The sequence below is a fragment of the Pezoporus occidentalis genome, unplaced genomic scaffold (genome assembly GCF_034315485.1).
Source record: "Pezoporus occidentalis ecotype Australia unplaced genomic scaffold, CSIRO_AGI_Poc_V1 ctg41, whole genome shotgun sequence".
Taxonomy (NCBI): Eukaryota; Metazoa; Chordata; class Aves; order Psittaciformes; family Psittacidae; genus Pezoporus; species Pezoporus occidentalis.
Genome location: NW_026915736.1, coordinates 2,144,642 through 2,266,537, shown reverse-complemented (window position 1 = coordinate 2,266,537; position 121,896 = coordinate 2,144,642). Strand labels below are relative to the sequence as shown.

Here is a 121,896-nt window from a genome sequence, read left to right as displayed (position 1 = left end):
CTCTTCTATTTCTGGCTTTGGTGTGCTATTTGTGGGTGGGAAGCCACAGAAACTGGTTTGTGTTGTGATGCAGAGGAAATTGCTCACAGAAATTCTGTCCTAGAGAAAAATAGAAAAACACTATTTCTAAGAAGCTGAATGAGACTCCCCAGGAACAAAGGACACACAGCTTCTCCTAAAGAGTCATAATATTTTTAAAGTAATGTCCTGAAGAGCAACGCTTCTGATTTGCTCCTTCCTTCCATGGTACTGGTTTTATAATAAATAAGAGAAACATTTTTGCTTCTAATGTTACCACTTTTTCTGTTGAGTCTATTAACTTTTCTAATAGTAAGTTCAAAGAAATAAAATTTTCCTTCCAGAAATAAATCACGGAGATATGTAACATTCTCATAAATTACCACTTAAACATGCACAGTGTGTGCTGAATGCGCTTACTTTCAATGTCCTTGGCACTGCTTAAGAGCTGAAAAAAAAATTGCAAACATGGCATTCTTTGCATGACATCTTGCAAAAATCCTCTAGAAAAGCATTAGCTTTCTATCTATATGCATGGAGGTAGTTGCTAAGAGTCTACTAACAGGTAATGAGGGATTCTGTAGAATGGCTGACAACTAAGGAAGTGAGAAAGTAGGGAAAAGAATGTTTGTACAAAGGTTAGAGTGTACTGAAAACCATACAGACCTCCTGTTGTTTACCTGCATTTTGTTTCTCCATGTCCGTCATGACTAATTAGTTTCATGTCCTTGGGTAATGTAATTCTAATTAAATATCAGAAACCATGGGGAAAAGTGGCAAGAGATTTTTTCTGCTATGTAGTTGAACAGTAAGTCACAAACAGCAACCTTCCATCATCACATACCAACACTGTAGGATCTCCTTATGACACTCCCAAACATAAATCCTAATCTGCCATGCAAATATCAGTTCAGTAAAATTAAACGACTGATACCACAACTGGATGATTACAAACAGCACTAAGAAGCGCAGCACCTAATGCAAAATTCAGGAAGCTTCTTCAAAGAACTGGGAGACAATGTGTAACTAAATGGTTTTATTAACTTTTTTTTCCAAAATAAAACCCACAAAATAAACACCAAGATAAAGGCCATAGACAGCATTAACCAAATGAACCAGCCACTTGGTTATAGTAGCTGATAACTAGAACAACTGGATATTATTGCATATACCTCAAGTTCATTTATATATCCATTACAGTTTGGCAAGATTACAATCATACAGTAGCTTTGGTTGTGTAAAACCTAGTAGCAGTACTTACTCAAAATATGATTGGTTAACACTTTATGACAACAAATATTTGTCATCTTAGTCTTGACATATCTTCTCTCATGAATTCTTCTCCACACTGTATGTTATCACTGATCAAGAATTAAGGAGACATATTTGCAACCATCATTTATAGCCCTTCTTTATCACCACATGGTGATGAATCTTACAGGGGTAGGAATCTGTCACCTGCTTTCCTTATAAAAAATTGTAGAGCAGCAACTCTTCCATGCTGGGTAGCTTCTACCATCCTGTGGTAGCATCCACCATGAATTAGTCCATTCCAAATGCAAATACGTAGAGGTGTATATGGCTTTCAGTCCAAAGCCTTTCCTGACTTACAGTACTGGGGTTTGACTGCACTGCCTTGCCTTTGAATACAGAAAAAACCACAAACAAACAGCTTTTCACATTGGTATGCTGAGCTGCCAGCACAAAACAATATTAACAAATCTAATACACAATACTACTGTGGTTACAGAATTGTGCCTGAGACACTGTACAGGACTGCATGTGTATGTTCTACAGTCTATGTATTTCAGTTTTGGTCTTTTAAAAAATGCTGTCATCCTTACATAATCTAGTGTAACACTGCAGCTTCAGAGTAATGCCTGATAAAAGGTCATGAACACACAGGCTATTTAAAAACACTGGAGGCTTTTTCTTTTCTTGCACTGCTTGTGCAGAATTCCTCCTTTCTGCCATCATTTTCCCTCAGCTTTCTGGGAATACTTACTTCCAGGGGAAATATATCATCTACTTCATTAAAATAATCTAACAGTTTGAGTTCTACTTGGGAAAAGCTATAAAAGATTTTGGATCAAACTGATCTTGTGTGTGAAGACCCTTCTTCCTTTACAAAATGCTGTAACACTAGATAACTCCTAGTTGTTTTCGCAGCCCTTTCATTTGCTTGCACCGAAGCAAAAAGGAATTCAGCGTAAGGAATGGCTGCATGGTTAACAGAACAAAGTAACTGCCATGCAGTAATTCAAATGCAAGCAGTGTAACTGCTTTTTTTGCACTCAGATCCATACTTGTATGAGGATATAAATTAATAAGCCCTTCCAAATGATTTTAGAAATATCCTCTTTGATCTAGACATATAAAACCTCTGAATACTTAGAATCACTAGACTTCATGTGGCCCACATAGTCATAATTATTTGCACTTACATGGCAAATATTAGAAATACATTTGCCTGCGGTTGAACAGGTAATTATACTGCCTATTATTCAGCTGAGCAAAGATCAAGCACTCTATATCTTGCAGTTATTGGATCTTATTCCAACCCTTTGCTTTAGAAAGGGGAAATAACCATCTAATTAGATTACCCATGCACAGTACTTAGTTTAAGAAGACAACATATACTAGGCAACTAGATTTTTTCCTAAGATGACTTTTTATGAGATATTCTAGAAGTGGTTTCTTATGACTGAAGATTGTCTATTTCACTGTACTCGCATAGTAAAAATAGTTAAAATCTAATTACAAAGCTGCTACATGGTTATTTTGTGGTCTGTAAAATAAAACAGTATCCAGAATTTCATCTGAACAAGATGTACCAGACAGTATAAAAATATTTCCCAACTGGAGACTGAAATATTAATGCTGGATTTTTTTTTCCTTTTTTTTTTTTAATAAAAAGAAATGTAATAATGGTAGATATTTATCTTCTTACTAGTCAAAAATATACATATGACTTCAAGGAGCTGTTCCAGGCTCATTTTCAATGAGCTTGTGCTTTTGACCCTAGCATAATAAATGCACACGTGGAACAAAGTTTCCTGACAACCTGAAGTATATCTTATTTCTAACAATAAGACTAATTTTTGACATTGGTTATGGATTTTCCCTTATTTGCTTTGTTCAGGCAACTACAGCAGAAGAATTCCAGAAGCACCACTTCCGCTTTGAATGGTGTTTGTTCAGGGCAACATCTTCCTTTTCTCTTTCTTTTTTAACTCGCTGGTAGTGATCTTCTTCCTTTAAATACCACACAGGCGGCCACCGATGCCTCTCAAAATATTCTTGATTATCTGATTAAAGAGAAACAATAAAAAAGCCGTCAAACAAGCTAATAAGATACACAAATCTCAGAAATGTCTTGAGTACCTGCAAAAAGCTATGCAGCTAATCATTCATCTAGTCTTTACATTAGCTGGCTTTTGGGGGATTCCCCCAGTTTGTTCATATGCTTTACTTACAGTGTGAAGAGACTTTGAAAGTGGTTAGACACAAGAGGTCTTAGTTCACTAAAGTGTGAAAAAACAAGCCCCTTACAGAGTGTATTTTTCATTGTGGAGCCTGAAACTACCTCTGTTCCTTTTAGCATCACTATAATAGGTAAAGAATATAATGCTTGCCCAGGAATAAGGTTAATGATTATGAACTTTCTTTACAGGTAAGAATTCGTGAATGATACTCAGGGTAACATAGAGTTTCAGTCTCTGAATCATGAGATGATGCTGATGATGAGCTGAGTCATGCTCATCTTTGTCTTCATGTTTAATCAACTGGGTGCGAAGAAAAAGGGAAACATCATGAAAGCTGTGGAGGGAAGTTGCCCATACCTGAAGATTTAGCTTTGATTTCCTTGCGGAATTTGGAGCAAACACTGTTGTAATTGGTGCAGATGTAATGCAAACACCAAGCTGCCAGCTGGTTTGCATTGTGAAACTGTAAAGAAAACAAAAAAGCTTATTCCATTTCCTGAGGTTATCATTCATTTTGCAGCTCCAATTAACAACTAAAGCTAGAACAGCCCCCAGTATATCTGGCAGAAGTCTCCCAAGCATACAGGGGAGTTATTTGAGGCTGAAGTGGCTTCTAAATGCCCTAGACCTTGCCACACAATTCTGCTGGAACAACCACTGGCCCAAAGGGCTCATGAATAGGCGTTTAGCATTTACAGCATACGGCAAACTGCGTCCAGTCCCACAGAGGATCTGAACCCTCATGAAGGCATGCTGGACCTATGATTGTACCAGTCATATATCCCTATCAATTACTGCAGACCCTGCTCTAAATTTATTGCCTGCGAAACTGTGCTCATCGACAGAAACAAAATATTACTTGAAAGCTCAACACAAAATCTTGTACAAGCTTCCTCTGGTTGTAAGGAAGCACAGCTGTAATGCAAGTCTAATTGTATAGCATATATATTTATTTTGGCATTCTGACTGTCTACTATGATCTTCTCAGGCTATAAACACATCATACTGATGCAGGTGGCAGAGAGGCTATCCTACCAGTAGTTATATTACTTCTGTGTTCAAACAGGAGACAAAAAGAAAAAAAAAAACCAACAAAAGAACCCCCCCCCAAAAAACACCCCTCATAAAAATCAAACTTAAGTGAGCTGCTCTTTTCTGGTAGGTGTTCAGTCCCGATTTTGCAACAGCATTATAGGTATTGCAAAAGAGGTACTTGAAAGCAGTTTGGTGCTCTTGCATGGCGGCTAGCTTGTGCTATATTTCAGTGCTACTTAAACCCCAGGCTTCAAGCCAAGCTACACCCAGATTCACCATCCGTGTGAAATCAAGCAAAATAAAGCTAAAAAAAAGTATTTTAGCTTGTACTACTGTATCTGAGAGACTGCTGTATCACTCCTTTTGGAAAACAAATGTGTGCAGTTTAACTGCGAGCTGGACCTTTGCTCTCTTCATAGTTTCCAGGACTCAAGAAACATTGAAACATGTTTGAACATAAAGTAGCAGGATTTACATTCTGAACTATCAGATGACTGGCTCTAAGCAGTCAGTCTAAGCGTCAAGACTAAGTAACCAAAAAATGTTGCCTTTATAATACAGGTCTACATCATCTACAAGAACTAAATTGAAAGGAATCACTCACTATTACAAAGCTGCGCAGCTTCATTATATTCATTCATGTTACTGAAGCATGGCCATGAGAGCTTGGAAGCTCCACAATCAAGAAAAATTGAAATACGTATTTGAAAGAGAATTCCTCTGAGATTGCTTAGGTAGATGTTTCATCTTTGAACTAATGGAAAAATCTTCTTTAAAAAGGAAGATAAAACTAAATTTTATTGTCAGTCACTCTCAGAACTGCAGACTTTGAGCGACTGAGAAGCAATGATCAGAATCAGTAAGATGCTAAAAGAAAGTCCTGCAGTTCATCAGAATATCTTCAAAAAAAAACAATGCACACTGACCTGTGCCAATTCCAAATAGGATAGTACTTCCCCATCAATTGCAATGCCACTCATGGAAGCTTTTGTCAGCTCCTGTACTGCATGCTGTTCTGTTAGAGGAGAAAACTTATCACTCACATGCGAAATGGTCACATATCAAGGTCAGGTCATCCATAAGAACCAGGAAGGAGTGTTCTCCCTCCTTCTAGCGTTAACTCCAGCATTATGCAAGTGGCACATTCTCTCAGACATCCTGAGCCGAATGAATGGCCAAATGATGATGCCAAATTCTGTCCTTTTAGAGTTGTGGCTGGAGGTTCTACATCACAGGTATAAATTGCTTTCTCCAATGGAGCACGGTCTATATGAGGATTTACCCCTTTGCCTCAACCCAAACTATTAATTTTTGGTTTCACACACAATCTTACCTCTTTCTTACAGAAAGCAAACCTGCAGTTAATAACCACTTCAGGAAGAACAAAGTTTAGCATCCACTGGTCTCTTTCTGGCAGAATGGACAGGTGCAATATTCAGTATAAATTAGAAATAATGGATCAGCTGTCTCTTTTGGGTAATAAAAAAGCAATAGCCAAATTTTTAAGCAACAGAGCACATGCCACTGCACTGTATTTATTAATGAATATAACCACAGCACTGATATAGAAAGTTTACTTCAGGCCCTTTTCAGATTCTCAGATTAGTTGTTCCTATAGATCCAGATGAATGCTGACCAGCTTCTCAAAAAGTTACTTCACTGCAAGAGTCTACTCAATCCTTTCCTAGAACCATTTCCTAGAACCTTAAAGATCTGAGTACTTTTTGAGAAATGCTGTCCACTGATTTGATTCTAATGAGTTCAGTTGTTAGCAGTAGCCTTTGTACTCAAAATTATTTTATTAAGAATTAAATGAAATTAAATATTCTTAATACTCCATGTATGTTTATGCCACAACTACTTAAAAAAGTAACCAAGACTTCAGTTAGAGATGTATGTATAAAATCAGGCAATAAAGATTTGGTCTGTCAGAACCAGTGAAGAGAAAGTACATGGTCCTGGTGCACAGCTGAAGGAGAACTAGGATTTAGTATGTGATTAAATTTTGCCTATACGTTGACCTGTAAATATGTGTAGCTTTGTGTCCTCTGAGTGTTTGCCTTGGCCATGTAGAACAATGCTGAATTACATACATAAAGAGAAACAAAAAAACAAACAAAAAAACAAACCAAAACAACTGCAAAGGTCTGGGGGTTGTATGGATTTAATTTTAAAACTAAGTAGTATCCTATCCTGTAATTTTTCTCTAAATATGTGATTCAAATTTTTTTAATCCTGAAATTAGGTTTAAATTCCCATGTATATACCAAAATATTAACTTCTCATCTAGGCAGTAGAAAAAGATCCCGGCATCATCTAGATAAGTTTTGAATTGGCTCAGTTATTCTCTTTAGATAGAAACATATAACAGAGCACTTCATTCATTACATAATGGAAAGCCTGGCGTCCATCCTGGTTTCAGATAAATTAATAACAACAGAATGGATATTACAAACCACAGACATTATTATCAATGCTAAAGAGAAGGTTTACTCTTTTTCTTTTTAAAGCACAGGATACTTTAGTGTCCTGAGTTGGTGGCATAAAACTAAAAAAAGGCAAGAATATGGAAAATACACTTTTCTAAATGAAATATCAATTTGTATTACATATTCCCTTCATAAAAAATAAAAATAATAAAAAAAAATCCCTGACACTTGAGATAATCCTGTGTGTTCCAAAACCATTAAACATGTTTCAGCCATTGCAGAAGAAAGTTCTTTGGACAAGGCCACAAATTCTTACCTGCTAGTGCAACAAGGTGAGGAAGGCAAAACCTATTTGCCAATGCAATTAACTCCAGTGTGTCCAGTTCCTGACTGGAGGACAGTTGCTTGGTATACAAATAATCTAAAACCGCTTGCATGGAAGTCTTGTTTATGTTGGGAAGAACTACCTGGAAAATATATTTAAGAAAAGAGTCTCTAATAATTAAGGTACTTTCATACAGAGGCCATACTTCACTTATGTCACTTGGCTGGACCGTCTCATTTTCTCTTTGAGTCATTTTAGAAATGCAGGGAAAACTTTTTTCCAAAAAAGAAATTTCCCATTAAAGTTCAACAAGCTGCTAACAGGTAAACATACCTCCAGAGCTAGATCCTTTGGCAGTTTACATGCAAGCAACTTGGTATCAAGCTGCTGGAACTGAATCCACATTAAACGGTGAATCTGTTCAATGCTTTCTAGCCCGCAAATAGCCAGCTATGTGGGATATGCAAAAGCCAGTGAGCACTTCCAATGCCAAACCTCCCTTGGTAGACTTCTTGAGGAATGTAATCTATCTGCTCTTGGCAAGAGATGTTCTGGGGGTTTTGAGAATAACAGAAACTAAAGGATAACAAAAAAAACCCAGCTATCTTAGTCTGTTTAAAAATAAATAAATTAACTTAATGATGGTAGGGGAAAAGACTGAGAAATGAACAAATGAGGCAAAGAAAATGTAAACCATTTCTGCCACACAAGTGTAAGTAATATAACCACCATGCAATGAAACTACCAAGGCTAGGACAAAAGCTTTCTAATTTTTCACCAGCACAACAGTAACTTCATTTTCCTACAGTGAAATCTAAAAGAAAAAGGACAGTTAGGAAGCCTTGCTGTAACCTATCACTGCAGCATCTCAACTACAGTTTGTACATACGAATATTCCTCTAAACAACAGGATAAAACTGATTCTTGTGGGGCTCAAGGTTGCAGCAGGTTAAGTCTGCTTCCAATACCCAACCTAGTCAATCCCATTAATCACCAGTGTTCATAACTCAAGAAACAGATGCTGGCACTGAAGAATGCACAGTGGTACTATGAAGGACTTGCAGTAAAAAAATGACAAAGGTAGAGTGATAAAATTATGATGAGGAATCAAATGTACATGCAACTTTGAGTGCTTGGAGGCAGTCAGCACATAGAATCACAGAATCAGAATCGTTAGGGTTGGAAAGGACCTTAAGATCATCTAGTTCCAACCCCCCTGTCATGGGCAGGGACACCTCCCACTAAAACATGTCACCCAAGGCCTCGTCCAACCTGGTCTTGAACAACGCCAGGGATGGAGCATTCACAACCTCCCTGGGCAACCTATTCCAGTGCCTCACCACCCTTACAGTAAAGAATTTCCTCCTTATATCCAATCTAAACTTCCTCTGTTTAAGTTTCAACCCGTTAACCCCTTGTCCTATCACTACAGTCCCTAATGAAGAGCCCATCCCCAGCATCCTCATAGGCCCCCTTCAGATACTGGAAGGCTGCTATGAGGTCTCCAGGCAGCCTTCTCTTCTCCAGGCTCAACAGCCCCAACTTTCTCAGCCTGTCTTCATATGGGAGGTGCTCCAGTCCCCTGATCATCCTCGTGGCCCTCCTCTGGACTTGTTCCAACAGTTCCATGTCCTTTTTATGTTGAGGACACCAGAACTGCACACAATACTCCAGGTGAGGTCTCACAAGAGCAGAGTAGAGGGGCAGGATCACCTCCTTCGACCTGCTGGTCACGCTCCTTTTGACGCAGCCCAGGATACGGTTGGCTTTCTGGGCTGCGAGCACACACTGAAGCCTGCTCATGCTCATTTTCTCATCGACCAGCACCCCCAAGTCCTTCTCCACAGGGCTGCTTTGAATCTCTTCTCTGCCCAACCTGTAGCTGTGCCTGGGATTGCTCCAACCCAGGTGTAGGACCTTGCACTTGGTATGGTTAAACTTCATGAGGTTGGCATCAGCCCACCTCACAAGCATGTTGAGGTCCCTCTGGATGGCTTTCCTTCCCAAAAGCATTGCTGAATACTTTAAACTCTACAAAATGGAAGCTAAATATTTTAAATTGGAAAGATGAGCTAAGACTGTTAAGTTAATCATTAAACATAGGCTGGTAGAAAATAAATGAGTATTCTTTATTGCCAAATGTTGCTTACTAGAACCAAGCTATGTATTTTTAATGAATCACTTGTTGAGCGTGCCTCTGGGAAAGGAATTGTTTACAGCTGCATTAGAAGTAGCAAGAAAAATCTAAGTAGAGCAAAATCTTCCAGAAAATTAAACACAAAAAACCTCTTCATATGAGCAAGATCCATGAGTATGGAAAGGAACAAGAAAATAAAAACAAAAATCAAAGCCTTGGTATGGGTAAGACACAAGCAAAAACATACAAGCAGAGTGTTTAGAATTTAAAAAACAGACCATGAGGGCACCTGAAAATACAAGGCTTCTGCTGCAAAAAATTAATTCAAAGCTTTGAGTTATTTTATACCGTACTTCACACCTGTTTTACTCAAGCGGACAAGCTGATGTACTAGAGAATCTAAGATTAGTTTCTGTTGAAATACTGTGAAGGCAGCTCCTTCTTTAAGTTTAACACTCTGTGTTATTTGAGCCTTTCACCCCTTTAATTCTTTTATCAATGCCCCTGCCCCAAGAATTTTTTGTAATGCTTCTGATTGTATAAATACATACTCACACAGCTTCATAACCTATTTTTAAAAAAATCATACTTAGTTTCTCCCTCTTTCGCCATATTTAGTATTCTAAATGATTTCAGGTTTAAACACATGCTCCACATTGGAGGAAGTCTCATGCCTTGCAGAATATCTGTTATCTTCCTAGGCATCTTAATTGTTAAATTAGCCTTAAGGCATTAGCCTTCTGAAGAAGCAAATCAACACAGGTCTGCAAGGGAAGAATAAAGATTCATTCCAGGGATTATTGCAACCTTTCAAATAGATACAGAATGATGTTTCCATCACCCTAAATCCATCAGACATTATAAGCAAAATGGACAAATACCTCACTATTGGAGCTTTCAATAAATGATCCTCCAAACATAGCAGACATCCATTCACAGCTACAGATCAGCAGTGGCTTGTGTGCATTTATGGTTCCGTCATCCAATTTAAATGTTACATCTGTCATGGGAACAAAGAAACAGGCATGCTGCAAGTCTGTGCTTAAGGTGAAACTGTGTCTCAAGAATATATGTTTCACTTGCTCATTGTTAACCAAGGACTTCTTTCACTTCCCATGAGCCTCACCACAAAGATAACTCTAGTGTTTTATATAGTTAAATAAAAAGCCTCACTTAAAAGAGGGATATTGGATGTTCAATGCTTAGGAAAATTGGGTCACTTATTTAAAACGTTTTGTGAAATTTTAAGAAATTAAACTGCAAAATCACAGGTTGGAACAGTTGGCCCTGAGTAACACTGTAATTATAGGCTCATCCCTCCTCGCAGAACAATGTAAGCTGTCACAGTTTTTGAAGTCTGTGAAGTGACAGTAACTCGAATGAGAAAAGAATGTTTTTTCTGCTAAAGCATGTATTTACTTACCAGAAAACGTCCCTTTGCAAAGGCACTCTTTTATCCGGTTAGCTTTTCTGAGATGAAATGCTTTAGTAATCTCTTGATTCATGAAGGCTTCTTTATTCATAATATTCTCCACCATCATTCGCAAGTCAAATACTTCTAAGATTTCAGCAATTTGAGCCAGTCTTGTGAGGTCTTTTTCATTTTCATCCAGCTGCCCTGTATATAAAAACTGCAAAACAGTTTTGAAGGGTCCGGCCTGCACAGATGAATCCATTTTTACCACCGTTACACGACATGTCCTATTCGAGACAGGATTTACTTGCATTTCCTTATGCATACTAACAAACCCCTTTCCCCAGGATGACAGAGATCTTGCTGCAGAATTTGTTTCACCAGGTTGTGGTTTTAGCATGTTTAAAGAGTCAGTACCTTCTGGTGAGGGAGTTTTAGTATCAGCAGATTTTAAGCACATATCACTGTCACCATTTGTCTCAAGATGACTTGTCAGAACATCCTTATTTGTATTTTCTCTATTACACTGTATTTCATCTAAGTCAGAACTTTCTTCACATTCCATTAAGAAAAGGTCATAAAACTTTGAAGAAGAGGTAGCTAGGTAAATCTTATGAGCAAAAATGTAGTCCTGATCTTGAAGAACAAACATAACATCTGCACTTAGTGGGCTGTCCAATAAATATCCAGCTTCATTCATGCTTGGTACAGGACACTCAGGAATTTTGATAACTGGAGGAGGAGCTTTTGGAGGTAGGAATGGAGCCTGAAGCAAAGGTTTTTGGACCTTCTTCAAATGAGATTTCCAGAACTGCAGGTGTCTTCTGGAGATCAGGGCAGCTCTAATTGCATTGTCAAACACATCTTTAATCCCAAACTGGTCAAACACACTGGTTTCATAGTAGGGTATACCAAGTTCCTTGGCAACCTCTCTGCCTCTTTCCGGTGGCAAAATGTCTCCTCTTTTTATTGGTCTGTGGTTAAAAAATAGAGTAAACCTTCTTACACACAATGATCATCACAAAGTTACTACAGAAAGGATGGAATTTTATAAAATTTCTCAGCACCAATTCTGAGATAGATATCATTCAAATAAAATATAAAATTAAGCCCACAGATCCCTTACCAAAGATTAGCATATACTTGTAATTTGTTTAAGAAGTTTGGTGGTGTCTTTACAATGCTACTTAATATATGTAGAAATCATTTGCACAAAATGAAGCAAGCCTCCTCTCTGTTAAAATGAAATCTACAGTAAAAGAAGTTTATAAGATACTTGAGAACTTTCATTATTTAAAAAACCTCCTACCATCCCTTTGTACTCAGATATTCTGTCAGCATCTTTCTTTGTATCCATCATTTAAACTCAAATGGAAATTCTCATGACATAGAAATGCCACAAATACAGCTAAATATGAAATGAGAAATATCTCCCAAGCTCAAGCTTTTTAAACAAATCACAGTAGCCTATGACAAAAGTGTAACTGAACACACACTTCAACAGATAGGCCTGTTTTGGCTGCAGGAGCAGTATGTGGGAACACACAAATTTCCAGAGCAGCTCTAGCACATGATATAGGGTAAATAAATCAGAAAAAAGTCTGGGCTAGGATCCATTTTCCCAACAAAAAAAATCATCTCACCAGAAGACATGACCCAAGAGTGTGTTCTCTGAGCATACCATATTGGGCAGACAGAAGCTGGCACAGACTTAACACACCCCAGACAACAGCTTGCTTTAGTTGCCAGCTAATAATCAGCTCAGGTGTCAGAAGTCTGTGCTAGACATGCAGACTACTGATTCAAACTTTATTAATGGTGAAATCAGAAAGGAAGATTAGGGCAGAAGAAAAGTTTTGAAAAACATTTCCTTTTAAAGAGTCAACCAAAAAGCCCACCCACCCACCCAGTGAAGAAATGTTTAAAAACCCCACAAACCTAAGAAAATCATATTGCCGAGTCAAGAATTTAAATCCAATTTAATGCAAAGTTTTCTAAGAGCCCACGAAATATTAATTCAATCCCTTTATGGAAATTTGTTACAATACAGCCTTTAATTACATGATCATGAATATTATTTCCCTTAATCTGATCTCATTCAAATTCACATATAATGAGGAAACCAGAAGGGAGCAGGTAATTGTGGGACTGTTTTGCCCAGACATGTGAATGCTTGCCTTTTGAATCTGGGAAAAACAAGACTTCTCCAGAATGACCCCAAACTCTCTTTAAATTTCAGAACTCTAAAAAAATTAATTTGCAACCACTTTATTTTCTGATATGATCTAGGACTACATTTACAAAATCAAAAACATTGTGTATTAAGAAAAATTGAGTAGAATCTGTGAGTTTAAAACAGTACCTGACAGTAGTAACAGGGTAGGACATGATACACATGTTCAGATGGAGAAAGACATACATGAAAACCTCCAGTAATCACTATTATCTCTATATTATCATGGTGTTCAGGCACCAAAACAAGTTTAGATGTCCAGTGTGCAAAAACGTTGTGGGAAACTTACAATAACTGTCTGTTAAAGAATTAACCAGACAACAGAATTAAAAATAGGAAAGCACATATATTTTCATTTAAAAAAAAAACAACCAGAAATCAGACTCTATCACTTCTCTTTTGAAAGTACTGTACCTGATTACCAAGGAGATTATTTTCATTCATGTTTTTGTTTAAAGTTTACCTTGCCAGAGGCCGTCTGGCTCTGTTAACAGCCTCAAGATCTGCATAGCGGAGATCTAGTTGGCAGCCCACCAGAATGACAGGTGTGCGAGGACAGAAGTGCTTGATTTCTTGATACCACATCGTTTTCACATGATTCAGGGAATTAGGATTAGCAATTGAAAAGCACAGAACAACTACATCAGACCTAGAAAGACAAGAAAACAGCAAATTAAACCCCAACAAACACGCTTTCTGCTGCAGCTTCACCGATTTTCATTATTTCAGCTTAAAGCCACTTCACTCCACACTTTGAAAAATGCACTGAAACCCAGATATCAGGATACATGTTGACCGTGAAGAGGTCTGACAGAAGCTACACATTTCACCACAAAAGCATAAGAGCACAAAGCCCCACACCTAGGAACCACTGCCCCTCTATGCTGAGAGATGATTCCTGCACATATGAACAGAGCGCTGAGAGGCAGGGCTTTCCATTCTTTACTTTTACACTAAAGTTATTCACAGGCTGCCATTGCTCAAGAAATAATTGTGCAGCAATTCTCTGGCATCTTTACTAAATAACCTGCTAGAAGGGCAAAGTACAGCAGAATGACCACTTCTACAATATAAGCAAAAAATTAACATTATGATGAAAATAAGGTCAGTCAAATGTAGAATAGGACATTGGCTTAAATCACAGTAAGCATGACAGTACTTGCAGGCTTTTAAAGTTGGTTTTGTTTTTTTTTTAAAAGTATTCCACTAAATAAATTTGCTTTAAAAATTAGATGTATGAGGATTAAGGTTGACAGTTCATCCACTGACCCACCACCTTGTCAGAGCTAGCACCCTAAGGCAGAGAAATGCTCCAATACTTGTCTCTGGGCAGTGCTAACTTGGGGCAATTTCATTATAAACTGGGATGGGATGTCACAAAGCAGTTCTCAATGTCTTGGGTCTCTCATGGGAAAAAAGGGAAAGAAGAAAAACATTGAACTCTTAAAATATTGGAGGGGAAGGAACATTTTGAGAGGGCAACTTATTGCTACAGAATTGTCAGCAGGGTAAGCTTGACAATACCATGTCTATCTCACTTCTATTATTCTTTGATTTTGCACAAATGTGTTGTGTCTGCAGTTTGTGTAATGTATAGAGCAGCTGCAATGAATCTTACCGTTCATCTTTTAAATAATGAAATACTCCTCGATACTGCTTTCTACGTTTCATTGAGGGCACAGATATACCCAGCAAGCTTGTTTCTAAAGATAGCTGCCTACAATATGGGTACTGCTGTGAGCATAAATTTAATGCAAGAGAAATGCTCCTGCTCCAAGTCTGCATCTTAGACAAACTGCCACATATCTGTCATATCTAGAAACAAGGCCTCTTCAAGCTGGAAAGTCAATCTACTAAATAGCAAAATGGTAAGCAGCTAATACACTGGTCTTTGCATTATTGAGGCAAACACCCTTTAAGCTCAAACTTGCTCTGTTCAAGGTCACATAAGAGTAAAACCTAGGCCCCAGCAGACATTTGCTTAGCTCCCTGAAAGAAGAAATTAATGCACAGCTAAGATAAAAGAAATTGTGTTACACATATAATCTGGTCAACTAATGTTTATTCAAGATCATCAGGACTGCTGGAGCAGCAAGCGTTGGCTGTCTGGCATGTCCTAACTATAACTAAGCATCTTAGAGAGACTGTCTTGTGTCCTTCAGAAATTAATACCTAAGCCAAGTAATTGCAGTCATGAGTATCCAACCCTCCTGACTCCATAAACCACAAGACACACATCACATCTGTCAAAGGACCAAAAGGAAACAGAGCTCCAGCAGGACTTTACAGGCTGATGACAACAACTGCTTCCCCACAGTGCTGCTGCTGACCCATGCTGACCACAGATCTGAGCTCCTGAGAAGAGCCAGTGACGATGTTTCCTTGGACAGGACATGCCCAGACTATCCAGCAGACTAGCCCCAGCACAGCTCTGCATGTGTTATAGACTTTGCCAAGGGAGTCTCACATTTTTGCCAGAGCTGCATGTGGTTCTTGAACAATTCATTACATCTGACTTGAGTAAAAAACCGAGCTGGGGAAAGCTGGTTTCTTTACCCATAACTCACAACACACATAGGATTGCACTTCTGAATGTAGTGAAAACAGAATAAACGGGTAAAAAATGTGACTTGCATATTATTTATCCTGTGTTAAAACCTGGACTTCCTTCATAAAATTAATATTCTTAGAGTTCTATATGAACAGAGAGAAATAATTGGCCCTGTGCCATAAACAGGACAGGAGGGAAATTAGTGGGTAGTGACAGAGTTCACATGCTGAACCAGCACTACAGGTGGGTCTGCTAGATCACAAAATACATCCACTCTAACATAATAGATAAAGTTTTCATTCAAGTCATAAGCATGATCTGCAATACTAGTACAAACTGGAGACACCAATATATAAGGAAGATTAACTGTCTACATAGGAATGTGAACATTTGGGGAAAACTGTCCTTTGGAAAATTTAATTAAAACACCTACAATTCCTTTTAATGTCAAAAGCACATTTACAACTTGCCAAAGCCTCAGTATAAAGTCTGGTTTAACATTTGTTCATAAAAGCCAGAACTTGTCAGGTTAAAATAATGCATTAATATTTCCCAAAATTAAAATTTTACCAGTGTTATTTTAATATGCCCAGGCAACATAAAAGGATAGGATTTTTTTTTTTAAAAAAGCAACCCTAATTTATTGCCATTTTTGCGTGGTTTGGTTACTTGGAGAATGAGAAAGGATGAATCAGGTTTACTTCTGCTTTCCTCTTTCCCTCTGCAGCAATATATTCACAAATACAAGCCGCTTTTTTCTAAAAAGAAATTTCATAACCATTTCCCAGTAAAATTAAGGAATGATTCAAAGAAACATTTCCATAGATTTGAATAAAAAGAAGTGCTTTAGAATGTGTCAATCACATTCCTCCTAGAGCACCATTAACTTGAGCTGGGCCACAGATTAGGCAGTATATGCATCCACCTTTATTTAATGCAAGAAAAAGCATATGATTACATTTACTGCAAATACTGATGTTTGATACTTAAGTGTCATAAGAAACAAAGATATTATAAATAACTCAGCAAAGAGAAATGGCAGCTTGGATATTCAACATATTGTCTTGTAGATTTAGTGGTACATCTTGATAATGCATAACTGATTTTTTCTTACATTCTACTTTTCATAGGTTTATCAGAAGAAATTGTGACTCATCTGCTCTTATTATCTGAAACATCTGAACATCACCAAAACTCCCCTTTTTAGACTTCAGAGAATGAACAGAAACCCTTCAGACAACCAAATCTCTGGCAGGAATCAGCACATGGTAACATGGGTTTATGTCTCATTAAAGAAATAGGCCTTCTGAAATGTATACACTGTATTGCCTAGGAAGAAGTTGTTCCCTCTAGTTTTATAACCTACAAGTTACTGGGAAAAACTGCTGCATGCAAGAATTCCTGGTCATGTGTAAAGGGTATCTATCATCTGCCATACTGTCATGGAATAATACTGTTGGGTTTGGAAAGGACAAGAAATAAAGAGGAACGTAGTATGTGAAGACAAGATATCTCTGACCTGGAATTCGGTGCAGGAAGCGGGAAAGAGGAAAAGGAGGAAGACTGAACTGTATTGCCATGCTATCTTCTCATCTTTCTAGAGAGCAAGTAAAAAGCAAGTAGTTTGTTTTGGGGAGCTTAAACGAGACCCAAGAGTTAAACCTGAAAGAATCAGTTTAAGGATAAACAAATTGTATTCTTGCTGACAAGAAATCTGTTGCACATACTGAATAAAATCAAACTTCGAGAACAGACTTGGGGGGGATGTGGGACACAACAAACAAACAAACACTGGATTTCTCCTTTGACAGTCTTTATTTCTCCATATTTTTAGATATCAGCTTTCTCTGAGAAGCAAGGTTAAAGGAAGGGACTCTATTTGAATTCTACAGACCAAATGATTTGGTAGAGGAGCATCCTAATTGTTAGACTCTTTATTTTACCAGAACAGCTAATTTTTAGACATTTATCAATAAAAAGTTGTTTAGCTTTTGTTCCTGCCTTCATTTTTTCCCCTACACACTTCCCATAATTTTCCCAAGATTTCTCAGAGACCTGCATCACAGCTGAACTTAGCCCATTTGAGACCAGAATTTGAGAAGAGCTCTATAGTGTTCACTTTGCATAGCGCTTCAACCACCTGAAAGAAGAGATTGTGTAGGGCAGTAGCCTGAATGCAAACACCATCCCCCAAGTTCCCAAACACAGTAGGTTCAGGCAGCAGAAAGACATCAAAGAATTAAATTGAGACTTTTACTTATGGCTGAACAAAATCCTGCTACATCTCCATGCCAATCCAGATACATTTTGAAGAGATTCACTCACTTATATGAAATTTATCATGCATGTATCTCACTGAGCCAAAAAAAAAAAAAAAAAAAAAAGTGTGCAGATAAGCAAGGCTGATAATGTTTTTAGTGGGCTCAGTTTTTAGTAAATGCAGTTGCAGCCATCACATGAAATGAGAAGAAATTCATTAAGTGATGGGTGAGCATAACAAAGTGACCTGAAGACACAAGACTTACGCACACACACTCAAAACAGATGAGAGGATAAGTAAAATAAATGCAGGGAGTGCCTGGCATGTGAAGAACTGAAGATACCCAGGTAAGGCAGGGCAAGACCATGCAGTGCCCTGGATGTGAGCAGGAGAATCAATTAGTTCTATACTTTACCAACAGCTGTGAAGCTTCTTAAGCACTGGTGTAATGTGCGAAGCTGTCAAAATGCCCTGAAATATATTCAGATTTTGTAGTGAGTAGCATGCAGATCCATTTCTATAATTTCTGTAACATCATTTTTAGTAGGAAACAACAGAAACAGACAGAAGATAAGGATACCTTTAGAAAATTTCTTATTTCAAGATTATGTTTCAAAAGTGGAGTTTTCCCAAGCATCCTTTACAAACAATACATAATTCTTAAATGTTAAGCATTTTAAAATCTCTTCTATTTCCTTTGAGGTACTCATGGGAAACCAGTGGTGGATTTACAGACAATGATAAAAAATGTTTTGATATCACAAAGAATGATTAAAATATCTTATTTTCTATTGCAGAAACTTGTAAGAGCTACTTTTATTGTACAAATACCTGACCAGAAATAGTGCTAAAAAGAATGGTGAGGTCCTGTGGAAAAACATAATGAGAGGAATTTTTTTTTTTTTTTAAAATAATTTAAAGACTTCTTACACATTCTTGGAATTTGGTTCATTTTATTGCTGGCTGTAAGAAATGAATTCACCATAATTCTGGTTCAGCATTTACATTTGCAAAAATTCCATCTTAGTGCTAATTAGAACTCTGCAATTGAAACAGGCTGCTGCAAGGTACCCATGGACAATTCTGGGCCAAATTTTTCCAGGAGACTCAATAAAACTCTCTTTGGAATCAGGTATGTTTGCAGTATACATATCCACCATAACATACCAACATGCCTTTCTCCCTCCCCTGGAGCAGAGATCTCAATTACTGCATTTCTAACGCAGGAACAAAAATGCTATGATAAATAGAATTCTAGAGATAGCTAATTGAGGATGAAATACTGAAATATTCTGCATATGACATGCAAAGCAGGGGTTTATAAAAGTAACACAGAAAGCCTGAACACCAAATTAATGAAGAAGGATAAAAGAAAATGACAGAGAAAGAGAAGGTACAGGGCTAGCTGGAACATGCCAACCCAGGGAGAACACCAAACCTCACAGTATCATACAAAGGGACTGATAAGATTATAGCTAAAAATGCTTTTGTAAGATATATCAGCTGACTGCTGATTCCAGGGAGCAGTCAGAAAAATAAAATACTGTGAAATAAGCTCATAAAACAGTGGAGAAACCAGAAAAAGGGAAAGTTGGGCTTTTTGAGCTTATTTTCTGTTACTGTAAGAAAGCAGCTTACAGATGGGAACTACATGTTATCTCACTACAGGTAACCAACTAACATTCAAAGATACTGCAGAAAAACAAACATGGGAAGAAATGAACCCTTCCTCTACTGCCAGCCCCACCCTCTATGATCAATGATAAATCAGAAAATCATACTGTGTTGAAAGAAGTAAGAACAGCTCTAGCTAAAACATCATTTCAAGCACCATGTTTGGAAATAAAAAAAAAAATAAAAAAACAAACTATTTCAGGGTAGGGAGGGATGTAAGGATAAAAAAAAAAAAAAAAAGAAAGAAAAAGGAAGATCCAAAGTTAGGTCCCAGAATTCAGTAAAAGCATGATTCTTTGTAAGTTTTGATGAAGAACACAGAACTAGGAAGCAAAAGACAAAAAGTGAGGTAAAAATCCAGAGCAGGAAAAATTACAGGGTTTGGTTGGCATCCAGCATAAGACTGACTTCTGAAGCCACAGAACACATGAAAACATTAACAGATGCTAAATGCATCTCTTCCTCTGGGCAGAAAATATGGATTTTTGTAATTCTTGCTTTCTTTAGGCTAGCACCAAAACCAGCCGCCTCCTCCTCCTTCTTTTTGTTAAAAAAAACCAAACAAAACAAACCCAACCAAACCCAACCAAAAAAACCCATTCTAAACAACAAAAATGGTCAAGAAATTTTAACTGGCAAGTTGATGACACAAAGTTACTGATAACAGCTTTTAACAGCTATATCTGGCTGTGCAGAGTGGTTTCTATATTCTGACATGCATATGAGGAAATCCAGACTGAAATACTGAGATTCTTGGAGTAGAAAATGACTCAAGAAATCTACCCAGCACCTATTCACAAGGAAATAATTCACTAAGATCGAGACTTTGATGGAAAGTCACTTCCCAGGTTTAGCGTTTCCAAAAGATTTTGGTGTTGCCTTTCAGCCTTTTAGTATAGAACCCAAACACCCTCCTTCTACCCAGCCACTTCGCCACTAACTTAGAAGAGCAAGGAAAAATGGAAAATGATGTAATACCACAAATAACATTTGATACATTCTTTTTCACTCCAGTCAGTGAAGGCTCAAAGCATTACAGGTCTCTCTAGCACAGATAGGTATGCATCAAGTCAGGGCTCAGGCTGCACCAACAATTGTTTGGCACATACCTTTTAGAGGAAGGAAGAATTCCAAACAGCAATTCCATAGCAACCTCTTTCTATTCACAACCTGAAACCATGGTGTGATGCAGATAAGATTTCAGCGGTTTAAGTATATATAAACCATATACTGTCCATAAACTGACTGAAAAAGCCTCAAATACTAATATAGCTAATGAAAGAACAAAAAAACCCTAGTGCATATAAACACCACATCATAATAATATTATGAAGAAAGCTATCTCTCTTTGATGCTCTCTGCTCATTGTAGTCTTTCTTGGGGCTGATCCGAGCCAAACCCAAAAGAGAAAAAAATCATAACAAAAAAAAAAGAAGTTTTTTACAGGAGTTCTTTAGGATTTCTTCATGAAGAACCTGAGTGGCTTATAAACCACTGTAAAGTAGATGGGAAGGCTTACTAATTTTGTATTTGATGATTCAACGATACTGCATATCGCTTTTTGTTGCAGCAAAACATATCAAAAGGAAGCAGCCAAGGTAGAGACATCTGGAAACAACTAGATTCCTCATCAGCTGACTCTTTGCTAACAAAGGAAAGGACTCTCTTGTGTCTGTTAAGTGCTACTGCTGTGAAGACATAGCTCTGATGATTCCCTCCAACCCATGCCACTAAATGGCTTGTAAGGCATGTGAAAGACGGAGAATTATTGCAACATAAAACAGGGGTAGCACGACTGGGGGAAAAATATGGGCTTTTATTCAAAGCACTTCTGAAACCTTGGACCTTTTCTGAAAAAAGGAGCTGCTGGATGATTCTCAGCCTAGGCACAGGCAGGGAGCGACAGAAGGCACTGATTTAACTAAAGGCAAACCAAATAAATCTGCAAAGACACTCAGCTCACCCAAATCTCACTGGATTTGCTGAATGCAAATACAATTTTACATCAAAGCTACATGTTTGTTTTGTTTGTTTAATAGAAATATTATCATTGTCCTTTAGTAAAAAGAAACAGAAAATAAAACAGCCGTAAAGAGAATGGTGGAAGTCTTCAAGTATCAGTGAGAAACTCCTATTCCCATTGACCTTTTTTAGTAGCATTCAGAAGGTCTATTTCTATGAATTCAATTACATTGAAGTAACTGGTTAAAGGAATTGTAATCACACAGAAAAAGATGAATGCATGTGCTCCTCTGTGTACATACAATACCTACAAGGCTTATGAAATCCATTCACAATAGAGGAAATACTCTGAACATATTTTAAAAGGCTCTGTCAGCACTCTCACATCAAGGCTCATTCAGATTTGTAAGTCACGAGGAAAAAGCTGTTTTCTGTCCATGCTGTATGAACAGATTTTGTTTGGTCTACAGCTCATATTTAAGTTGCAAGTAAATAAATCATCCTGGCTGAATTAGCTGACAAACCACATCCTTGCTATTGAGAATAAATATTTGACTGGGACTGAATTAACTCTTTGCAGATTTGTACTCATGTTTACACATACTAGAGCTGCATGTATAAAAAACCAGGATACACAGGATATTAGTCAAATTGTAGTCAAACATGTTCACCTGAAAAAAACTAAAAAAGGATGCAAAACAAAAAAAGTGAAAGCCAGTCTTTTTTTCCATTTTGCTTTTAGAATTAGTTTGAACACAGCATGCTGACGCTCTCATTCAAAACCAGATTGGACAGGAGGATACAGCATAGTAAACCCTGACAAATTGAAACATAAATTAAGATCCTTTCATGTCTTTACACATGCAGTTTAGTGCCTCCCAGAGAAACTAGTATGGAATAACAACTTGAGCTTTATATGAAGCTTCCACTTAATTTGCAGGCTCACGGAATACAATAGCACTGAGACTAGATTGTTATTAAACAAAGAGGTGACTAGGAGATGGAATCAGTATGCCAATCACAACAAAGACATTGTCATTTTACAGTGTTTTGGAGTGATTTTGCCTCAGATGAAACCTTGTGAGACAATATCAACAAATGACTGTTTGGCATCACATAGTGCCTAAGCAAAACTGAACAAGAAACTTCCAAAACTAAAGCACATGCTTTAGTTTAAGGGGGAAAAAAAAAACCTGAAAAAGCAACCCAAAACATATGCTACAAAACTGCAACAAATATTTCCACAATTTCCTCCAGCCACATCCCTCTCCCTCCCTTAAGCTGTCAGAAGCCATTTCCCAAAGCTCTCAGAGAATTGTTATTATTAAACTAAACATCAGACTGTAGAATGCAGGCTGGATCTCACTTTCCATAGTCCCATTTTAAAGGATGGCAGCAGAAACATTAACTATTCCATTCTCAGCGGCATTCAAATGTTTCTCTCTGTCACAAAAATAGTGGAAAACACATTTCATTTGTCATCCTTTCAAGTTCCTCTGAAAAATAAAGAATTAAGAAGCATTTATCATTGCTTTAAGTCCTATTAACTGTTCACCCTGTCATCTATAGCATAATCTATTTATGAAACATTTTCTAAAACTGCATGGAACATCTTTTCCAATGAGCAGCAGGTGAATTAACGACCTGCTGGTTCTTGTTACTTTGCGTTTGGGACAATTAGATGTCCTGGCTGAATGTTTGGCTGAAATAAACCTTCCCCTGCACACAAGTGCATATGCATAAAAAATTTTGAAGAGAACCAAAGGGTTATATTACTATATGATCCTTCAGACAATTGGAAGTGTGGGGCACATGTAGGTGTAGCCTTGAGCAGTTTGGTATAAAATGTGCCTTCCACTGTACTGCAAGATCTGACTCAGCTATGAGTAGACTGTAGTTCAATGTACAGAAGTGATTGAAAATCAATTTCTATAAATGTGAATATTAAAAATTGGAAATCTCTTTTTAAAATGCTAAAATAGATAAAATACTAAACAGTCACTTTTAACTGAAACACTAATATCTTTCAAAACAATAAAGTACCTAAGCAGTGCTTTACAACTAGTAGATTTTACAACTATATTTCTATTTATAAACTAGTGCCTTTAGAATTTCAGTTACTTTCTTCATTAACAGACTCGCAGAAAACCACGACAGCAGGTATCCAGAACGGCCTTTTTAAGTTAACCAAGGTATAGCAAACCTTATGTTACACAGGCTCAGTTCTGCTAATATCACAGGTGAATCACTGCGTTCATATGCTTAATCCCACGAGATCTCAAGTTATACATGTTCTCCTTGGCATTTGCAGGATTAGAATCTAAGTATGTTGTTTCCCCCCTCTACTATCCTACCAGTAAACGTGGGATCAGAGTTCAAAACATGCCTGATTTTGTCCTCCTAATCTCTAGTAATCTTCTCAGTGACACAGTATCTGTTGCAGAATTATCAGGAAGCCATATCACAGAGGAACAGTTAGTGAAAACATTAAGGTATATCTGTTTTTAACAAAGTAGGGCTCATATTCTGCCTAAAGGTAAAAGAGTACCTATTCACATACCAAAGTAGCCCTAAATACTAAGGCAAATATTACCTTAAAGTCAGTAACTTTCCTCACTCTCAAAGCTGATTTACAAATGGTACAGGTTGTATACCCACGTGTTGCTATAGCTTCTGATACAAAAGTCAAAGTAATTCATGACGCTGTGAAAACAAACTAGCACAAAGCTGTGCTGCAAAGGAGGGTTTGCCATACAGACTTGTGCAGTGTGAAAATTTAACCATTGGGTTCAACCAACAGAACCGTCTTCAGTGGTTCTATGGGGTAGAGAACAGAAAAGACTGGCATCACTCCAAGTCACTTGTTTCATCAGGTAGTACAGAGCAAAGGAAAAGAGTAAGATGGTACATTTCGGCAGCATGGAATGCAAAACTTGGACAGACACCCTACAGTCAGCATTCCCAGCTGGAAAAAAAAAAAAATATCCAAAATCCAAATCCCAGCTGGACATAAAGGTCTACAGAAGTCTGATTAGCTGCAGAGACCGAAGCAGATAAGAGGATATAAAAAAGTTCAAGAAGGTAAAAAAAAAAAGTGTGAGGATCAAGACCTCACTCAAATGTCAGTTACGAAAATATCTGACCAAAATCCATCCTCAACTCAGTTTTTGCCCAATGCAGCTAATCTGCTCACATGATATATGCGCTCAAATGCGCGCCACAAAGCTGTTCTGCTGTCTGTACTTCCAACAGGCTAGATCTAATTACCATTAAACAAAACAGAAAGACTATCACTGGCTTCAGTTCTTGTTGAAACTATGCAGAAGTTATACATGCTGGAAAGATCTAGATTACTTTTTTTTTTTTTAATTTCCAGGGTTAATCTATTCACTGGCAGACACTTGATATTTATAGAAGAAAAAACTTCTTTCCTCAGCTTTAACTAAGAAAACACAGAAAAGTGCCCCTTTTCACGAAACTGGCTCTGGTCTCAAGGGGTCAGCTGCTCATTCAACATTACAGGTTTTAATAAAATAAATATTTAATTGAGTAAGAGTGATGTTTCCCAACATCTCTCCTTGTAGTTGCTTGTTAGGCAACTATATCATACACTGCTTATACAGGCAGGGAATGATGATGTTTAATTTTGTAAAACTACAGTCTTATTTTGGGGAATGTTCCTTAAAATTTGACATAGGACAACTGCTGTTGGCAGAGCTTAGCAGGCTGTTCAAGGAAATGTAGTGTAGTAAAACTATGCTGCTTTTTAAATATTTATATCTTTTTAATCCTTGCAGCAGATAATCCTCTTTGCAGCAGGCAGGAATATGAATACCCTTGATTGTTTTTAAGTCCTTGCTTTTCAAAATTAAGATTTGTAATTTTTTTCAGCTCTAAAATTTTACTACAAGTATTACTTAAAATTTTGCTTGGATCAATTTACCTTCCATAAGCAAAGCGCCTGTCTTTGTGGTGGTCCCCAAATGTATCCCATAGCCTGAGAGAAACACTCACTTCATCCACAACATCTCTTGAGCGTTCTAGGACCTAGAACAGAACACATATAACATACTCTTTCCCTGCATGAAACAAGTAAATTTCTAATTCGTCCTGTAAGAAAATTCAAAGCATATTAGACCAAGAGTCTATCACATATATGTCTACCACATATGGTTTTTAATTTTATAAAACAGGCAGAATATGCATCTTCCTAAAAATAGGTTTGATAAAAAAAAGTTACTTTGGAATGAGAGATGTGGGGAGATGCATATCAGACCATGGCTGCAGTAGAGACTGCGCATAAAATACTTGTGAGTTCATTGCTGCATCCTGACAAAGGCAGGCTGGCCAATAAATAATGGTACAACCTCACGGCATGTGCTCCATATTTTGTACACCTGCAGTCCTTACCTCTTGGCAGACACGATACTGATCAATGGCCCAGACAGTTGGTACGTGAGTTGCCAGCAGCTGATACTGAGTCAAGGTTGTATTGCATGCTCTTGCGCAAATTAGACGAGTCTTTCCCACTGCATTATCTCCAACCACCACACACTTGATAGTTTCAACGTTGGGTCTTTCGTAGTCCATGTCAATGTCCATTTATCAAAAACTGTAACAAGACAGTTAAACTTGTTTTCTACGGCTGTGTAAAACCAATGCTATTTAGAATCAGACCCTTCTACTTCCACTTCTTGAGAGATGCCTGAAGAGGACAAACTCTTAAGGAAAAGCTAGTAGTAAACTGTACCAAAGCAAGCTAGTGGTTGCTTTAAATACCACACAGTTATGCAAATGTACAACTATTTTGACCGTGGTCTGTTTATGCTGTTCACATGCTATTTTCACTTTGGTTTCTGTAAACACAGGCCTGTTTGCAGAAGATAGATCTTGGTGAAACAAGGACAGCTAGCACAAACTTACCTCTTGCTAATACTTGTTATACCAAGACAGAAAAAAGACTGGACTTCAGTGGGTTTAACCTGAAGGATACCAGTATAAACCTGCCTTCCATACCTTGCTCATTCAGGATTTGATTTAGGGCTGTCCAAACAATATTACTAACAGCAAGTCACACAGATGGTTTTAGTTATATGCATACAATAAAACTGAATTGTAAGATGATTGCAGAGACTCTGTTTTCCATAAAACACAACTCCCATTATATCCTTCATGTATCACACACTCCAAATTTTCCAAGGAAAAGTGTGTACAAATCATGTACTAAAATGAAACCTAACAGCCCAGCAGGAACTTACAAATATACTTATCTATACCTACCAATTATTTTTCACTTGACAATGGAAAATGATTTTTGAAGACATTACCTTCATGTAAAGTTATTATTGAAAATATTTACTTAAATATTCTATGGCAACATATTGAACAAAGCCTGGATACGAATATAAGCTGGAAAAAATTGATATTTGAAAAACTAAAAATAAGTCCTGTTAAGTTTACTGCAGTATGTCATTTTCATATAAAGGAATGTGGTATTTTCATATAAAGTAATGCAGGATCATAGTTTGATATATCTGATTTTGATTTTCAAATGTCTAGTAGTCTGCTGAGCACTCTGGTCTCTGACAGAAAATTACAATCAAGGAGGGAGAAAAGGGAAAATGCAGGGTACAAACATGCTCAGGAAGGCTTGCCTAATAATTATTTCAGCAAGGAAACCTACAGCATTCTAATCAATGAAACACAGGTCATCATCTGGAATGATGGTGTCCTTTTTCCTGAGAGTAAAGCACTACAAATAAAGAAGCCAAGTTATTTGTTTTAATACCTTCTTTAATATTCATATCTTATTTGCACATAAATATAGAATATATGTCAACTGTCAGGCTGTTTAAAATAATAGATACAAACTGTTCTCATGTCCATTTTTCACTGTCAGAGGTACTATGTTATGATTCAAGAAAAAGCATGCTTAGTAATGACTAGGCAAACACTAATTTTAACTGTATTCTGTCACTATTTAAAGTGAAACGAAAGTCAATGTTAGAACTAAATGCTACCCATTCATTTAAAATTTTGGACGCAGATTGCATGCTAATAGCTATCATGGCTAAGGTATAGCTACAATCGTTATTTACTTGTGAATAGGAGGAATTAGAGACCACACAGACAGCAAGGTGCATGGATGAGTTTATGGCACTACCGTGTTACACTGATGTTTTCACAGACATTGGATGCTTATGGAAATGCTACAGCACAGACTAGCATGTAAGAATGTATCTAGAGAGTTGTCCTACACTAAACTGAAACACAGGCCCAGAACTTCATCCTGGCACAAGTACATGGTTGCACAACTGGAGCTCTGCAATTTCTCAAATGTAGAGCAAATAACATAGCTTCAAACATACATGTGAATATGTACTGCAATGTAAACCCTCATGGCCTTGTGATATCAACCTGTTATGCTGGCACAGAGGTTTTAGATGATAAGGAAACAAAGCTATTAAGATATTGCCGTTATCCCTTCATCCGAGTTGTAACCTGCACCCTGAAAGGTTACTAGTGTTGAAGTAAAGGACTACAGAGACTTTCAGTCACCTTTCTGCACTCCAACCTCAGCTACTTGTTGGATGCAAGCTCCTATGAGGCTAATACCTCTTAGAATGGCCCATGGGTTTTGCATCATCCTCTCCATTAGTCCAAATACAAGAAAAAAAGTGAGAGCTAACTCTTCTTTTCTCCACATTCTTTCCAAGAATACAAGATATAAATAAAAGTACAAAAACAATACCTTTTTTTTCCACATTAGAGAGAATGAAACATATTTGTACACCACAGCCTCAAAGACAGGCCCCTGAATAAGTAAGAAAAACCCAAGAGGTTTCAGTGTGTGATTTAAAAATGTCTCATTTCAAGTCTGAGAATAAACAGCTCCCCCTCACATAATATGTCTTATTAAATTACTTCATATTTTATTCATGCATGGACTAGACATCACAGATGGAATGTGGAAATATTTACAAGGCTGGAAAACAAAATGAAGGAGTGTGGCTAGTCAGTGTGTCTGGCTGGTTTTAAACTATCAAGCAGAGAGATGGCAAACCAATTTTCCTCCAACCCAATATTTCATTAAAATGCTGTTACAAAGATTAGCTGAGGTTTTATATAACAATCTGATTTAAAAATTCTTCAAAAGTTCTTAAATGGTAGTTCTGCAAAAATGCAGTTCAGTCAGTCACAAAATATGTATTAAGTAAAGAGTCTGGAATTTTAAAATAATTTCCAAGAGGATAACAAAGTGAGTTAAAAATTAATAGGCAAATCCAAATAAAAGTAACAAGCAAAATCAGTGTAATTATTTGAGAATCCTGGAAAAGAACACATCAAAATATGATTTAACTTTATTTTTGTTTTAAATTTCCTATATACTTACTAAATTAAAGCAAAGTTGTCATAGAACTCAGACACAGCATGCTTGAATGCCCTGTTGTAGATCAATGGCAGTCTAATGAAGATATTTTTAGCATGACTCAATACTGCACAGGACATAGATTAAAATAAACTGGGAAGAAAAACAAAAGTAGAGATTTGAGACAACGTTAAGGGAACTCCTAAATCCACACTATTATATACAGAGTACCTATTTATTAAAAATGCAAGAATTTTAATATTTTTCACTAGTTTTCAGGAAGTGATTAAAACAGCAATAGCTCCTGAAGAGGCTCACAGACAGAAGCCTGGACAGCTATTTAGACACCTCAAATAAAAACAGATGCAAACAAAAAATTACAGTATAAACAATTAGCAAAACATGTGGACTAAATGCTTACAGATGTAGCCAGAAGCTTTCTGACTACTGGAATGATTAACGCCAGGAATATGTAGAAGACTTTAAAAATACAGCCACAGTTAGTTGAGGATTTTTTTTATGGTACCCTCTAGGTTAAGCTTGTGCTAAAGCTATTATATAATCAGACTGATTAAAAATGCTAAACATTATTTACAAAACTTAAATGAAAAAAAAAACTCTAGATTTGAGTTCTGAAAGACTGGTAACAGCTGGGAAGACCAACTGGAACTGAAACAAAACTGGTTAGACAAGAGAAAATGAGCTTATATGGAGCTTAATTAAAAAAAAAAAAAAAAGCAGCATAAAATTCCAAGACCAGTGAAAAACTTGCTAAAACCAACCTACAGCCTGCATTAGTTTAGTTTACCAAGAAAACAGAATAGCTTAAAGTAAGAGGAAAGTTACTGGAAGTGTGACCAGTCTCAGAAAGGCCACTGCCAAAAAAACCCACAGAAAGACAGAAAGGCTATCAAACGATAAGCATCAAGAAACCTACTAGGGAAAGATTTGATCAAATATGGCAGGTCCCAAAAGAAAGCAGTTAAAGATTCAGCGGCTTAATCCAGTTATAAAGAAAGATGAGCAGATGGATGGAAATGAAAAAAAAGATACCCTCAAGAATAACACAGGATCTCAAAAATCTCTTAGGATGTTTCTATTTTTACACTGTCACCTGTGATTGTTTGCAGACGAAGAGGAGACAGAGGCAACAGAAATCAGGAGATGTGAGTAGACTCAAGATCTAAGATAGAGACATTTAATTTATCAAATTGATTAGCACAAAAGAACTATTCTACATAGAGCTGATTTATTTCCAAAGAAGTCTAAGGTTACTGTTCTGAACCATGGCTTGCAGATGGTTACAGACACTGATTTCTTTCTCTATTGCTTCACCTCAAATTGCTGTAGGGTGCTTGTTCTTTTATTTTTTTTCTTTTTCTGTGTAGTTTTACCTCACTGCTGAATGAGTTGTTATTATTATCACTTAAAAACAGTTGTGGTTGCCATAGCATGCAGATCCCTCTGGCTGGTCAGCCTCAGTAATGAAACACCACCTTTTTAGATAATCTGTAGATGAAGCATATCACTTGATCATCTAGCCCACTGGTACACAGATTGAACACAACAGACACAAACAATCTCTTTCTCTCTGTATTAATATAGGCATATTCATATACAAAAAATAACCAGATCCTAACCATGAGATTGTCTTCTTTTGAGAATTAATTTTAATATATTTAAAGCTATAATTGCACTTTGCTGGAAAGAAAGTAGATGAATTTCCAAACCCAACAGTGACTTCCCTGTGCAGGATTAGGAATCCACTCATGGATCTCCCTGTCTATGCAGCTAACAGCCCATCCTGAAATGTCTAAATATTTTAAATCATATACAAAACAATACCAAGATTTTTTCAAGGGCAGGTAGCTAATTATCAACCCTTTTCTCTTCAGCAAAACACCACAAAGCAGTAAGTATCTACATTAATCAGTGATTACAGAGAGATCCTACAGGCCTTTACTTCTTAGCTCAGTACTTAAACACGTCTTGTAAGACTGAGATAGCACCTCTTAGCATAAAAACAAGTAATCATGTTACTTAGTTCTTGTGTTAAGAGCAAACCTTTCAGCTGAAGGTTCAGTGACAGCATGTAAGAAACTTGCCAGCTCAGTAGTTTGTAATAATTCCAACTTGTCTCAAGTAATTTGGCCAAACATACAAATCAGGAAGTCATTCAAACAACATGCCGACCTGACAATTACGAAGTCACAATCTTATTGGAGGAATCTAATGGAAACAGACACAGGAATCTACCACCATTTCGTATGAATGGTGCGAGTGGAAATGGTATGAAAAACTGAGCTCATCAGTAAGGTAGTAAGACAATCAACATTTATCCCTGAAAACCACAAGCTTTTGAAACTATAAGAAACAGCATTTGTAGGTACTCCCATCTTTCAACCTATTCTGGAGATGTATTTTTGAGTATAGTTTTGGAGTGACTCTTTCAGAAAGCCATTACACAATTACATATCAAAAGGAGTACAACAAAAATTTACAAGACAATGCAATGCTCTTACCCCCATCCCTAAGTTGCAAAATTACTGCTTGCAACCATGGTAACAAAAAGGAGATGCAGAATGCCAGTTCTTCAGGCACTGAAGTCACTACTTTACACTCCAGAATCCTAAGGCACCAGCATGCTGGCAAGGACCAAAATACACATGAGCCAGAACAAGCGTGTGAAATGCTCATTCTCAATATAACCGGCCATGTTTCACAGTCTTAACGGATTAACATATATATGCCAGGGGAGAAAACAGAAGGACTTACTGTTCATTTGTGCAAAAGCATAGAATTCACAGACAGCTCAATATGGGGAAAGGTTAAGGGCTAGCTAAAGCACTAGCTGATGACAAAGGGTAAGAAGAATCAAGGTGGGATTAGATCACTGGGTCACCAGGGGACAAAGGTGGGCACGATATGTATCAGCCTGGATTCTCACCCAGGATAAAGAGGCATTGCTCTCTTGCTATTATTTAAAGTTCTGGAAATTTACATGGAAAGACTGTAAAGGAAGAGACTGACTCAGGAGGAAGAAATTCAAGATTAACTCTGGAATTTATAAACTACTTGCCCTACCTGGCCCATTGACAGAAGACAGTAACAGTGATTGGGAATTGAGAAAATGGAGAAAAGCTCTTATATTCTAAAGCCAACCTGATCTCAAATGTGAGAACCTTGGATGTCATGGGTAGAAAGAGAAGGGTAGCTGACTGAAATGTTTCTTCATTGTATGAGATGATGAGATAACCCTGGCTGTTGTTGCCCACAAAAGAAGAGTGCAGGTCAGCAGGAACACCTTTATCTCTCATAGGGGTTCTTCCCTTTTTCAGTTATTCTAGGATAGTTGGGGTGTTTCAATTTATGGTCAGTATCAACAAAGAAATAAATCTCACAGAACACTGCCAAAATTCGATACAGTTGAAGAAGGTAAGTACTGAGGCTGCTATCAAGACAGACTCCTCTTGGCTTGCCTGAACCAGCTTCTTTCATGGCAGCTTTCGGCCAACAGGCATCAGATGTAATCCTGGATGCTATCCTTCACTTTGTATGCTTTGCTGGAAGAAAGATGTTCTGAGAAGCCTTCATTCAGCTGCCTTGATCCCTGCTCTATCCCTCAAATTTGAAAGGGAGCAAAAATTTGACCATGGCCACACACAGAAATGAAAGAAGCAGCCTCTAAGGAAGAAGCAAAGTTGAAGACAAAACACATTTCTATATTTACCTAGAAAATTTCCCAGTCAGATCATCACCATAACCTTTGTAGAAACTGTAGAGGTGTAGTAACTCATGGCTTGTAGTATCAGAACCCTGTCAGTCTGTTCTTTCTCAGCATGCTTGACTCCAGATTTGTTTCTGAATGCTAGTTATTACGACTCTGTCAAGCCTGACCTACGTCTGCGATGACACAACACCTTTTGATCAGTAAAAGTGAGTACTTCCTCAGATGACCAAAAATCAGATATAGTAGCAAAATACAAATTCTTCTTTATTGTATAAAACAGAGTGCCCCGAAGCTCAACAGCTGAGCAAGAAAATATCTAATTTTAGGTACAATAAGTGGTTCTCTTGAGCCTCCTGAAAAAGTGCAGTCCACAAGTACCTGCTATACACATTTACAGTCTATCAGACCAAATAGAGATCCAAATATGAAGCTCAGCATTAGACTTGAGCTATGTCAATTTTCTGACAAGTTCTGGAAGACCTGGAGGGCAAAAATCAACAAGCTGATTACACTGAGCAGCTTACATATTATTTTGACCTGCAACACACCTTGCAATATCTTTTGTGACCTTTTTTCATTTCTCTAGAAATTAATCCATACAGCAGGTGAAGGACATTTAACTGTTTCAGAACTTTGAGTATGAGAATCCTGGGTGAGTGTTTTCTGTATGGTGGGAAAGCCTGCAACACTGCCACCCTTCCTTCCACCGATTTTCCAGAGGCTACCTCAAGAACAGGCCACAAAGCAGGGCAGTCCCTTATGCCTCCTTTTATTTCTTCTTTCTTGTTGTGCAGAGATGTGAGGAAGGGTGGCCACACTGGACCCATCCCTGGAAAAAGGGAAATAATCCATAGCTGGTACATTTTTTACTCATTTAAGGCTGACACTTTAGCTTTGCCAATGTGTTTTGTTAGGATTACAGATACAACTGGCTACAACTGACTATTCTTTCAATTTCCCAGAGATGTCTAGAGCAGACTAGGCAGTAACCAAGATCTGGCATTGCTGTGGGTCATAATCTGTCATATCATCACAAACTGAAATTAACTGTGGCTGACATTAATAAAAGTGGCTTGGAATGAGGTAACTGAAGAATGTACAATACCCATTGATGGCAATAACCATCACCAAACAGCTGGTACTTTATAAAGCAGCCACCTATAAATATCACTGTGCACTGAAGTCCTTAGATTGGTCCTCCTTCTGCAACAAAAGATTACACTGCAGGAGCAGATTAAGGGTGCTCCTCTACTAGCATTTTAGTTCAGATCAAGAGTACATTTTTGAAGAAAATTCTCCATGCTTTGGTTCACATCAGGTGCAGCCACGGAGTGTACAAACTGACTTCCTTTCAGATGAATCTGAAGTGGAAGATGTGCCACCCACCACTAATAAGCAAGCATTCAATCCACAGGACCAGATTAAAGTTTATATGAAGTAACACCCTTTGCCCCTGAAATGTGTGCAGTATGGACGCTGCACACGTGGTCCTCAGCACCAACTTTTTAATCCCTAGGTTCCCTGCTACTGCAACGCATGACCCAGTAATGTACATAGAGTATCAGGTGATCTGGCTATCTGGACCAACATAACTGGGGCAAAGCTACAGCTGAATCTTTAGTGACTGCAATGCTCAGGAGTATCCGGGATAACATAAAACTTGAGGTTAAAAGAAGGATCACTGGAAAGGCCTAATTCAACACTACTGGGTTTCATGGTAATAAACTACATGAAATCCCTGATTTTACTCTTATGTAATTAGGAGCATCAGAAACTTGTACAGCATTAAATTACTGATATTCTAGCATAAGTTGTTACTGATTTTAGCCATTTCTAAAGGCAGGTGTTGACATGTATGCTGCTTGGTAACAACATTGAGCAGTTTCCCCAACAGTACAGAAGGAAAATAAACAACAATAACTACCAAACAAGGCATTCTCCCAACTTTTGTGCATTTCTGTGGGGAAAATATTTATCAAGTTTTGCTAGAGTTACAAACAAAGAAAAATATTCCAGAGACACTGTTGACCTTCTAGCACAGAACACTGTTGAATTCACTTTCTGTGCTTGTTTTCCTTCCAAAAGAGAGAACTAGGCTCCTCTTGTTTCATTGAACTTTATGTGACATTTCTCTTGCATTCTCCTTTTTGTTAATCAGAGATGTTAGAAAGATGTTGCATGCAATTTTATTGACTCCCATATGTTATTGCTACAAGGAAACTACATAAGGAAAGTGAGGCCTCATAGTGACAGCAGGTAAAAATCCCCCAAAGACCTCAACACTGACTAGAAAAGTAAATACTTCAGGATGGTAGACTTAAGATAAACACTAATTTCAGATCTTGGGTCAAGTTCTGTATTCATGTCTCAAATGTAAAACCAGCAACATGAATTGAATTGTGCAGGAGGTGAGTATATGTGAAGTTTACTTGTATATAGTGCCACACAGACATTCATTCCTGACATAAAAAAAAAAAAAAAAAAAAGGAAGAGGGAAATTGCCATCTTGTGTTTTTCATGTCAGACAGAAAGCAGCGCAAAACAGAAAATTATGTTGGATGGGAGTCAAAGGGAATATACTTCACAAACCTACCCATGGTAATAAAGGGCCCAACTATAACCCCCCATACTGCAAGCTGCAGCAATTCACACAGTGTGCCACCATTCACTCCTTCACCACAAGGTTTTGATCTCTTTTATGGAAACCCAGTCAGTGATCCAAGGGTGCATTCTCACCAGTCAGACTTGCCTTGATATGAGCTTCAAGTTTGCTGTATGCAGCAGACTGCACAGCCTTGCCTTGCCTTGCCTTGCCCTTTCCTTTCCTTTCCGTACTTTGTCCTACAACATGCTCTTTTAGCAGGATAGATGGGAGCAAGGGAGAAGCTTGTCAAATACCTGTTGCTCCTTTCCTTCTCCTGTTTCTAGGCTTCTCTGTCCTTCATCTCCTTTAGCACAGGGCAACATCTGGATGCAGGACTTAAACATTTTTCTAGTGAATAAAATGTATTAGGAAAGAATCAAATGTTGAGATTTACTGGTCAAGTGATCAGCTCTTCCTCTCAGCCTAATGCTCTACAGTACTTGTGAAGCTTGGAGTTTTAAAAGGGCAGGAGTTTTAGAAAGCTCCTGAGAGCTAAAATTGATGTTTATTTCTTCTTGGATAAAAATACTTCTACGCATCTGAGCCTGCTCCAGATCTTATGCTCCTTAAGTCACTTAAAGAACCCTAGTACATATATTGAAGTTACCAAGTGTTGTGCCTTTTCCTCCCCCCCAACCCTCTCCCCTTTAATAGGGTATAGATACAATGTATACCCAAGACATGAAATCTGGCATACAAATCCAATGTGCATATAAAAGAAAATCATAACCTAATGGGAGAGGAAAAATATATAAAGAAATTAAGCTATTCTGTTTCCATGTACTGTGACTTTCAGTCTTGAAATACAGCTTCTACAGAGATGTGCCACTCAACTGCTACTTGAGTAAGTATGGCAACTCTTAAATGTAGCCCTTAGAACATTGTTTTTCTCCACATATGCTTTATTTTTGCCTAGAAAGCCCAGCATCTGAAGAACTCCCCTTATGCACACTGAACAAAGTAATTTCCACCTCAGCTTCTATTACAGTTCAAGCTGAACATTTGGCTTTGAGTCAGCTGTGTGTCCTGAAATAGTACACAAACTGAGGATGAACAAAGTCATTGAGAATATTCTGGCATCACTTCCTTGCTCTTGCTGTGACCAGAGCTTCAAGGGCTTTCTTTTATTATTACCATTTTTTAAACAAGTATGTTGCTGCCTTCTGAGCCTGAGTAGTGCCTTGATTGATAGAAAGCAACCTGGAGCTCCCAACTAGACTACCTCAGTCTGTCCTGCAACTGATTTATGTTTGCTTTACATGTGGGATGCCACAACACCCGCTAAAGGTTGACTTTAATTTAAGCCCTAATGTTTGCCTCTACAGCCGTTTTCTATGGCCCCAAACAGGTACCGACACAGACACCTGATAATCTGTGTGCTGCAAGACCCCCCAGCAGCCTCCTGCTGTTGTCACAGCAACCCACAACAGACTCCATAGACACAGCACGGAGGAAAAAAAAAAAAAAAAGAAACGGGAAAAAGAGAAATCCGTCAGGGTTTTAGTAAATTACACTCGTAAGTACCAAGCGCCAGGAGGTTTCTGCTCCCCGTACGCATCGTACCTCTCTATTTTTGCCTTGCATCTTGTGGCCTCACTGGAAAAGGAAGCCAGACAGATGAGCTTCATCAAGGACTCAGCCTTCTCTGCCCTCGGGGAGGGAGGCTGCCTCCTCCTTTCTCCCGACGAGGCGGGAGCGCACCTGCGGGGAGACAGCACCCGCAGGACGCCGCCACCCGCGCCCTGCGGAGCCGCTGGCTGCCAGCCCGACACGGCCTCGCACACGCAGCCGCGGAGGGTGCGCCCCCAAGTCGGAGCACGATCGCGCCAGGGCGACGCGGGACCTACCCGGGAGGGCGGGATGCCCGGCAGGCGGCCGCCGGGGTGCACGCAGCGAGCCTGGCCTCCGGCCCCGGTGGGACGGGAGCGGGGTGGCAGCCGCCGCCGCGCCCCTTTCCCGGGGCTCCTTACGGCGGCGGGGCAGCGCCAGGAGCCAGCCGGACTTGGGAGGGAGGCTGCATGCCCCCAGCGATACTCTGCCCGCCCGGCCCCGCGGCGCTGATGGGGCGGCAAGGCGGCAGCTGGGCCGGCAGGAGCCGCGCGCATTGTGACGTCTGCAGCCCCACGTTCTATTTTTAGCGCGCCGATTGGATTTCATTCATGAAACCGGGGCCGCGCGTAAAGGGACGGCGGCTAGAGCCGCGCCCTCCGCCTCCGCCCAGCCCGGCCCGTCTGCCCGCAGCGGCGGGGAAGCGAGAGGGGGGCAGCTCAGAGGCGCGCCCGCCTTCTCTATCCCGGTAATCGCGGACTGGGGGGGCTTTCTGCCACGGCCTCGCACGGGAAAAGGTCGGACACGAACAGGGTGAAGAATGAGTACCTCCCCACTCTCATATATCTACAGTCTATAAATGAGGTGTTTGCATAAACAGTGCAAAGTCCTGAAGGCCTCCCTGGATAAACCCCTATATTGGGTACACAGTTTTTTAGTGCAGGTACTGCACTAAAGTGCAAGTACTGTGTTTCAAAATTGCTTCTCTCCATTTTCACTAATATTTGAAGCCTTCATGTTAAACAAACATGCACAACTGAACCACACCCCCTTCTCTTAAACTGACAATCTATCTAGGCTTGGAGTTTTCCAAACAGTGAAAATGGTTCAAGGCCCTGCATGTAAGTGGGGAAAGCACACACAATTCAGACCAGGCTCCCTGCTGTGACACTGCTTTGCGGTTCTTCTATTTACCACTTGTCATCAGCAAAAATGTAATAACCAGTAAGGGGGCATGGGCACAACTCCTGCAGCTAAGGGAACTTTTTTTTACTTCACTGTGACTGCTTACAGCAGCCTGGACCCATAGACTGCAGTCTTGTAGCAATAACAGAGTAATTTAAAAAAAAAAAAATAAATGTTGCAAAATCATTTAAAAAACACCACTTCCAATCACAGTTAACACTACCAATAACAGGTTAACTACATCCAACTGCATTTGGTTATAGTCAATTACGTACAGTTTTCAAACGCCCAGAAGCCAAACTTACATTAACCACGTCACACTGCAACAATGTTCAATTGAGTTCAATGTATCAGAAACTGAAACAATGTTCACTCGGGCAACTGCCTGCAATCAAACAAATTTCAAATTGATAATTACAAAAGTAAAAAAAGAGTCAACAAATTTAAAATTTATAGCATCGTTACCTTCAATTTTTTAAGTTTTAAGCTCTACATGAACTATTTTTTCTCCAGAAGTGAAGGCTAACATTTTTCATTCTATACAAGAACAGCCATCCCTGCGCATTCAATTGTTTTTAGGACATGCAACTTTTAGGAAAACAATAAGGCCCAGGTTCATCCCACCTAATTCAGGGGGCTGAGCAAAATAGAGTGAAATAAAGGGTATTCCTGTTACTTGACTGCTTCAGTAGGGCAAATCTTAATTCTAAATACTTAATAATACTTCTTAATACAAAACACACCTAGACTATCACTGCTGCAGAGTGAATGTTACTGTCAGAACAGGTAAGTTAGTTAGCACCCTGTGGGAGAAAACCGAGACAAAGCAACCAAACTTGCTCTGATACTAACTCAAGAAGCATTGAATTGCAATAAATAACCCAGACCAAAACAAACAGCCTTTTAGATATGCTTGCAAGCTTGTTGCAGAACTTGCCTACAGCAATAAAGGAAGAGCGCAGGAGGAAAGGAGAAAGTGTTATTTTTAGTACACAGTACTAAAACTACACAGCACAACAGTAAATTTAGCAGAATACAGCAATAACAAAGAATAAACAGGTGGTTAAAATGGAAAAAAAAGAAACAGTACATTGCTTTTCATGAGGATAAAGGTCTCAAATTTCTCTCTGTATTTTTTGTTTCGTTTTGCTTTGTTTTCTGTTTCATCAAAGGGTACCCAGAGCCTGAAGGCTTCTGCAGCTGTGGAAACAGCTACATGCTACTATGTAGTTTCCATTACCCTCTACAGCAACTTTTACCATTCAGCGCTTTCCCACCACGAATGTATAACTTAGATAATTTAGAATGCATCTTTTTCAGCAAAGTATAAAATAAACCCCCAGAACAGCTAGAAGCAATCTGTTCTCTAGGACATAGCTCTATTGAATCATATTTACCTTTTCCAATACTTTTAAACAAACAGTTGAGTTTTGATCATAAAATTGAGTGACACAAATAAGAAGCGGCTGGAATGCATCTCTAATAGGGTGTACAGCAACTGACAGTTTCTAGGCTTTGGTACAAGAAAGCACAGTAATAATTCACAAGTATTCCCACTGACTTTGCATAAGCATTAAAAATATACGAGTGGTAAAGCTTTACCCAATTAGATGTTTAAGTATTCCAGGTAGCCAACTTGGATTTTCCTTTATTTGTTTTCAGGGGAAAAATACAGCTAGAGGGAAAGGGAGAAGGAAAGAAGTTCCATCTTTGCAAGCAATCCTAAAGGACATGGCATTGGACCACAACTAGCATTCAACTACAGTCTGCTTCTGCCAAGGCCATACAGACTTGTAAAGCACGACTATGGGCTGCCAAGTGTGCTCCATCATTACACCTCCATTATGTGCTTTTAACACTATCACAGAATTTAAGAGTAACTGGATTAAAAATAATAAAATACTAAATTAAAAATGCATTCACATCCATTGAGCATTCTACTTACTTAGAATTATTTTAATATTGCTAAATCAGAAAATGCATTTTGAAGTGCCAATGTAAATGTATATTTCTGTATGCTACAACATCTTATTTGTTACTCTGGGGCTAAATTAACCTTTTGTTTTTGAGACTATATTTCTCAGACAATTAAAAAATATCAGGACAGAACATAAATTGTGCATAAACCATAACTGAATTAACAAATAACCTTTCTACTCCTGGATCTGGAGAGTTAAACTTCAGAGGCTGATCCAACATGCAGTGTTAGCAAAAGTCCTTAGGGAGCTTTCTACCAGCTCAGAAATGCAGGAGCTCAGTGCCCTCAGGCCCTTCCACCCTCTGCACTCCTTTGACACCAGAGAAAGACTCAGGAGCAGACAGGTTGAAAAAAATACCACCCCAGGATAACAGGAGGTGCAGGAACAGTGGAATACAAGTACTTACTTCACATCTTTGTCAAAATTCTTCTGGAAGAGGAAGAAATGGACAACCTGTGCTTCTTACAACCTCATCATAACCTAAGTGTGCTGTAATTGCATAAGAATAATAGTCTAAGCATGGTTAAGTCTGGGGTTTAGGTTTTGTATTAGAGTATACCAGTCTTCAGAGAAAGTCTGCATCCCAGACCCATCCAGATTTGTGGCCATGTGGAAGCAAGGGGCTCTTCTCTGTATTGGAGGTTTAGGCAGGATCTACCACAGATGCCTGCTTAAAAAGAAAAATAAAAAAAAATCCAGTGATGTTGGCCCTTGCTCCCTCTTAGAGGACTCACTGAAGCTTTAATTCAGGGCAACTGAGTTTATTTCCCCTCTGTTTTAAGTAGCAACACCCAAGCCTGAACACAGTTTCCTAACAAGTTATACACACTGACAACAGTCATCATGGACAGTTACAGGACTGGGCTTGAGTGTGCACTGAGAGAGGGTGGATCTGATGCTGGAGAGACCATCTCGCACAGTTGAAAAATGAACTCAATAGTACAGGACAAACTAGAATTTCTCTGTCTCCCTTATCCCTGAATGCAGGGGACCTTCATTTTAGAAGATTTAAGAGCATGCTGAGATTAAAAGACATAGTGGAAAAAAAGTTTAAATGCACCAGAAATTAAGCAAAACAAAGTAAGTTAAATTATCTTGTATGGCCTCCATGTTGCATACAGCAATCTCACAGGAACATAAGGTGCTCTCTACAGACCATGAAACCCACTTTCAACAATACAAAAGAACAGGAATAAATGATGTACAATCAAAATCAGGAAATGTGGTGCTTCAGTTGTGGAATTCACACTCTACCCATTGTATGTGACACATGTAGTCTCAGCCAACTGGCAGCATGTGAATCAAAAATATCAGAATTACCTAGCTCCTGTCACTGAAGCCTCCCCACAATTAGGCTTAGAAGCTTTAATTATGTGGACAGATAAAAATCATTTCAAACTACTTCTGTAATGGATTAAGATATATTTAATTAGATTTTATCCATTAAAAAATCATAAAGAGAATAAATGCCTTGAAACAACTATGTAAATGAATATTCTACACACATTGAAGAAAAATTCAAGTAATTCCCTGTCAATACAATTTTTGTATTAGTGGGTTTGCATTCAGAACTCTAATGTTCTCATGCCAAGTGCTTATGCATTCACAACTAGCTTTCTTTTCAAAACTATTACATATTGTACACAGTCCTTCTTTCTCTTTGGTGTAATAAGGACAGAGTGCCAATTTTTGACATAAGGTGCTTCTATTTAGTGATGTCAACGTCTATTCTCAGCCAACTGTGCAAAATGATTAGGTCACTTGCATCCCTTTTCATACCATCACACATAATTGTCTCAGTTCTCAGAGATGGAGACACATAATGTATACAATGATATCTTCATTGTGTGTGTGCACTAGCCACTAACTACTTTGCATTTATTTCTTAAGGTTTTTTTTCAGTTATTCATTGAATGGTAAATACAGTGCAAGAACATCACCTAAGAAGCCTGCAGTGCCCCAGATTTTATTAAAGCATTCCATGAATGATATATAGCACCAGTTGTTTGCCTTATGCACTGTATTTCCACATTCTTTTTCATTAGCAGAGGGTTATAAAATGCTTAGTATATACATACATTTTAAACTGGGTAAACCAGAAAGGGAATATCTAGAGAAGGAAAATGCTAGTAATTATAATTTTGCATAAAAAGTATATACCTAACACTTGTTCAGAGGGCTATATCTCTGCAATGCTTTAGTTTTTAGTCTAATCATATGTAAGATGTTGGCTTTTGCTTTTTCTCGCTTTCATATTTAAACTGTTAATTATAAGATACTGCTCTCCTCACCTCACCCCCCAACAGAATCACAATTTAGATGGGAAGGGGCCTCTGGAGGTCATCTAGTCCAACCTCCTTCTCCTCAATGCACAGCTAGCTTCAAAGCTTGATCAGGTCAAGGATGCTAAGCCAAGTCTCCAACCTGCTTGTTCCATTGCTTAGCCACTCACTATGACAAAGTTTTTCTTTACACCCAGTAAGAATTTACCTTGCGGCTACTTGTGACTGTTGCCTTTTGTCCTTTTGTTGTGCAACTGTGAGAACAGTCTGGTCTCCCCTATAACCCTTATTAGATACCTGAGATAGTAATTAGATGCCCTCTTAGTCTTCTCTTCTCCAGGCCAGATAAACAGGTCCCTCATTCGCTCTGTGTACATCTTGTATTTCAGTCCCCTAACCATATTAATGACCCTTCACTGAACTCTGCAGTTGGTCGATCTCTTCAGTACTGTGAAGGCTGAAATTCGGCACAGTACTTCAGATGCAGACTCACAAGTACTGAATAGAGAGGGTAATAATGACTGCCATTGACCTCACTACACTTGTCCTAAGGTAGCCCAGTACATGGTTAGTCTTTGCTGCTGGAAGGGTGCTCCACTGAGTTAGTATGTCTCAGCCTGTTCACTTCTGCTGTCTGAGTCTCTCTTGTGAAACCATACAAAACTCTATTATTGCCTTTGCTACTGCACTTCTCTTTCTACAAGCTGTATAATCTGGTCTTAAAAGAGAGTGGATTCATTTGAACACTCCAGGCTGCAAAGTTAGGTGTACCAGAATAGAAATAAACAGAGTAAAATTTTGGCTTAATATGAAGAACAGCAAGAGAAACAGCTGACAGATTATATAAGAGTCTCCCAAGGGAACAAGTGGCAGAGTTATGGCTTGCTGCATTCACAACCTAGAGAGGATAAGGCTGTATTAAGAATTTGTTATGCAGCACATTTTTGTATTAAACATGTAATTCTTTAAAATGGTAACAAATTTGCAACAGCTTGTATTTTCTCTAGTCTATTCTAGATCCTCAGAACTACAAAATAAGTAAGAAACACTTAATCAGCCTTTAAAAATAATTCTAAACAGAAACTAAATGGGAGGAAGTGACTAGTAAGAGGATTTCTTCTCGAATGTGTATCATTTTGCTGTTTGGCAAGGAAATGCATGTGGAAGTGATTGCATCAAAGTGCTATAAGACTTCTCCCCAACTATCCAAATGATGTCTGCTTTATCAACTATTTCCAGTATTAAAGGTATTTTCTAAGGTACAGGAGATTCATCTTCAAAATCAATGGTTTGCTCTATAGGGCAATCTACTGAAGTGCTATAAAGCTCATTAACCAAAATTAAGGGTAATGTTATGCTTAATCCAGCAGTGAAAGTTTGACTAATACAAGAAGAATTATTCTAATTTCTTGACAATTCTGTCACTAAGTACTGCCCCTGATCTCAGACTGGGACACACCAGAAATACATTTTGAGCCCAGAATAACTCTTTATTGCCCTATCACAGATCAACATTCACACATACATATGAAATGTATGTGAATGTATGAATGTATGTGAATGTATGAAAACCCAGAAGTAAATCCTCACATTGAAGAACTCATTTCATGTCTGTACCATGTTACCCAATTATCTCACCTGTAGTGCTGTCATTCTCATAAATTAAGAAATTTAACAATTTCTTAAAATATTTCTGCTATGTAATCAGACATTTATGGAATGGAAAGAATTTTTTTGTGGAATGAAATGAGAGTCATAGCAAAGTCAGCTGGGGAAGATTTTCTGTCTGTTTGACCTTCTGGCTAGCTGTCAGTCTCCATCTCTTTTCTATGTAGATCAGTCAAAAAGAACTTCTGAGTTTCAAAGAGACAGTGATACCTTGGAACCCCTTTGTACTACAAGAGGAGTTTTTCAATGGCGATCACAGTCTTCGCTTCTCCCTCTTGATCTGAGCTACTGAGTTTTAAAAGCCATATATAAATGGATCAGCTCTCATTCTTTCAAGCATTATAAATGCTCTCCCTGCCTTTTGAGTCTTATAAAAATTGCCCAATGTATTAAAAGCCTAGTAGCTTTATATGTAGAAGGATACAAAATGTAGACCAAATTTTAGAAGCTGAAATATTGGTCAAAGAGTGCATAAATTCTACAGGAGCAATAACACAAATAGAGACATACCATTACTGCTCTGAGTCACTTATACTGGTGCTGTAAAAAGATCACAAGTCTCGAACATAGATTTCTAATTACAAGAACTGGAAGATGTATGGTAGGGGTAGTGAGGGGAAGAGAAGCAAAGTGTATTTTCTCTCCTTTTTCACAGTCACCAAAGACTAGTATTATTGGTCTCTGACTCAATGCATATATACAGGAACAGCAGCCAACAGACATATTCTGATCCTTATAGGGTGCCAAACCATCAGAGCAGGATTAAATAGTAGAATCAAGGGCAGCTTAATCTCACCATCATTAATCTTTGAGAAACAGCCTTATTAACTACAACTTACTCTTCTACACCTCTGTCCCATAGTTAGCTAGACAGGAAAGTAAAAGACCCCAATTATGGTTTAAGAGCTTGATAGAAATCCTACTGAAACTGCTGGGGAAAAGCTTCCATTGACTCCTCTGGGCTTCAATTCAGGTGATAACTCAAGAAGAAAAAGTCCACAGAATTAGCTGCAACATGCTTGTCTTTCTTAGAAAGATGAAGACATGTAACTTAAAGTAGCTGAAACAAAGCGCTGAAACAAAGCAGCACTGAATGAAACACCTATCACTTTAATACTTTTTCCACTAGGTTGTTTAAAGAAAGTACTGGTTTGGATTACAATCCTCCCCTGCCTAAGGTTGCAGTACAATTCTTCATTTATTTTGAATAGTGTGATTCTGCACTGTAGCAACACTGTGGCTTCAACTATTAAAAATCTAAACTAAAAGTCTGAAAATTCTGTTATATTCTGTGCATTCTCTAATTTTGAACTGTATATTTTTTTAAAGAGAAAGCTTTTCCAGGAAGGTAAGTTCCTGTGCCTCTTACAACCATTTACACCAGTTTAATGACATAATTTAGTTACACTAGAACAGATAAGCTTGCAAAGAGTGCACTTTTGCAACACAAACTTAAATTCTGTGGGTTAGACTGGATTATATCACCAAAAGAGCTCTACTGTCCAAACACTGCTCATTTATTTTAGTGGTTTACTTCAGCATGTCCAGGCAAATCTAGTACCACTTCTTTGTTTCCCCACTGAGCCAAGGCCTTAGAGCATATGCAGAAATAACATCACCAGGGTTGGTTCTGACGGATATCTTTCTGCCACTGAAACACATTCTATAAATTCTAGCAAAAGAGTGTAGCTGCAGGATAACAGTAATTGCAGAAATTGCACAAGTGATGAATGTGCACAAGTGATCCATACTAACAAATGCACACAAGTGATTCCAAGTCTAAGAAGTGTGGAATGAAAACAGTTTTCATGTTTCACTGCAGACAGTTTGGTAAGACTTTCCTAAAATATGTTTATTATAAATAGTTACCAAAAATGATTCTGCCACTATTCACAAATCATGAAAGCACATATTTCTTGCACATATTTACAGTTCTTATAGATGGCGTGGGACATACTACCTCCAGGACCTGTCGAAGTATCACTGTTACAGGTTTGAAACACACATTAGGCAAAAGACATGGGAGTAAAGAGTTGAACCTACTATGTATACTGTGTTATTTCGAAAGTATGGAGAAAAAAGACATCCCTTTCCAATTACACATACACAAACAGATAACTGCAGCATTTAAATATTTTTGGAGCAGATTTACCAAAACTAAAACCAAACTAGAACCACCAGGAGTGGTTCTGAATTTAATCAGGCATTCAGGGAGCTTTAACAAAATCAAAAGTATCCCAGTGCCTTGAAATTTCTCATGCATTCATTGCTTGGAATTCATATTGCCAAAGCATCACGAACTCTACTAACAATTTTTTTTTCTTTTTCAGTAAAGTAGCAAAGTATGTAGCTTTTTATTTTTAAAGAACTTTTCACAGTCTTTTCTGACTCAAGCAAGAGTCCTTTTCCTGGGTAAGGGTAGATGAGAAGAACTACGAAAATATTAATCCCATTTGCTCCCATACATCTTGGTAATAGTCCTAGAGCAGGGTGCATTTTGTAGCATAATAGAAGCTTCAAGTGAACTGAATGCCTCCCCCAACTCGTCTCTGAAATCCTTTTTCACAAAAAAGTATGACTTGTTTACAGAAGCAACTGCCTACAAAATTTTGGCAAACTATATGCTACAGAAGAGCAACATTTCTCCACCACTCCAATTTAAAATAGGCAAACAGCACTTATTTTTATATTAGGTTTCTTGCTGAAATTCAAAACTATAGCTAAAATACTACTGTATTACTATTGTAAGAGAAATGCTGAGAGTTCCTTAATTATAGTGCTCCCGGGGGAACCACTGTTGCAAACACACAAAGAAGGGAGGCCTGAAAGAATGAAGTTCACCCCTGGAGAAATTCCAACAGAGACCATTGTGTCAAGAAAAGACTGACCCACACATACTTCCTTAGAAGACTGGTGAGTACTTTTTTGCAATGTTTGTCTTTATTTAGTGACCAATAATCTACATATACACCTAAGCACATATGACAGTCAAAAACATGTATCTGAAATAGAAGAGCTGAATTTAAGGAGTTCAAGTGTTTGGCAATAGCCATTAATCAAGAACTGAAACATGGACAGTCATAAGTGCTACGACATATATATGTGTGTCAGGTGTAAATAGTACCTGTTGCTCAAGACAGTTATTGGAATATCTGAGCAGTAGGAGCCTGTGTAGAAGTACCTTTCATCACTGACGAAGTGGTGAAAACAAGTAAGTATCTGAAGTTCAGGTACTGTTACTATACTAAATATATTTTATTGTTCCAAGTCCTCATCTTGAGGATGCTAGGCCCTTGCTTCCAGAAGCGTGAAACACAGGTAATTCCAGCTGGCAAGAGGATGCTGTTGGGGATAGCACTGCTTTTATGTCACAGTTTGGATTTCACGTGGTAGGTACCTTCTTGCTTTAGGTCACTGAATTAATGGAAATCTCAGAACTGCACCATTTCTTTCTTCATCTCCCACCTAACAACAACAGAATTGTTTCCTGATTCTACATAGATTGTTAGAACCATTTATTCTCCTTCATCAAAAGCACAAAACCCCCCATAATGAAATTTGAAATGTGCTTAGTACAGGATTTCAACAGTCTTTGAGAGACAGTGCTAGAGATCATAATTAATTACAAAGATTAAAAGCAACAAACAACAACACTGCCCCTTCCTCCAACACCAACCACAGACATACTGCAGTGCCCCAACTTCTTAATCTCTAGTCACAAGCAATAATAAATTTATAAAGAACTAGCTCAGACAGTTTTAAATTTTAAAATTTGGTCTGCTACATTTAATTCTACTGAAGGTTGCTGCTTCACACACACGCACATCTCTCTGTTGGTTTTGCACAGTCCAGAGCTTTGTTTTTACCTATCTAAATTGTCAGCTAAATTAATTTGCCAGACTCCACACTTTAGCGGCTAACATACATGCACCTATTTTATTCCACTGAGTGTGGAGAAAGTAATTTCTGAGAGAGCAGTAACTTTTTTAACCAAGAGCTAAATTAACTATTACTCATCTCATAATGCCTCAAGCAACATAAAAGCCCATAAGCAAGTAAGCTGTGACTAGGATATTAAAGAGCAAATAACACCTCTGCAAGGACATGCCTTCCACAGATGTAGCATTTTCTGACTGAAGCACATGACAAAATGTAAATTAACTTTTGCCCTGGCCTGCAGATTTGTTCTGTTCAAGAAGTGAGACCCAGTCACAGAAGCAAGAGAAACTAGTGTGGAAACTGAGTTTCCAAGAATGTCATTCTGTGCCTTAACTATTTAAGCTATGCATGTTACTCAGAAATTCATTTAAATACAGAAAATCAGGCTAGGAAGTGAGACTTGACATTGGAATCAAAGGTGAAGAGAGATATTTGGGTTCTTAGGTGTGCCATTTGCCTTAGTAAGTACTTTGTGATGCTGAGATCACTCTCGGTACATATTAAATAATTAATAGCATCATCGTCCTCGTTTTGGCTAGGATACAGTTAGTTTTCTTCCTAGTAGCTAGTACAGTGCTGCATTTTTGGATTTAGTATGAGAATAATGTCCATAACACATCGATGTCTTAGCTGTTTCTAAGTAGTGCTTACTCTGATAAAAGATTTCTCAGTCTCTCATGCTCTGCCAGTGAGGAGGGGTACATGAAGGCGGTTGTGAATTACTTCTTTTTAACTTGGGTTTTATTACTCCTTCTCTTTTTGTTGTCTCCCTTTTCAATACTATTATAATATTCTTATCTTTTATTTCAGTTATTAAACTGTTTTCACAATTTAAACAGGTTTTACCTTTCCTCCACCTCTAATTCCCATCTCACTGGGAGGGGAATGGGTGAACAATCAGCTGCATGGCATTTAGTTGCCAGTTAGGGTTAAACTGTGACAATCAGAACTTGCATACATGTAATATTATATACTGGCTTTCAGGAACTGCATTACCTATAAAATGACTTCTCTTTTTGTTCATGAAGTATATATTTGTCTTCGATGATGTGCTGGATGAGGCTCATTAAATTACTAATGTAACTATTAAAGCTATTAAATTATAAATTTTGAGGGATCAATTCAAAGCACATTGAGATAAGCATAAATCCAAAGTAAACCAAGTGCCTGTTCACTTCAATGATCCTCCTATGAGGCTCTGAATTTCAAAATGTCTTTTTCCTGACAGCATTAACCCCTTCTTTGTATGACCTTCCCTGGCCAAAACACTGAAGTAATTATTTCTAGGGCTCACAAAACATTCTGTTTGGTAGTACATAATGATGGGGGGGGAATGCCTGGTTTGTGTTTACTTTGGGAGCCCAGGGGAGAGATTGCTCCCTAAGCTTCCTGACGAGATGCTTATTTTTATTCACATTGTCACTGTGTTTTCCCATGAACAAATATTTATACTTCAGAGGAAATGTTTCAGTAACATGTATGAGTCAGGATAAGCAACACGTTCACATCCCTTTATTATGTGAAAGCAATTTTGCTTACATGAGGAAGTAAATAAATAGATTTCCTAGAGATGCCTGGGAAGGGTCATTCTTGCAGCAGAGCAGTCTTGAAAATATTGGCAGCATGTCACTGCATTAGATAACCTGTAGAGGTTTCATTTGTAATTGCAAGAACTGAACACTTTAGAGATTTATTGTTTCCTTTGTTCAGAGAGGCAGACCATTACTGTACAATCGTGTCTTAATTAAAATATTTTCCTGTCTGATGAAGTTTAGTAGCATGTTATGTTCTTATCTGCATTATAATAATGTACATTTAGTACATATGGAAAGATATAAATCTACCTTTTGTTAATGATAACGAACATATAACAAACTGTGAAGGCCAATGGGTAAAAACAACCCAATTTTGTTGACTACTCCAAAATTTGAGCAGGTAGCTTCATATAGAGGTCATAGACAACCTGAATTTTCCTGTGATCCTAAATTAAGGATATTTATTTTGTTTTACTAACTTACATGCTTACTGTATGAACCTGTGAAGATCTGAGTGTGGGACTTGGCAAAAGCATTATTAATATGCATCTGTAATTCAGGCTGGCAACAGCCCCACCTTTTTCCTAGGCTGCACAGAGCAGGAACAGAGAAACCTGCCTGGTAGCATGGAAGAGTACCTGCGTATTTTTGGTGCAACCTCTTTATTTATCCCAGGATCTCACTCATTTCCTGCACCTTCAGTCAGCCTGCATAAGTATTCACTCTTGAAAATTAGACTTCACAGCTTACATTTCTTTGATGCCTTGAAGAAAAGCTTCACAGTGGGTCAAAAGCTACTATGTGCAGGATCCACCCATTACACTAGCTCTGCAACAATGCAGATCATTTACACATGTTTTTATCTACTGGAATATCAGAACAAGTCTGACTAATCCTGTAAGTGAAAGGATTAATTCTAGGACTTTTCAGTTAAGACTTTCAGTACAAATTTCTCCAAGTCACAAATGCTATATTTTAAAACACCTGACAAGAAGCTGCTGAACAGAACAGCAGCAGTGACAGACAATGCTAAGTGAAATTAGCCAGTTTTATTAATTTTTTTAAATTTCTCCCTAAGAATACTTACCTCACAGGAGAAAATAATGTTCATATCCATTTTTAACAGCGTGATCAAAAGCAGAAGTCCATTAAAGGTATTTCCTGTCTTTCTCTTACTGCAGCACTCCTGAAAGGGAAAGGAGAAAAAAAAAAAAAGAATGAAAAAAAAAAAAGAGAAAGAATAAGCCTCTAGTGTTTTCAACCTAAAATTATAATACATGAAATAGTAAAGACATTTCTTATGATCCATTTTATATTGGAAAACAGGCCTCTCAACAAAACAACCTTTCAAAGTTTCAAACAGGTTAATTGAATATCTGCATCTTCACCCCAATGCCATGAAGAAATCATGGCTAGATAGATGAGCTTTTTAGCATAACTGGAGATGGACACAGCTCTGTCAGATAGACTTTTTTCTTGAATAATTTTCCTCTGGATTTAGGGAAAAAAAAATAAAATACAACACCTTTCATGTCAGAACCAAACGCTGCTTATCACAGTTAACCAGTTCTTCATAGATTAGCTTAAAGACCCTAAAGAGGGGTTTTTTTTTTGCCCACAAGACTTTAAAAGATAAGCTGCCAGCCTGATGACATGTGAACTGGGACTTCTGTGTTGCTTTCACCTTTAGTCACAAATGAAATTAATCATACAAATGAATCATTTGGTTTGGTAAATGTCTGCATTACCGTGGCTTGGTTTCCATCCAGGAGCAAGGCTGAGGTTTTCCAAGAACCTAAGGCGAGAGCAACATTGATTTCACCTCAGATGCTGCTCTAAATGCAACACTCAATGATACAAGTAGCTTTCAGAGGCTTCAGGCTATCTTGAAAAGCAGACGTGAAAGGCAGATTCTCCGCTGAAGAGGCTGGACACCTGCTTAGCTTTTCTAGGCATTTTTTCCTCCTTAACAGCAACATTTAGGAGTTGAATTTACAATTCACATTAGTTTCTCACAGAAATTCCCATCTTCTGTAGATACTCTTCACAAGACAATGGTGAGGGCAAACAGGAAAACGAACTAACACCTCATTCCATCTTTGTGGAATAGGCAAGCCACTGGAATTGACACTAGAGCTAGAGGCATGATATTTACAGCCATTTAGATGTGCCTCCCTTCCCTGGAAGCAGCGTTGCTACTTATCCATAAGCATTCTAGTGGCCAAAACCATATTTGTCTTCCTCAGCTGGCATGTTTCATGCAGCTATGACTGTGAAGAATCTTCTCACCATCTTTTCTATTGTGTTCACCCTGACTTTCTGAAGGCAGGCCCTTAAAGTCTCCACACATACCTCCCTTTGTGAGCCCTACAAATAACAGCCTTATCCCACAGTGAAACAAAACCCCAGATAATGAATTAAATAGTGGCATTAGCACACACAGGGCTCTCAAACTATTTAATACCTATTTATGTGATAGTTTACCATTTATGACAGTTCATTCGTTCCCTCAGTACTGATGGCAGATCAGAAGTTACTTACAACTTCTTTCAAAAAAAAAAAAACCAAAAACAAAACAAAACAAAAACCCACAACCCAACCAAAACCCAAAACCAAACAAAAGGGAGATCTGGTTTATCTGATCATAAACCTCAGAGATTTCTCTGTTTTTATTACACAGAGACATTTCACATTTCAAGAAGCCTTTCTGTGCTTTGCTCTCATTAAAATCTACAGAAATAGCCTCCCCAGATACATTGAAATCCTTCTTACTCTGAAACAAACATGCAAAGCCCTTCTACCAGCTCATTCATAATTCTTATTCAGAAGCCATTAATTATTTACATTATTGTTCTCTTAAAGGCCACACTGTGACTCTCCTGCTTGCTGAGACTTTGTTATGCTGTAAAGTCAGACCAGTTGTTGGAAGAGTGTAAACAGATAGAAATGTAGTTAAACCTGATTTTCACCATTACTAAAGCATAAGCCAAAAGTCCCACTTCACAGAAATAAAAGAACAAGTTTCTGGCTTCCAACCCCATGACCCTCAATCTTACTTCTGCTTTCTGGGTTTGAAGATAATTGGGACCACAAAAGAAAGGTTCTAATATTAATTAGCATTGTGCTGCCTGATTACAACTCCAAATTATAAATATCTTCCCTACCATGGTAATGGAAAATCTTTTATTTCTGTGATGAAGATATGCACTCAGAAGAATACAGCAGCTAAACCTTACATGCAAGTTCCTTTCCTGAGTCTTGAGTTCACAGCTGAAAAGAGAGCTGGCTTTATGTGACTCTTACCCTGAGTGCCTGCACCAGAGAGCATCAATTACCTCTGCAATTGCACTGCAATTACCTCTCTCTCCCATCTGCTCCTCACTCAGGCAGGCATTACATGAACCAATGCTCACTATAGTGTTGTCTGTAGGACCTGCAGTAAGGTCACCGTAAGCTGAGGGAAAATAAAGTCAGGAACAAAGAGTAATTCAGTGAGGGGTGTATTGATATGGTCTTATTCTCCAAGGTGAAGAACTGCCTTTAAACAGGCAGGAAGAAGAGGAGCAGGTGGTTGTTCCCGCAGGTTGACAGTTGATACAACTGCAGTGCAAGGCAGGCCCAAGTCTCCCAAGAAGACAAGCACATGCAGAACACTGGGCTCCCTGGATGGCTCCTTTGTGCCAGTGCACAACCAGTCATGTATGATCTGGCCTAGAAGCTTCTGCTATGGATATGTAATTCTGCTAACACAATGACACTAGAGAAAACTCAAAGAAAACAGCCCAATTTTCTCCTCAAATCCACTCCAGTTTCACCTCTGGCTTGTTCAGTAGCCGAAGTTGATTCAGTCTTTTTTTCTCACCTAGTTTTAAGATTATTACCAAACTAACAATATTGAAGAATTTTACCCTCTCAACCTGCTTAAGAGCTTCCTTCTACTGGCCTATCATCTCTGCTTCATGTTTCTGTAACATCATACATTTACAGTACATCTGCCCAAATCTCTTCAACAAACTTAGAGGGTGAAAGAAAATCTCTTCAACAAACTTAGAGAGGTGGAAGAAAAGTAACTGCTTATAAGCATAATGTTTCTGCTTTGCTTAATATGGCCTTCTTTCAAGATTTTGCTTTTAAAAGTTCAAATATTGAAAGAATTTCAAGTAAAAGAAAGCAGAACCTTAGTCCACTGTTGTAATCTTTACTATGACACACCTCATTTGCTGTACATTACATGGTTGAACAGACAGTAGAAATTTTGCTTCCCATTGACACCTAACCCAACATTTCCTCTTAACAGATTTTCAAACCTTTAATATGCCGGAATCTATAGTAAATGCAGGTGTTTTGCCCTTCCTACTTCAGTTTAGGCAAGTGTGCTTTTTCTGGGGTGTTCCTTAGTGATAAATGATTTTTTTCCTGCATTGATTACATAGACAGAAGTAACTAATGACATATGATGCAAATACTTTCATTTAACTAAGTACAAATGATGGCATTTGGTAAGAAGCTGTCAATCAGGTTCTAAAAGAAGACTGGATACCATGATTACCACTAAACCCTACCTTAGGAGCTCCCACAATGATTCAGTTCTAACAGCTGCTAAACAAAAGTATACGTACTAAAGCTCTAATTTCCTATGCTCTCTTCTCTGAAGGGAAGGGTCTTACCCTTTTATGATTCCTGAGACCTGGTAAATTGCTGGGCTGGATATGGTGCATTGCTTCCCCCCCAAGAGGTTCTCAACAGCTGTAAGGAACAGAAGGGGCTCTCTTAACTTCATCCTGCTAGGCTTTTTGGAGATATATGATTCTTCATAACCAGCTCCTCTTGTATCTGGTTCTCTGCATGCATTTGCACTTTGTACTGATTGCAAATTTCATTCATGTAATGCAGAGACCCATTAATAATTTAAGATTAAAATGGAACCCAAGGGCAGGAATATTCCATTTTTGCTCATGCAATAGATGTTACTTAGCTTGTACGTCAACTCAAGTTATCTTTGGGCATGCTACATTAATTTGGTAAATTGCTTTTCAAACAAAGTACATTTAGAAAGAGCCTGGAGAATCTATATGAGAGGTAACTTTAATTTTTAGGGCAAATGTGTCAGATCAATATCTAGAAAGTAAAATACAAACAGATTTTAGTTTTTTGCCCATTGTGTTTTCAGAAAGAGAGGGCAAACAGAATAAATAGTATAAAGAAGCCCTCTGCACAAACAAGTAAAAGTCGTATCAGCTGTAGCGATAAATACCGCAGCACACTACTTACAACGTCTTCAACGACAGAATAAATACATCTAACGGTATTTAACAACTCGATAGCGTTGCAGCAGGACCGCCTGCACACCCAAGGGAACGGTCAGCATTCTTAGTCTTACCGGGGAAGGGTGCGGGACACCAGGTCAGGCCAGGCAGGTGCCGGGTCCCGCCCAGAGGCAGGACGCAGCCCCGCTTAGCGCTCTGGAGCAGCCGGGGCTCCTGTCAAGACCTGCCCTCTCAGAGGGGTGGCGGCAGCCGGCTCACCCCAGCCCTCTGGGCAGCGCTGTCACGAACCCCGCAGTAGCTCGGCCTCCCGCCGGGCTCCTTTCTCCACGGCAGCTGTCAGCGACTCCCGCGCCGGCAGCTTCCCGCGTTGCTCGGATCCAGCGGAGCTTGCCACCCCGGCCGGCCCCGCCCCGAACACGCTGGGTCACCCGCGTTCGGCACGGCAAGCACCCCAGGAGACTCGGGCAGCGCCTGGCAGCGCTCTTCCTCTTTGCTCCGCCGGGACCGCGAGTCTCACCTGAGCGCGGAGCGGGACCTGCTGAGAACAAGGGTAGAAGTGCCAGCCGCCGCGCGCGGCGCTCTGCCCAGCACAGCTCGCCTCCTCAGCGGTGCGGTGCGGTGCGGTGCTGTGCTCTACTATACAGCACTGCACTGCACTGTACAGCCGACCGGCCTGGCCCGGCCCGCCCTGCCCTGTCCTCTCTTGTGCTGTCTTGCCCTGCCCCGGCCCGCCCCGCCCGGCCGGCGGGGAGCGAGAGAGGCCGGCTCACCTCGAGCAGCCAACCAGCCCCCCGGGGCGGGTTGCGCCGGGCTGTCACGTGAGCGCGCTCGAGCACGCGGTGCCGTTACAGCCGTTACAGCCGCGCGCGGCGGAGGCGGCGGGAAAAGGGTGGGGGAAGGAGTGCTGCTCGGGTGAGGTGCGACGGCTCCTGCGGCCCCTGCCGTGTTCCCTCCCTGCCCGGGGCTTCTCGCCCCCTCGGGCGGCGGCGCGCCGCTCTTCCTGCCCTCGGGAGAAACCGTTTCCAGGAATTGAGGGGCTGCTGAGGCAGGAAATCCTGCGGGGCCTAAAGAGGGGAGCGGCTGCGCTGGCGGGGCCGGGATCGAGCATCCCCGCAGGGGGGAGGTGCCCTGACCCCCTTCGGTATGACCAGCAGGGACACCCACGACCTGTGTAAGCACATGCATAATGAAGTGGTGGATCCGTTCGCAGGATAAGGGTCTGTGTGTTTCTGTGGAGTGTGTGTACTTTTTATGTTTTAACGTTTCTGTCTGCTGAGTAAATTATGCCGTGCTGTTCACCTCTGTTTCCCCGCAAAGAGTTTTCATGCTGAATCATAGCTAAAAAGCAACATTAAGCCTGTATTCCTACCAGGATGGTTCCCACTTACTCTGTCCTCAGGGCATTTGACCTCTCTCTCAATAATACAGTAACAGAACTCTTGAAAGAGAAGAGTAGTGGGAAGTCATAAGTAATCTGGCACCATTTGGTATTTAAAAGGGTTGTAGAGCATATTGCTGAAATGCTTAGTTAAAGTTTGGGAAATGGCCCAGTAGCCTGGTATTACAGGAATTCTCTGTTTACTCAGTGTCTTGGACTTGATTTTCCATCCTGGATCTTCCTGTTTATGGGTTCAGGAGGAGTACTGAGAACTGTGGAGACCAGGCACTGTGCAGTTGCTAGTGCTTCATGTCACCCAGCAGCGACATTTAAAGTTGGTTGTGGAGAGTTTCTTCCAACATAGCTCCTCTAGGCTAAAGAAGAAGTGGTACATGGTCCAAAGACAGCAGGAGCTGGCACTATTGCAGGTAGAGGCAGGCTGGCCTTGCTGTCAAAATGCTCTCCTGTTTGAAAGGCCGAGTCAGGCATCCTGTTTAGAACTAATGAATCTAGCCCCCAGATCATGAAAGCCAGAACAAAAGTGGTGTTCACTGAATCTGCTTTCTTCTTTTGGTGATTTCTATTTCATGTGCTTTCCTGTGGAGTCATGAAGGCCTGAAATTTACCTGTATCAGTGCTGCTCTATACATGCATATTGTACCAGTACATGCTGTATTGATACGCTGAATTGTGCAGCAGGGTGAATTAGCCTGTGTGTAACTCCACGTTGCCGTGGATAGAATGCCTTCAGCACATAAATTATCCCTTTTGAGTACTGTCAAACACCAGCATACCCTCTGCTTTAACTTTGTAAAAGGAATGTGGGATGATAATCTCAGGATTCCAAGAGCTGGGCCTTTACGATAAATAACAGTTGGTATTGTAAGCCTCTTATTAAGGAAGTAAAAAGAAAAAGTGTTAACAATTTGGGTAAATTTTAAGATTTGGAATAAGTCCTGAAAAAGAATTACCTTTCCAGGTGTGGTACCAATGACAAAGGAAGATTGCTAGTTATTCCCTAGGATATATTCCCTATTTTGTTTGGAAAGAGTTTATTCAGAGTTCTGGTAACTCATATTTAGAGCCCCAATGAGGAAGCTTCCACAGTGCTTCCACAACATTTGCATGCAAAGTGTGTAGTTGGGCAATTTCAATTAGTACAAACTGTCTAAATTCCTGTAATTTTTACTGGAAACACACTACACCAAGGCAGTTGGAGCAGACAGCTGAGCTCACAAGGTTATCATCTGTATCTGTTCAGAAGACAGCCTCAAATCTTGTATTGGCTAACATTTTTAGCTTTTGCTAACGAAGCCCACATGAGATAAAAGTCAACCCATACAGCAGGTTATATTGTTTGCTTTAAATCAACTGTGTTTTGTGAACACTGAATGACTTGCTTCTATTTCATGTATTTCACTTAGCATTTCAAAATGAATTTAGGTTGTGTGAGAAGGTCTTGACTGACACTTTTGGAAATTGAACTCCTGTGTTTAATCTCAGACTGGGCACAGCATAAGGAAAATTCTCAATGCTACTAGGGAGGAAACTTTTTACTAGGCTGAAGATAGTCCCATTCACTTACTTTCCCAGTCTAGCAAATGAAGGATTTCCTGTTCCTTCAGTGCCCTATAGTTACTGGGTCTAGGATATTTTTGTTACATTAAAACTATGCCTTAGATACTAAACCAGCATGTTTAATTCAGAAAAAACTAGTATTTAGTAAGTCATCTGCTTTTTAAAGTACGATCGTTCTGTTTCAGCCTGAAATTAGTTAGACAGTAGTTTGGAAAGCTAATGGTCTACAGCATACTGGCTCTGTTTTCACCAGCTTTGTTTCATTGTCTTTACTGATTTTTGCAAACAAATTTGTTTATGCTTTTAAGATGCAACTTTTTTTTTGTGAAAAATTGCAGGTGTTGAAACTATAAGCAGAGGTGGAGGGTATGATATTGCCATTCAAAGTGCACATGGAATAGGTGAGGAGAAGCTGTGTAAGTTCTAGGCTTCCAGGAATGGATGCCAAAGCATTTTATTAAATTTGCTGCTAAGAATAATTGTTGGCTGACAGTTGTGTAACTTTTATGACAATATCTCTTGATCCAGTCATAAGGCAGACTGATACCAGTCATGATGTCAGGACTGTGATTGCATTGCTCCCCATTCACAGAAGACACTGTAGTCACAAAAATATTTATGATCGTGAGTCTTTTCATTGCTGCACTATTGTATATGAGCTGCAATTACGTTACTCTGACTATAGTAGCTCCAGATGACTCATGTCTTCCACTATATGTCTGGGTTCTTAAAGGATAATAAGACTGGGAGAGGTTTTTGTTCTGCAGAAAAGTGATGCAAAATCTGTTCTGTGATGTTTATTTGTCCACTTCAGTACCCACTAAACATACAGGATAGAGCTAGACTGCCTGCACTTTCCCAAAGTCCTAACACCTGTTTTCAAAGCGTGCCTCAAAGCATTAGGTGTCACAGTTAACAGAGTGTAGGTCTTTGTGCTGTGGTGGATAAGGAGTGTTTGTGCACTCAGTTCTGCTAACTGAACTGCAGTGACAAAGGAGATCGTATGGGAGGTGGCAATGAGCAGGTCTCTGGTCTTTCCAGATAGGCCTGGAAGACGATGGTTCATTATGGTACAGTTTATTGAGATGGTTTAATATTTTACCCTCTATTGTCACAAATAGATGCTTTTATATTTTACTCTCCATTGTCTTAGGGTTATGACTGGTTACTGCAGCTCTTTATGGCCACGTAGGAGAGGAACAGGTTTCAGATAGTGGCATTCCATCTCTGAGTATTCTCTGCCTCTGCTCGGAGCCTGCAGCAGGCTGTGGCCAGCTCCAGCTTACATTCCTATTCCCTGTCATTTGGTGTTAAGGCAGGTGGAACTCCTGTTGTCCACATCTTTGGCAAACGTTATACTGGCCTTGTGGCTGCTTCTTTGTCCCAAGAAATACCAGAACCACAATGATGTAGATATTGGGGGTTTTCAGAGCCTTTCTTAGAAGGCTTTACTATGGTTTAAGCTGTAATACAACAAAACATTACAGAGTAGTGGGAGGTTTTAGTTCTTTACTACGAGGTTTTGGCAAGTCCACACCTAAACCACTGTCCATCATTCAGTGAAAGTTGTGAACAGAGCAACAGCTGAATAAAATGTCAGAGGGCATACTGTAACCTTTTGCTGAAGGTTTACATCATCTTTATGGGCTGTTATAAAAATATTATTCTAAACACTGAGGTAATCATCAACGTGAATCACATTGTGTGCATTCTACACAAATCTACGTAAGACTGGCCGAGTTTTGTCTGGGTAGATACTGGCTTGGAAACTACATGAGAGAGAAGGGATTTCACTGGCAGGTTGTCATAACAGTGAAATATTTTAGCCTAAGCAGAAATACTAGTTAGATTGTGGAAATGCCAAATCATAAAATATAACAGTCATGCAGAGGGAATCCATTCTTAGTTTTAACAAGCCTACCTGCATCCCCCATTGCTTTGGGACTCAGAAATAGTAGGAGTTAAACGACAGCAGAATTTTGGATATGTAGTGGTTCTAACAAAAAAAAAACTTTTGTTAACTCTGCTCTGATGGACAGTTTCTGTTTATCCAGCATCACTCATAATGGCCTTCATACAGCTCCTTCTTCTTAAATACATCAGTTCAAATGTAAAAGAACTCTGGAGAACAAACTGGAGCTGTCATGCTTGCTCCTTCCCACCCCCCATTTATCTTGACAGGTTAGAACAAGTAAGTAAGGATATGAACTATGACTTTGTTTCTGTCTCTTCACAAATACTGCTCACAGTACCAAACAGCTTTGGCTAAAATAAGCCAGTCTGTAAAATTACAGAAAAAACAGTGCCTTCTGATATCTCAGATTATGATGTGCGTGCAAAGATGGATACATATATGTTTGAAATAGCAACACTGGCAATTTTTTGAGTTTTGAAGCTGTGTTTTAATATGTTACTGTAATTACATGTTGAATGTTTGAGCCTCATGTAAACATCCTTTTCCAGACCTGGTAATAGGCTACCATCCATAAAAGGAAAATTAACTATATATAGTATTTCTTCATGCTGTTTAATCTTCTCGTCTCTTTTAATTGCTTTGTTCTTTCTCCTATTTATCAGCTAAAATAAAACGTTTTTTAAAAAGTCCTTAATGAAATCAATCATTGTCAAAGCTTCATCATTGTTTCTAGGTATTGATTGCTACTCTGCTAGAACTTTCAAGAAACACCAGAGTTTTTGAAGAATCGTAGTTTGAAATATTCCAGGAAAATTCAGATGGTTTGAAATATGAGGAAGGTACAGGCCAGCTGGTGTAATTGGTGTTATTTGGCTACCAGCTCTGAAGCAGGTGCACTAAAGTAAACTTTCAACAGTTCATAAAGAGCTAATATACATATTCATAAGTATGTAATATTTTGGTTGAGCCATTAAAATTGTAACTCTCAATATTACTTTTTTTGTCTATGATATGTTTTAAAGGTATATTAATCATTCAGTGAACTTTTGAATATTATATTTGTATTTCTATATACTTTAGAAACTATAAGTCTGGATTTCTTTTAAGGTTTCTGTAAATGTAGTAATAAATTTATGAATTTTTTTGCCCCTTCAATTATGATCTACTGTGAAGAACAACACCTTTAATTTCTCTGTTCCTCATCTAATAGACCTCCAACCACAGGTGTTACCATTTGACTGATATATACAGTTTAGAAATATTTCCAAATGTCTCACCAACTTGAGTTTTGAAAACTTCTTGATAACTTCTGAAAAGAATTCTTGACAGTATTTCCATATTCTGAAAGTGCAGAACAATGTTTATGATGTGACTAGCACTAAAACAGATCCATGGATACTTGTGTCTCTCAACACAAGTATGCACCATTTTAGTTAGTTGTGACTGTACATAGCCACTAGTCAGCACATGGAAGATACAGGGGAAACTAAAGAATTAAATCTGGCCATGAATACTGAAACAGCAAAATAATCACAGAACTGTAGAATGGTTTGGATTGATAGGGACCCTTGATGGTTGTCTAGTCCAACCTTGTCCCCTGCAATAAGCAGGATATCTTCAGCTAGATGAGTTTGCTTAGAGCCCTGTCCAACCTTACTTTTAAGTATTTCTAGGGATGGGGCATCTACTGCCTCTCTGGGCAACCTGTTCCAGTATTTCACCACCCTCATTGTAAAAAAATATTTTCCTTGCATCTAGTCTAAATTGCCCCTCTTTTAGTGTAAACCCATTACCTCTCATCGCAACAGGCTCTACTAAAAAGCCTGTCCCCATCTTTCTTATAAGCCCCCTTCAAGTACTGAAAGGCTACAGTCAGGTCTCCCTAAAACCTTATCTTCTCCAGGCTGAAAACCCCAACTGTCTCAGCCTTCCCTCATAGGAGAGGTATTTCATCCCTCTGATCATTTTTGTGGCCCTCCTCTGGACCCATTCCAACAGGTTCATGTCTTTCCTGTGCTGAGAAATCTGAAAGAAGTGTCCTGCCAGTTTAGATGGCAACAACTAGAGTTGCAAAGAGAAATTGTCACAAGTTGTTGACATAAATTTCAGTTATTCCCAATTTCCCTAAATACGACTTCTGAGACACAAGGCCAGAGGGATTTTGAAGCTGTCAGTGAATCTTCAACACACAGTCAGACTCCCAGCTTCAGGGATGAAGGCCTGCCAGCCCTGATACTACAATTACCAGCAGGGCCTACAGAGCATCAAGATTCAGTTCTATCAGAAGGGATTTGAACTTGCAGCAGTGCAGTGACATGCACTTTTCCTACCTAGTACAGAAAACAAGCACTACTGCAGGGTCTTATTTTGAGACTACTCATTAGGTCATGGACCATGCTACTGGTAGCAAGTCAGTTGCAAGGACCTACCCTAGCAAGTAGGTCATATATAGGAAAACAGTATGTCTAACTAGAGGAAGTATCCTTCATTTCCACCTCTGAGTCTATTTTGGCTCTTTGAAGGATGACATGACAATCTGTCCTATCATCTGTTCTGTCACTTGTACTGTTATGTATTGTGGCTCCCAAGAACAGAAAATAGAGTGGAAAAACTTGACAAAATCCATTGTTAAAAGCCAGGTTATTTTTAAATTTTGGGTTTGTTTTGTGGAAAATATGTGACTTTTTTGTTTCTTAAGCAGAAGTTGACCTGTGATGTAAAAAAGCTGTAGCCTCAGTGGCATGATTGGCTTTCTGAATTGTTTGGCAAGGGCATTTGTATTTTCTTATTAATCTGGGCAATTAGAAAGAGAACGAAGAAATAGTTTGGGTTTGGCCAGTGTAAAATTGATTAATAAAGCATATGCATTCATCTGAAAACATTCTGGTTCTTAGGCTGTATTTCTGAGCTTTCAAGCACTCTTGTTAATTATTCATTGATAATTGATCCTGCTGGGAATTAAAAGCAAAGAGCACTGCTCACTGGATAGCGAGAATGATATGGATTCATACCTACTTTTTGGTTGGACCATGGAGTAATGAAAGTGAAAAAGCCTGTGGCACAAATTGGTGCAACTCTGAGAAATTCTGCAGCATGGGGATTTTTTGTCTGGTATTGGTATGTTTGATAAACTTAATGTCTTCAGTAGTTGCTCTATCACACGCCTGGAGAACAGAGCAACTAGAAGGCTGCCAGGAAGGTAAGTGAGCACTTTGGTGGATCTGCCAGGACACCTTGTCTAGTTTATGTCTGTTGAATTACAAATAGTTCTGTGAGTAGAAGAGCCGAGGAAGATCCAGTTTCATGTTTGCATCTTCTGAGGATCTAATAGTGTCTGCTCCGTGACCAAAATTTTCCCCACAGTTGGGATATCCATTGACTGAAATTGGGTAGATACTAGAACTGGACTGGGTGTGTGCATATAAGGAAAGTGTCATGCCATAAGAGTGATTATTTTTTAAGGCATTCTTTTCTTACTAGCCTGGTTTTCTGTAAAATATGCCATGTCTTACTTCGTCACTTCTCTGCTCTGTGATGGGTTGGGCCTTTAGCTCAAATGCCATCTTGGGCTGATGCGGTTATATTGCTTTTGGTTCTGGGGCAGTGTAGGCTTCCTGGGTATGTGTAGTGATCTCCTGTCCATGTTCTATGGGAATAACTGGCCCGTTCTTAGGGTCTTTATCTTGATGCACAGTTACAGGCATTGTCCTAGCCCTAGCAGATTCAGCAAGGCCGCTTACTTAAGGAAAGATATACAATTTGAGTAAATGAAATACATCTGGTTTGTAAGAATTCATACTCAGACTTTAAAAATTAGATGTGATGAAGTCACTGTGGGTTGAAGGTAAAATAAGGTGTAGCATAAACAAGGACTTTGCTGTTTAGCAATGCCTGTATATATGGGGCAGTTCAGTTCAGTTCATTTTAATCCTGTTCGCTTTTCCTTACCTGCAAATCATAGAGTGACTGAAGAAGATCCTGTGTCTCAGAGTGTGTGGGTGACTGGCATTCAGGTGACTCTTGTGCAATCAATTTCAGTGGTACCGTCAAAAGAGTGGACAATCATGGGGAGAAGAAAGGGATGGAGAAAGGTGAAGGGAAGACTCTTTTTTCCAATGTTGCATTAGGAAAAAAGGGCTTTGATACTTGGCTGCAGCTGGATCCCTAGCAGGTATATGAGGATATGCTTAATGCTTGCCCAAGTGTTCAGAAATGCAAAGGAAAGGGCTGGAACCCAGAACCCCTCTTCACATTCTTCCTGAGGTGATAGGCAGACAGGGAGAGCTGGGACATTGGCCGTATGCTATAAAATAGTGGCTGTTTCCCTGCATGGTCATAGAAGGGCCAGATATATTTGCTTTATACATTAGCATGAAAGAAAATTTAGACCTTTTTCTGCAATAAGATGCTGAAATGTGTTGAAGATTTTGATATTCATAAATGCACAAGATAGCCAAAGTTTAGAGAGTTCAAAAATGATGATAAGGGTGATTCAGAGATTCTTTTTGGCATGAAGCTCGGGGTTTAATGGGCTACTTTTAACCACGTTATCCACACAGGTATCATTGTACAGTTGCTAAACGAAATAGTTTAAACCTTAAGCCAAGAGGCAGAGAATCTCTGCATTCTTTTTCAGTTCCTGTTTCAGTGGAGTGCTCTCAGCTTATTGGTATCCACTTAATGGTTTGCACAAAGTTCATATTCTTGCCATTATGATTACTGGAACTACTTTTTGTTTATTTTGTATGTGATGTTCCTGCGAAGCCCTCAGTCAAGTGCACTTCTAATTACAGGTTTATCCACAAACCACATCTTGCTGCTTCACTCTTGAGGTGAGCACTTGTAATGCTAGAACATTGGTTTTCCTGAAATGACTGGCCTTCACCCAGTTTCTGTTCTTTCTGGATGCCCTTCATGTATATTTGGGAACCACCATCCCTTTTGTAGTCTTACACATCCAAGGTGTATAGGTGAATGCCAATTTCTGTTATCTTGGAGTTAGTGATATTAGTTAGAGATATTCAAAGTCTTGAATGTCAAGGCTATTTCCTATGATAAAGTAATGTCTGTTATTAGGGGGCAGGAATTACATGTTGTGTCATTATATCCAGGATACCTAAGTGTAGATTCTTTCTTTTGGACATGTAGGATATACGATGTTCATGCAACCTGGCTATTGCACATAAAAACCAGCATGGTAGAAAGGAGCAGATCAAGTAGTTTTGTACAACTGATGTTTATAAATGTATACCTCATTGGAAAAAAAAAAATCTTTCTGAGGGAGAGGAGGTAGTGGAGGGTGTCAGTAGAAGGAGCATGGGACATGAAACTTCATGTCTCCATAAGCCTTTAAAATCTGAAGAGAGGCGTGACACATGGGCAATGAGGGAACTGTGGATGGCAATGCGTTCCTAAGCAGTTCTGCAGTTCTGTGCAAGGAGTAAGAGATAGGAAAAGAAATACACAGAGAAAAAGGAATGCATAATCTGGTACATTATCACCCTAAAAGACTGTCCTCTCCTTTGCTCTCTAGCATGCTGCAGCAGAGAGTGCAGTTACCTGAGTTTTTTTTGCTGCCAGACCTGACAGTTACTGAGAGAACAGTCAGGATCCAAGGTCATTGCACGCCAGACACTGGGTAAATGTAAATACAGTTTATCTCAGAAAGTCATTAATGGTCTCTTGCACCCCTCAACCTGCTCTGCCTTTCCCCACCCTCCAATAAACCACATACCTTTTTAGGACTAGGTACGATCACAGAGTAGCTGGGTGCAGTACAGTAGAAAGCAGATATAAATTAACTAGGGGAATAACATTATCCTTCTTTGTATAGGTCTAATGACATCTGCTATATGTGTTGCTATATCATGATTCTAAGGCAGCCTTATGAAAAGTTCTTTCTACTCAGTGGACACAAGGAAGAGAGTTTCCTCTAGATATAGAAGCTTCCAGCCACTAATAAAGGTATCTTATGCAGAATTTAATTTAGAGTGAAACACCATTTTCAAGGATTTACTGGCTGATTGTTTTTAGCAGCACTTATGCCATGAAAACTATGCAACATCTGTCTTTTGGAAACCCAGTCTTTTCAAGATGTCTTAAATTTGACATTGCAAAATTAAGGTACTTTTCAGAAATTTTCAGAATTTAGGATTTTGTCTGCACTAAGCCCAGGTGACTCCACATTACACCGTGGGGAATTTCTTTATGAATTCCTGGTTAAGTCTTAACTCTCTCTCAGGCAGAGCTGTTATTATTATTCTGTTCCATATTAAAATGCAAAACCACATTAGCCAAACCTAAGGCAGTGCTCACAAACCCAGAATGAACACAGCAAGTTGACTCTATTAATTTGAAATTACATTCCAAATCCAGATTTTCCCAAGTGTTTCTCTATAAAGCAGCATATAAGTTCCTTACACATTTTGTACTTTGTGATCCCACGCAGAAATGTTACCTGGAAAGAAGCTACTTCAGAATAATGAGGAAAGGAACTTTTGCAGTAATAGGTCAGAAAACACGTGTGGCTGTGTGGGGATCTCTTATCAGCCTTATTTTTTCTCAGTGTTATTAATCTGGATAAAGCTAATTAAATATCTTAGTTGCACTGGAGATATATAGAACACACATATGTCTTGTAGCTTTAGTAACTTTACCTAGCTCCTCACTTGCTTAATTATTGATACTAAAGTATAATCCTTCAGACTCACAAAGACCATTTTTATGCAAAAGAAGGAATTACTTTGGGCCCAGGAGCAGAATAGTGAAGTATAGTCCTACTCCTGTAAACTATGGTATTTGGTATCCACTGGGAACAGGAATGTCAGACTGACAAGAAGATAGTTTATACATTCCCTGATATGCAAGTTTTTTATCTAATTCTGTAAGGGTTTAGGATGACCATCTTCCATCCCTTCCATAGTGAACAGGCAACTTGAAAGAACACTGAATGAGGTCATATAGTTTTCCTCCACCACAAAGCCTGGCTGCATGATCCCTTGATACTGATACAATCACTAATTCCTGGATGTGATTCTTGGGGTTTATCCTATATGCCTGGCTCTGTCAGTCTTCATATATGTGCATACATGTTCTGTGTTTGCCTGTGTGGAATATCCTGCTGTATTCGCTTGTGGTTCCACTACATACACTATTATGTAGAAATAGACATACCATAAGATCTCAACCACATAAAGCCTTTAAGGGAAATGGTATGGAAAGACATAGGTCAGTGAACAGGATAAATTGTCAGATCAGAATTTGGGTTTTGTGAAATACTGTGTGTAGCTGCAGGTGGCAACTTCAGCCATAAAACATACTTTTCAGGTAATTATGTAATGGAAAGATAGAACCACACACAGAGAATCAGTTGCTTCCTGGAAAAAAAAAAAACAGCAATGCCACACTTTTCATCTGCAGATTTCTATCACTGTACTCTGGCTGTACAGGTGAGCCATAAATCATTCCTGACAATCCCGCCTACTATGATTAATATCAACTGAGTATAAAGGAGAACTGGCTATTTGGCTATTTGCCAAATGTTGCAGCAGGGTAATCCACAATCTGGTTGAGGCTGGTAGAAAGCTCCACTCTGGCTGCAGAGCTGCAGCCATTTCCATGTCAGGCTGGTCACTAGCACACATGGTAATAGCCTTGGCCCCTGGGATCTGAACCAACAGAGTGCACATTGCCTTCTCCGCTCTGTGCCTCTTGTAATAAGAGGCCAATTCGAGGAGATAGTGAAAGAAGCTACTCTGGCAGCTCCATGCCCTCTGAGAATTTCCTCTGTACACCAAAGGTCACTCACATAGTCAAATTCAGCAAACTTAAGGATGCTTTGAGCTTGCAAGAGAACAAATTGATTGGTGACCGAGTTCTTCCATTCTGTTTGATTGCTTTACTGAGCCAGAATTCCTAACGCCAAGGGAATCTCTGGGGCCTGATAGATTTGGTGTGAAGAGCGATGTTTGAATTAAGCACTTTGTGGATTAAGAGGGCACAACAGCTGAAACCGACTAGCTATTCCTACTTCTACTAAGAAACTGCAGTAATATTTGAAGTCTGCCTGCAGGTTTTAAATAGAAAATCTGTTTTCTCTGCCACAACTTAAAGTTTCATATATAATATATAGTAGGTGTACAATGCATTGCTGATACTGTTAATGTGTAAATCACCTTTTGTATGAAGAGCTAAAGGAAGTTCCTACTCCTATCAGACTTGTGATTCAAAGAGTGTCCAAAACCTAACAGCAAAAAAAATTTGCAAGCCTATAAGTAGAGAGAAGCTTCAGGACTGTGTCCTCCACACTTACAATGGGATTTGAGAATTTTTCTTTTTTTTTTTTTTTGTTTTGTTCAAAAGAGGTGAATGTAAAGCTTTGCACTTTTATTAGTGATGCCCATATTTACTGAGCGGTACATTTACTGGGTTTCTTTTCTGATGGCAAATATTTGTGTCTTGTTATTGTAGCCCTAAGCAGGGTTCATTCACCCTCAGTTCATCCAAGGCCCCCCGAAAGCCTCTGACACAACTGCAATCTTGTTTTTCTTTTTTTTTTTTTTTTACCTCTATTTTTGCTGTTCCCTAACATTCAATTCCACTGGGTGTAGACTGTTGCAGGTGTACTTAGGAAGTAGCTACAGTATTATGAATGTTTCTGCAAACTACCAATTTCAATGAAATCCTCAATAATTCAAATGCATTATTGACCTTATGTATATAAGGTAAAAGTAGTCCCAGTTGAGTGAAAATAAGAAGTCATAAAAGGTAAGAATCTAGTGAGGTCATTCACACAGATAAAGTGAACGTGATCATGATCGTGACCATGCACAACTCCAGCTTTGTCAGAAGTTCATTGTTCTGCCATCAAAAGCTATGAATGCATCCATAGTAATTTTCTGCAGGAAGCACTAACAAAGAAATACAGCAGTTTGGAAAATTGGTTGAAAGGCCCATTCTGTTTCTTGGGAATGTAAGAGATTACATGAGTCTGGAGGTTTCTAATGATTACATTTAGCAGTTGGAAACTCAAAACTTAAGGTTAATACCAAGTTATTAACTAATCACAAACACTCATTGTTGTCAGGCTTCCCTGTATATTGCTTACAGCTTCCTCTAATTCATCAGGACTTACTCATAGATGACTTACAGCTATGTTGTGGTTTAACCCAAGCTGGCAACTGAGCACCACTCAGCCACTCGCTCACTCCCCCTGGTGTGGTGGGGGGAGAGAATTGGAAAAGTGAGGAAGCTCTTGGGTTGAGATCAAGACAGTTTAATAGGTAAAGCAAAAGCTGCGCACACAAGAAAAGCAAAAAGGAATTCATTCATTACTGCCCATCAGCAGGCAGGTGTTCAGCCATCTCCAAGAAAGCAGGATTCCATCACATGTAATGGTTACTTAGGAAGACAAACACTGTAACTCCGACTGCCCCTTCCATCCCCCCCTCCTTCTGCTTCCCCCAGTTCTATGTACTGCACATGAGGTCATACGGTATCAAATGTCCCTTTGGTGAGTTGGGATCAGCTGTCCTGGCTGTGTCCCCTCCCAGTTTCTTGTGTACCCCCAGCCTCTTCACTGGTGGGGTAACGAGCAGAAAAGGCCTTGACTTTGTGTAAGCGCTGCTCAGTGATAGCGAAAACATCCCTGAATTATCAACACTGTTTCCATCACAAATCAACAGCCCCCATACTAGTTACTGTGAAGAAAATTAACTCTATCCCAGCCAAAACCAGCACAAACTTGCATTGAAATGAACACCATGTACAGGAAATTACAAAAGAAGATTACTCAAGATGCTTCTTCCATGATGTAACTTAACATTAAATTGTTAATCATAAACCTAGGGCTACTCAGTTTTAAATCGCATGTACGGCTGTTACACAGCCAGATAAAACGTCTGAGGAGTCTGGTGAAGTTGCTCTGTTCTTACTGACGTTTGTCAAAAGCCATACTCTGCACATAAACCAAGCAGAGAGCAAAACCTTGCTTCAAAAATAAAAGTTTTTTGTATGGCAAGGACACTGAATTTTGAAAAACTGGTTTATTTTAGCAAGGACGTGCTTTTATTTTGTCTTTTCTGGACACATGGCCAAACCTAACCCTAAGGGAAATCATTTGCTGCAGCTTGGTGGTGTGTTATAGTATTTTCTGACAAGATTTGTTTGCTATGTCAGTTTTAAAAGCCAGTCATGTAGATCAAAACCAGAAAGCTCAAATGTTCCCAAGCATTCATTGTGAGAGATGTTTTTTCCCTTAAAACAAATCCTCTTTCTTTTTTGTTACCTTGATTAACACAAACTTTTACTGTAATAATGACTTGGTAATCTTTTAAGCTGAAGTTGAGTGTGTCAGATGGAATGTACCATTCCCATATTGTTATTATTCATAAGGCAGTCTATAAAACAATACTATGGTTCTCTGCATGGGGTGCACTAACTAGCTTGCAATTTCTGATTGATTCTAGTCTAGATTATGTTCTCTCTCTTCAAGTAACGAATTTTTTAATTCCAAAGAGATGCATTCATTGTATCACAGCTTTTGTTACATCTTTTTTTCTCTTTTGACATTCTTGTCCTACTGTAGGTAGTTGTTATACCATGTTTATGGAAGGGAAATGAGCAAACTGCGTGCTGTTACAAACTACCATGTGTGCAAAGGTATGATAGTACAGTACCTTACAATGTAGGGAATAATGAGAAATACAGGGGAGTGGTCTGGATCAGTTCCTGACAACCTCTATGTACATCTGTGAACCTAACTCATTAGATAGAAACCGCTTCTATTTTTACTGATAATGTGACCAAAAATCCTTTCTTCCTCTTAGATACAGTGCTCATGCCAAAAAAAAAAAAAAAAAAAGAAGAAGAAAAGAAAATTCAGATCATTTTAAAGTGGTTTAAAAGCTTTCAGGCATTTCTAGGCAGATCTAGTTCACCCTCATTGATATAAGTGCTACCCCTTTATATATACTTGGGCTTCTCCAAAGGCAGCAGTTCTCTTCTTGATGCTGGTCAGGCAGAGACCACATCATTGCAAAATTGCAAAAGAATAGTACATTGTACACTCTTCATGCACAGTGGCTGTGCATTCTTCTGCCATTGTCAGACAAGGAGCAAGGTTTTTATTGTGCATCTTGCTAAACCTGTACAGTGGGCTTAATGGAGGATTAATAGGTCTGACTGTTAAAGGGAGCTCTGTATTATATATTCTGTTACAGCCTCAAAAGATAAGGAGACATGCCAGTTGTGGAGGGAAAAAAAAGGGCTGGATCAACAAAATAACGTTTTGTTAAATCTGTAGATCCCAGGTATAAGGGCATGCCTACAAAAATGAAATGAAGTGCAAAACAGTTGCATTTTTTAAGAATGATACTCATGACTATGACCAAACTGTTTCCATAATTCATGCAGAAAATTATACTGAAGGGAATGAGAGACACATGTCTCAGTGATTGCCATAGCATCTTTAGAAAGGAAAAGGAGAATTCCATTTTGGAATATAGCGGTTCTGTATTTGTGAGTACTGTGTTAGCTTTGAGTTACAAAATAGGCAAAGATGTGAACCAACCCCGATGGAGTTTATACTGTGCAGAGGCCAGTCCAGGTGCTTCGTGATGCTTTGATGACAGGTTGCAGATCAAAATTCTTTGCTACCGTGAGTTTTCTAAAACGTCACTTATTTTCCACAGCAGGTCTTCCTAGGCTGTGCTGTTTATCCACAGGACTACAGGAAGTAGTTTGAAGTAGTCCATGGACGAAGTCTTTCTGGCTGTATTTCTCTGAGGTGGTAGATTATTCACCAAGAACCACATGCCTGCTCCTGTGTTTTGCAAGGCCTGGTAGAGAGCTTGGAATTCTTGTCTTTGATTTCAGGATGAGGATATGAAAGTGGGATAAACCACTTCCTCCTCTCTGCTTACATAGCATGGCAGAGAGCCAAGCACTGGCAATACCCAAACAAACTAAATTCAGAAATCAAGGATTTTAGAGAGTAATTAAAAGTTCATGTGCAATAAATATACTTTAAGAATCCATTAGCAAAGGGAGCATTTTCCACAAATTTTCTGCCTACAGTTCACTATGGTTGAAATGTGCTGTTTCTCCTTTGTCTCCTGCTTGGTATTGAGTCTTCTTCTTCAGCACACCCTAACCTGTCAGTCACTTGCCCAGGAGGCTTAGGCAGTGCTGAGTCAGGCCTTTGCTTGCAAGTCCATGTCTAGAGCTGTCCCCCTGTGCTTTTGTCTGGCACTGGCACATTTACCCTGGGGCTACTGGTGGCTGAACTCTGTACTTGATGACACAGTGGAAAGAGGCTTAAAATATTGCAGTAGGTGCAAAAGTCAATGTGTCACTGCTGGTGCTTGTAATTACCTTACGTCAGTAATGCTGTAGTGTGCGGGGCTGTTTTACTCTGCTGCAGGCCATATATAGCCTGTTACACTTTGATCTGCTCAGAAAAACAGAATGGATTCCTTTTGTTTGTAGACAGCAGTTCAGTGAAAGAAAAGGGTAATGGAGCCTGAGGGTATTTGATGGATTGGTGCTAGCTTTGAATCTATTTGCTGACAAGATAACAACCCATATGTGTATTGCCAATGTCAATTTGGTCTGTACTTGTTATTGCTTCTAGGGTGAAGTTGTGGTCTAAACCAGTCTGTTCCGATTTCACCTTGGGAGATGCAATTCTGGAAGGAAATGTGGCCTGGCTAAACTGGTGTGGTGTGCCTTCCTGTGACCCTCTCATCACACGAGTTATTTCAAATAAGACTTCCCTTGCTCATGACAAAAAGGACATAAAATCATAGAATAGTTAGGGTTAGAAAGGACCTTAAGATCATCAAGTTCCAACCCCTCTGCCATGGGCAGTGACACCTCCCGCTAAACCATGTCACCCAAGGCTCTGTCTAACCTGGCCTTGACATATTCTTTGATGGATAGATTGCATGTCTTGTTACTTTCAAATGTGGATCTTCACATTTAAGGAGCCCCTTCAGTACAAATGGAGTTGGTTTGTAACATTCATCAGATGCAAAGGTGATTTAAAATGAGCATATGGAGGCATATGAAAGGCTTGTACTGAAGCTGAATGTGTCTGGGGGTCAAGGAGGACCAACTAATTTATATTAAATACTTGCATTTTAAAACTTCTTTTCTTGACCTGGGGCAAGTGTCCATGAAGTTTGAAAGATAGCATCATCTCGTCCCACCTCATCCCACATTTTCTAAGCAAGTTCACATCTGCTTTATTTACTGTCTATTAGATTTACTGCATTCTTATAATACATTAGAAAAGAAACATATCTTCAGACAAACATGGTTTTAAAATGGGATTATAATTCCAGGGTCTTCAAACACTCATGTTGCAATGAACAAAAGTAGACTTGTCTGATTAATTTTGCAGGGCAGAAATGGTTGTAACATGGCTCATACCTATTAAATCACATACTTAATAACAAGTATAGATTGTGAATGCAAAATTCAAAACTCTTACAGTAAAGTGTAGAATGTGAGACATATTAAAATTCTTAGCATACCAAAGGGTGTGAACCAGATTTGGAAATCTGATAGTGGTTTTTAACACCTCTTTTAAAATTCGGTAGATGCAGAATAATCTAATCAAGATGTATTTCCAAAGTATGGAGTGAAATCTACTCTGCACCCAACTTCTCGCATTCAGGAACTGCACATCCATGAAGTTCTCAAAGAAAACAATGTACAAACCAAGTTTCTTCCTCTTAGTGAGCAGAAAACAGAATGCAAATGCTGTGGTTTTGTAAAATTCTGGTTTAAAAGTAAACCTTGAAAGCAATTGGAAGTACAGAGGCAATCATGCTGTTTCATGTACTATCCATTCTCGTCAAGTCAGTTGATTATGAGTAATTATAAACATGATTCTGATTATAGCGGAGAGCCAGGCCTCATGAATGCTTTGTGTGGCTTTGTGAATTTGCAAATGCAAAGTGTTTGAAACCACTTTAGTGACAGCAAGAATGCTCCAGGGCACAAACACAATATGTTCTACCCCTCTGAAAATAAGCGCATTCCTCGTTTTTAACCTAAGATTGTTTTGATTCTGGTTAAAGTAGATTGAAACAAGGCAAGCCCTTTCCTTAGCATCCAGAGTAGGGAATGCTGGGGAGAAAAGCAGGTTTGAGCTTAGAAGCGGTATGGGAAAAAGGTGTCCTTTTGCTTTCATTGCTTTCTGTCCATCTTTATAGTGTTAACCTGAATATCTTTTAATGTTACGTAGTTCACTATTTTTCCTGTGACTGAAATTTCTCTCATTTAATTTCACCTATTTCTAGTTAGACATCTATAGCAGGAGTCAGTTGCCTAAACAAAGACATGTAGTGCCATTTCAGACACCCTGTAGCATCATATACCTTTTTCTAAGGTACTAACGTAGGTCTGGCAGGTATGACACAGGACTTAAAGCAAATCTTTGTACTTCTGGAGCAGCACTGGTTATGCTAGGGCCTCTCACATGGTACTAGACCCTTGCATTTAAGCCACAGCATAAAAAAATTATCTTGGCTCCTAGTGTGGTCAGAGAAGAGATGATGTCTCTTTCAGAAAAATGGTTGTATGTGCTGTTTTAAGTATCTAGACAAGTCAATCATCCCTTCAAAATATTTGGCTCTTCTTCTACCAGGGAGCCCAGGTGACAGGGTAAGTTTAGGAGTCTATTTTGTGGATGGCAGAAGTTGTTACAGTAAATCATGTCGTTTGTGAATAAAAGAGATGGAAAAGATGGGCTTTTAAAGAGTTTGATTTAGTAGTGTGGTTGAGATTTATTACTTACAGATGAACAGTGGGAAGTCCTGAGGATGAAACTAGCTAAAACTCCTGTGAATTAAAGGTGCAACTTAAAACCTAAATTATAATGCTTTCCTAGAATTAGTATCGGTATATGTAGAATTGGTTTTTAAAGGAATACAGGAAAGCTTTTATTTGTTTAATCAGCCTGGGGAACTGTACTCCACAGTGTTACTGAGAGGCATACCTATCTTTTCATATTGAGCCATTCCTCACAGTTTTAAACTGGCTTGTTAACTGACACCTGTCTGAAGTTGTGATGGTCTGGGGATACAAATGTGATGGTCTGGGGATACAAATGAAGCATGATTTCTGAGAGGTAATACTATGTTATCTTTTATTAGACCTGCTACTCTAACAGGAGAAAACAGAGGAGCATTTAGTGCACAACCCACTCCCTTTGGGTCTGCAGCTTCTGTTTTCTTCTATTATTTTAGTGCAGCTGTTAAAAGGTACTACTCCCTTTACAAGACTAGCCTCATTTATTACTGTCTTAAGGAATGCACATCTATTAATAGTGGAAACGAGGTAAGGAGGTCAGGATATAACCTTTAGAGCTGTCTCACTTCAATTAGACTCAAAATGATAAAAAGATTCCTTTGACATTCTAAAGCAGCTCAGGAAACACAGCAGTGCAGTTTTGTGTAATACACTTTCCAGTGCCATTTGAATACCAACACAGCGATTCTGAGGTTTGGCCAAGTTATTTAGCACGAAGACCCAAGAGGGAGAAAAGGATTATTTGTATCACTGTCATGCGTTATATAGATTTCATATAGGAGGCAGGGTAACACACATCCCGTACCACAGAACAGTCCCTACAGTGTCTTACAGTGCAGGTGGAGGCCTGGAGGCAAAGCACAATAAAGTCCAAACCAGAATCTTTCCCAATTACACAAATACAACAGCTTGCATAATATTAAATATACTCTTTGTTTGCCCTTTTAAATATTCGTATATCATTACTGATACAGAATCCCTCATAGGAGTTCTAGGGGATTCTGGCATTTTGAAACAAAATGCAAGTGGAAGCAAATATATTTCTTGGTTTTGATTTTAAAAGTTTAAGGACCCTTTTTAAATAAGTTTTATAGGAGATAAGTGACCAGCTTTTGGGTCAGATCCTCTAATAAAGAATTTGATAGTGAAGAGACTGAAGGCATTACCTAGTGTGGTCCATCCTACAGCACTGAAAAAAGCCTGTACAAAACCATCTATAGGATATTAGATGTTACAGTGAGGTTTAATCAACATGCAAGTGACTTAATAGTGTTCTGTTGGGTTTGGTACCTAAAGTGATTTCCTATCCATGGGTTGTTTTGACATTGGTATTTTGACTTTGGTATTTTAAGCATATGCAATGATGGTGTTACTCCCTTTATACTGGGAAATCTTGTGTACAGTAGTCACAACTCCTGAACTACGTTTGTTTCTTCCCTGTACTTCTTTGCTTGCTTCTTTGCATGTGTGGGAATATGTCTGCATGCTTTCTTTGTTGGTTTTCTTATGTACTCTTTTCATAGACTATTTATGATGGGTTATGGTCTGCCGGTGATCTCTGGACCACTTGGTGACGACCATTTTGAATCATGAACACAGTTGTCTATGTGCTATGGAAAGGCTGGAAAACATAATTGGTCTTGTTGAAATTAATTTATGACTTTTTTTTCTGTTGAAAAATCATGGTCAACTAATACTAGGATTTATTTATAAAAGTGTCAGTGTGTAAGATGATTAACAGATGAGATAAGATGCAGTCAGCTGGAAATATCTCATTGGAGGACTTCTGTGAGGATTTTATGCCATATTCTTCTATTGAGGTAATCCTGATGAAGCTAGAGAAGAGATCTCTGATTGCAAGTAAGAATGAAAGATCTGCAGCATCCCCTGGAACTCACTTCAGAGCTGGGCTGTAGCAGCTGGTCTGTGAGAGACAGTGACTGCAGGGCACAACTGTTTTGAAAGACTGTTTGGTGTTCCAGGTCTCTGTGTGCTTAAATGACTGTTACAGAAAGAAGGTTAACCATAGTTCTTTATTTTAAAGGTTAGCCTGGGAAAACTGAATTCATTATCAAGGCAACCCAATGTTCTTAGCTATACTAAGCAAAGTAACTGTTGTTTAATGTTTGTTGCCATTGTAGATCTCAATCTGAAGGACTTTAACGATGTATGATCTGGTGATAAAGTATGTGATATTGTTGTCTTCATAAAACTTTCAATCACTGTTCCTTAGATAACAGTTTTCCAAAAGTACAAACGTTTGCTTTGTCAGCTTTGAATGCACAGAAATGTTGAGGCATGTCCTCACAAAGTAATTTTGTACATGAGGTATAAATTGCTTAGTTTCAGTTTCACAATGTGGAAATTTTTTTATGATGATCATAAAATTAGCACAATCTGATACTGCTTGTGCTGATATTTATGACATTCCACATTACTTGTGTCGTGGTTTAAACCCAGTCAGGCAATTCGTTCACTCACTTCCCCCCCTTCTTGCCCTCCCCCTGCTCCCGGAGGGACGGAGAGGAGAGTCAAAAAGAATGCAACTCCCACGGGTTGAGATAAGAACAGTTTAGTACTAAGGTATAACACAAATCACTGCTGCTACCACCGATAATGATAAAGGAAATAACAAGGGAAGAGAATACAACACCTCAGCACCAGCCAACCGATAACTCAGCCCCCCAGCCCGACCAAGCTCTCACCGATACCTCCTCCAACCCCGCAGTCTCTAAGCCCTTCCGGCTAAATCCCAGTTACACCCCGAGCATGATGTGCTGTGGTATGGAATACCTCTTTGGCTAGCTTGGGTCAGGTGTCCTGTCTCTGCTTCCTCCTGGCTTCCCCTCCTCCCTTCCAAAGCATGAGGCTCACAAAGTCCTTGGCCAAACCAAAACATCATTGTTATCAGCTCTGTTCCCAAGCCGAAAGTCAAAACACTGCACTGCACCAGCTACCAAGAAGGAGAAAAATGACTGCTACTTCTGAACCCAGGACAACTTGAAAGATAAGTTTCAAAAAAATAATGAATGATACATTTTTTATTGTAATTTTGTAACTGCAAGTTAAACAGTTGAAATTTAATTTCATTCAGAGCTCTCAAACACCTGACTTTAATTTTAGTGAAATAACATTGTCTTAGCCCGATTCAGCTAGTCCCTTAAAGGAAGCTTTATGTTTTAGAAAATTGTCACTTCACAAAAAATTAGATATATCATATCCTGAGAGATTTAGTAGAATGTGTTCTCACACTTGAGGAATCTTGGATTAGGACAGGACCAAATGTTGTATTATCTCATTCTCCACCTTCATGTCCTAGTTCTTCCAGTTTTTTTTCATTTGAAGAATTCCTTTTATCAAATTAAAAACAGTACTGGGAAAGATGTTTTAGGTGCAATAATATCTAGCTTTTTGAATGATAAAATAACGACGTCAGTTTTCTGGTCCTGTTTCTTCCTTGCTTTCTCAAGCTGGGACATCAGATCTCATTCATTTTTCAAAGAATGATGCCTTTCTGGTGAAGCCTCTCCTTCAGCATGTAGCTGTAGTGCTTCAAAATGTCAAGAAAAACTACATCAGGGCGTGAGAATTCATATACAGCCAGTCTAAAAGGACACTTCAGAAAAGTCTCTTTGTAGCAGACATGGGAAACATGTATAGTGCAGATTTGCTGTGGAAAGAGGAGCTTTAACCATGGAGTAGTGACTGTATTCATACAATTTATCTTATAAAAATCAATAAGTATTGATCCAAGGATAGCATGACTATTTGCATTATATGGCAATATATATATATTGCATAACCATGGAAAATTTGCTACTTATATCTGAATGTGTTAACCTAGTAGTTCAAGCAAGTTAAACACAACTGGAATAACAGATTTTCATTACATATGTGTAAACTTTTGTCAGTTTTTGTTTTTAATGTTCACCTTATGACCTCAGTCAGACAACACAGTGAAATCTGCAAAAGTATTGACATGGGGTGTGTATTGCTTAGGTAATGTTCATTTGCTGTCTTTGGGAAAAGTTAATTGGACCAACGGCGAAATGATCCTAACACATAATCTGCTCATAGCTCCTGAAGAGCTGTGTGGTACCTGATCTAATGGACTTCCTTCTAATCCATGGTCCTGTTTACAAAGGGTAAAGCCAAGCAGAAAGTTTGAATTTCTACAGAATCAGGCAGATTTGAATCAGTTGCATTTATCACGCAACTAGTATGTTTTTCATATACATATATATTTACATTCATATACATATACACACATACGTAAGTTATTTTTCATTTTAGAATGCTTGAAATGCACGATAACTGATGTGATGTCTACTAACACTTTTAATGTCATAAATAGCTGTTGGCACAAATAAGATTTTTATCTCATTGCAATTTCTTGGTAACAAATGTATCAATTAAAACCTAGGAGTCTTCAATGAGGTTCTACTCCTGGAAGATGAGAACAAATGTATTTCTCTGATCTACCACAGTAAAAAAATCACTCAACAGTAACACTGAAGCTATTGTTATCCACCATCTTCATCAAAGTCTTAGGAGGAAAGATATAAGAATGACTTGGTGAGCTGGAAACAAACTTTAAAAATGAAAGTGAGCCAATTTTAGTAAAATAGTTGGTAAAATTATGGATTCTCTAACTCTTGGTATATTTAATCAAGTCTGGATGCCTTCTGGAAAATATTTGGATGAACACCAGTTTTGTCAGCAATATAGATGGCAAACTATATGACATTTATTTCAGTGACATACTAAACAATCTTTGACTCATGGAGTCAGGTCAAAGAATAAATTAAAATTAATCTAGCTATTTTTACCCATATTGCTACATATGAAATGTTTGTGACTTAGTGATTCAAAAATTCCCAAAGCCTCCAAAACCCCACCATCTCTTCAGTGAAGAGTTCTGTGGCACACTCGGATGCCTGCCATTGACTACGTCACAACTCAGCAAGGGTAGGTAGGAGAAATGGGACTGGGCACAGTGTACCTGCTCAGTCACGCTGCATAAAAGTGTGCATCTAGGCTCACCTCCAGGGTAGAACAGGACATGGCATGCCTTGGAACTCACTGAAATAACATGGGTGGGAGAAGAGCTTAAGCTCAGGGATTGGTGCGAGTTGCAACTCATGCCCCAAATATAGTGTAGATCTGCCTTATGCATGATTTTGTAGGTTCTGGAAAACCTGGAGTGGTGAACTGTCAGTGATAAAATTTTACAGCTCAGGATTTACAAGCCATTGTCAGGTCTTGCATTTTCAGAGTAGTCGTTTGTGTTTATTATATGCTATCTTAAAGCATTACATGTCCATCTCTTTGTAGTCCAGTGGGCAGCCATCCCATGCCAAGTTCATGAAAACTGTGTAATTGCTTGCTGTCTCTAGTTTCCTTTGCAGACTATAAAAAATAAAAGATGGTAAGTCATGAAGTCCATCTCCTTGCTTGAAAATGGCTTGAACTGTAGCAACAATAGCCTTAAGAACCATGGATGGAGAATTATTGGCTGAAAGTAGGATGAAAAGGTTGTAAAAGATGCAGCTATTCTTTTTGCTTTACAAAAGGCATTGAAATACACATTCAGACAATTTTGTATGGCTTAGAACTGGGTCAGCTGCATACGCATGAGCAAATTTGATCACAGCTCTGGGTTTGTTTGCTCAGTTGCTCCTGGAAATCCATCAGTATCTATAAAAATGCACAGTAGTACAGCAGATAATATCGCAGTACAGGGCAACTTGTTCTCATTCATAACTGAATGTTCCCATGTATCATCATCAAAAACTCATGGGCATAATAGGAATAGCAGGAGTCAGAGCTTATCACAGCACAAAACCATGGTCTTGTGGTCATGAATAATAAACAACCTGTATCTGAGCATGTGAGTCATATCCTCTGCATTTAGCACTTGCAAGATAAGTGGTTGGTTGCATCATAGCAGCAACTATGTAGCCAGAAGGTACTAGAAGGTACTCATTGGTCATCTTAACAGCCACCAGAGTAATGTGGGTTTTTTATGTACTGAAGGTGCCAGTAGAACCATGTTTAAGTGAAAAGTAATAGGCTGTGGAAGGAAGGCATGGAAGGCAAGACTGAATGTAGTTACTTTTATTTAAAACTTATGAAATATGAAAGATAGTGTCAAAGCTGTTCATTTTCTACGAACAGCAAACATGTTCTCAAGTCTGCCTTCATCAAAACTCTCATCTGCTTAATGCCAACTGTTAGGCTACTGGGCTGGTTCTAGCAAAAGCTGTGTCTTGTTCTTTTGTGTATGATTTGTGCAGATCCAGGAGTTTTTCCAGAGAAATTCTTTTTCATAGTGGCTGTTGTGGTTTAAGCCCAGCTGGTAACTCAGAGCCATGCAGCCACTTACTCACACCTTTCTTCTTCCCCCAGCTCCTGGAGGGATGGGGAGGAGAATCGAAAGAATGTAACTCCCACGGGTTGAGATAAGAACAGTCCAGTAACTAAGGTATAACACGAATCACTACCGCTGCCACCAATAGTAATAATGATAAGGCAGGTAACCAGGGGAAAAAATATTGAACTAAAAGGAGAAAGGAAAAATAACCCAATAAACACAGTGATGCACAATACAGTTGCCACCACCCACTGACTGATACCCAGCCTGACCTGAGCAGCAGTCTGGGCCTTCCAGGTAAATTCCCCTAGTTTATGACCCCTAGCGTGACGTGCTGTGGTATGGAATACCCCTTTGGCTAGTTTGGGTCAGGTGTCCTGCCTCTGCTTCCTCCTGGCTTCTTGTGCCCCTCCTCACTGGCAGAGCATGAGACTGAAAAGTGCTTGATTGGAGCAAGCATTACTTAGCAACAACTAAAAACATTGGTGTGTTATCAGCACTGTTCTCAGACTAAAGTTGAAAACACAGCACTGCACCAGCTACTAAGAAGGAGAAAAATAACCGCTATGGCTGAACCCAGGACAGTGAAATGATGGTTTAGTAGCTGTTGCCTTAATGGCATGGCCCATGATATAAACATTCTTCAGGCAGAATTGAGATAGCTCTTTGTATCCTATGTTTTGCTTTTGTTTCTTAAATTCTTATGTATTCTCTGTTTTGGTTCAGCCCCTGGCTGGGAAACCTGAACTCTTCCAGTGACGGCTGTGTTAGCTGGAGGTTGTTGGCTGCACCTGCCTGAGATGCTTTCAGTGTGGGGCTGGGAACTCAACATTGTGTGAAATTCTCCTCAGTACTTTAAAGGAAATTCCTCTAACAGGAAATTGGAGAGGGAGTGAAAGTCTGCAAGACTGAACCAGTATTTGGTTTGATTTCATTTTCTGTGTGAGTGCAGAGTTTTTCAGCAGAACAGCCAAAGACTGGCCATGTAATAGTCGATGGTGCTGATTCTTAGGGCCTCCTCTCAATTGTTCCTTGTCCTATAAACAGTACTGAGTATCCTTCCACAGCACCATACTTTTGACCAAAGAAATACAATATTAGTATAGAAACAGTTCCAGGAGCTTCCTAGAAGTGGCAAATTTTTGATGGCTTTAGTAGTATGTGCACAAATTACATATCTATACAGTTGCTTTACTCAGTGGCTTTACTTGGCTGCAGCTAGCAGAATTAAAAAATTGCTGAATGCTATGCCAAGTATGTTTGAATGAGTTACTTTCTCTAAGGCAGCCATCTCTGTATTTATATGCAAGAATTGAAACAACTTTTCCCATAATATCTCAATAAGAAAAAATGATATTTCTCTGTTTATTCTCCAGCTGTACATTGCTAAAGATGTTATTTGTAAGTCTGTGTATAACTCCTGCCTTCAGGAAAAATTTCCCCTCTTTTTTCTGTTACATAGCTGAGGACAGTGGAAACAAATGAAGAATACATTTTGTATCCATTCACTGCTACTCAGATACTCATTTTTGTAACATGCCACATTAATTCTTAAGGGTTGGGATTCATTGCACTAGCAAGAGTTGTTATAAATGTTCTTTACTGAGTATTTATTGTCTTTTGTATGTATTTCATATGCATAATGCATATGCAGTATGCTTATATATAAATTATGACTAAAGTATAGATGCCCTGATATTTCAGATACTTCAGGTACTTGGAAATCCAAGGAAAATCATATATTCCTAGTAATATTACTTCATCTATTTCTATGCCGTACAATAGATTGTTATATTGTCGGTGTTCCACATTGTGAAAACTGTGTATTGCGTAGGCAGCTGCTGCAGGAATCAACTAAACGCAGATCAGACTGTCCAAACTAACTGCTAAATAGAAAATAAATGTAGCCTAATCTGGTGGGTTGGCCCTGGCTGGATGCCAGGTGCCAACAAAGCCACTTTATCATGCCCCTCCTCAGATGAACAGGGGTCTTGGCCAGCGGTGGGTACGTCTTGGATCTGGCTGGCACTGGCTCTATCGGACATATCGGAAGCTTCTTGCAGCTTCTCACAGAAACCACCCTTCTAGCCCTGCCCACTACGAAAACCTTGCCATGCAAACACTTAGTTAAGCAACGTTCTGGTAGAAGACAATAATAGTGTTGGCCTTTGGTCTCTAATTTATTTACTCTTGTTTTACCAAGAGAGTACACATCAAAGAGGTTCCCTCCATGTGCCATCTGTTCCCTTGCAATTGGGAATGGTAGAATAATTTTCTGAAGAATTGCTGACAAGATGTGGCAAGGGAACTGTAATCCATAAGGATAAGATTTCTCATTAAAGTCAGTCATCTCATCTCTGATATAGCAAGCTCTTAATTTACAGTGGTCACCTCTGGAGCAGGGAGGACAGTGACTGGTAAGTTACATTTCTTATTGCACAGGCTAATGGTGAGGTTCTTGACAGCCACTGGGATTGCTGTCAGATCAGTTTTCACAGCCTGGACACACTTATCTAAATGAGATTATTCTAGTTAGACAGTTTATCATGATAACAGATGTGACCATAGATGCCTTTTGACCTTAGTTATTTCATGATGTTTTAAAGTTGGCTGGCTGTTGTCATATCGTTCCTTAAGCTATTGCTAGGAAGGGCAAGTGGACTGAACAAGGCCCTTCATGAATTAGAGGAGAGCTCTCTGTTTGACCTTGTGGTAGAGATCTTTTTGTGTGTGTGTGTGTGTTTTGGTTTGTTGGTTTTTTTTCCATATGTGCCTCCTGGTCTTCTCTCATGAACAGAACTGTACTGCAGGTTGCTGCTTCTGCTCTTGCTGAGTGGCCAGTTTATGGCATACTGGTACAGCTGCACATGTCATCCAGCTGACAATAGTTGCAAGCAGACAAAGGAAATTGCTCTAGGTCAACTTAAAAATTAAATATCTGCCATAAAACCTTAGGTGGAGTGGAAAAGACAAGGAATAGTATGATAGAAATGAGAGGTGGAATCACAGACATGGTGGTCATCTAGACCAGCCTCCTGCTTAAAGCAGCTCTTGGAGGGCTGAGAGCACATATGCAGGAAATATACCTGGACTAATATAGAAAGGAATGTTCTCTTCCAACTGAGGAGCCATGTTGTTCCACAGTAAAATGAACTTTTAAGTTATGACCAGCTCTTACACATCCCTCTAATTCTATACATCAATATTTCACAATAAATGGCAGCTGTCTTTTCAAGAGGGTCCTCAAAGTACTTCAAAGCACGGAGTAAGTTAAACCTCTATATAGTGTGAAAGAAGAATAATTCTCTAGAATGTGTAAAAAAGAATAATCCAGGTTTATTGAGTAAATCATTGGCTGGAATAAAGGAGTTATTTTTCCTTTTCTGTATAAGGAGCCTTGGGACAGAGATCATTTCCTACCTTACACAAATCTGAATAAAGTAGTGTAAGAGCTAGTCAGCTTTCAAGAAGAATTATGCCAATATTGCCAGATCTCTGTGTTCCTTCTGGCTTATCCATTGTTAACAGGAGGAAACCAAATGAAAAATCTAAAGTTGGCATTTCAGCCTGAGCCCTGAACAATCTAAAAGATGTCCTTAGTTTCATGTAGCAATGTAGTTAAATGAGCTAGGGCATGATTCCAGCCCAATTTATGTGGTTGGAGAAGCACTTCCAGTTTGGTGGCCTTCTATGATGGGGCTACAGAACTGATGGACAGGGGTAGAGCAGTTGATGTCATCTACCTGGACTTGTGTAAAGCATTCGTCACTGTCCCACACGACATCCTTATCTCTAAATTGGACAGACATCAATTTGATAGGTGGACTACTCGGTGGATAAAGAACTGGCTGGCTGGCCGCACACAAAATGGCTGTGGTCAATGGCTCAATGTCCAGCTGGAGACCAGTAATGAGTGGTGTCCCTCAGGGATCAGTGTTGGGACTGGTCTTGTTCAACATCTTTGTCTCTGACATGGACAGTGGGATTGAGTGCGCCCTCAGCAAGTTTGCTGATGACACCAAGCTGAGTGGTTCAGTTGATACGCTGGAGGGAAGGAATGCCATCCAGAGGGACCTCAACACGCTTGTGAGGTGGAATGATGCCAACCTTACAAAGTTTAACCATGCCAAGTGCAAGGTCCTACTCCTGGAGCAATCCCGGGCACAGCTACAGGTTGGGCAGAGAAGAGATTCAGAGCAGCCCTGCGGAGAAGGGCTTGGGGGTGTTGGTTGATGAGAAAATGAACATGAGCCAGCTTCAGTGTGCGCTCGCAGGCCAGAAGGCCAACCGTATCCTGGGCTGCATCAAAAGGAGCATGACCAGCAGCTCAAAGGAGGTGATCCTGCCCCTCTACTCTGCTCTTGTGAGACCTCACCTGGAATATTGCAGTTCTGGTGTCCTCAACATACAAAGGACATGGAACTGTTGGAACAAGTCCAGAGAAGGGCCACTAGGATGATCAGGGGACTGGAGCACCTCCTGTAAGAAGACAGGCTGACAAAGTTGGGGCTGTTCAGCCTGGAGAAGAGAAGGCTGCGTGGAGACCTCATAGCAGTATCTGAAGGGGGCCTATGAGGATGCTGGGGAGGGACTCGTCATTGGGGACTGTAGTGAAAGGACAAGGAGTAATGGGTTAAAACTTAAACAGTGGACGTTGAGATTAGGTATAAGGAGGAAATTCTTTCCTCTTAGGGTGGTGAGGCACTGGAAAAGGTTGCCCAGGGAGGTTGTGAAAGCTCCATCCCTGGCAGTTTTCAATACCAGGTTGGACGAGGCCTTGGGTGATATGGTTTAATGTGAAGTGTCCCTGCCATGGCAGGGGAGTTGGAACTAGATGATCTTAAGGTCCTTTCCAACCCTAACTGTTCTATGATTCTATGAATTATTTATGTTGATGGTTAATGATGGGATGCTATGCAGTTTTAATGGGAATAACAGTCTGCTAATTGTTATACCTGGCAGGTCTGAAAAATAAATAATTTTTAATGGGGTTTCACTCCAAACTTTGATTTTAAAAGTGGTTGTTCTACCCCTTCCTTCTCCCACATGCTTCAGGGAAAATGTGAAAATGCAGCTGCATATTAAGAAAATCAGGATCACAGCACAAGGCAGAATATCTAATTGGACTAGCTATTTGATAGGCAAAAGTGTACATGCCTTCAAGCAGTGAAAGCCCCAGCTCTTTCATGAAGGTGGTGGATGTACTGACCAACATTAAGTGGGCTTTGCTTCCTTCTCAGCAATGCACATTTGCTTTGGTTTATGTTGCAGACATTTTAGTTGGGATCATCTGGAAATAGAAGCCTAGAGAAACAGCATGACTGGCTTGAAACGTTATTTTGTTGTAATTGCCAAACAAGCTGCACGCTTCCACCAGCTCATCATGTCAGAGTCACACAAGCATATTCCAGTGCATAAGCACACTTGTAAGATGCTAAATTCAGCCAATCATCTCTTCAAGGGCTCAGATAAAGAGGAGTGTGAGTGGTAGATACTGAAGGAAGAGACTAACAGATCACAGAAAGACAAACTAACTGCTGAGTTCTTAGTCACTTAGTCAGAAACACTTAATACTGCCTTAATAATTCAGTGAGACTGCCATGGTCTGAATGATACCATGGAAAGTACTTTGCAGCTTGAGCACTGTAAAACTTTCTGTTTACAGTATTTTCTTCTTAGTTTTTCCACTGGGTGGCACAACTCCTACATTGCCTTTTTCAAAGATATCATTCAATATTTGAATATGTTAAATTATTTTGCTGTATGCATTTGTGCTGGCAGCTACAGCCTTCAGTTCTGATCACATTGCCTACCCAGATGAAATAGGGACTAATTGGAAGGCAAGCACCACTGTACGATCTCTAATCCAAGACAAACCCCATTTCCTTACCCCCCACTCCCTACCCCACTTCTTCCGAACTGTGGTTGCCTGAATCTAATGTATGAGGAAAACGTGTAGCTCAGGACTTAGGAGCAACTAAAATTTTCCACAGACAAAGCACTTCCAGGGGAAAAAAAAAATAAATAAAATTTACTCCCTTCCTGGGAAGTGCTGGATGACCTGTATTTTAAAGCATTCTGAGACCCTCATGCTTCCCAAGGTGGAACTGGTAAGGAAACTGTCCTGCACTTCAGGTGCATCCACCCACAGCCTTTTATTAAATCCTTGCCACTGGCAAGGAAGAAATCTAGATCTCCAAGTTCTGTCTGCTCAGAGAAACGTCAGTTAGAACTCCTCGCATTTCTATGTGGTTGCCTTGCTGATATCTGGTTTTGGCCTTCAGTGTTAGAAAATGCTCTGACAGACTAACAAGACCCAGCTGTTATTCTCCAATCCTTCATCTTTTTAAGGCTTTTCCTTAAAAAAAAAAAAAAAAAAAAGAAAAATCATCATATTCCCCATAAACTCTGCTCTGAAAGGTAGTTAAGCCCACTGCAGTCCCCATTTTTAAACTTATGAACACCTTCAAACCTTAGAACTGCTTGACTGCTGACATGACAAGGCTGGCCTGTTACCTCAGTTTATCTTTAGGCAGAGTACATACAGTGGCAGTAACAGCACAAGCATCTCCTTTTAAGTTACATGTTTGCTGTCTTGCTGTCTCTCATTATGTATAACTATGATTAAGGAAAGAAATTCTGTGATGTTTAAATGAAGTGTTTTGTTATAGTGACAGGGATTCTGAGGTATCTCCAGATATTTTTTTTTATTTGTAAGTCTGGTGACCAAGGAAAATACTTCCGTAGTGTAGTGGTTGTCTCTCTCAGTTCTGCCCCTACTTCCATTTATGTTTGACCCTGGGGGTTAATTTCAGTGAAACGTGAAAGAGGAATAGGTAGGACTACTCACACATTATCTGTAACATTTGGTTGTACCTAATCAGTCAATACATACATGACCATCCAATTAGCGTTTGTGCACTGTCAGATTAGCTCTAACTCTGCTTTTTGTGGCTATCTTTCATAGGATACAGCTGGAAATATTGCTGCGAGAACTGGGTCATGACAGTAGGGGATAAATCTATAAGAAAACCATTTCATTAGTTATGCTACTCATGCAACAACTAGTTCTAGACGAAGAAAATGTCTCAGTAGTTGAGTTTCAATCCACTTTGCTTTTATTTTTCAAATATATTTATTAGCTTTTTGTAAATTCGCTTATCTTTTGTTAAAATCCTGCTGTAGTAGACCTAGCTCCTTTGTTAACTGTAAAAGGAGGAAGGCTGTAAGAGTATTCTATATGGAAGGTGACAGCTCCAGAGCAGTAAATCAGGATTACTTACCAAAGTTCATTAATTGACCCATATAAGAAAACTTCTACACCTCATTTTTGTGTCTAGGGTACTTCAACTTCTCTGCTTTCTTTTTAAGCTATAGCTGCTATACTCCCAGATCTTTATACATATGGGATAAATTCCCCTTGACTTCAGTGGAGTTCTACTAGCCAGAAATTTTGCTTCCAGCCTTCTTTAGGACTTAAATTAGGTATGTTGGAAGAAAATGTCAGATTAGGCTCAGGAGAAAAAGAAATACAAAAAAATACCCACATGTCTAAACTGTGGGCAGAAAAAGGCAAGTGAGAACTGGTGCTGGATTATTTTAATTTAAATTATATTTGCTTGGAAATCTAAATGTGACCTTTAGCTTCCCCAGGTTCAATATCATATCTGAAGTATTGTTTGGGACATCAGACACTTAAGAGAAAGGTGATACGAATAGAAATTTTAAGCATCTTTTACTGCTAAATGTTGTGTCCTAAAATAAAAGATGGCATTTTTAGGAGAAATAAGGAGGGCATTTTTAAAAAATCAGGTTTTCCATACTTAGTTTCTTTCTGCATTTCTAAGAAATTTCAAAGGACAACTTCAACTTCCTTTTACAGAAAAGATATGCTACAAATGTGAATTATCTTGCCAAAGGACTTTGGTTTCTTAATTGAATTTCGTATTTATGTTGCTTCTGCAGTTGTAATTACACTAGTGTATCCTGATGCCGTGTATGTAAATCAGCGTTCTTGCTAGCACTTATATCATTAGTTCCTCAGTTCTGCTGCATCTCTTACTAAAGTTCTGTGGCTCTGCTGAGGGCTTGCCCTTGGTTATCTTGCCCGTGCAGATGCCTGACAGAAATGCGGCTCTTTGAGAGCTCTAATGAGAAGAGAGAAATGAGAGAAATGAATTTGTTAGGGCATATGTGTCTATCCAATGGTGGATAATTAAAGGATGAGTATGGGGTAGGGCATATGACACCCTAACTCCTAACGCATGTCTTTCGAACAGTAGCTTGCCTGGGTTGCCATGGGTTAGAAGAAGAGTATTTCCCCTGTGGGCCCTTGGAGGCTGTAGATACTCTGTATAACCTTGTTCCTCGTTTGAAAGCAAGATGTGTAACTGTGTGAGCAGCAAGGATGTGTGAAAGGGAGGTCCAAAGTGAGGTTCTGTATGAATGAGAATCTGCAAGTAAGGTCAGAGTTCTCTTCCTGTGAGAAAAAGTAAAAAACAGGAGATAAAATTGCTTGTCACATGTTTTCACTTCCTTGTTCTTTTCTGATCTTTGGCTCTTCTTTTTTTTTTTTTTTCCCTGACTTTCTTATCCCCCTAATGGTCTTTATTTTTCAAAATGCATTTTTCCTGCTGGCAGATACCAGCTCTGAACGTGATTGTACCAGTAGAAACCTCCTTTTAGTGATAAAGTTTTTCACTTTGTTTAGGGAACAGATGGAAAATATGCTGGTCAAAACACTCTTTCTAAATGAAGGTGTGTCTCTACCAACTTGCCATCTGAACACTTCCACCCTCAGCTTAGTTTCTTCCTTTAGAATCTTTTTTGGTTTGGAAATGAAGGTCAGGCTTTTGATTATTCATACAGCAATCCCAGTGGCTGTAACTTGGAAGTTCTATTCTCAAGATGAAGCATCTTGAATTATTTACTACACAGGACATTTTCTTTATGAAATATTATCTAAAAATAGCCCACATCTTACCCAACAGAACAGCAATGAAGGTTCATAAAACAGTGAGAGTTCATGATTATTTGTGGCTTCTCTTTAGGGTGTGAATCTAATCCTTTAAGCCCTAAATTGTAGATTTTTTTTTTTTCCATGCTGTTTCTCTAGCTCTGATGCTAGCCTGCCTATCTAGATTCATAATTATTTTCAACATCAGAAGGACTTCAAATAGAACAGTACTGTGAACTGGGTGGTCTGGTTCCCTTTGAGTGCTTGCCTACTGCAAAACTGTTAGACATAGAAAGTGTAGGGGTTTTCCTTCAAATTTTAACTTACACAGTTGCTTGCACAGGTAACTTTGGTATTAGTATTGAATAAGAAAAGCAGTAGATGATTTTAAATGTTTTTTTAAAGAGAAAATTTCATAGCATTGAATTCTGTGTTAGAATAGTTATCAAAGTGCTCTTGGTACCTAGTTCCAGGTAAGGAATATAAAAAAGGCGAGTTTGTATTGGTTACAGGTGTCACGGTTTAAACTCAGCCACACAGTCTCTCTCTCACTCCCCCCTCTTCCTCCCCTCTACTCCCGGAGGGATGGGGAGGAGAATCGAAAGAATGTAACTCCCACAGGTTGAGATAAGAACAGTCCAGTAACTAAGGTATAACACAAATCACTGCTGCTATCACCAATAATAATAATGATAAGGGAAATAACAAGGGAAGAGAATACAAGTGCTCACCACCCACCAACCGATACCCAGCCTGACCGAGCAATGATCTAACCCTTCCGGGTAACTGCCCCAGTTTATATACTGGGCATGATGTGCTGTGGTATGGAATACCTCTTTGGTTAGTTTGGGTCAGATGTCCTGTCTCTGCTTCCTCCTGGCTTCCCCTTCTCCCTGGCAGAGCATGAGATTCACAAAGTGCTTGGTCAGATTAAACATTACCGAGCAGCAGCTAAACCATTGGTGTTATCAGCGCTGTTTCCAGGACACAGCACTGCACCAGCTACTAAGAAGGAGAAAAATGACTGCTACTGCTGACAGTGCCCACCCCTTATTCCATACCATTCACATCATGCTCAGATCCCACATTTTCAATATACCGTCACTCTTGTCTCATATATGTACATATATATATATACATGCACACACACAAAGAGGGAGAGATATTATTCCTTAGTGCATGGACCAATCCCTGTAAAGCTGCTAAGTTCATCCAGGCCATGATGTCGGGTTCCATCTCTTGTAACAGTCTTTCAGAGCAGGAGAGAGAGTGTGGTGTAGTCAATCTGCCAGGCCTCCCCATATTTGTACTTCAGCCATCATCCTCCATACCAAAGAGGCTTTAACCACTTGGCTTGCTTAATTGCAGCATGTTTCACACTCATGAATAACCTGGGCAATAGTGTCCATTGTTAAGTCCACCCCTCGATCATGAGTCCATCTCTATGTTGCATCTCTGCTCTGATGGCCTGAAGTGCCATGGACCCACCAGGCTCAAAATAATTCACTGTCCCCTTCAGCAGTCTCTGCAGCTTGGTGCTGGGGACTCCATACAGCTGCCTTCCATCTCCGACTCTTCCAAAGCACTGAAGGGCCCCAGTGGACTAGGTACTTGCCCATACTGTCCCACATGCCCTGCCAGTCATGACTGTCCAGCCTCGGTGAAAATCTCTTGGTCCTCCTATATTGTCGTCTAATCCTAGAGAAGACCCATACACGACTCCGCTTAACTTTCGAGATCAGATGAAATGGTCGTGGATAAGACACATTCTGTATGTGTGCCAACATGGTGATCCCCATCACAATCAGCAGGCAGGTCTCAAGGGTACCCAAAGGCCATTCAAAACCTTCAGAACTCTCAAATGATGCTGCTGTACTTGTTGCTGGGGCTGGTGTAGCTGCTGTGCTTGGAGTTGGAGTAGCTGCTTTACCTGTTTTAGTCAGAGTTTGAGTAGCTGCTGTACTTTTCACTAGGGTGTGTGGGAATGTCTCCCTCATAGGCTGACCACCCAGGGAGGGGAAAAAATGTGTAATTGCTACGCACTTCTATTATATACCTTCCACAGTACAGAGGTGGTGACCACACTGGGAACGCAAGCCAGATCAGTTTCATGATCAATGATCCTATTGTGTTATAAGTCATTACCATGAAGTACAATGAAACAAGAACCTTAGCCCAAGGGCCCCAGCCGATAAACACTAACACAGCAAATACCAGCTGTAAGTAAGGTACAACATGCTGAAACTGTGAGATCAAGAGCAACAACTTTGAGAGCCAATATATCAGCATTGTGACGAGTGACTATTAATCTGAAACAATAAATGCTTATCAGAAATACAATTAGACACACTCCAGTCAGATCTGTCGTTATCTCAACCCTTTGTGCCCCACGTTGTGTGCCAAAAAAGAGCTGTCATGGTTTAAACTCAGTCAGCCATGCAGTCTCTCTCTCTCTCTGCCCCCTTCCCCCAGCTCCCAGAGGGATGGGGAGGAGAATCCAAAGAATGTAACTCCCACGGGTTGAGATAAGAACAGTCCAGTAACTAAGGTATAACACAGATCACTGCTGCTACCACCAATAATAATAATGGTAAGGGAAATAACAAGGGAAGAGAATATAACCACTCACCACCCGCCAACCGATACCCAGCCTGACCGAGCAGTGATCTAACCCTTCTGGGTAACTGCCCCCCAGTTTATATACTGGGCATGATGTGCTGTGGTATGGAATACCTCTTTGGTCAGTTTGGGTCAGACGTCCTGTCTCTGCTTCCTCCTGGCTTCCCCTCCTCCCTGGCACAGCATGAGACTCAGAAAGTCCTTGGTCAGAGTAAACATTACTGAGCAACAACTAAAAACATCAGTGTCATCAGCGCTGTTCCCAGGCCAAAAGTCAAAAAACACAGCACTGCACCAGCTACTAAGAAGGAGAAAAAATGGCTGCTACTTCTGAGCCCAGGACAACAGGTGATGAAGAAAGTGAAAGAAATATCACACAATTAAGAATAACTGATTTTAGCTCTGAAGTGAATCATTAGTTTTCTAGTGATCTCTTGGACTGTGCAGGTGTCATCTGTAAGGAAGGAGAGCTTGGGATCCAGGAGTGTCTGTCATGAAAAGTGACTGTTCACAGTATGTCTGTAGGGTATGATGGATTTGCTATGAATGTGTAGAAATTTCTACTACTGTGTCGCTAATACCATTCTTTGGCCCATCTAGCTCAAAGCTAAAGCAGATAACTTTATCTACTTGTGTCTTTGATGGCAGGTATTTCCAAACAGAAAGTATATTTCTCTGCAGTAATAGAAGTAAAGGCACGTAAGTGGAACTATAAAAGCAAAGAAGATAGAGAAGGGACATGGTGAACCTTGGAATAAATCCAGACTCTTTTTCAGCCAACTGGTGGCATTTAGATATCTGTTGCATTGTCCTGTAGAATACTTCCAAAGTCTGCAGCTTAGCAAAGTACATATTGAAGACAGAAGCAGGGCTGTGTCAAAACATCCAGCAAATAAACTGAGGTTATTAATACTAGTGTAAAGGATAAGGAATATGATGATTGTAGTGATTCAATCATGTAAGAATGTGTAGAGAGACGGGGATACTTTACAAATATCAAGGGACAAAATATACTAAGGAGATAATAAGTTTTAAATGATTTTGAATAATGGATTTAATGTTAATGACACCAGAGGAGCAAAAACCTAGTTTTTGCTGTAGAATTGGTTTAAGTAAGACCTTTTTTAAGCTCTTTTTAATTAAAAAGGAAAATAAAATTATTATGGATGTTCAGAAAGCAGACTGATATGGCAAGATCTCTGCTCACTACCTGGACAGGAGTTCCAAAACCTGTATTTGAAGGAATAAGAGAGATCTTTGTTGAGGTAAACGAATGTTACCCCCAAAGTGCTCAAACTGGCTTGTGAGTACTCCCAGAGTTCCAAAAAACCCAAACTGCTGAAGAACACAAGGGTGATGTAAGGAAAACCACTAAAATATAAACAAGTCTCCAGAGGAACAGGTAGTAAATGAAGTGGGACAAAACTCAGAAAGTTTGTGCTGAAGTGAACTCATTCAGTCCTGTAGTCATGCAATTGGTACTGTATTTGATTCAGTGGTTTTCCTGTACATATCAGCTTGCAAAATGGGGTTGTGAATGATCTAATGCCCATCTTCTATTTCAGTCTGTTCACATCAGTTTAACTACACCATAACTCACAGAGAGATTTTTTTCCAGTTCTGTTCCCCAGTGGCATGACAACACATACTAAATGTACCTAGTAATATCTTTTTGTATCAGTATATTAAGTAAACCTGATACTTCATTTAAAGAGGGAAAAATATGGATGAAAGAACCATGAATTCAAGATGTTAAGGTTAATAGGTCAAAATCTAACCTAAATAAAACTCTCAATGAGAGTTTTGCATGGGCAAGGACTGTGGGATTTAGCCTTAAGAGAATTAACAAGGTACATCAGGTCTCTTCACTGTTCTGATTGCCAGAAGCCTGTCTGGACTGTGTCCAGAAATACATTCTCAATCACAGCAGATTAAAGCATCTGATACAGGAAATGATGTGTACTGCTTCACATTGTCTGCTCTGCTTTTATCTAAACAGGTACTGTAATAACTGTAGAGATAAAGTAAGAGGGGAAAATGCTGAATTAGTTTAATCAGCTGATGTTTTTCTCATATACCTCATTTCTGGGAAAGTAATTATTTTCAAGTAATTGCAAGCTGACTCTTAAACATCCTGTTATAGTTCTTTTTTCACCTTGGGAATCCTTTTTGATCTTTTAAAGCTGTTGTGGATCTCTCCCCCTTTAAAAAAAATCTCATAAAATGTTTACAAGTCTTGTTTGTATTCCCATCACATTTTTCATTATGCTGTGACAGCTTCACTGAAAAATTATTTTAATTATCTCAAAATGAATCTCACAAAGGGGGAATATAAAAATATAAATCTTATGTCTGACTGTACTTTAATTGCTTCAGCTAATGAAAGAGGCATGAGCTATCTGCACAATGTGAAAGCTAAATTGCATGAACAATATAACCAGTATTAGAAATGTGCTGAATCTGTGATTCTCACTCTGCTTCAGTGGGAAAATATGGGAACTGTACTTGTTTTGCAGCTTTTGTTTTCTTTTCCTGGTATGGCAAGCTAATGTTAGTGGGAAATGGTGTTGAAAACACCTAATAATTATCTCTTCTGTTCTCTAGGTCAGCATCATGGAGACGTTAATGAACAAAACAAAGCAAATTTATGTTACAGAATCTATGGGACCTCTCCTGCCAACCTATCCTCAAGAATTCAGTTATGAGAATAGTTCTCATCTGACAGTGTAATGTGAGCCAATGCTTTGTATACGTTATTAAAGCAAAATATCCATTGATATAGGAAGTAACCTATTCCTACAAAAATGTTGATGAAGCAAGATTAAAGTGGGCACCAGCGTACAATAGAATGGTTCTAAATATGTGCACACATAACACGTCAAGTCTGTAGGTCTAATTAGGTATCGTCTGTTCCCACAGTAGAGATTTTTGCTTCCTAGGTTTGTTCCTAACCTTGTGATCTCTGACTGAATTTTATGCAAAACAGTGCACACAGGCATTTTACTTTTACAGACTCCTGAACTTTCAGCTGTTTAGAAGCTGTTGGTTGAAGGTGATGAATTCAACAAAGAACAAGTGTTCAAACCGTTACTTTGCCAGTGACTCTTCCACCAACATAATGCAGGAATGCTGCAAGGTTATTAACCAGCAAATCTCTCCTCTGAAGTCTAAAAATACCTCCCAATTGGGTGCCTCAGTGAAATGCTTTGTGTTATAAATGGCAAAGCTGATTTCCAACTTACGAAGATAGTGAGGAAGGACTGCAGGAGCTTTGATATTTAGCAGAAAGGTAGCAGACATGTTGTCCTACACGTAGCTCACCCTAAGTAATTGTTTTCCTCCCTTAGATTAGATGCTTCTTATCTTGTGATAATGTCGTAAGTCAAAATCCTGCCATTGCTTACCATTTTCTTTATACAGTTGTTGTTTTTGCTCCCCCCCCCAGTTTTTGGATAATAGAGTTTAAGAACCTTTAAATCTCAGAGGGATTTTGCTTGGTTCCCAGATATTGTATTGAGTTGTAAATCTGTGTGATTAGTGACAGACGTTAAGGGAGCTTGCTAACTCAGGAAACTAGTAATGATTAGAAGAGGCTTTTGCTTAGGTTAAATCAGCAGTGATAGGATGTTTTTGCCATTTGATGGGAAATTTATGTTCATACGGGCCCTGGATGCTTTGAATTTGTACAACACAGTGCCTCTTCTGCTAAGATGTTTTACCTTCTGTGTTTTCAACAGTAACAGTTTTATCCGTGCAGCAGTGGGTCAGATTTATCATTAGTGTAAATCAGAGTGATACTGTACTCTCCTATGCCAGCAGTTCATCTGACTGCATATATCTCTGATACTGTGATATGGGGGCTTCAAGCCAAAACTCGGAGTTTTTCTGGAAAAGCTAAACTGTATGTTGCTCTTAGGAGAACAGATATGGACATTTGTAATTAATGCTGTCTTTTCACATGCAGGAAAACCACACAGGACAATCTCAGTTTCTCACAGTACATATAAACCAGTGTGGCACACTATGTGTCCAGGGTATAAAGTGTGATCATACCCAGCTATGTTATATCAAACTGTTATTTTTTTTTCTTCTGTCTTTTCTAGTTCATATTTCATTGTCTCTACTCACCTCCTTGCAATCCACCATTCTGTCACTTTACTGTATTGCATTAACCTGTGTTGGGCAGAGTGATAATCTGAATTTTTGTCAATATTGGCCCCCTTGCTACAGTAGGCATCATTAATTTCCTCTCTTCCATGGTATTGTGATCCCTTGGGAGTAACCTTTCACATGCTATTGAAGCAGTGCTCCAATTCCTAATGGATTTTCCTATTATTTTGTTTGGTTTAATAAAAAAGAAAATTTCAGTATTATAAATACAGAGCAAGTCAAATGAGCATACAGCAGTTTCAGGGACTATGCTGCAGACACCAGATGATACACATACATATCGGAGAAAATAGCTGACTTTTACAATGCCATTGTGTGAATTTGGGTAGATTTTCCTCAAGTAACCATCTACCATATTGAAATTGTTCCAAACTGTTGATTCACCTAAGGAATGCCCCCCTAGTGAGCAGCACTGTTTGTATTCTTCTTTCTAAGTATTTACACTAATAACATAGTATATTTCCTACTCATGAAACATTTCAAGGCTCTATAGTCTTTCCAGACTGTAGTTTGGAACCTGCTATTATGTGCTCTTGCTACTAATTCTGTTTCACCATAACTGATGTGTTTACTTAGCTCCCTCCAGTGACTTGATGAGCAAATAAGTCCATGGTGTACTGTCATTCTAGATGTTGCAAAACAAGTTACCACAAAAGGCAAGTTCAGTTCTTTAGATGAGATTGTATGTAGCATTCTGCAGCATAATGAGTAAATACTGTGTGCTAAACCCACTGTAGGATACAATAAACAGAGCATCTGAGATTTACCACAATTCTACTATTATTCATTATTAATACTTTCTTGGCAGAATTAATGAGTGAATTTCAACATTAAGTAAATGTTGAAAGTGTGAAAAAGCTCAATGCTTCTAAAAGAGCATTAACATTTTTAGGAGAAAAAAAGAGGTCAGAATCTGAATTCATTTTGTGAGCTGTATTGAAGATGCTCCTTCAATCTTTGTAATGATATTCAGAAAAATACTAAGTATAATCAACTATGGAAACAAAAGTATTATACACTGTATCCTGAGGAAAATCTGTGTGCTTTTACTAATGTTAGACAGAACAAATTTAACTGAGATGGGGCCCACTTGTGAAAATTGTACCATTTTTGAAATATATTTGAAAACCAAAAAATATGGTTGTTATTTATGAGCTAAATTGAATCAGAAAATGCTCTTGGACCTGAAAAGCTATGGAGAAGGCTGTGCAGATAAATTGCTGCAGTATTCATAATAGCAGCAGGAAAAATGACTGAAGAAAACTGATTAGATACTCAGAGGGAACTTTTATTCCTATTGAAGTAAATGGAAGTTTTACAGCTGATTTCAGCCCTATCATGATTTAAGTACGTGAGAATGAAGCTTTGGGAGAGTTTCTTTGAGCTTGTGCCTCTAACACTGAAAATAAATCATTAAAGACTTTAATTTTAGAGAACTGCACTCGCACTGTGAAGAATTTTTTTTATTATTTTTTTTTTTATTTCTTAATACACTGCCTCAATTCCTTAGGTATTTTAATTTAAAAATCTCCAAACTACAAACAAAACACTAACATAGCACCAACAAAAAACCCACCATAAAAAAAAAGCTGTGAAAATTCTCATAATAAGGTTCTTTGTGTTGAGACACATTCTCAGCACTTATAATTTCTTATTTTTCATAGAATCATAAAAAAACATGTTGGAAGGGACCTCAAGGATCTTCTGATCCATCTTTTCTAGGCAAGATTGACCTAGGCTAGATGTCCCAGCACCCTGGCCAGCCAAATCTTTAAAGTGCCCGGTGCTGGGGAATTCACCACTTCCCTGGGAAGATTATTACAATGGCTGATTGTTCCTGCTGTGAAAAATTTTCCTCTTGTATCCAGTCAGAATCTCCCCATAAGCAATTCATGTCCGTTATCCCTTGCCTATTGTATGTGACTCCTTGTAAAAAGGGAGTAGCATCTAGGATGTCTCCCTCAGGACCAAGCTATCGCTGCATTAAGCTCTTAGAAAGCAGTGCCAGCTCCAAACAATTGAAAGAATATGAGAAGTTGGTATAACGCTTCCTGAACTGGAATCAGGCTGAAGGCAAACACAGGAATATAAATCCTGGCTAAGGCTGTTGGCATCTTATTTTTACCAAAAAAAGAAAAGGGGGGACAGGAGGGGAGGAGCCACATATCAAATAAATTTTCATTTTTATTTTCTTCTTCACTTCTCTTTCCTATACTTAACACTTTTCTCCTCTGCCCTACAACTTCCTCTGCCTTCAATAGAAAAAACAATGAAGAATGGAGAAAAAAGAATGAGGAGAGAAGAAGCATGAAAACAAATTTAGATTATCTTAAAGTTACAGAAAGATGCCATAATTACTAAAAAGAAGAAATAATGTTTCTACAGGAATATAAACTGTGGAAAAACACCGTTTCAGACAACTCCAATGCACAGAGGTTGATCTAAAATGACAAGCCTGATCTGTACAGCTCTAGAGTTGCTGCAGTCATGGTTCAGAGTATGGTGACGTGCAGCAGGCAGAACCAGGGCTATTCCCTGACCACCTAGAAGGAGAATTTTTCCCAGTATGTTTATAATTTACAAGTACCAAAGCCAGTTTTAGGTTGTGGGGAAAAAGCAAGTGAGCATCTTCTACAAAAAAATATATGCCCTTTCTTGTGGAGATTTGATAAAGCAAGCTCAAAACAATTGCTGGAGGAAAATTAATAGTCAGGAAATAGAATGTTCTGAAATCTTGTGACTGGATCTTTGTTTCTTAAGGGTGCTTAATGGTAACATGGTCTCATTTTTATGTACTAGGAATTTTATAGTATAAATAATTTGCTTATGGGCCACAGAATTTTTCATTGTGCAATAAATTAATGCAAGGTACAATGTATTCCTATTACAACTGACAGTGAAAGAGTATGACTATTTCATTAATGTTAACCCATTCAGTGGGATTTTCTTTTGTCTGTCCCTGGGCAGGGAAAGTTGTGTATGTGTGTCTATAAGCTGTGACCTCCAGCTCTGCTGGAAATATACTTCTTCATCATGTAAGGTATTTCACCATGGGCCTGCACAATTTTTACCCAAGTTGAAATATTGCCTATCATTTCTTGTTGTTTATGCAATCTGTAGAAAATTAAGCAGGAAAAGGTGGGTCAGAGAGGTTGGCTTTGTGCTATGTTGCAATCACGATGGAAGTACTGCTCATTTGTATCTCTGGTTCTGGAGTGAATGTTGTTCTGTGTTTTGTGTTGTTATTGTTCCTGGAGCTAGAGAGTCACTGCAGTGTCCAGGATACCTTCTAGCTTTCAGCTCCCTACTGTTGCTATCCTTGCAGCTCAGCCTTTGGTACAGCTGTACAGACCAATGGAGGCCGCAGACAGCGTGACCTTGATGTATTTGCTGCCCCTTAGGGGAATGTTGAGGACCTCTTTCTTCTTGCTTTCTGGATCCTGCTCTTTTCTTATCCATTTATTTGTTCAGGCAGGACATTTCTGGTGCTGGACATTGTACTCAGTGTACTGAATGGCAAGCCAGGGCCACAGAGGACTCTTAAGTATGTGAACAGATTTCACTAATATGGCTCTCTAATCCATGAAGCACAAGCCTGAAAATCAGATCAGTGACGAAGTAGCAGTACAGTCTATGGCTTAAGAAGGAAACTATTGTCTTCTGTACTAGTTCACACTGTAGCCCCAGGGTAGGTTGTCTTATTCCTAGGTAGAATGAGGAACTCAAGTGGAAGCTCTGTAGGCAGAAAGATCCTTTACCTATAGCCAGGTCTGGGTCAGATGATATGAGAGCATAGCCTTTCAGTCAGCAAGTGAAGTAAAATAAAAATGAGCCTCCAAGAGCAGATCAAACTACATCTTCCATGTAAAAAAGAACATAAATGTTTTAGTTCATTTGGCAAGTGAGACAGAAGAATTGTTTATACTAGAGTTTTTACAAAGAAGAGTTTAAGTATTTTTCTTCTAGGTTGTCAAATCAGGAATGTCACCCATCTTGAGTATTAAATTTTGATCACTGAGTCAGAATGTCAGAGTCCTTTTGCTAGGTCTTCTGAAATTAGAATGCTGTTCTGTTGCTAGGCTAGGTCTCTCTGAATCTGGGTTTGTGGTCTATCTGTTATGGTTTGCTCATGATTAATAAAATATTAAGTCTTCCTTTCCAAGCAGAAATGAACAGATGGAGGAATCAACTGATCTGATGAACACTGTGTGTATATATACACAGTCAACAAATAATCGGAAAAATAGAAAGGAACATGCTCAGATGTTACCTATTTAAAAATATTTATTAAATCACATACTAACTATGCTGCCAAAAGGGTAGATTGACTAAGGAAAGTATATTATTGTATGCATTATTTATCTGCTCTTTCATTCACAACAGGTTTAATTAAAAAACTACACTTCTTTCTAAATATTTATTCAGTATGTTGTTATTTAATGTAAATGTGGCATTTTGCATAACGTTAAGTGTTAACTTTTTGGATTAGAATTTTAAAGAGAAGTAAACAAATCAAGAAGTAAACAAATGCTTCTTAGGAAGCATTTATGTGCTTCTCATTTCAATAACACCAAGTCAGCTGGCAAAATTGTGTAGAAAATAAGTATCTATCTGTGAGCAGTAAAAAACAGCTCTGGAGCACATTCACAGTTTAGATTTGCAAAACCCAGCAAACCCCTCACATGAAAATAGCTTGAACACAAAAGAAGACTAAAACCAAAACAATCCTCAGCTGATGAAGTACACCAGTATAATTACCTAGTTTACTCATTCTTCAAATAGTGACTCATGTCTGTGTTAGAGGTGAAATGCCTCACAGAGCAGGGTCTGGGACCTGGAATAGCGTTAACAACCTCATCATCCCGGTTTGCCCCTGAAGTTCCCCAGATGATAGCACTGACAATTCTAAAGCCTGACCTTATGTGATTGTCAAGGATCCGTCACTCACAGCCCTGTTGAGTATTCGGGACTGTAAAAGACATATATCCAATAGAAGATATGCAGTCCTGTGCATCACTGGGTAAACTCTGTTTGGAGGTCCATGACTGAAAGAAGGAAAACTGTATTCAGAGGGCAGCTCTGAAAATGGGATTTACACAACCCAAACTGCATGTGATATGATTTCCAACCTTGAACAAGGACCACCACAATTGATTTAACATTGGACGCAGCTGGAGACATGTAAAAGACATTGTGTTTATCTGTATTTGTAACTTCTTTGCATCAAGCCAGCAGTCTTTTGCTGAATGGTGATTTTCTCATTGAATGACAATCAGGCTACATTGCTATTAGTAGAATTGAAGAAGTACACAACTGCTCTACCCTCCCCTCTTACTGTCAAAGCTAAGCGCCGTGGAGACAGCAAATGTTTCTGTTTACTAATGGAAAAGTACCTGGACAGACCTCACTTGCCCTGGGAAGGCTAAGAAGTGGGCCAGAGGCACTTTCAAGCAAAAAAAGAAATCTTAGATAGGAGGTAGAAAAACACCAGCTATGAACCAATACACACAAAATACGGGAAATATTTCCATTATCTCTCATCATCCTTGTGAATTCCAGCCAAGATGAACTTTCAAGATAGCTTTATTGTGCCCATCAGAAAGCTTCTGATAGAGGAAATTTGCAATTTTCCCAGTCTCTGGCCTTCTAACAGGAGTTTCTGGGGTTGAGAAGCTGTCTTTCCTCTCTAACCTGCCTCCCTTCAGAATACCCTCTGCACTATACAACCCTGATTTATTGACAGGGCACCTTAGTTTGTGTATGCAGTGAGACAACAGTCATGTGGAAAAATGTGTTATAGCAAAAAGGGAATCTCATTTAATGATAAGTGTATAGCCCTTCAGTAACTCTTTCCAGAAGCAGCCTTCACAGCACATTAACAAGTGAGGTCATTATCATTTGGGATGGGGAAACTGAGGCAGCGTTTTGCAGTGCTTTCATACAAAGTTGTATGTCAAATCACAGAGTCATCATTAAAAATTATCAAGCATGAACATTACTGCTTATACTTTGTACTACCTGAAAGTCTGTGCAAACACTGGATGAACTTACAAATGCATTTTGAATGCATTATGCACAATGATTTGGTTTAAAGGTGTCCTGGGTTCAGCAGTAGCAGTCATTTTTCTCCTTCTTAGTAGCTGGTTCAGTGCTGTGTTTTTGAATTTAAAGCTTTTATCAGCTTCTTGGCTTGTCTAAACATTCTCTGCCCTTCCTGGGATAGGTGGGGCTGCAAAGATGGACAAAAGTTATATGTAAAATGTCAGAAAGTGTTTCATGTGCATATTATCCAAAGGCTTCCATATTATGTCCCACTTAGGTAGAATAAAGTTTGCATTCAATACACTGCCAGCCCTTGAGAAGGCTCAGGTTAATGCCCTAAATGTCTCTTTTCATGTAAAAGGACCTTGTGTAAATAATAAAAAAAGATTTACCTCCTACAGCAATTGCTGGACTCTCTAATTGCAAGGAAGTGTAAAAATCCTTTGTCAAAAATACCTCAAGAAGTAGCATCTCATATGTAATTTTTTTGTTAGCATGTTGATAAAAGTTGATCAAACCTCAGATCTCATCTTTTTAAACATTAATCTAGCTCTGTGCTGGAAAATGTCTCTTTCAGGCAAAATACGATCCAATGAGTTTAGAGTATGCCTCTGGAACATATCTGGTAACACCTCACTTCTTAGTCTCTCTGTGCTTGAGATACCTCAGTGCCATCATAACCCTGGCTTTTGTAATAACTTTGAGTAGGTACAGTGAGTATTACAATACCCAGAAAATTAAATTTGCTGAAATGTGAATTTTCCCTTTGGTGCTACACCCAAATTAGATTGCTCTTAGTCTTGTTGCAGCTGGTTTTGTGGAGCCACAAAGTGTCCAGAAATGTCTCACTTGCTAACAGCACAAGAAACACAGGTCGATTAAGGCTATTTGGGACCACATCTTGGTATGCTTAAATACAACTAAAACTGTGCCCATGTGAAGCTGCTATTGCATCTGCAATTGAGGACTGTACTTTTTGATGACGTACAAGTTATGAAGGTTTTATTTCATCATCCATAATGGTCAGCCTTTTAGGTGAGGTGGCATCTGTGTGAATTGGTTCTAACTAGGTTTCTGACTGTTGGATAAGAGCCATTACGCAGACCTGCCAGAAGCCAAATATTATCAAGTGCTCAGAAAGATCTTAGGGTATGGGAATGACTCCAGTCCTTCTGTGAACTCGTGCTTGTGCTTTGAACAGATGCCTCAGCATTTTCTGTGTACTGCTGAGGAACAAAATCCTTGAAATGGCTGGAGTGGTGCCTGTGAGTTCAGTGCAGGTCTCTCTCTCTAAATGGCATATTTTATACTCTGGAAACACTTAGAACTGTTGTAGTAAGCCTAGTGCATCCCAAAACAAATGTCAAGTCTCTGTAAATTACAGTGTATAAAAACTGTAATTTCCCCTATTCCCCAAGGGCAAAGTATAATTCATACATAACATTATTTTAATGGAAATCTCTTATTCTATTCCTTAGTGCGGAGGGAAAAGGTGGAAACTATCACAGTGGCTAAATATTTCTCCTTGGGCATTCATATGAAGGTTTAAGTTGATTTTGCATTTCATTTAGCACAAATGCTTTACACTCCCAGGGGAAATTATTTTGCATCATATTTTCAGTGTTACTGGCTTTCAAGGACTAATTTGTTACATGCAGCTGTTCCAAGGTGGAAGTGAAAAAGGAATGAAAGGAGAAGAACAAACTAAACTTTGGTAACAGTTTTGGAAAAAAAAAACACAAAACAACCCCAAAACCAACAAAACAAAAAACCAACAAACCCAAAAAAACATGTGGAGTATTGTGGGAATTAGCCAAGTCTACTCTGCTGTTCACTAGAGCAAGTGGCTGCTTGACTCATCTGGGAAGTATTTGTATTTGAATAATTTTCACAGTACTTATAAACTTTCATCAGAAAAAGACATTCTGTGACCTGTGTCACAACACCATTTCATTGCAGTATCCACTGCTTATTACAATCCTAAGTGAGAGCAGAATTGATCTTAGTGAGAATATTACAGTGTTCTTTATCAGACTTACAGGGATAAGCATTGATGCCCATGTTAGGGATTACATTACTGTTTTAGGCAAATTGTTCCAGATGTTCTGGTCATTAAAAATGAGTCTTTTTAGAAGGATAGGACAAAGTAATTCTTCAAAAGTCATGGTGGGCTGACAGACAATTACTTAATTCCTAAATGTAGGCTTCATGGAACTTCCAGGTCCTGGAATGGAGAAGGGAGAAATTAAAGGGAAAACTCCCATTTTAATCATCATCTATCCAGAAAGAAGTTGAATGATAAGTTGTTGTTCTCACTAGAACTTAGACTGAAGACCCAGTCTTTTGTCAATGGAGGGGAAAAAAGCCTTTGAAAAAGGGTTTGTCTCTCCTTTTGTATCACTAACTGGAATTTATACAATACATACAACAAAATGAGGCCTAGTAAGAATGAAGCTGAACAGATGCTTTAGAAATCAGAATTTTTGGGATATCACAGAGAAAGACAACCCTTAACATCACTAAATGGTTCAGTTGAGGTTAAAATGTGTAAGGGTATTAAAACTCAATCCAGAGAACTGATACACACGAGAACCCAATTCATTCCTGCTATTCCTTTGCAGTATTCTTTCCCAGAGTGCTTACATTTCTCTTTCGAAATATTTATCATCTGTTAGAAATGATCTGAGAAACCATAGTTTGATGTATGCAAGTTCTTAAATAAAACACAGGATTCTCACATTTGAGCATAAATATTCTCCTCAAAAATATTCTCCTCACAAGAGCTGATCTTCCAGGAAGCTCTTCAGTGACTTTGTTTCTATCCAGCAGACCCTTGTTTATACCAAAGCCATCGTGAACACTGACAACTTCTAGTTCACTGAAACTACTGATTTTTCCATATAGTTGTCTTATTCTGGTTACAGGTCTTACGAGAGTAGTAGGTTACACAAAGAGTGAGCACGGCTAGTCCCTTTTATAGAACAGAAGGCTGATAGAGGACCATATTAAATGCTGTGTTTTGTATTAGGAAGAAATGCTGTACACAAGTCTTTTGTTGGTGCTGAAAAATCTCTGAGTTGTTTTCACATTCTCAAAGTCAGCTATATTCCTAGAAAACATTTGTATTTCCAAGTATTTCAGAGTCAGCTGTGTGACAGTTTGGATAATATATTTCATGGGATGTATTTTAGTTGCTTGTTTGCAGGCACAAGCATGCAGTAGGTCTCGATGTTTTTTTTTTAAACATAGATAATTTTTCTTTTTTTTTTCTTTTTTTTTTTTTTTCCCACCAGTGTTTTTTTTTTTTGAGCAGCTTGAGGTATTAGTTTATCTTCTGGATTGGAACAAACGATAGGTAGTTAAGAAGTTTATATGAGAGATGCAGGACAGCAGAGAAAAATGTTTAAGATCAACAAAATTATGTTTGTGGGAGGGAGGAAGGGAAGGAGAGAAGGAAAGAAGAAAACAAGGAGAGAGATTTATTATGTGAGCAACTAACATATCAAGAGAAGAAAGAAATTATCTGCCTGAAGAAGCAGAAGTTGGTTTTATGTAATTTGCAGTGATTTTTTTGGCTGCATGTGATAAAACTAACCTTTTCCAAGTATATAAATGTACATAAGTGCTGATTCTAATTTTGACATAAAGCCAAAATGGAATCTGGACTTTATGAAAATATTTGGCTCTGTCATCCTGGAGAAGAGGATTCCATGGGCTAAAACCAGTTTTGAGAAGCCGTATGATCAAAGTGATGGAGGGGCTGTAGTACCATTTGATGTTTGTAACCTTCAGTACTGAGACATCTGGTCCTTATTCCACAAAGTGCAATTAACAGCATTTGTTATTAGTGAAATCAGTGATGCCTGTGAGAGTTACAGGGATGTTTAACACATTTCAGAATCTGTGTGTTCAATGTCATTTATCCTTAAGGTGCTCAGAGTAATGAAGAAATTAGCGCAGTGTGGAGCTATGCTTCTTTTATACATTCTACATTTACAGCTATTAATTCCAGCTGAATTCCTGTCAGCAGATATAAAAGCAGATACATCAGCTAGCAAAAGAAATACCTCTGTAACTATTTCAATTATGATGTTGAACTCGGAGGATAATAGCCTTGATGTATTTCCTGCTTAATGAAGTAACATTCCTGTCAGATGGGAATCTGCAGCAGCAGGGCTCTGGTCAAAGAGATTTCTTCTCTTTGCTTTTATTCTGCATTCACCACTGTCATATCTCAGTTTCTTGAGTTTAGGGGTTTACTTTCCTTTTGTGAGCTGCAGTCTTGATGAGGGTAACTGCTCCATGATGGCCAGCACTGATTGTTGGTAACAGGCCCTATATTGCAAGTATTCTTTGTATGATCCCCACTGAAGTTTACAGGGCTGTGGGTAGAGAGTTTTTTGAATAATACAGTTACATGGAGAGACTGATCTTGCATACAGTGAGATTAAAGGTTGAATTTCTGTTTTATTTGATGGGAGCAGATCAAACTTGGAATCTGAGGTCCTAAGAGCACTGGTCCAGCAGATTTGATCTCTGTTTGCCCCTGTACTAAGTAGAGATCTATGGTTACTGCCAAGTGTGTACCAGAATTGCTCAGTGGTCTTGACCATACAGGGCACTGGCCCACTACCAGTTCAGTGATTCCTCCACTGGGAACTGAAATGGTCCCTTATCAGTCAAAGCAGAAACAAGAACCAACCAAAACAAAAGGAACAGATTTTGAAAAAATCCTATTCCTGTATTTCTAATTTTGTCCTTCTCTTCTGCTATCTGCTTCCAAACTGTGTCAGGCCGCTGGTCTGAACTGATCCTGCCGATCATGGGAACTATAAAGAAAAACAATGGCCAAGATGGGTCATGTTTCTGCTCAGAGGAACTGGGAAGCAGAGAAACATGGGTTTTGGTCTCTCCATGGTTTTCGTGGCTGTTTCTATCAGCCTGTCATTGCTACTGCTGAGTTACAGATTTTGCTGGACCATATTGCTGCCATTGTGATGAATGCACGCGCTGCACAGATTAATGCCTAGTCCATGTGTTTGTTACACTGTAGCACTGTCTGCAAAGTAATATTAGGTAATCTAAGTGGTTTCCTATCCACATTCTGTCTTAAATAGTGAAGGAAAGGTGAGTCCCGGGGACTCATAAAGACCTGTGGGTTATAGTCTATACTCATGTATAGTCTATACTCATGTATGCTCATGTATAGCCTGTACTCATGTATAGTCTGGAAAATAAATTCAGAGACCAACAGAACAGGAGATGATGAAAGTAATTTCGCAGCAGTCTCTTAAGCATCCCCTAACCCAGCCAGGCAGGCAGAAGCCAGAAAAACAAGAAACCTTATAGTTAGGGAGTTTTATAAGTATCTTGAAACAGGAATTGGATTGTAGATGTGCTATCAATGCATTTACTAGGGATGTAGGTTTGCTACTGATTAATGGCAGGAATGCCTACAGTGTACATCTCCATTATTTATGAAGTAGTGACAGTGCACATGGCAGAGGAGAAGTCCCAGTTTTCAGCACAGTGATTTAAATACCTCTTTGGAGTGATGCTCCTTCAGGGGAAGTGTTGAATGTGGTGATAGCTTTGGGAAAACAAAATCCTTTCGATTCCCTTCTTTTTCCTGATGCTTTCTCCCCATTCCCCTGTCTCAGCACTCCTAGCAGAAATGCTGTGGTGACTGGAGAGAATAAATTGTCCTCTCAGTAGAAGGGCAGAACTTCACTTCATACCTCCATAACTTAGCCTTTGCTCGATATGCGATCAGCCCATGCTTGCCTAGGCTTCTTCCCAGGGCAGATACTTCGTGCCTCGATTGCAATGGAGAAGAATGACAGTTCTGGCAGACTTTGCTGACAAGGAGTGAAGGGAAGCTGGACTCTGTCCTTTGGCATCGCTGTCCTGGTCATCCTTGGTCAATAATCCCTTTCTGTGTTGTCTTTTTGGACAAGGAAGCTACATATGGGTTCAGTATCCCACATCCAGAGATGCTCTTCCTCACCAGGCTGCCTACCTCTCACCACAGTACATGGGGTAATAACAGACTGAAGTGTCATTGCAGCTGCCCAGCACTGGTTCTGCCAACCTCAAATGCACCTTTTATCAGTGGTAAATACACTTCAAACATAAAAGGCTTCAAAGTATCTCACTAAAAGTTCAGCTGAAACAGCATCTTCTCCCCCTGCCCAAAGTCAGGCTGTGATGGATGAGAAGGTGTTAGGCACAGCAGAAAGACCTCACAGACACCTAGCCTGAAAAAGGGGTGACGTGTGCTAGAACCAGCTGACAACATCAGAGTTGGAGGCAATGGCAGTAAAAGAATAGAAGAGAGGACCACCTGCAAAATGCTGTTAATAGTTGGACTTGATGATTTTAAAGGTCTTTTCCAAAATAGTTGATTCTATGTTAATATATCATGATCAGACCAGCTGACCTAACAATGTATATACTCTGTGCTCCTACACATACATTTATATACATATATATACATATATATAGGTGATGGAACACATGGAATAGATGTCTTTTTTTCATACACTCTGCATTACTATTAGGCTTTGCAGTCATCTTAAGCTTTGGATGAAATGGTATGCTCACTTGCCTCTTACGCTCTTTTCCAGGACTTTCAGGGCACCCACAACATCTGAACACTTGAAGCAAACATTGGCAGAATTTATTGAGATGAATCAGGTCCACAACTAAGGCTTTTCTACAGAATATTTAGAATTGAATGTTAGAAAACTAGAGGTCATAGACATCTACATAAGCAAATCACATTATTTCAACAGGAAATCAGGAGTTAACCCTCTTTATGCAGTTGAGATTGAATCCAATTGACATTTCACTCAGAAGGGAGAAGAATAGAAGTTTTAAATACATTCCAAGAAAATGAACTCCTTTTTATTTTTTTTAATTCAAATTGATGCATATTTGATAATTTTATTGATGTCATAGCCTGCTCCAGTGACGTCTAATGGCATGAGGATCCTTGTTTGATTATACTGCTAAAGAGACAATGCTACTTTCCCTTTGATTCAATTGCTGGCTATAGTAATACACATGATTGTGAATCATGAGCTGAGTCTCTCTAATTTACTGTGGTTTTAATAATTTCATTGATGATGAAACAAAGTGTTCTGTTACTTGGAGAAAGAAACAAATGGTGCTCCAACACTGTATGCATTTTAGATATAGACACCTGAACTAATTTTTTTCCCAGGATCATCTGCCATAATGCACATCTGCACAACAGCACTGGTTCTCTGGAATCAGAAGATTTGTCCTAGTGGAGCCTTTGCTTTCCACAGAAATGGGCATCATGAGATTGTAAGAGTGGTTTCTCCTCCTCTTCTGTGCCTGTACATATCAGCCCCACAAGCAAAACCAGACAACTGGTTACTGCAAAGTATAAACAAAAGTAAAGCACCTGTGTTAGATGATCCTTAAAGAAACTATAATGGGTAAACATGCACTTTCAGGATCAAAATATGTGCTACAGAATGTGTTTAAGTGAGATGGGATAACAAAAAAAAAAAAAGTCATAAACCCCCAACTAATTCAGTTTTCTTTTGATCTGCCCCCTTGTTTAATTCTGGTGGTCATTGTATGCTTTTATCATTTTCTAATGATAAAAGGAATTTGGAGAAAGGGAGGAAGATAGTTTCACTTGGACAACAATCAGAATTTCTGTAAACATCTGGTTCTGTTTAAGATGTTTTTTAAAGCATTTAATACAAAATGCTACTAGAAGGTATCAAATGAATGCTGAGTGCTCTCATTGTGTAAGCAATGCATTTTTCCTTCCTGGAAGTTTGCATGTAATTGAACTTGAGTCAAGTTTATAGATAGGTTTCACAAAGATAACCTTGCATTATCTAGTGTGAGTGAAAGAGACTTGCAAGAACAACAGTTAAAGTCATTAAATACCTCTTTAAAAAAGAAGTTCAAAAGATGATCAAGCCCAACTGGATACATTTCAACCAGCTGGATTTCAGTAATTGAATGAACATAGCTGAACAATTAGTTAGAGATGAAAAGAGAGTAGTGAATAAATTGGAGACAATGGAAAATTCATGACACAATGGTCTACTCTTTTTCTCACTTGGACAGGACTCGGTAGATAACTTGGAGGATTGCCTGTGTCTTTGATATTCTTATATTAAGTGATATGCTCAAGTGATAACACTGAAGAGTGTCTTTAGCCCAAGTTGTTATTAATAGCACATTTTTATTGTCTTGAAACATTTCAACAACATTTTTTGTTCACTAAAAATAAATGCTCTGAAAGATATAAATAGGATTAGTGTCACAGCTGCAAGTAAATGTACTTGATTTAGAGATTATATTAAATAATTGCAAATTTATAAATATTCATTCATAGAGGAAATAACATAGGACAAGAACAGAAATTGCCCTTTTGGATCCTACTGTTCAGGCCTTTCAGGTCAGATGCTGTTGATGCTTGCTGAGCAGGCTGTAGTTAAAGTAGTCCTTCCTGTAAGGGTTATTCTTGGGTCAGGTTTTCATTTTAGAATAGATGCTCTAAGTATATCAAAGTAGACTGATGACAGTAAATTTCCTCTCATTTTCAAAGCAAGGACCTGGAAAAGGTACCTGAGGCCTGAATAAGCAAACACATTCTGAGACAACTTTAAGTATATGAAGTGCGGATAACATACAGTGCAACCCTTTTGATATACGTGAAGACATAAAATCTTGAGAGTTTCCTCAAATGCTTGGGCTGAAAAATGTAGAGTTTTGTACACTGTGACCATTTGAGATTATCCCTGAGTATTAGACTGATAGTACACAGCTGTTATAGGACTGTCTATTCTCAATCAGGTTTGATTTGGACAGAGCAACCTAACAGGTTGAGCTTAGAGAGGGGACACTTTAAAATGTAATTTGTCCCTAGGATTTCTGTTAGCTTAAAAATCAGTCCTCACGGCTTGCTGTTTTCTGCTTCTGCCTTGATTTCATGTTTTCTGTTAAAGAAAGTGTCTGATCCAGATCTAAGGACTGGACTGCAAAAAAAGTTTTGTTCAATCTTTTTTTTTTCTTTTTTTTTTTTTTTAACAGGCACTGTAAGTAAGATTATTTGTGAAAAGAATACTCAGGATAAATAACTGCACCTCTTCAGGTTTAAATGGACCTCCACTCTTCCTCTGAATGGACTATCGGCCTCTTCTTTCTTCCTTCTGACCATGATTGGCTTCTTTCATCAGTTCTCATCCTCCTGACGTGTTTTACTTAGAATTAATTAGTATCTAAAGGTGGCCCAAGTGAAGGTCCAGCTTGTGGATTTATTTATGCTGGTGAAATTGCACTTCAGGTAGATGGAAGATGTGGGGCTGGGGTTTTGATGTCAAATTAAAGTCTCAGCCACTGGCCATATTTACTTAGCACTTCCTCTTCTAGTTTAATTCAGGTTTTCTTTTCTGGTTACTCAAAGACTGAATGCCAAATCACAACTTTGTCACACAATCCAGTAATTTGACAAGAAAACAACAGCAATATATGTTAGAATTCAGCTCAAAGAATAATGGCAAAAGACAAAAGAGAATTTGTATTCCAAGGCTGAAAATGTAGGGATATCACAACTGTCCTACATTAACAAGGACGTAATGTGTTTTAAGAGAATTTGCACAGTAGAGTAACACTATATTTACCGGGAGAAAAATGAGTCTGTATGTCACTTGTAATAGTTACAATGAACCCTGTTCATAGTATCATAGTATCATACGATTCTATGATAATAGTAGGGTATGGTACAGCATCTTGTCTCAAAAATGCCACCCTTAGACTTGAGTCCAGCTTTGCCCAGGACTCTATTTTGACGCAAAAACAGGCCGTGGTTCACATACAGTACTGGCTTAGACACAGGAGTTGTCAATGGCATTGTGGCTGGTCAAAGGCAGTAGAGGAATGTACAAATATGTATTTTGCTGTTGTTTTCTTTTTAAGTGGAAAGAAGAAAAACTTTAGAAGTCTGAGATTAAATCATCCTTGAATGAAGAAATTGTTTTTAGGCTGGTTTTGCTCTCTCTGATCTTCTCACATATTGCATTCAAGTCAATATCATTGAAAAATTTTGCATCTTTTTTAAGTCTTTGTGTCAAGGGAAAATTTAGAAAATCATAGAATGGTTAGGGTTGGAAAGGACCTTAAGCTCATTTACTTTCACCCCCCCTGCCATGGGCAGAGACACCTCCCACTAGACCAAGTCACCCAAGGCTCTCTCCAACCTGGTCTTGAACACTCCCAGGGATGGAGCATTCACAGCTTCCTCGGGCAACCTCTTCCAGTGCCTCGCCACGCTCACAGTAAAGAATTTCCTCCTTATATCTGACCTGAATCTCCCCTGTTTAAGTTTTAACCCATTACCTCTTGGCTTACCACTACAGTTCCTGATGAAAAGTCCCTTAGTGGATAATTAATTGAAATGTCAAGACATTGGAATAACTTTTACTACAAATGACCTTTACACAAATTACTGATGAGAGCAGAGATTCTTTGCATGCTTCTTGGTCTCCAGGCTGTCCTGGGTTCAGCAGTAGCAGTCATGTTTTGGCTGTCATGACACAGGCCATTTCCAGGAAAGGAGAAAGGAACTCACATTTACTTGTTTGGTGGTGGGTATCCAGCATCCCACAATAAAAGTAGCAACTCACTGCTGGCTTGATGAATGAAGTTGGTGTCATTCAACTTTCTGAATCAGCTTTACTCATAGAACACCTAATTTGTCAGGCAATTATATTATTTGTCACTAGGAAGAGAAGTTATGCCTTTGTCTTTAAGCAATCACAAGACCTAGGGGAAGAGTTCTGTTAGCTCAGTTGTGGAGAACGCAAATTCTGCTGAACTCTGCTCAGCTGTCAATTGTTTTAAATTCCTTTTATTTCAGTAGAGTCACATCCATTTTATAGTGATGCAAACACTATGCATATGGTATCTAGGCCATATGTCATAGACTTTTCTAAAGCTTCAGTAAGGGCTGGTCTTGAATTTAATGCAATGAGAACAGTGTGAAGCAACTGCACTTCATCGCCATGACTATTATTTGGTTGCTATAATAATATGTTCAACCAAAGAACAATTGTGCACCTGACCACCAACTCTCAAGGGATACCCAGGGGGAAGATGAAGGGAATGCAATCTATGTGATGAATTCCGTCACCAGTAAGTTACCCTGTAGGTTTCCTTAAAAAGAACATTTTAGGAGGTAGGCAAGGGGACTGCACAGTAGGTTATGTGTGAGAAACTTAGTATTTCCCTTAAAAATATATCTTGCCTGCTGCTTACAAAAAGTAGATCATTCCTAATACAGAAATGCTGAACTGATATAGTTAGAAACTGTTTTCTATTCTGGTTGTCTGGATTCGTAGCAACAGGTGTGTTATCCCTGCAGGAAAATACAGAAAAAAACAATGATGTCACCCATTTTCACAACTCTGTTCTGGTAAAAATAGTCACTTAAACTATAAGAGCACAGAGGCCATTCAGCTGAACCACAAGGATACCCCTATCACAGTTACAGTTTCATCGTCTGTGCCTGCTCTCATCACCTCCTGGACACATTGCATAATGTGTGCTTTTATATTCTGGATTACATCCACTTTGGAGGTTATTAATCATAAGGAAAATTGAGAAGCTAATTAACACTTTTATACAGTTGTTAGTGTTTTACATGGTCATATAATCTGCTTGCTGTATACTTACATGTGTAAATATATAATTTTTTAAAAGCCTTAGAAGCATAATGAATAAACCAATGGCAGAAACAAGTTTCTTTCTTTTTTTCCATAGAAGACTTTCTTTTAATAGCTTTTAGTTCATAGTTTCATTTGATATCTTAAATGGAATAAACCTGGGTATTATGAATGGCTGGGATTAAGTTAGGAAAAAGAGTCTGACTTTTCGAGTACTCACTGCAGTTCAATGAGTATGTGAACAGGTTAATAATGGAAAAGTAACTCTTTTCTATTTAGGCCAGATTGCCTACGACTCTGGGTGGTTCTTTTCAATTTTATCTTGCAGATCATGTTTACCTTAATTTTTGACAGTAATGAGGAGGAAGGAGTGTGGAAGTGTGTAGATTCCTTATGTGGTCAGGAAGCTCAGCCCACACAACTGCCAGCTTCGTGACAATGAACTTGTAAGCCTGACTTCTGCAGCTGTCCTGGAACACACACCAGAAAGCTTTGGTGTCCCTAGCAGACTTGTGGTCCTGAGGAGAATTTGTAGGAACTCTGAATTTTATTTATTGGAAATCATGGATGTTTAAAAAGAAATATGTGTGACCTGTTAATATCACTTTATAAGTCCATTTTCCTGATTTTTATTTTTATAATTTCTAATATAGCTAGCAAATTCATTAGGAGGACTGAGAAATGTCAGCACCTCTACTATCCCGTTTCCACCCACAGGTGACCCATGGCTGTGTCAGCTGTGTCTAGATTGCTTTCTGTCAGATTAGGTTGTGATTGCACAGTATTGCCACTTACACTGGTTCTGCACCTCCCCATGTTTTAACTCCTTAACATTATTTCTCTAAAATAATTAATGGGATATTTTCAGGGATATTTTCCAGGGTTTTTTTGTTGTTGTTTTTTTGTTTGTTTGGTTTTTTTCCTGTTCCCAGGAGATCCCCTTATTTAAAGGAGGCTGGAATAAATCTTAGGGTTTTGTAACACAAACACTGTATAGATGTGAATCAGAGACACAGGGTTCTGACAAGCTAAATCATTTGCTGAATAACCTGAACTCACCTCTTTTTACAGTCTTACTTCTAGACATAGAGCCTCGGGCCTTAAAAAACTTCATGTATCCCTTCAGCCATGAAGTATTTTCAGTCAGGCTTTGTTGGCAGGGAAGGAAAGTAGCATTGTCTATTTCTGGTTTGAAACCTGCAGGTTTCTGTAGGAGCCACAAAAAAAGCTTTGATTTTATTTTTTTTATCACTATTTTTATTTCTCAGCTTTAAACTGCTTAAACTGTATTATATTGCTGATTTTTAAAAAAATAGCTAATAATTTGTCAGAACTCCTTGCAGCAACCAGTTTTGTATAGCTTCTAAAACTGTTTTTACATTTTAGCCACTTTCTAATCTAATTTCCATGTCCTGTTTTCCTGCAGCACTTATCTGCTCCACTGAAATTGTTCAATGGAAGTCCATAATCATTAACTCTCTATCTGCAGTTCCATGATGACTCTGTTTTCTTAGAAATGGAAAGAGGAGTGTGAAATCGCTTCAATGCTGAGGATTCATGTTTTTCTTGGCTACAGGAATTTGCACAGAAACATAAACCCTAGTGCTGCTACATACGACCCAGGAAAGACACATCCCCAGCTTATCCTGGCTTCATTGTCACCTGCTTTTGTGTCTGCTACCAAAATGGAGTAGGACAGACCTTAAAACTACATCAGATTGATATGGCATGCCATTTGTATCACGCTGCCATGTCAGGGATGGTAAGTCATATGGATAATAGCAAATAAAAATATCATACGATGTTGCTTGCCAGCTATAACACTGTGTTTAAGAGCTAGCCTGCAAGTCTATTTCACAAACATCAAAGTGTTACCTTTTGAGCACACTGAATAGTCATAGAGCCAGCAAAGCCATGGAAAATTTGTTCACATATCATTACCACTCTTACTCGTTTTTATCTCTCACCTGCCTCTTTCCTCCTTTCCACCGATTAACACATGCTCCTGTTTCAGGTTCAGACATGTTGGAAGTTCCCTGTATGAAAAGGTCACACTGCAAAACTCAAAGGAAATTTCTCTATCCATTACATTTTAATAAAACTGATGAAATGTTATAAAATTTTTCTTGTGATCCCAGAAATAAATTATTTCACCCTTTAAACTCATATACTATAAGAAGACCATGCCTGTTGTGTATAATGATTATGTTAAGATATTTTTTGTTTATGCTAAGGCATAAAGTAAAGCTGTGTATAAACATGTATGTCATTTATACTTGAGAGGCAGATTTTGATAGTTCTTACAACTGACAAGAGAGTATTAGACCTTGAACAGAAACTGAAATAAATATATGAATACTTGATTTACAAAAGGGCAGCTGGTTCTTGCTCATAGAGTAAATAGGAGCAATTAACTTGGGTTGCATTTAGGTTTTAGTTCAAAAGGTTTGCAGGCTAACTAATGGAGATGATGTTTTAGGATTAGCTATCCTTACATGACATTTATGAAGTCAGACTTGTTTTCCAAGACATTTTCAATGTTAATCTTTAACAACTCTGTAACTAGAATAATATACTAATGTCAACATAATGTCAGCCAATAGAATAAAAGCACTGAGGATATTGTGAAGTATCTCGCTGATATTTATAAATTAATGTTAGAAATTACCTAGTTGGGAATTATTTTTGATGACATTTCTCTGTGTTACCTCCATCTCGTATCCAAAGAGGTAGAGAAAAAAAGAATCATTGTAAGTACAAGAGCTGGTAAGGGTTTGGTTTTGCTTGAAGTCCTATGAAATAAATGCGCCTTAAAGGCATAAAACAAGTATACCTCTGATTTTACTGTGAAAATAACTGATATTTCCTATAATACTTTCCATTTGATTCTTTACAGGGATGAACAAATGAAAAACCAGGCACTTTACTGGACTCTTTATCCAAAAGTTTATAAATTGCTTTTGAAATCTTGCATATCCTCGAATGAATACATTTGGAATTATGTAAAATTTATAAAATAGAGTGAACCTCCTGGTTCCAGTTTCTGAAACTGTTCTCCATGTGTAGAAACACAAATTATAAGCATGTCAAAAGTCTCTTCAGTCAGTTTTAACATGAGGCCTACAAACTTTCAAATAGCATTTACTTGGCTCCACAATTGACTAGTTTGGACAAAACAAAGGTACTATTTAAAAGGGAATATTTTAGACATAGAGCCAACAATGTTGGATGGCTTTGTTGTTTTTTTACTTCATAAACTCGAAGTTGGCATTTTCTAACAGATTTCTCTGTTATGATAGTTACAATGCATTTAAAATTAATCTAACTAGCAAAACAAACAATTTCTCCTGTAAAAATCATTGCATTAGTTCCCTGCTGGCATGATAGCTGTTATTCACGTAATTAGAGTAGTTATTAGCACATGGGCAATTTTTGAATGGAAGTGCTTGCAGCACTGAACTCATCTCAGATTTTATGAACTGTATTTTTTCCTAGGCATGAATGGAGGTTTTTGTACACTTCCTGATAATCTGAGGTCAACGCACAAGGTTGGATTTGCAGTAATTTGTAGTGACCACAGCACTGGGTACTGGTTGGAAGGACACCACATCTTGAAAATAGGACTTGTAATTCTTAACCTTCCATCCACAGAGTATCCCCTGTATTTGATCTAGAAAAAAATACTTTATGCTTTTCCTGAGTAGACCTTGCATTTCTTCCTTTTTGTAGATAACTTAAGAGTCTTCCTTAACAGTAATGCAAGAGGACCCATCAGGCATAACTAGATGTATTTTCCCAGCTTTTCTCTGGAGAAATACGGTCTCAGCTTCTATACAAAAACAGTGGCTGGTATTAGAAGTGTGGGTCACTCCTGAGTTCCAAGTGATTTTCTTTTCAAAGCTAGATGTTGTTTATGTGTAATGTTACTATTCAGGAATGGTTATTCATTTTATCAGCATTGTTTTTTCCCCATCCAGAATTGCAGCAATTGAAACATCATTTGAAGTCAGAGATTCCTGGGAATATCACCAAAGATTTTGTGTCACTGTGCTGTGCATGGCCACTTCACAGGTGAGAACAAGCTAGAGCGGTCTCTGTGGCCAAGAAATGGCACTGATCTATTTGTTTCTATTTGTTCTTTCCACAACTTTTGATACAGGTCAGTGCTTCCATTAATGTCACCTGATAAGCAAGCCCTGGCCTTTATAAATTAATGATCACATGCCCTTGGAAACCTAGTCCTTGTTTTAATTTAAAACAGAAGTTCTTTAATTCTGTGAGGGTTCCTCCCCCCACATTTGGAAAACAGTTGACTATGTATTATCTTTCTGCCATGGCAGTTCCTGAGTAGATCCTGGAATAGATCAAAGTCCTGTGTTAATTGCTAGGTCTGATACACTTAATTGTTCTGTTGTGATTTCTGGATGGAAATATATGATACATTCTTCCAAAACCAGGTAAAAGCTATCACATAAGGAATCGGAGCGTTACTGTCTCTTAACCTTCAATATAACACTGCTAGTATTAAACAGTGAATCCCACTTCTCTGTTCTTCATGTTTCACCCTGGACACTGATAGATTGGAAAGACACTGCTACCTAAGAAAATGTAAATACAGATTTTTTACTATTTCTGCATTATAAAAAATGTACTTTCATATTGATAATAATAATTAAAGGTGGCTTGATCCTTTTAGGACACATAGTAGTTTTCTAACATCTATCAAAGCATCAGCTTATCAGTGTGCTTGAAGAACACATGTAGGAATGTACAGCTCTGACTTTTTCTCTATGCTTAAAAACATGCTGGCCTCACTAGGCTTATCTGTTCTTAAGGACGAAACACCATAAAGCTGCATTACAGGGGAAAAAATGAATAATTATGTGTTATTTCATATTGCAAATCTGCAATTTGAAATCTTAATCCCTTAGTGGTTAGAGAGAATTATTTTCAGCAGGCCTATCTTCTGTATAAAAAGGCAGTTAAGCCATCTAACAGGCCTGGTGTGGGAAATAGAAGTTAAAGTTTCTCACAAAAAAACTTTGATACAGAGATTGTTCCATTCATGTCATGCAATAATTTAGTCAGTCTTAAGACTATTTCACACATACATGCAGTGTACAGAGCACTGCCTCAAACCTGAAATTCTGATTTGAGTAGAATTTTTTTAATGGAGGGGTCAAATTCAGCTTTTTGATACAAACCATAAGACTGTTGAACTCAATAGGAGTTGTGTGTATAATGGAGAAGTGCAGCATAACACTGAGGGATACTCAGTGCCCTGAGCTTACTCTGAAGTGAGCTTACTCTAAGATGCTGACTACCTCCTTGTTGGATTCATAGTCCATATTACATATCAGCGTAAAGAATTGTCATGGTAAGACCCAACACTTTAGCTGAATAGTTGCCAGGGATGCGAAAACTCAGCACTTTCAGATGAATCCCAGCCTGACCTCTTCAGGTTGGTGGAAGAGCCATTTAAAATCCTTCCTGAACTGAAAACTTTCACGTTTGAAACCAATTTTTCTTCCTATTAGTGAGGGAACTAGGAACTTTTATATTGATTTTTACTTGCTACATAGTTTTCAGGACATAGAAAGACTCTGTAACATCCCCTCACTCTGCACTCCCCCTTTTCAGTTTTGTTTGTTGTTTTTTCTTTCCAGGTGCTGTGTCTATTTTCGGTATTCCTAACCTAGACCTTATGGCTGGTAAGAGATGGAGTAGCGTGACTTTTTATTGCGTGTATCCTCTTATGCTCAGTGTGAATTCCCTGAAAAGAAGCAGCGTTAAGCAGCTAGCATGAATCTGGTAGCTTTTTTCTGGTTGTGATGTTAAACATCCTGAACAATTCTAAATCTGTCTTCAATCTCATTTATTTTGCTGATTTCTTGTGAAAAATAAGCATCATAGGTGCTGAAGCTCTCAGCTCAAATTATAAGTAATGTTCTATTATATGTTTACAGGCTTATAAAAAATACAATAAACCCCAGACTGCTCCAAGAATAGAACAAAACTGGGAAGGAAATGATGGAATTGAGGCTTATTTTCAGCATAGTCCCCTCTTTACTGAATGGACTTTCCAGTTCTTGATTATATCCATATTTATTCATTTATTTATGCTTCAAAACACTTTATTAAAAACGTGAAGGGTATGCAAGTTAGTCTTATAACAGACATCTGTTCTGTAGGGAAGGAAAATAGGTGTACTTCGGAAAGCCAGTCCTGAAGCCTTAGTTAAGCAGGCAGGGTAATAACCAAATGTGTATGACTCTTTGACAAGTGCTGAACCTTACTGCAGATTATAAAATGGTCAAGTCTCATATCAAAGTACTGAGAGGCAAAATATTCCTCCTTACAAAGCGGCTGGGTCCTTATAACAGCCATGCTACCCATCACACCTAATCCTGTGATGTGCATAATCATCCTAGATCTCACTGAAACCAAGCTCTGAATACCTTGTGCAGTGGGGTCTTTACAAAAATGCTTTCAGACTGCACAGGCAGGTTCAAAATACACTTCCTATAGCAATTTCCTGTGTAAGGCATTGATGAGACAACAGATCCCTTTATGAGGCTCTGTTTGACTACAGAAATGAGCAATTGTTCACATTACGTTTAATAAATCCCTCGACACCCTGTTAAAAGGACCTATGTTTAGCTGAAGTCTTGGCATGAATGTACTTCCAGAGGTTTAATGACCTTTCACTTTTTGAGGTGTTCTTTATTTAAACTAATGAAAATGAGCTCCACTTAAAAGGCTTTTAAATGCTGATTAAAAATTAAATCAGCTGTTCATTATCCCCAGGTGGCCTTGTTCTAAGAGCAGTAATTCAGAGAGAGTCAAACAAGTAGTCTTTTTTAATGTAGATAGATCTTGAATTATGAGGACTTTATTAGAGCTGTTTATTAATCACCAAGCTTTCAGCTTCTAATGCAAATGGGTCTGTAAACATCAGACTTCCTTCCATTTCTGTCCACTGCTTGTTAGAAATATGGAAGAAAATTACACACATTTCTGAAGATTCCTTGAGGCATGTACAGCAGAAATGTGGATTTTGCAGGCAAGCAAAATATTGATTTAGTGGGTGCCATCACGTTATAATAAACTGAGAAATTAGCTATAAAGTCTCACTTTACATATTAGTTTGTTTTGCTCTAACGTTGGAAAAAATTTCAGAAGCATTTACAGTACAAATCACAACAAGCAATGCTAAAACCTTAATGGGTTAACCTTTTTCATTTTTCTCTTTTTTTCATTATGCTGCTGAGAGCACTGGCCTTGGGTTTAAGTAGTTAAACATGACAAAAATGGCAAGAGAACAAAATCTTCAAGGTTTTAAAGTATAATTTATCTGAAAAGGAGGAACACTCACTGCTTGAACACCAAGATTGTTTTACACAATTTTTCATGTACTTTTTAGTTATAAAATTTCACCTGATAGAGAACTTCCTGATCATGAAATGCAAGCTTAACTAGTAAGAGATATACTTGGAGAGAGTATATCTTCATGATGACTTTGAGAAAAGATAAAGCACTGCTTTTTTGAGAACATTTAGTCATAAGAAGAAAGGAAACATTGTAATAGCATTCAAAACCCTCAGTTTCACCATAGATAACAGTTCTTGTTATCTATAGGCCATATGACTCTTTGCTCTTTGCACT

The 121,896-nt window shown here is 38.8% G+C and overlaps 1 protein-coding gene and 1 long non-coding RNA gene across 8 annotated transcripts; one reads left to right on the top strand and one right to left on the bottom strand.

The window, feature by feature from the left end:
- Positions 1–1,039: 1,039 nt before the first annotated feature.
- Positions 1,040–55,262, bottom strand: RHOBTB1 (Rho related BTB domain containing 1). 7 transcript variants are annotated; one of them, XM_062634010.1, is made up of 12 exons: positions 54,783–55,063; positions 50,490–50,588; positions 31,415–31,537; positions 25,934–26,135; positions 25,467–25,570; positions 13,540–13,725; positions 10,853–11,817; positions 10,311–10,429; positions 7,284–7,434; positions 5,465–5,553; positions 3,861–3,966; positions 1,040–3,326 (listed from the first exon to the last, which is right to left on the bottom strand). In XM_062634010.1, exons 4-12 carry the CDS (start codon positions 26,123–26,125, stop codon positions 3,157–3,159), a joined length of 2,082 nt encoding a protein of 693 aa, XP_062489994.1. In that variant the 5' UTR covers positions 26,126–26,135; positions 31,415–31,537; positions 50,490–50,588; positions 54,783–55,063; the 3' UTR covers positions 1,040–3,156. The 7 variants fall into 7 exon arrangements, with proteins under 7 accessions (XP_062489994.1, XP_062489993.1, XP_062489992.1 ...); XM_062634009.1 differs by lacking the exons at positions 31,415–31,537; positions 54,783–55,063 and adding an exon at positions 55,187–55,262; XM_062634008.1 differs by lacking the exon at positions 31,415–31,537 and having other exon boundaries at positions 54,783–55,062.
- Positions 55,263–55,594: 332 nt separating this feature from the next.
- On the top strand, positions 55,595–80,306 carry LOC134171588 (uncharacterized). The gene is made up of 3 exons (XR_009967672.1): positions 55,595–55,840; positions 76,499–76,542; positions 78,781–80,306. It is a non-coding gene; the product is annotated as an uncharacterized LOC134171588 (long non-coding RNA).
- Positions 80,307–121,896: the final 41,590 nt, after the last annotated feature.

Bases quoted from the DNA above. Each gene is read 5' to 3' on its own strand.
- RHOBTB1 (XM_062634009.1), bottom strand. From the start codon at position 26,125: ATGGACATTGACATGGACTACGAAAGACCCAACGTTGAAACTATCAAG. The intron at 11,818-13,539 runs GTAAACTTTAAA...TTTTAACCACAG, and splicing joins GCCAGACGGCCTCTGGCAAG to ACCAATAAAAAGAGGAGACA. The intron at 3,967-5,464 runs GTCAGTGTGCAT...TTTTCTTTACAG, and splicing joins CCTATTTGGAATTGGCACAG to TTTCACAATGCAAACCAGCT.